Source organism: Sturnira hondurensis, unplaced genomic scaffold (assembly GCF_014824575.4).
Source record: "Sturnira hondurensis isolate 20B ecotype Veracruz unplaced genomic scaffold, ASM1482457v3 Scaffold0009223, whole genome shotgun sequence".
In the NCBI taxonomy this organism is placed as follows: Eukaryota; Metazoa; Chordata; class Mammalia; order Chiroptera; family Phyllostomidae; genus Sturnira; species Sturnira hondurensis.
Genome location: NW_028081854.1, coordinates 1,600,273 through 1,704,556, shown reverse-complemented (window position 1 = coordinate 1,704,556; position 104,284 = coordinate 1,600,273). Strand labels below are relative to the sequence as shown.

The 104,284-nt window shown below is 41.0% G+C and overlaps 2 protein-coding genes and 1 long non-coding RNA gene across 3 annotated transcripts; 2 read left to right on the top strand and 1 right to left on the bottom strand.

The window, feature by feature from the left end:
- Positions 1–15,509: 15,509 nt before the first annotated feature.
- On the top strand, positions 15,510–15,644 carry LOC118994274 (uncharacterized). Its single transcript, XR_005068021.1, has 2 exons — positions 15,510–15,576; positions 15,607–15,644. It is a non-coding gene; the product is annotated as an uncharacterized LOC118994274 (long non-coding RNA).
- A 3,162-nt stretch (positions 15,645–18,806) lies between these two features.
- LYRM1 (LYR motif containing 1) lies at positions 18,807–32,539 on the top strand. The gene is given in 4 exon segments (XM_037056894.1): positions 18,807–18,816; positions 19,728–19,885; positions 31,190–31,282; positions 32,341–32,539. Coding segments are annotated over 4 exon segments (378 nt in total). The 3' UTR covers positions 32,458–32,539.
- A 5,012-nt stretch (positions 32,540–37,551) lies between these two features.
- Positions 37,552–103,981, bottom strand: LOC118994267 (dynein heavy chain 3, axonemal-like). The gene is made up of 22 exons (XM_037056893.1): positions 103,783–103,981; positions 99,593–99,696; positions 96,733–97,027; positions 94,212–94,391; positions 91,828–91,951; positions 91,583–91,739; positions 91,217–91,360; positions 89,621–90,287; positions 88,222–88,387; positions 85,334–85,550; positions 83,000–83,182; positions 75,277–75,475; positions 70,326–72,467; positions 65,586–65,811; positions 52,036–52,280; positions 50,534–50,650; positions 45,393–45,547; positions 44,480–44,647; positions 42,859–43,001; positions 40,156–40,360; positions 39,485–39,622; positions 37,552–38,086 (listed from the first exon to the last, which is right to left on the bottom strand). Exons 1-22 carry the CDS (start codon positions 103,979–103,981, stop codon positions 37,733–37,735), a joined length of 6,528 nt encoding a protein of 2,175 aa, XP_036912788.1. The 3' UTR covers positions 37,552–37,732.
- Between the last annotated feature and the right edge of the window lie 303 nt (positions 103,982–104,284).

Genomic DNA, 104,284 nt, shown 5'->3' with positions numbered 1-104,284 from the left:
TAACCATATTTCAAGTGCCCGGTAGGTGCATGTGGCCAGTGGTTTCCCTTCTGAACAGCATGCATACACGATATTTTCTGCCGGGGTCCAGCCTTGGCAATGTTCAGGGTCCCCGAAGGATGAACGCTGCAGGCAACGAATGATGAGTCAGACAACCGATTGGATGCCAGAGAACAGCCAGCCTCTGTGGGTCTGACCCAACTCTCAGAGTTTGATTTAGGCTTTATTTTTATAAAGATTGTTACATAACATTAAAGGAACAGGTGCATGGTGTGATCAGTTAAGCAGAAAAAAAACAATATAGCGGTAACCAGGAAAAGTACAAGAATTTCCATAATTTCAGTTATGTTAAACAAAGGTGATTTTGACCAGGAGAGCCATTAATCAGACAATTAGAAATAGCTGTATGTACAGAGTTTAAATGTCTTGTTGTTTATTAAAGTTCTTAGAATTTGGCATGGGGGCAAAAGGGTACAGTAGACTGAGCAGAGGTTTAGGGAATTTATTGTAAGGCCTTTGTGATGTCTAACTTAGCTATCTTTCTGTCTAAAATGTTTCTTTATGTAATATGGACTCTGTCTGACTCCTTGGTAATTGTTTCTACGTGCTTAGTTTGTAATAGCTAACCAGCTTCTCCTGTTTCTTTGCCTGTCTAATTCTAATTATATATTCCTGTCCAAGGTAGAGGAGGGGCTGTTACTCCATCAAGTTTTAGATATTCAGGGGCTACTTCATTAGGAAGGACTTTGTTCTCTGTCCAAGAAATTATTTTGTATGACTTCATTGTAATTACGCAGATCATTGGGCCTGAAATGCAGGTGTCTAAAAATCCCACCACCTACTAATCGCAAAAACAAATATGCAAGGAGAGATAGACAGGAAATCCAGCCACAGTTGCTTCTGCTGTGCAGATGCATCTCATCCATCCTGACTGTGTCAAGGGACAGCTGCTGGTTGGCTCCCGACAATTTTCATCATTGAAAATGGAGCTAAAAGGTACTCTGGGTGCTCATCATTCCATGCAGCTAAAAGTGGACTATCATTGTTCCTACTCAAGGAATTTTGTGTGGTAAGGAGCTCAATACCTCTGTAGATGAGAAAGTTGCTTCTTTAATAGTTATTTGATGATTGGAGGGTACCTGGGAACTACCATGAAGGCAGGGGTCCCAGTGAAGTTTATCATGTGGTTGGATCCAACCATTCATCCTACAGTTGGATCAATTCTCAGGTGCTAGAAAGCTTCACCTATATCTAATGTTAAAACCAGAATTCCTCAGGAAATAATCCAAAATGAGGGATCTAAATGTTAATTTAAATTTAAGTCTAAGAACACTTTTGTGTTCTCCAACTTCCCTAATTTCTGTGAAAAGTTGAAATCCTGGGTAGTTATGAGTGAATGACTGGGGTTGATCTTCAGCATGGACCTAACCTAGTTTTCATTTATTTCCAGCACACACACCTGTGTGGGGGTGCCTTTCCTCACAAGTCCCCCTGTGTGCCATGGATGAAAGTAAACATGCCTGAGACATGATGTGATCTGCTTGGGGAGGAGAGGTGGCCAGTTTCCCAGAGGAAAAAGGCATTGAGCCCCCTCCTCCAGGGGCTTTTATTGGGTTGTAATACATGGGAATATAGGGTGGCAAGGATCAAACAGTAGATAACATTTTAAAGAAACCTGAGGGCTTAGTCTGAGTCAGAGTCTGTCAGGAAGAGAGTTTTAGGGTTTCCTGTTCGAACCCCTTAACATATGAATGAAAACACTCTTAGCAGAGCAGATTTCACAGGTTTTTCAGGAAGTCTTTGTGATGCCAGATTTTTCCCCAGGACACACTCTAGCAAGGCAAAGAGCTGCACCTCTACCCAACAGGTATTCAGGCTTAAGGGGATTAGAACCAGGAAGCACTTCTCCCAGAGGACAAGGGGACTCAGGCTATTTCAAAGCCAGGGAGCGAGAGTCCATTGCTCTTTGTTGCAGGCCCCCAGGTCCTTCCATGAAGGCCTCCCAAGTGATTGTGTCTGGCCTAGGTTGCCCCTCCTCTGAGGGATCTTACCTATTAAGGACTTCCGACCATTCTTTGGGGGCAGGGAGGAAACTGATGCAGCATTTGCTACCAGAGACAAGCTTTGTCTCCTGCAGCTTGCATTCCAGAGGTACTCCTCCCTCATCTTTAGCCACAGGGGGCAGAGTTACAATTTCTAAAATCAGGCAAAGCGGTCCACAACATACCTGTAACACCACTTCCTACTTGAGGTTACTGGTTCCCAACCCATCTGACCCCTTACCTTGCCTTTGTCTCAAAATACACAGGTAAGGAACCAGGTACTTCCATTTCTTTTGACTTGGGGTTAGAAAGTTGGTTTTTCGTTTAGAATTGTTATCCTGATGAGAAGAACACCTTTACATTTCATGGTTAGAAAAACCTGATTGGATCCCCTTACCAGTGCAGTCTTGTATGTTCCCATGTCCTGGAATATTTAGAATGAACGTACTTCCTGGCTGGTGTGGCTCAGTGGATTTAATGCCCGGCTGTGAATCAAAGGGTTGTAAGTTCAATTCCTAGTCAGAGCATGTGCCTGGGTTGCAGCCAAGTCTCCAGTGGAGGGCATGTGAGAGGTAACCACACACTGATGTTTTCTGTTCCTGTCTTTCTCCCTCCCTTCCCCTTTCTAAAAATAAATAAAATCTTTAAAAAACAATTTAGAGTGAGTATACTTAACCCATAAGATCTAGTTTGAAGGAGTTTAAGAGTCTTTCAGAAGTCAGTGTTTTTTTTACTTTTCCCTATGTTCTGAAGATTTCCCATGTTATAGGGCTTAACCTAATTAATTCCATTTCCTGTAGGTATAATAAAAACACGATCTGCCCCCTGCCCCCATCTGACACACCATATTGTCACTTTCTGTGGAAAAATATACCGTCCAGAAAATAGCTGTGCTATGATTAGGTATGCCATAGCATCCTGAGATTTCCAGAACTGTGGCAATACAGTTCCTCCCTTTTTAAAAGATGTTATTTAATTATTTTTAGAGAGAGAAGAGGAAGGGGGAAAGAGAGAAAGAACGTTGTTATGCACTTGGTTGCCTCTCACACACACCCCAAATGGGCACCTGGCCTGCAATCCAGGCATGTGCCCTGACCTCAAATGGAAGCAGAGATGGAACCAGAGACCTTTTCTTTTTTCTTTTCTTTTTTTTTTAAGAGTTTATTTATTTATCTTTTAGAGGGGAAGGGAAGGAGAGAGGGAGAGAAATATCTATGTATGGTTGCCTCTGGTGTGTCCCCTGCCAGGAACTGGCCTGCAACCCAGGCATGTGCCCTGACTGGGAATCGAACCGTGATCCTCTGGTTTACAGGCCTGTGCTCAATCCACTGAGCTACACCAGCCAGGGCTCTTTTTTTCTTTTAAATTCTTCAGTTTCAGTTGTCTGCTGTTCCCTCCCACTCCCACTCCCAAAGACAATACCCTCACCATTGTCCGTGTCCCTGGGTCCTTTGTACATGTTCACCTTCTCCTGACATCCCCCTTTCCCCCTCCCCTCTGGTCCCTTTCATTTTTATTTTTTATTTCAATGTCTCTGGTTCTGTTTTGCTTGTTTGTTTGTTTGTTTTGTTGATAAGGTTCCACTTAAAGGTGAGATCATATGGTATTTGTCTTTCACGGCCTGGCTTATTTCATTTAGCATAAAACTCTCCATTTCTGTTCATGCTCATGTGAAGATTAGCAGTTCCTTATTTCTGCTGTGTAGTATTCCATTGGGTACCACATTTGTACAGCATTTTTTTCATCTACTCATTTACTGATGGGCACTTAAGTTGCTTCCAGCTCCTGACTATTGTAAATTGGGCTGCTATGAACATTGGGGTGCATAGGTTCTTCTGGATTGGTGTTACAGGATCCTTAGGTTATACTCCCAGCAGTGGGATTGTAGGAGGGTGCAGCCAGAGGACCCCCAAAAGAAAGATTTGTAATGGGGTCCAGAACTCAGGATATCCAGGAAATATTAAAAAACATGGGATGTCCTCACCCCCACAGGTGTGAGCTGGGGGGATGGGATACATGGAGCAGGGCCATTGAGGTGTTTTGCATAGCAACAGTTTGATAGATAACCTCTAGAATCGTCATTTAACATATCTATAACCTTTAACTGGTTTCATTGTTATGTTAAATAACTGTGGCCATGCTTTGACCCAGGGAGAAGAGTGACTTCCATTCAAGATGTAACTGGGAGGTAACTCCCCAGCCCCTGTTACAGCACCTGCGTGAGAGCTTAGAGATGATTGGCTCCACACCATGGGACCAGGCCTGCCCAGACTCACTATGGCAACCCAATAAAGCTGAGAGATAATGGAAGTCCTGGTGGGTGTAGCCGATTGTGGGAGGAGTCAGACATGGGGCTGCAGTGGAAGATTGGCACGGGAATTTAAATGCAGATGCAGCAGCCATTGGAGAGAGAACCACGTGCTTTTGGCCAGAATGGGGACTCTTGCAGCCATGTGACAGAGAATCGCTATGTAACTTTAGGAGAGAGAACCATGCGGCTTTGATTAAGTGGGGGGACCACCCCCCCCCCGCAGCTATGAGAAGAATCATCATGCAGCTTTAGCAGAGAACCACCATGCAGCTTTCTGTTTCTTTTCCTGACATATGGTACCTTAGACTGGGCAAAGGGGGAAAGAAGGACTGTGTGTGTTTGTGGGTGTTTTAAGGGACTTTGGGATTTTCATGAAGGCATTAAGTCATTACTCTTAAATCTGAATAACTTGAATAAATCCTTTCCTTTTTACCAGTCTCTAACATGGAGAGCTATAATTCTCTGGCAAAGGGAAAGGTGAACCTAGTACAGGGGGACCCCAGGAGAAGGGAGGCCAACTAGGTAACGTTGTGGGACCCCCTTCCCTGGTGGCCAATCCAGGAAAACCATGGGAGACCACATGTGCAGTAGCTTTACAACTATTTGTCACAGTAAAAGCCTGCCAAAACTAGCCAGGAAGGATCCGCCCTATAAGAATAGAGCCCCTCTAGCCCATGAGGTCAGTCTCTGCTTGGAGTTACTCCCATGTTCTCTGCTATAAACTCTGGGTGTTCAGTTCAAATCTTTGTCCCGATCACCAAGAACCTGGTTACCAGTGCCCACCTGTGACAGGATCACTGGATCTAAAGGCAGTTCCATCTTTAGTTCTTTGAGGGAATACCATGCTGTTTTCCATGGTGGCTATACCAGTCTGCATTCCCACCAATAGTGCATCAGGGTTCTCTTTTCTCCACACTCTCCAGCACTTGTTTGTTGATTTGTTAATGATGGCCATTCTCACCGGTGTAAAGTGGTATCTTAATTTGCATCTTTCTGATGGCTAGTGTTGTTGAACATCCTTTCATATGCCTATGGGCTCTCTCTGTGTCCTCCTTGGATAAGTGTCTCTTCCAAGTCCTTTGCCCATTTTTTAAATTGGATTATTTGTTTTTCTGGAGTGGAGTCTTATGAGTTCTTTATGTATGTTGGAGATCAGACCCTTGTCCAAAGTATCATTGGCAAAAATATTTTCCCATATGTTTGGTTTGCTTTTCATTTTGCTGATGGTTTTTTCCTTTAGCTGTGTAGAAGCTTTTTAATTTGATGTAGTCCCATTTGTTTATTCTTTCCTTTATATCCCTGGCCCTAGGAATATTGGTGAAAATATTGCTGTGTGGGATATCTGAAGTTTTCTTATGTTTTCCTCTAGGACTTTTGTGGTGCTGAGACTTATATTTAAGTCTTATATCCATCTTGAGTTTATTTTTGTGTATGATAAATGTTGGTGGTTGAGTTTCATTGTTTTGCATGTAGCTGTCCAGCTCTCCCAAAACCGTTTATTGAAAATGATATCTTTCCTCCATTTTACGCTCCTGCCCTCTTTGTCAGATATTGACCATAGAGACTTGGGTTTGTTTCTGGACTCTCTTTTCTGTTCCATTGGTCTGTGTTTCAGTTTCTGAGCCAGCACTGTACTGTTTTGATCATAGTGGCCTTGTAATACAGTTCAGTATCAGCTATTGTGATCTCTCCTATGTTGTTCTTCTTTCTCAAGATTGCTGCATCTATTCATGGTCATTTATGGTTACATATTAACTTTAGAAATATTTGTTCTGTATCTTTGAAATATATCATTGGTATTTTAATAGGGATTGTGTCGAATCTATAAATTGCTTTGGGTAGTATGGACATTTTGATGATGTTAATTCTCCCAATCCGTGAATACAGTATATGCTTCCATTTATTTGTGTTCCTTAATTTCCTTCTTCAGTGTTGTATAGTTTTCTGAGTACAGATATTTTACTTCCTTGTTTAAGTTTATTCCTAGGTGCTTTATTTTTCTTGTTGTTATATGAAATGGGATTTTTTTTCCTGGTTTCTGTTACTGGTATTTTGTTGGTGCCTTTGTTGGTGCCAATATTCAAAAATGCCTTCAATTTCTGAATATTGACTTTGTATCCTGCTGCTTTGCCAAATTCACTTATTAGGTCTATTGTTTTTTTGGTGAAGTCTATATATAATAAAGGCAATATATGAGAAACCTACAGCCAACATCATCCTCAACAGGCAAAAACAAAAAGTTTTCCCGTTAAGATTAGGCACAAGACAAGGTTGTCTGTTTTGACCACTTCTATTCCATATAGTATTGGGAGTTCTAGCCATGGTGATCAGATAAGGAAAAAGTAAAAGGCATACAAATTGGAAAGGAGGAAGTGGAACTGTCATTGTTTGCATACGTGATAGTGTACATAGAAAACTCTGTGGGGACCTTTACTCTTCACAAGCCAGTGCTCAATCCCTGAGCCACATCAGACACTTCCCTTTTTGAATTCTAGTAACCAAAAACTGAACCCAGGACAGGAAACAAGCCCATGGGGCGAGTGTGTTGTTCGATGGAGGTGAGGAAGGACAGAGAAGTGTGGGGCACAGTTTATCTTTAAGGATATGGTATTTGACCTGGGATGATTTTGTATAGGATATGGGTATAGGCCAGAAAGTAGGGAGAATAGGAGAGTACTCCCTATATGGTATAAAAAGGGCAAAAAGGGGTATGTGAGGAGTAAGAGTTGAAGGAAGAAAAATAAGAAGAGATCATGATCATGCCTGTAATGTTGGCTGGCACCTACATTACATTTTCAATAAGAAGATGCTCTGTGGTCTGAAGATAAGCACTGCCTCCAACAGGGTTATTTACTCACACCAAAGAACAGTAGCCATGTACTATGCAGGGATTATTAATGATCAAAGGGAAACAGCAGTAGGAAAATCCATTACTACCACAAAGCAATAAATTTGCTGAGGGGCTATCCATTTCTTTTCCCCACCTCTGCAGACAAAGTTTAGCATACCTAAAAGTAACCTTCATTTCCTGCTATTCAGGTAACATTTGTTTTTGTTAGCTCCCCTTTGCTTAGTGATTTGCACAGATTATCTCATGGATGATCCTTTTACAAGAACTCTTTGAAGAAGGTTCTGATGTTGCCCCATTTTACATTTTAAGAAAATAAGGCTCAGGAAGACTTGCCCAATGTGATGAAGACAAGATCCAAGCCCAGGTTTGACCACTGCAGAGCCATTAGTTCATTTTTGCATTATCTCTCCTCTTCTTTACATTTATGGAAAAACTGTCCAAAACAAAGACAGTCATTCTCTACTGTGCTATCAAGGCCCAGAAATCTGTTTGCTTTGGCATTATAAGAGCATTTCAGTTCCCTAGAGATTCTCCAAAGGCAAACTTAAAATTTTCTGAGTTAGTTTTGATCCCCAGTCATTTGGATGCAATGAACCATATTCCACAAAAGGATTGTTTTTCAAAAACAAAGTATTACAACCCATTTTCCTATATGCTTGATTCTAAGCTTAGCAGAAACATAGTAAGTTGTTTTACTCCAGTGGATGAACCCTAACTGGCCTTAGACGGACTGAAGACAGGTTTCCTTTATAGCTGTGTATTGAATATCTTATACTGACCCGGATGGAACAGATATGGCCTCCTCCCCAAATAACACTGAATCTTCAGTTCTTTTTCCTGATATGCACAGCACTACTCTCAAAAACATGATTGTGAGGGTTTATTAGTATTTATAAATATTCTAGGGTCTTCAGTTGGAAAACCTGGTTCATATATCACCACATATATCTTAAGATGAGAACGGACATTAGTGACTACTATTCTCTATGTCTAATGTATTCTTCCTACAGATGTACGGGGTGGGGCAAAAGTAAGTTTACAATTGTGAATACGTGCAACAGTTTATTTTTGTATCATTTATTAATTATGGTATTATTTTTCATACCAACAGCTGTAAACCTACTTTTGCCTCACCCCATGGGGCTAGCTCCAATTATGTGCCTGGCCTATGAGTGTAGTGAATGAAACATAATCCCAATTCTCTTCCTTCTTTCTCCAAAACACATACAGTAGAGGAAGAAAGCTAAATCAAACAGAAAATTACAATAGAGCAGAATGAGCATTATGACGGGAGTGTACTAGAGGTGCCAGCGGTATGCACAGCTGGGATGTTGACCCAGTCTTAGTGTGCAGAAGGCACCATTAAAAGTGATGGGAGCCAAAGGGTAAGAATCAGCAGAGAATTGTGAGTTGGGGCATTCATTTGTCAGAGTCCCAGATCAAAGGAGATAGGGCCGCAGGACCTGGGTCCAGCCACTACTACACAATGAACACATAAGACTGATTTTGTCTGGGCAAATTTCACAATCTCTAATTTCTGCCCACTCCTCCAAACCATAATTTACTTGTGGGAGAAATTTGACTTTCCATTCATTAGTCATCATGAGAAAAAAGTCTACCAGGGGCAGATCTTGAAAGAAAGGAAAGAGCTCTTCTACCTGGGGCTTGAAAGTGAGGGATTCTGGAACTTTCCTTTTCTGTCCCTTGTTTGTGCTGTAACCATTTTTCTTCAATAGAAGGCAAAGCCTTGTGAGAGTTCAATATTTGGAATTTTGACATTCCTGACAACAGAGTCATGCTTCTATAAATTTCATCGTGAGAAAGGGAATTTTCATTTCTGCTCTGAAAGTCCCCAGTATCCATGCTGCAATGGTCTTTCTAAAGGTAGGGAAAGGGTGAAGTGGATAAAGCCCCCAGTACTAACAAATCTCCCCTAGGCCTCCTATAAAACTAGATCTAGACATGCCCAATACCTACATGTGCTAGAGAAAGGGGGTTCTCACAATTCTCTCCAGACCCTTTCATTGTACTGCCAACACTAAAGTGAGTGGTTGGTGCTTTGTTTTCTATTTATATATTTAATCCTCACCAGAGGATATGTTTCTTGACTTTAGAGAGAGAGGAAGCAGGGGAAACATCCATTGGTGCCTCTCGTACGCGCTCTGCCTGGGGATTGAACTTGCAACCTAGGTATACTCCCTGACTGGGAATCAAACCCATACAACTGTTTGGTGCATGGTACAACACACTCCAGCCTACTGAGCCATCCGAGTAGAGCTCAATTTTTTTTAGGAGATTCATCCCTGCTTATTGCAAGTTCCCACTAATGATTCCAAATTAAAAAGAGGGAAAAGTTTATTTATGGTCAGGGAAACAATTATCCAGCTTTTTTGGCTAGTGATTCCAGCTCTCCTGTCAGTTGAGTGGCATTAGGCGATGTGGACAAGAAGGGGGCCATATATGGAACCTGATACGTTCAAGGGGAGGCCTGTATGGCGGCCTTACAAACTGAAGAGATGAAGTAACCACATAATGATGGTCTGAAATTAAAACATCTAACTAAAAGCAAATCATGGTAGATAGTCATGTCTTAGGCCAGTGTCTTCTCTGACAAAGGTCAGTCTTCACCTTAACCAAGCCTGTCACCTTTTTGCATCTATGGTAACATGCCTTTGTAATGTAAGTAATCTTCCACACCCCTCCGGACACAATCTCCCACCAGAGCAGAGACCACAGAACCCCCTCATTATCCTGTTCCCTGAATACCGTCTCTGTGTCCTGTAAATATTGTTAACGATGCTGTACTCATCAATGTAAAGGAGGTATGTTTCTATTGTAGTTTTTATCCAATCTCAGAAATTCTACTATGCTTTCTCCTGCCTCCCTAATCTACCACTAGTGGATTTCATGTAACCCCCTTATGTCTTCTCCTTTGATTCTGAAATATCAAATAAGGTGCAAAACTGCCATTCTCTGGAGCAATTTTTTAATCCATTGAGGTTTTGCTTCCTAGTGATTGTCGTCAGTTTGGTTCAAAATAAAAAATCCTTACAGGTTTGTAAATTTCTTACATTGACTGCAAGACTCTTCATCATCTCTAAGATTGGTAGAATCAGAAGTACTTCTGATATAGTTTGAAATTAGCACATTTTAAAATATGTAAATCAGACCATGATGCTCCAACTTGCTCAAAATCAGTGTGTCTTCCTTTTTTGCACTTAGGTTATAAACCAAACTTCCCAGGGCCCTCCCAACCTGTGTGCAGTTCTGGCTACCTGTTGCCTAACCTCCCCCGTAAGCTCTCTCTATATCAACATTGAGGTTCGTTTCCACTTCAGCCTTTGTTCTTGCCCTTTCCTCTTCCTAATCCACCTTCCTCTTAACTATTCCCATTAATAGGCTCCTTGAAAAAAAAATAGGTTCCTTGATAGCATTCAGAGGTTGCTTAAATGTCACTGCCCAAATAAAATAACCCCCACCTCTGCTCACTCATCTATTATTGTTTAATTCCTGGAGAGCACATTGCACTACCAGACATTTTTTCTTGTGCATCATCTATCTGCCACTAGAATATAAGCATAGGAGGGCACAGGTCATGGCTGCTTGTTTATCACTATCCTTAGAAACTCATGAGCCTGGCACATGGTGGACACTGAACAAAAATTGAATGCATGGATGGGTGCCTGGGAGGCAAGTGCCAGCATAAGAAAAGTCCAAAACTGAGAGAATTTTTCTCAGTTTATTTGAGTGGAAGTGACAATACTTGTTGGAAAGCAAGATATTCTGGAGAATAACAGTTTGCAGTTTGTTTTATGTGTTTGGAATTAAGGAGGGAAGATCACATGAAGTGTAAGTAGAAGAAAGCAAGGTGGGGATCAGATTATACCATATTTAAAATGTGTGCTCTCTTGAGGGCTGTGGTTTCCCTTGAGGGGTTTGAAAAGAGGCATTTCAAAGGTGTGTTAATCTAGGTGCACAGAAACAATGGATGGGGTTCACTTAAGGCAAAGGTAAGCCTTTTCTACTAAAGAAGTTAATATACCTGGGGTATGACTATAAGCCATAACCTACGCAGTTAGGAATTTAGGATCAGATCATTTGTGAGCTTATTTTCTGTAGAATCCTTTTTTTCTCCACAGTAGTGTGGGGCCTGCAGGCTGGTAGCACTGTAATGAGTCCTGGTATCTCTTCTGTGCTGTCAGCTCCCTTTGGTTGCTACAGGGAATGGAAGAGCAGAACAGTCCAGCCAAATGTCCACCTCCTTTGAAGGTGCTGATGTGAAATGTAGTTGAAGGAGGGCAGGCAGCTGCAGGGGAGGGGGAGGAGCAGATACTATATAGGGAATCTTATAAGAAGATAATTGTCTTCCTTAGCAACAAGGTACAGAAAAAATGGTCCTTTCCTCTTTGTGGGTTGGAATAGAATTGTTTGGTGACTTTGTCACAATTGACTGAACTCTCAGGTGTCCAACCTTTTAGTGTCTTTGGGCTACACTAGAAGAGGAGTTGTCTTGAGCCACACATTAAATACACAAACACTAATGAAAACTGATGAGCAAAAAAAAAAGGTTTTAAGTAACTACAATTTTATTTTAGACCAGATTCTTAGCCATCTTGGTCTGCATGCAGTATATAGTAGTAGTATACAGTATACTACTACTACTGTTCTAGTGGGCAAAACAGTCCCTGCTCTCCAGAAATTCAGAAGGAAAAATGGACCCATTGAAATTTCAAAAGAGCAGTAGCTGACTTGTGAAAGGGTTCTCCAAAAAAACAGGAGTACTATGAATAGGTATGTACTAGGTGGGTGGGGTGGCTAGCCAACAATAGGCATTCTAAGTGGATGGCTTAGCCAAGACAAACACCTAGATAAAACATAGCAGGTGCTTTAGAGCAGCAGCTCTCAAATTTCTTTTTCAGACTCCACTATCACAGTTTTTATTATTATTTATCTGTACATTAAACCAACTTAAAATATGTTGTGATACATTTATTTAAAGGAAGTAGTATCACTACAAAATCAAAGATACCTTAAATCATGGTTTTGATGGGCTATTAAAAACATTAAGAGAATCACAGTAAGATAAGTATTTGTATTTTTTATCAAAAATCACCTCATCAACCAACCTTTGGGACACCTGCTATAGGGGAAGCTTTTTCCAATTGTGACCAGAGGCCAAGTGCACTAGCAGCAAGCCTTGTCATCCTGTTCTTACTGGCACAGGCTGTGCAGAACAGATGCTTGGTAACAAATTTTAGCTTGGGATTGTTAATACATGGGGATACGATTCTAAAAAAAGAAGCCCCTTTCCCATCACTATTTCTTCTGTTCACACTTTATGTCTCATCTTTCCTCATTCTGGTATTTTGGGGTTAAGGATGTGAAAGGACACAGAATTTACAGAAATGTCAATCTGAGGGTGAAAGGTATAAAAATTTTTACTGTAAAAGTTCTATAAGAACAGGCTTCATAGGCATTTGAGACTGAAGGTCAATTGGAGTCCTCTAAACAATTTCATATCTCTGGTGTCACCAGTTGGAAAATCCTAGGAGACCCCATTGCATCAGATCAACCCCTGAAACTAGTGGGGAATGAAAAGGATTCCTCCAGTTCTGCATCAGTGAGAGATCATTGATAGTTTGAGGAATAAATGTTGGTTTAAATCCATAGGAAGGAAGACTCCTAGGGAAAAGGCATTTTTTTCCAAACCAGTTACTTCCTAGTAACTGAAACAAATAAATATAAACCAAAAGGAAAGGAGCTTTTTAAAAAATATGAAAATATATTTTAAAATCCTGACTGGCTTTTTTAAATGCTCATATGAGTATATAGTTTGTTTTTTTGTTTGTTTGTTTGTTTTTCATTGATTTTAGAACGAGACAGAAACATCCATCAGTTGCCTCCCGTGTGTGCCCCAACTGGGTATCAAACCTCAGTCCTTTTGTGCACAAATGATGTTCCAAGCAGATGAACCACCCAGTCAGGGCTATATACAGCTGATTTTGTTTCCAGAATCTTAAGTGTCTGTAGCATGAGATATTTCCATTTATTCAGCAGACATTTGTTGACTACCGATTATGCACCTTGCTAGGTGCTGAGAATTAAGCAGTAAATAAAACAGATGTTACTTCCCGGTAAAGGTTAGAGTCTACCAGGGAAGACAGACATTAACAAACCCTTTCTTGAGTGATCAGTGCTACAAAGAAGAAATACAAGCAGCCAGGGGACAGTTCAGCCGAGAGAACTGATCTGGTGCATATAGTGAGGAAGCCAGGGACAGGAGGAGGTTGGCCGGGGGGAGGATCATCTGAGACACTCATGTTTTTGCTGAGAACACAAGGATGACTAGGAGTTGGTTAGATACATGGGAGGGGGTCAGAGGAGACTCTCATAGAGACTCTCATAGGAAGGGAAAACAGATGGGTATGTACCCCTCAGGTAAGAAAGAACATGATTTCCTCAAATAACTGAAAGATTCTGTTAAGGAACAAACAAGAAGCATTTTTTTCTTGCATTTTTGCACAAGAAAGAAGGAAGTAGTAGGCCAGGCTTGTAAATAGTACACCACGGGAAAACTACTTTAGACCCTTCTCTCTGGAAATCTTTGGAATTTGTAACTGTGCAGAAACTCCATTTCTTTAACGTGACTTCTCTCTTTTCTGTCTATCCACTCCTTTCTTTAATCATTAAGCCCTTAGGACATCAGATTCTGGGCAATGTCAAACTGTCTTAAAAACGAAGCCTCAGCCCTATTGACCACAGAAACAGAATTTTGGTCAAGCTTATGATAATGCCTTGATGTCAGTTGTGTTTCAGCCCCCGACCAATGTACACAGAATGACCCTACCTAACACAGTGACCAACTAATCCTACCCTGGCCCAACCAATTAGTGGAGCCCACAACTCCAGTCCCCTCAGCCACCATGTGGAATGATTTTCCCCTATATAACCTATCCCCTGCAAGCCATTCGGGAACCAAGTCATTGAGCACTAGCTTACCTATGACCCTGGAGTTGGCAGCATTTCCTCAACTAATAAACCTTTACTTTGCTGCAAACTCCTGTTCCCGTTGGGTTTTGATTTGTGCAGGTGAATGAACGCCTTTAGTCCAGCAGCAGATTTAGATTTTCTGGGTCAACTGATGTTAGAGAGGGAGACATTACTTAACTCTCTTTCAGTATTAGTTTTCCAAATATTTAAACACTTATTAACGTGTTTTGAAAATACGCCTATTAAGTACCAGTTGTTATTTCTGCTTGTTACCTTGAGTACGTTAATTACAGGGCTCCTGTATAAGATTCTGGTGTATGATCAGTTACAGATTGAAGCTGAGGTTCTTAGAGTAGAAGGAAACTAATTAAAGTCAGACTCAGCAGAGGATTGCTGCTGTTTTAATATGCCAGGCCTTCCTTTTCCTCCAGGGTCATACAGTCAGGGCCATTCCTTTGGTAATGACAGGGAAGTGAGGCGGTCATTAATAGAAGTTAGTTATAGACTCCCTGCCTTTCACAGGAACTCCCTCACAGGTTTTCATACGAAACCATGGAACTTGAGGGAGAGCCAGAAACTCATAAACCTTTTTCCTTAAAAATGTCATCATCTCAGCTGGGTTTTTTATTAATGATTAGCCACAAAGTATTATATTCTCTCCTGGTTTTTAGGAATTCTTTTAAGCATTTTCTCCAAAGCATCATGGACACCAGAATTGGTGTTAAATATAACTTTAGTCCTGTTAACTTTTGAATTGGGTGAAGTAGTGCTTTCAAGCTTTTCATCAAATAGTTAAGCCTTGGTTCATTTTTCATTGCTCAAGAAAATTCACCAGGGTCAGGATAAGTAGAACAAATAATCATATTCAAAAGAGATTCCTCTGTACAGTGAATTCCTTACTAATATTTAGAACTTCTGGATAAACACACCACCTTCCAGCTACCATCTACATTCTTTAGCTTCCTAAATTCTCATTAACTCAGTACTACTCTAAAGCATACTATCTCCTTGTGTTACCCCTCCCATTTGGGTTGGATACAGGTCATGTTCCCAAAGGGCATGAACAGTCTACTTCCTGATCCTGATGAGCTTGTTTGAAGACAGCCTAGGACTCATGATGAGGTGTCCCAGTGCCTGGCCCTGCACTGACGCCAAATCTGTTTTTCCGTTTTCTTTGCCTCCCACTTGTTAAAAGCAGGACAGGATTCATTCTCTTAAGTCTGACTAATCAGAATCTTCTAGTGATAGAACTTTTTTTCTCTTTCCTGAGTTTAAGTTTAATAGTAAAGAATTAGGCTGAAGTTTTTGCCAAATGTCCATCAACAGGGGAGTACACGCAGGATAATTTCATACAGTGCACTGAATTGCAATAGTGAGAATATGTATTCTAGGACTACATGAACAACATGTAGTTCCACTAGAACTACATGGAACAACATGGATAAATCTTTAAAATATGGGCAAAAAACTCAAATTGCGAAAAGACATAACTTTTTATGTGTATAGTTTTTAAACTTTAAAGGTTAATTGTGAATTTGTGGCTGTTAATTGTGTTTCTCTGTCATTTTGTATATCTGAAATATTTTATAATAAAAAGAAATATGCCAGGAAAAATGCAGTTAACTTTTTTATTTACTTTTTTAAAATATTTTTTATTGATTATGCTATTATAGTTATTCCAACTTCCCCCTTCATCCCCTCCACCCTGCATACCCCCTCCCCACCCATATTACCCCCTTCAGTTCATGTCCATGGGTTATACATACAAGTTCTTTAGCTTCTACATTTCCTATACTATTCTTACCCTACCCCTTCCTATTTTCTACCTACCATCTATGTTACTTATTCTCCATACCTTTTCCCCCTATCTCCCCCTCCTACTCTCCTGTTGATAACCCTCCATGTGATCTCCATTTCTGTGGTTCTGGCAGAAGAACCTGTTCCTGTTCTAGTTGTTTGCTGAGTTTGCTTTTGTTTTTGTTTTAGTTGTGGTTGTTAATAAGTTTGCTGTTATTTTACTATGCATATTTTTTAATCTTCTTTTTCTTAGATAAGTCCCTTTAACATTTCATATGATAAGGGCTTGGTGATGATGAACTCCTTGAACTTGGCCATATCTGACAAGCACTTTATCTGCCTTTCCATTCTAAATGAAAGCTTTGCTGGATAGAGCAATGTTGGATGTAGGTCTTTGGATTTCATGACTTGGAATACTTCTTTCCAGCCCCTCCTTGCCTGTAAGGTCTCCATTGAGAAAACAGCTGACAGTCTGTCTGATGGGAACTTCTTTGTAGGTAACTGTCTTGTTACCTCTTGCTGTGTCTAGGATTCTCTCCTTTATTTTAACCTTGGGTAATGTAATTATGATATGCCTTGGTGTGTTCCTCCTTGGGTCCGACTTCTTTGAGCCCCTGTGAGCTTCCTGGACTTCCTGGAACTCTCTTTCCTTTGCCAGATTGGGGAAGTTTCCTTTACTATTTGTTCAAGTAAGTTTTCAATTTCTTGCTCTTCCTCTTCTCCTTCTGGTACCCGTTCTGGTACCCTCTTCTCCTTCTGGTACTCCTTCCGGTACTCTTTCTGGTACCCCAGTCGGACATTGGAACATTTAAAGATGTTCTGGAGGTTCCTAAGCCTCTCCTCATTTTTTTGAATTCTTGTTTCTTCATTCTGTTCTGGTTGAATGTTTCATTCTTCCTTCTAGTCTACACTGTTGATTCGAATCCCAGTTTCCTTCCCATCACTATTAGTTCCCTGTACATTTTCCTTTATTTCACTTAGCATAGCCTTCATTTTTTCATCTAATTTGTGGCCAAATTCAACCAGTTCTGTGAGCATCCTGATTACCAGTGTTTTGAACTGTGCATATGATAGGTTGGCTATCTCTTCATCTCTTAGTTGTTGTTGTTTTTTATCTTGACGTGCCTGTTCTGTAGTGAAGGGCAGAGCGTTAAGTGTTTGCCAGGGCAGGGCTGCGTTGTGACACTGTATGTGGGGGAGGGGTCCAAGAGGGAACAATGGCGCTCTGCTTTCCATTGGATTTCAGTCACTTCTCCCACTCTCACAAACAAATTGGGTCCTTGTGGTGCTGATTCTCAGTGGGTGGGCCTGTGCACATTCTAGGACCCTGCGGGTCTCTCCAACAAACTCTCCTGTGAGGCTGGGAGTTTCTCCCACTGCCTCGAGTTCCACAGGTGTTTTCAATCAGTGGTTTGAGGTTTTACTTCCCCACACTGGAGCCCTGGGTTGTGCAGTCTGTCCCACTCCCCAGTTGTTTCTCCTGGTTTATCTGTGCACACTTGTGGGACCACCTGGTCCACAATCCGTTGCCTCACCGGGTCCACCAGCTGATACCTTGCCAGACAACTGCAACCTTGTGCACCCCGCTCCACAGTCTGCCACCTTGCTGGGTCCACCAGCCACCATCTTACCTGCCCCGGTCCTCCAGCTGCTGCTTTGCCGATAGTCCTCTCTGCCTGTCTTCGGCTCTCCTACCGGTCTGGATAAATGTGTCTTCTTTAACTCCTTGTTTATTGGACTTCCATATAGTTCGATTTTGTGTCAGTTCTGGTTGGTTTTGTTTTTAAATTGTTGTTGTCCTTCTTTTGGTTGTGTGAGGAGGCACAGTGTGTCTATCTTTAGAGGGGAAAAGAAGGAGAGAAGTATCAATGTATGGTTGCCTCTCGTGAGTCCCCTGCTGGGAACTGGCCTGCAACCCAGGCATGTGCTCTGACTGGGAATCGAACCACGATCGTGTGATTTGCAGGCCCACACTCAATCCACGGAGCTACGCCAGCCAGGGCTATTTACTTACTTTTTTTTATTGTTTAAATACAGTTGTCTCCATTTTCACCCCATCACAGCCCCCTACCCCACCCATTCCCACCTTGCAACCTCGAGCCTATCCCCTTTGGCTTTGTCCATATGTTCTTCATACATGCTCCCTGATGGACCTTCCCCTATTTTCCCCCATTATCCCTCTCCCCCCTCCCCTCTGATCACTGTCAGTTTGCTGTTTTATTTCAGTGTCTCTGGTTGTATTTTGCTTGCTCGTTTTCTTTGTTGATTAGGTTCCACTTATAAGTGAGATCATATGGTATTTGTCTTTCACTGCCTAGCTTACTTCACTTAGCATAATGCTCTCCAGTTCCATCCATGCTGTTGCAAAGTGTCGGAGTTCCTTCTTTCTTTCTGCTGTGTAGTGTTCCATTGTGTAAATGTACCATAGTTTTTCTATCCACTTATCTGCTGGTGTGCACTTAGGCTGTTGTAAATTGTGCTGCTATAAACATTGGGGTACATAGGTTGTTATGGATTGGTGTTTCAGTATTCTTAGGATATAATCCCAGGATTGGAATCACTGGATCAAAAGGCAGTTCCATCTTTAGTTTTTTTAGGAAATTCCATACTGTTTTCCACAGTGGCTGCACCAGTCTGCATTCCCACCAACAGTGCTATAGGGTTCCCTTTTCTCCACATCCTTGGCAACATTTATTGTTTGTTGATTTGTTTATGATGTCGTTCTGACCTGTGTGAAGTGGTATCTCATTGTGTGGATTTAATTTACATCTCTTTGATGCTACTCACTGTCAGAAGATGCAATTAACTTTAGGGGATGCATTTAGGTCAGGTTTTATACAAGTTCTTTGAACATAAAATGTTGATGTTTCAGAGTAAAAACCCAGAGGGTCCACAAAATTTCAGTCATCATAAAGATTTTCAGTTACACTGATTGCACAGTTCTTATCTGCATAAGGAAATAGACCAACAATTTTAACAAATATTTTCAACAAGGTTATGATAACATAAGAGGTACAACAGTGCCTGCAGGCAAAATTTGTTTAGCCTTTGTGGTACTCACATTTTCAAAAGAAATGAATTAGTATCTCTTTTGAAATTTCATTTTAAAAATCTAGGTAGCCTCTTATTTAGCTATCAGGAAATCTGACATCCCTAGGCCTTCATTTCTACATGGCAGCAACTGACTGGGGCTGAGTAGCAACTATCCCCTGTTAAGGAGGCATATCTTCTACAGTTCACCACTGTTCCCACTCAGCAAGGTTTCCTGCCAGGCCAGCCTTAGAGGAACTTAAGTTTGCAATCTCTGCATTAAATTCAGTTACTCAAAATGTGCCATCTCCTAGGCACTCATATCAGTGATGTAATTTTATCAGAATATACCCTGAAGCCATCATTCCTAAGATTCTCTGGTAAAGCATTTAGTGGTTTAATGAATAGTAAATGTGTATTTTGGTTTTGCCATTTGGTTTTGGTTGTAAGAATGGCTATCTTGGAAAATGTGTAGTTGAGCAACCCTCAATTGTGCAGTGATGCACAGGCCAGCTGAGAGATAGTTGGTACTCCTACCGCAACTGTCCAGCAATGCTACCAAACCAGACTAGTTGAGAAAGAGCAATTCTTTTTAGTCTAATTGAAGAGCCTTATTGTTTTTTAAAAACTGTACATCTCTTGGCTGCCTACTCTCAAGTTGGATTTTTATTCAAATTTCCCCCCTTCTATTTTGGTGGGTCTGAAGATGACAATAGCAACAAGACAGAAGTTCTTGGCCTCCACCACCAAATTTTCAGGCTTCCAAGGAAATGGCAGGCAACATCACGGCAGATGAAAGACACCATTAAAGGAAAACAGTACATATTAAGTGAAACCAGGATGCTGTTCCAGAAAAACAAAAATGTTTGAGCGCGGACCTGCGAACCAGAGGATTGCAGTTCGATTCCCAGTCAGGGCACATGCCTGGGTTGCAGGCCAGTTCCTGGCAGGGGACACACGATACATTGTATGTCTCCGGCAGAGGCAACCATACACTGATATTTCTCTCCCTCTCTCCTTCCCTTCCCCTCTAAAGATAAATAAATAAAATAAAATAAATGTGAGTGGTCGCCATTGGAGATTGCAAGGAGAGCAGTTTCATGTGTTTCTTCATTTCTTTTCTGTACTAAATTGGGAGGACTGAACAGTCACAGTGGCAGAGTATGAGCAGGCAGGGGCTAGAGGCACAGCCTGATTAACCTCCCCAGCCACCAGTTAACAAACTAGCTCTGGTGTCTCTCTGCAATTCTGTCAGTCTTGGTCCAGCTAGTAACTGGTTCAGTGTCCCAACATCCTGAGAAGACCACCAAGCCAGGTGAGATGAGTCCGGCCAGTGAAAGTTTTCAAAGGAGGAACAGGCCTTCACAAGCTATGCCTATTGAAGGCTATTCCTACAGGAGATACACAGTTACTTTTTTTTCATTTCATAAACTGTTCAAGACCTCCAAGTATAAACCCATTCTATGAGAGGAGAACAGGATTAAGACATAAGGATTCCTTTATAACTTAGTTTTGAACTCAAGCCTCTTTGGCTGGTATAGTGAGTTTGTCTTCCGGAACCACAGAATTGGGTAAAATAGTGTTCCCGTGAACTAGTTGAATGGAAATGTACACCCAGATGAGACACTGGGGAGCCAAAAACCATTTCTTTTTTTTTTTAATTTAATTGTTGTTCAAGTACAGTCTTCCGTCCCCTACTCCTATCCCAGCCCACCACCCTGTCCTTCCCACCTCTCTCCCATTTCTACCCCCCTTACTTGTTCTCCATGTGTCCTTTATACTAGTTTCGGTGAATCCTTCCCTTTTTCCCCTGAAATTCTCTCCCCTTTCCCCTCTGGTCCCTGTCAGCCTGTTCTGAATTTCAGTGTCTTTGGTCATATTTTGCTTCCTTGTTTGTTTTCTTGTTTAGGTTCCTGTTAAAGGTGAGATCATATGGTGTTTGTCTTTCACCGCCTGGCTTATTTCACTCAGCATAATGCTTTCCAGATCCATCCATGATGTTGCAAAGGGTAGGAGCTCCTTCTTTCTTTCTGCTGCATAGAATTCCATTGTGTCTATGTGCCATAGTTTTTTGATCCATTCATTTACCGATGGGCATCTAGGTTGATTCCAACTCTTGGCTATTGCAAATTGTGCTTCTATGAACATTGGGGTGCATATGTTCTTTTGGATTGGTGTTTAAGGGTTCTTAGGATATAATCCCAGCTGTGGAATTGCTGGGTCAAAAGGCAGGTCCATTTTTAGTTTTCTTAAAAAATTCCATACTGCTTTCCATAGTGGTTGTACCAGTCTGCAATCCCACCAACAGTGAACTACAGTCCCCTTTTCCCCACAACCTCTCCAACATTTGTTGCTTGTTGATTTGGTTATGATGGCCATTCTGACTGATGTAAAGTGTTTTCTCATTGTGGTTTTAATTTGCATCTCTCTGATAGCTAGCGATATTGAGAATCTTTTCATGTGACTCTGGATCCTCTGTATGTCCTCCTTGGGGAAGTGTCTGTTCAAGTCCTTTGCCCATATTTTAATTGGGTTGCTTGTCTTCTTAGAATGGAGTCGACTAAGTTCTTTGTATATTTTGGAGACTAAAGCTTTGTCTGAGGTATCATTGGCAAATATCTTTTCCCAAACAGTTGGTTGTCTTTTTATCTTAATGCTGTTTTCTTTAGCCATGCAGAAGCTTTTTATTTTGATGAGATACCATTTGTTTATTCTTTCCTTTATGCTCCTTGCTTTAGGGGAAATATCAATAAGGTTGTTGCTGCATGAAATATCTGAGATTTTTCTGCCAGAAAAATCTAGGTTTTTCTCCTCTAGGACTTTAATGGTTTCACAGCTTATATTTAAGTCTTTTATCCACCTTGAATTTATTTTGGTGTATGGCGTAAGTTGGTGTTCAAGTTTCATTTTTTTGCACATAGCTGTCCAGTTGTCCCAACACCATTTGTTGAACAGGCTATTTTTACTCCATTTTATGTCACTGCCCCCTTTGTTGAATATTAATTGACTGTAGAGAGTTGGGATTATTTCTGGGCTCTCTGTTCTATTCCATTGGTCTATGTGCCTGTTTTTATGGCAGTACCAGGCTGTTTTGATTACAGTGGCCTTGTAATACAGTTTGATGTCAGGTATTATGATCCTTCCTACTTGTTTTTCTTTCTCAAAATTGCACCTGCTATTCGGGGTCATTTATGATTCCATATAAATTTTTGAAGTGTTTGTTCTATGTCTGTGAAATATGCCATTGGTACTTTAATAGGTATTGCATTGAATCTGTAAATTGCTTTGGGTAGTATGGACATTTTGATGATGTTAATTTTGCCAATCCATGAATACGGTATATGTTTCCATTTGTTTGGGTCCTCCTTGATTTCTTTCTTCACTGTTGTGTAGTTTTCTGCATACAGGTCTTTTACCTTCTTGGTTAGGTTTATTTCTAGATATTTTATTTTTGTTTTTGTTATATCAAATGGGATTTTTTTCCTGATTTCTGCTTCTGCTGATTCATTGTTAGTATATAAAAATGCCTTTGATTTCTGGATATTGACTTTGTATCCCATTGTTTTGCCAAATTCATTTATTAGGTGGAACAGTTTTTCGGTAGAGTCTATGGGATTTTCCATGTACACTATCACGTCATCTGCAAACAATGACAGTTTTGTTTCCTTCTTTCTGATTTGGATGCCTTTTATTTCCTTTTTTTGTCTAATGGCTGTGGCTAAAACTTCTAATACTATATTGAATAGAAGTGGTGAAAGTAGACAACCTTGTCTTGTTTCTGATCTTAGTGGAAAAGATTTTAGTTTTTGTCCATTGAGTATGTTGGCTGTAGGTCTCTCATATATGGCCTTTATTATATTGAGGAATGCTCCCTCTATTCCCACTTTGCTGAGTACCTTTATCATAAATGGGTGTTGTACCTTATCAAAAGCTTTTTCTCATCTATTGATATGATCATGTGGTTTTTGTCTTTGCTTTTACATTTACTGATTTGTGGATATTGAACCATCCTTGCATCCCTGGGATGAATCCCACTTGGTCATGGGATCAATCCCACTAGGTGGTGTATGATCTTTATGATGTGTTGTTGGATGTGATTTGCCAATACTTTGTTGAGGATTTTAGCATCTATGTTCATCAGCGATATTGGCCTGAATTTTTCTTTCTTTGTTTTTATCTCTATCTGGTTTTGGAATTAGAATGATGCTGGCTCCATAATAGAGTTTGGGAGTTTTCCCTCATTATGGATTTTTTGGAATAGTCTGTGAAGGATAGAGGTTACCTCTTCCTTAAATGCTTTGTAGAATTATCCTGTGAAACCATCTTTTCCAGGACTTTTGTGTGATGGAAGTTTTTTTATTATTGCTTCAATTTGATCTGCTGGTATTGTTCTGTTCAGATTTTCTGCTTCTTGTTCATTGAGTTTTGGAAGATTATATTTTTCTATAAATGTATCCATTTCACCTAGGTTTTCAAATTTCTTGGCATACAACTCTTCATAGAAATTTCTTACAATCCCTTCTATTTCTGTGGTATCAGTTCTAATCTCTCCTCTTTCATGTCTGATTGTGTTTATTTGGGTCCTCTCTCTTCTTTTCTTGATGAGCCTACTTAAAGGCTTGTTTATTTTATCTTTTAAAAAAACTAGGACCGGGACTTCCGGCCAAGACGGGGGCATATGTAGAAACACTGTGCCCCCTCCCACAACTAAATTTAAAGACAGCTAAGTTTTAGAAACAAAAATGCAGCCAAAACAGTGAAAAATTGAACTGTACGGAAGTCCTACGACAGAAAACCACTAAGCCAGACCACGTAACAACCCAGCGACTGGGTAGCCCAGCCTTGGTGAACATCTAAGGCTTCTCCCCTCAAACATAACAGGTGCGAAGAGACCAAACATTATGACTCAAGAACAGCTCAAAGCCCCAAAGCCTATAATTCTAAGTGACCAAGAAATAGCCAGCTTTTCAGATGCACAGTTCAAAACACTGGTGATCAGGATGCTCACAGATTTGGTTGATTTTAGCCAGAAATTAGAGGAACATATGGAGGGTAAACTGATTGAAATGAGGGGAAATGCACAGGAAACCAATAGTGATGAAAACGAAACTGGGACTCAAATCAAGGGAGTGGATCAGAAGGAAGAAAGAAACAATCAAATAGAAAAGAATGAAGAAACAAGAATTCAGAAAAATGAGGAGAGGCTTAGGGACCTCCAGGACATCTTTAAACATTCCAATATCTGAATAATAAGGGTACCAGAAGGGGAAGAGGAACAGCCAGGAGTGGAAAACTTATTTGAAGAAATAATAAAGGAGAACTTACTCAATCTAGCAAAGGAAATAGACTTCCAGGAAATCCAGGAAGCTCAGAGTCCCAAAGAAGTTGGACCCAAGAAGGAATACACCAAGGCACATCATAATTACATTAGCCAAGATTAAAATGGAGAGAATTCTAGAAGCAGCAAGAGATAAGGGACAGTCACCTACAAAGGAGTTCCCATCAGACTGTCAGCTGATTTCTCAAAAAAGAACTTACAGGCACAAAGGGACTGGAAAGAAGTATTCCAAGTCATGAAATCCAAAGACCTATATCCAAGATTACTCTATGCAGCAAAGCTTTCATTTAGAATGGAAGGACAGATAAAGTGCTTCTCAGATAAGTTCAAATTCAAAGAGTTCATCATCACCAAGCCCTTATATGAAATGTTAAAGGGACTTATCTAAGAAAAAGGAGATAAAAAATATAAACAGTGAAAGGACAGCAAACTCACAGTTATTAACAACCACACCTAAAACAAAAGCAAACTGTGAGGACAGCTAGATTGAGAGCAGAACCATAGAAATGAAGATCACAGGGAGGGTTAGCAACAGGGGAGTTGGAGGAAGAGAAGGGGGGAGAAGATACAGAGAATAAGTAGCATAGATGGTACGTAGAAGATAGACTGGGGAAGGGCAGGAATACTATGGGAAATAGAGAATCTAAAGAACTTGTGACACATGGAAATGAACAAAAGGAGGGAATGGTGGAAGAGGGGTATGCAGGGTGAAGGGAAGTGAAGGGGGTAATGGGGGAACTCTAATGGCATAAACAATAAAATATATTTTTTAAAATATAAAAACACAAAATAAAAAAGCCAGGTCCTGGATTCATTGATCCTTAGAATTTTGCTTTTAGTCTCTATGTCATTTAATTCTGCTGTGATCTTGGTTATTTCCTTCCTTCTACTTGCTCTGGGCTGTCTTTGTTGTTGTTCCTCGAGTTCTTACAGGCGTAGTGTTAGGTTGTTTGTTTGAAATGTTTCTGTCTTCTTGAGGTAAGCCTGTATTGCCATGAACTTCCCTCTCAGGACTGCCTTTGCTGTGTCCCACAGGTTTTGGGTTGTTGTGAGTTTATTTTCATTCGTTTCCAGAAACTTTTTTATTTCTTCCCGAATTTCGTTCTTGACCCATTCATTGTTTAATAACATGCCATTCAATCTCCATGATTTTAGGTGTTTGGTGTGTTTTCCTTTGGGGTTGATTTCCAGTTTCAGCCCCTTGTTATCAGAGAAAATGCTTGGTATGATTTTTATTTTCTTGAATTTGTTGAGACTCGTTTTGTGTGCTATCATGTGGTCTATCTTTGAAAATGTTCCATGTGCATTTGAAAAAGGTGTGTATTTATCTTCTTTGGGATGAAGGGCTCTATATATATTAGTTAAGTTCATTTCATCTAGGCTGTTAATGCTGCTATATCTTTGTTGATATTTTGTTTAAACGATCTTTCCATTTTTGACAGTAGGGTATTAAAATCCCCTACTATAATTGTGTTACTGTCAATATCTTTCTTGAAATCTTCTAAGATTTTCTGCATATATTTGGGTGCTCCTATGTTGGGTACATATATAATTATGATGTTAATGTCTTCTTGGTGGATTCTTCCCTTGAGTGGTATGAATGGTCTCTCTTTATGGCCCTTCTTTTGAAGTCTATTTTGTCTGATATGAATATTGCTACCCTGGCTTCTTTTTTTCTTGTCTGTTTGCTTGGAAAATTTGTTTCCAGCCCTTCACTTTCAGTCTGTGTAGGTCTTTCATCCTGAGGTGCGTCTCCTGTAGGCAGCATATGTGTGGGTCATGCTTTCTTATCCATTCAGCTATTCTATGTCTTTTATTGGGGCATTTAATTAATCCATTTACATTTAAGGTTATTATTGATAGGTACTTATTCATTGCCATTTTTGTACCTGAGTTCCTCTCTGTCTCTCTCTTTTCCTTCCTTTCCTTAGAGCAGTCCTTTCAGCATCTCTTGCAGAGCTGGTTTGGTGGAGGCGTATTCTTTTCGACTTGTTTTGTCTTGGAAGCTCTTTGTTTGGCCTTCTATCTTGACTGAGAGCCTTGCCAGGTAAAGTACCCTTGGTTGCAGGCCTCTGGTTCTCATTACTTGAAATATTTCTTGCCATTCTCTTCTTGTTTGGAGCGCAAAAACCATTTCTAAGAAGCTCAGTTTGAACTCATCGTAGTAAACCCTTAAACATCATATGGTAGCTTTTTAGGAAGTGTACCTGGCACAGAGACCAGGAACAGGCTTTCAGTTCCTGACCTTTCTTGTGTTTGCCACTTTGATCTCACAGATTCAATGCTGTTCCTGTTCCATCATGAACTTCCTGACATCTACTCTTTTTTCCTGTCTCTGACCCCTGTCTCTGTCTCCTTTTTGGCCCTGTCTTTCCTGCATACCTTGCTAACCAGCTTTATGGGTCCTCCAAAGGTCAGCCATATTCTCTAAGGCCCAAGAAGCTAGCAGTCACCTTATGGTTCCAGCTCCCATATCTGAACACCCAGCCTCACCCTTTCACCACCTCACTTGCATGAGCCTCCCCCCCGACCCCAAGCATAATGGTTAAGGTAGAACTCATCATTCCCTAAGTCTGCCTCCCCTCCTCTCTTTTTCCAGGCTTGTCCATTTCTGTCAGGGCTCCTGACACCACTCTAATATGCTTGGCTCTCATTCCTTAACTCAACAGGTATCTGAGTGCCCCCAATGTGCCAAACACCAGACTAGACATTGAGGATATAAAATGAGCAAAAGTAAGACATGGTCCCTCAAAGATGTGTCAGAATTAGAGGGAAAGAAATATAAATTACAGTTGGGATAAGTGCTACAAAAGAAACCCTCCCCATCTTTAGTGCCTTACCTTCTTGGAATCCCTAAAGCTCCCTGCTTTATTCAGCCAACTTCTCTACCCTCTGACCCTCCTCCAGCTTCTCCAAACATTTTTTTGTTTCTAGTGTATACCCTGCATGCACACCAGAGTATATGTAGCTCTCAGATCCTTAAAACTGTCTGGGGAGGAATGGAAATAGAATATTGTAAGTGTTGTTTCTGTTTTTATTATATCCTTTCAAAAACAATCAATATAAATACCTATATGGATTCTGTGGGTTCAAAAGTATTTATTGAAAGGAGTTGGTGATTTATAAAGTTTGCAGACCACTGACTTTTTCTTCCTTTTTTGCTTCACTTATATTGCTATGGCCTCCCCATACAGGCTGTCATTTCCTCAGATGTACAGACAGTGACTTGTACTTTCCTAATATATCCCATGGGCCTTGCCTTGTGGTTGCAATAAATTAACAAGCATTTACAAATACATTGATTCAGTTGACCTTCAGGAAGCCTTCTTCAATTTCTCTGCCCTCCCCCAATCCCAGGATGAATTCCTATATATACTGGTTCATTATGTACCACTGTATCTTCTCTGCAGCTTCAAGTGTCAGAATTGTTCTGCCTAAGTAAGAAAGGCAGAGACCAATAAAGGCAGGCCGAACAGTGTCCAGCCTGGTGCTGGCGATATCACAGTAGTACGTGCCCAGTAAACCCTTGTAGGCTTACTCACCTGAGGACTGCTCAGGATCCGTTGAGTTTTCAGTTACAGCAATAATCAATCCTTCATTTGCCTCTGCTGCAATTGGCCTAATGTGGTGGGAGCCAGAGGGCACATATATGCCAATGATGGTACATGAGGGAGATTAGTTGTGTTGGGGGAGGTACATGGGCTTTTAATTTTAACATATGTGCTTGTTTTACTATGTAAAGTTTAATGTTGATATAGGTGGTATGTAGATAAACGAAAATCATGCAGGCAGCCTCCAAAAGATGGGATTTGGAGAACGCTAACCCAGACTTGTTCAGATGGACAGCTGGAGCCCCAGGAGCCTTCATCTCTTTAACTATAGCTTTATCAGGGGCTTCTTTCTCCACCATCCTTCACGCAAACAGACAAAAGTAGTTTCTCATAAGAAACTGTCTATAAGAGCTTGATAATACTCCAAGGGTATCTCATGAATTGCACTGAATCATAAGAAGCAAATGGGAAAGAACATGGACATATTCCCAAGGTGGACGTTGAAGCAACAGCTTCTGAGAAGCAAAGAGGTCAGAAAGCTGAGCCTCTGCTCCAAGGGACTCCACTGGGTTCTGTGCATTGCAATTCCTAGAATTCCTCTACCTCAAGAGGTGCGTGCCATAGGACACCTTGGAATTTCCAAGCCATGTGGCCCAGACTTCCTATGGGTATCATGTGGGGCTGATGCAGCACCAGCTCGACTTTGAGGCCACTTGCAAATTCTTAGCATCCTTGAAATGAGAAGCTCTCTCCCCTTCACCTAGCTTTCTGTTTTTCAGAATGTATTTGTCATTGTTGTACATGAAACTGTACTACCATGATTTGACTACTTTAGAGATTCAAAAGCCATTTTTCCCCTTACTAATGAGCAAGGCAGTTCACAGTTCAAAATGAGAGATGATGACTTCCGGCCAAGATGGAGGCATAGGTGGAAACACTATCCCTCCATGCACAACCAAAATTAAGGATAACAAAGATTTAGAAACAAAAACACAACCAGAACAGACAGAAAATTGAAACCTACAGAAGTCTGACAACCATTCAACCAGACTAGTAAGAGGGGCGGAGTCAGCGGCCAGCAGAGAAGGATCATGGCAGGAAAAGGCAGTGGCAGCCAGACCCGGGAGCACAGGTGGTGCAGGGCGGACCGTGGTTACATATTCTCATGCAGATAAACTAGGCAAAAACAGGCAGCAACACAGACCATGCAAACCAAGGCCCCAGTGACAGGAAATAAAGCATAAAAGCACCGATTGAAAAGGTTCCACCTTGTGAGAAGTGGCAGAAGGACCAAAACCTGAGAGTGAGGAGCAAATGCCATTGTTCCCTCTCTGACCCCACATACAGTGTGATATAACCCAGGAACATGGGTTGCCCCACCCTGGTGAACATCTAAGGCTCCACCCCTCATACGTAACAGGCACAGACCAAAAAATTATGGCTCAAACAGAGGAACAAACCTCCAGAGCCAATACTTTTAACTGACCAAGAGATAATCAACCTATCAGATGCATGGTTCAAAACACTGGTGATCAGGATGCTCACAGAACTGGTTGATTTTGGTCACAAATTAGATGAAAAAATGAAGGCTGCTCTGAGTGAAATGAAGGGAAATGCACAGGGAACTGATAGTGATGGAATGGAAACTGGGACTGAAATCAATGGAGTGGACCAGAAGGAAGAAAGAAACAACCAAACAGAAAAGAAGGAAGAAACAAGAATTCAAAAAATGAGGAGGCTTAGGAACCTCCAGGACACCTTTAAATATTCCAACATCCAAATTATAGGGGTACCAGAAGAGGAAGAGCAACAAGTGGAAAACTTATTTGAAGAAATAATAAAGAAGAACTTACCCTATCTGACAAAGGAAATAGACTTCCAGGAAATCCAGGAAGCTCAGAGAGTCCCAAAGAAGTCCGACCCAAGGAGGAACACACCAAGGCACATCAGAATTACATTAGCCAGGATTATTAAAATGAAGGAGAGAATCCTAGAAGTAGCAAGAGGTAAGGGGACAGTCACCTACAAAGGAGTTCCCATCAGACTGTCAGCTGATTTCTCAAAAGAGACCTTATAGGCAAGAAGAGGCTGGAAAGAAGTATTCCAAGTCATGAAAGGCAAGGACCTACATCCAAGATTGCTCTATCCAGCAAAGTTTTCATTTAGAATGGAAGGGCAGATAAAGTGCTTCTCAGATAAGGTCAAGTTCAAGGAATTCATCATCACCAAGCCCTTACTGTATGAAATGTTAAAGGGATTTATCTAGGAAAAAGAAGATAAAAAATCTAAACAGTGAAAGCACAGCAAACTCACAGTTATTAATAACCACACCTAAAACAAAAGCAAACTAAGTGGACAGCTAAAACAGGAGCAGAGCCACAGAAATGGAGATCACATGGAAGGTTAGCAACAGGGGAGTGGGATGAGGAGGGTTGGGGAGGAGAAGGTACAGAGAGTAAGTAGCATAGATGATGGTGGGGAAAAAACAGACAAGGGGAGGGCAAGAGTAGTGTGGGAAATGTAGAAGCTAAAGAACTTATGACACATGGACATGAACTAAAGGGAGGGAATGTGGGGGAGGGGTTGCAGGGTGGAGGGGAATGAAGGAGGGGAATGGGACAACTGTAATGGCATAATCAATAATATATATATATTTTTTAAAATGTAAGAGATGCATCATCCTCCAATATCTCAGGGGTGTCTAGATAGCACTTGCTGACACAGTTGTGTTACTTCAAAAATTTGATCAACATGGGGAGGATGGGAAGAAGATTCTCAGTCAGTGTTGTGGGAATATAATTTATAGCTTGCAGGAAATTACCTTAGATAATTTGGCATATGAGCTGAAAAAATTTAGAAGAATCCATAACAGTTGTTTATAATGTGAAAGATTGGAGATAACCTGATCATCCAGTAGAAGATTGGTTAAATTATGTTGCAGTTTGGTGTAGCCATTAAAAAGAATGGGGCAGTTTTATATGTGTAAATGTAGAAGAAGCTTCAGTTTATTAGTGAAAAACAAGGTTCAGAACAAAGTGAGCTGTTGTTTATCTACAAAAAGAAAACCAAAGTGTATAAACGTATATTGATATATTTAGAGAATAGCAGTGGGAGAACAAACAAAAATACTGCTGGTAACTTGTCCTTGAGAGAGGAACTGGGATACAGAAGTAAGAATTTGAATATTTGATTTCTTGGCTGGTGAACTGAAAGTTTCAGAAAACATGCACCTATATTCTGTGTAGCATTAGAAAGATGCTTATTTTCCTCTATTACTAGCTCACAGACACAGACCTGATTAAGCAGTGTATAGGTGAATGCACAGCCAGAATTGAAATTGGACTGCATTACCAGATTCCTTATCCAAGGCCAGTAATTGTGACCCCAGTTAATACATGGTGGGTACTTATCCTTTGCTGAGGGTTTGTCAAGAAGTCTAGAACTACTGTAGGAGACATGTTGAAATCAAGCTCTACTTGTGTGCTGCTAACCCATCACAACCAACCCAGATGTCAGTGAATGCCTGATTTCTCCTACTTGCACAACTTTCCTACGTGTAGAAGGGAAAGCCAGCTTACTTTTACATAGCTTTTTCTTTTTCTTTTCAGTTTTATGGAAAGATTTCTTTATTATAAGGGACAGTTTTGTTAATAAATGAATAAAGTTCAAACATTAAAGGAATGCCTAAGTAGAAAGTGAAATTTGTAACAAATTTTCACCCTGTGGAAGTAACCCATATGACTGTTGGGTTGACCATATGAAATTGCCAATTTTCTACACTCGACCTACCCAAAACAGCAATTTTTTATGGTAGTGGCTCAACATAACAGTTTGGTTATTTATCCATGTAGTCTTTTTTGTACACTCATGTCATACATTTCCTTCACTAAGTACATGGGACCCTAGTGTGTGCTGTTTATGGCCTGTGTGTCTTACTTCACATCCTGTCATGTCTGCCTCTGTCTTTTCACGTGGTTGCCTTGTTTCCCATTGTGAGAATGTGCTATCATTCAACCAGTGCCCTTCAGTAGGCATTTAAGTGAGTCCCCATTTGCCACTATGCACATAACATCTTTACGTACGTGCTTTTTTCCTCATCTTTGTATTTTTATCTCACTGTGTGCTTCATGGCCCTTTTCTTCTCCATGCAGACAACACAGTGAAGAGTACAAGTTCTGGCATCAGACATATCTGGATTCAAATCCCAGCTCCACCACTTACTGTATAATCTTGAGCAAGTTCTAACTTCTGAGCCTCCATTTTCTCATCTATTAATGTTGATGTAGTTCCTTATGAGATGATCATAAGGATTAGTGACTGTAAATTTAGTGCTTAGGAGAGAGCATGGTATTTAGTAAGTGCTCAGTAAATATAAGTTGCTGCAATGGTTATAATTCCTAATATTATCACTATTCTTATTTCTTACTCAGATTCATCTGCCTCCAATGGGGCTTACCTCACTATGAGTCCAGGGACTTCAAAGCCAGGAAAAATGGAGAAAACTTTCCAAACCAGTATATCTCAAGTCTTATGAAGAGGTTTCTTAATCCAAAAGAAAGTTTATTTCTCAGAATAATGAGCCAACTAGGTCTTGAATGTAAACCAGATGACAACACTTTTCTCCTTGATTGGGGCAAAAATTCAAATTATCTTCTTAAAAACCTCCAAAATATTGGTACTTACCACATGATGTATAGCATCATGCCTGAGTGGACAACACTAATCCTTGAGGTCACGAACCTCACATCCTCCCTGAAAGCATCATTTGGAAACGAGACTAAGGCCTGTGGGAGGAAGACTGAAGAATGATAGGGCTTCTCATGGAAATGTCATCGCCAGACATGTCAGTTGATGGAAAGAAGTTACCTACTTGCAGGGAGTCCTGATGACTGCCATGAAACAATATACCTCTCTCACAATATTTGTAGGCCTTTATTTAAGTTTTAGATTTGTTTAAAAGTGGGCTTTTTTGTGTGTTTTGTTATTTTGTACCTTCTAATTTCCAGATAAATGCCACCTTAAAAAGTGCATCGTTGGATGCCCTGACTGGTGTGGCTCAGTTGATTGGGTTTTGTCTTGCAAATCAAAAGGTTGCTGGTTGGATTCCCAAAGTCAGGATACATGCCTGGGTTGTGGGTTTGGTCCCCAGAAGGGGAATGTACGAGAGGAAACCAACTGATATTTCTATCTTACATTGATGTTTCTCTCCCTCCCTCCCCCACGCTCTAAAAATAAATAAAATCTTTTTTTTGTTTGTTTTACAAAGTGCATCATTGGATTGATCATGGATTTTCATGGAAATTTTAGGAGACCCATCCCTGCTTCCTTCATACACATACACAAAAACACATGTCTCACTTAAATGCATATTAAGTTCAGTTGGTTAGAACATCATCCCCATATGCCAAGGTTGCAGATTTGAATCCCCAATTAGGCCACATAAAAGAATCAACCAATGAATGCATGAATAAGTGTAAACATAAATCAGTGTCTCTCACTGTCTCTCTCTCCCTTCCTCTCTAAGACTCAATATAAATTTTTAAAAATAGGCATTATATTCCAATCTTAGAGCCTGTTACTGGATGTAGGAGCATAGTTTTTTATGCTCTGGGTAAGTATTGCAGGGTTTCACAATGGAAATATACGTTACTATAATACTATGTAGAATATATAGTTTTTACTATATCATACTGTATCAGGGGAGTAAGAGCATCTGTGTATGTAACACTAGTGCAGCTATAGGCCTTTGCTCAAGGGATAGAACTCCAAATGTACTGGTAGCTGTGTTGGCCATTCAATGAGTACAACACCCTAGTCTGTCTTGAACTGGAAGACAGGACTCTATTGTCTCATCAGTCATTCTCCTTCCATGTAGTCAGTCTCATTGTGGATATATCTCCCTGCCCAGAAGAAGTTCTAATGTTTAAGTATTGTCACTCAATCAAGGGCCTGTGAACTCAACTATTTCATCTGTAGAGCCAATGAAATGCTGATCTATTCTTGCATTGGAAGAACAACTAGCTCTGCTGGACAAGCTGACTAACTGTACAATTTTTTTCTTACTATGTTGAAAAACTACCTTTGTCACCCAGCCTTCTCCAAGATGTGAGGCAACTAATTGCTAGCAAGCTTCTGAGTTTCTTCCTTGGGCCAGAAACCTTACCTACTGTGAATTTTATATGCCTTGCCTTCTTTGCAAAGATGCATATTCTTGTTTTCTTCATTTTCTTTCCAAGACTATAAGATCTCCGTCACTTGATTTTTTAAAAGTGTGTGCGTGTGTGTGTGTGTGTGTGTGTATACTTAAGTATATTTTATTGATTATGCCATTACAGTTGTCCCATTCCCTGCGTTCCCCTCCACCCTGCAACCCCTCCCCCACATTCCCTCCCTTTAGTTCATGTCCATGTGTCATAAGTTCTTTAGCTTCTACATTTCCCACACTACTCTTGCCCTCCCCTTGTCTGTTTTCTCCCCACCATCATCTATGCTACTTACTCTCTGTACCTTCTCCTCCCCAACCCTCCTCATCCCACTCCCCTGTTGCTAACCTTCCATGTGATCTCCATTTCTGTGGCTCTGCTCCTGTTTTAGCTGTCCACTTAGTTTGCTTTTGTTTTAGGTGTGGTTATTAATAACTGTGAGTTTGCTGTGCTTTCACTGTTTAGATTTTTTATCTCCTTTTCCTAGATAAATCCCTTTAACATTTCATACAGTAAGGGCTTGGTGATGATGAATTCCTTGAACTTGACCTTATCTGAGAAGCACTTTATCTGCCCTTCCATTCTAAATGAAAACTTTGCTGGATAGAGCAATCTTGGATGTAGGTCCTTGCCTTTCATGACTTGGAATACTTCTTTCCAGCCTCTTCTTGCCTATAAGGTCTCTTTTGAGAAATCAGCTGACAGTCTGATGGGAACTCCTTTGTAGGTGACTGTCCCCTTACCTCTTGCTACTTCTAGGATTCTCTCCTTCATTTTAATAATCCTGGCTAATGTAATTCTGATGTGCCTTGGTGTGTTCCTCCTTGGGTCGGACTTCTTTGGGACTCTCTGAGCTTCCTGGATTTCCTGGAAGTCTATTTCCTTTGTCAGATAGGGTAAGTTCTTCTTTATTATTTCTTCAAATAAGTTTTCCACTTGTTGCTCTTCCTCTTCTGGTACCCCTATAATTTGGATGTTGGAATATTTAAAGGTGTCCTGGAGGTTCCTAAGCCTCCTCATTTTTTGAATTCTTGTTTCTTCCTTCTTTTCTGTTTGGTTGTTTCTTTCTTCCTTCTGGTCCACTCCATTGATTTCAGTCCCAGTTTCCATTCCATCACTATCAGTTCCCTGTGCATTTCCCTTCATTTCACTCAGAGCAGCCTTCATTTTTTCATCTAATTTGTGACCAAAATCAACCAGTTCTGTGAGCATCCTGATCACCAGTGTTTTGAACCATGCATCTGATAGGTTGATTATCTCTTGGTCAGTTAAAAGTATTGGCTCTGGAGGTTTGTTCCTCTGTTTGAGCCATAATTTTTTGGTCTGTGCCTGTTACGTATGAGGGGTGGAGCCTTAGATGTTCACCAGGGTGGGGCAACCCATGTTCCTGGATTATATCACACTATGTGGGGGCGGGGTCAGTGAGGGAACAATGGTGCTTGCTCTGCTCTCTTGGATTTTGGTCCTCTGCTGCTTCCCACAAGGAAATTGGGCTCTTCTGGTGCTGGTTCTGGGGTAAGTGGGCTAGTGTACTTTCTAGGACCCCATGGGTCTCTCCAACAAACTCTCCTGTGAGGCTGGGAGTCTTTCCTGGCACCTTTACCCCCACAAGTTTTTCCAATTGGTGCTTTTAGGCTTTATTTCCTGTCAAGGAAAAAGGCAGAGCCTATCTTCCCACATCCCTTCTCTCCACGTACTTTCCTCCCAACTCTGACAAGAACTAAAAACTACCCAAAAAAGTAGATTTGCAAACAGGAAAGAGTAGCACGTCGACAAGGTTTCTGATTTCATCTGCTGAGGTATTTGTAGGCAGGACTGACATCTCACTGAGCTGACCTCTGGCCATCTCTGCCTTAGGACTCTAGCCTCTGACTCACTAGGACTTCTGAAGAACATGCTGTTCTTTTCTAGGGAGAGACTTTAATAAATCATATTAAAGCTCAAACTTGTGGCTATCTTTTCAAAGTGTAGGAAAATTTGTAATTACAAAAATTTAATCTTTTGTACAGAAACATTCTGTCCCTTGACCCCTGATGAATGAAACAGCCAGTGCCTGCCTCCCTCAGCTTTTGTTGCTGAAGAGGGAGTTAGATAACTAGTTAAAATTTTAAATTCAGTTGTCTTAGCAACTCCCTCAGTGCCTTGCAGCTTGCAGTGTGACCCAAACCAGCTGAAGATTCAGGGATTTGGGATCCCAACCATCTTTCCATCTCATATAGCTAACAGTCTCACTTGGAATGATAAGGCAGTTCCAGCTGTCTGTCTATTCTGATATTTTCCCCCATGAGAAGAAGTTGTGTTTCTGGAGAGAGAGCAGGTCAGGGAAGCTAACCTCTACTTTGAACGGAAGGAGACTGGGTCTCTTGTATCTTGATTGCCCTTGGTCAGATCAAAATTCCCCATTGGCACATTTTCTCTGGCATCACTTAGCTGGTTTGCTGATTTCTTAATTCAGAGTCCTGAAATCAGATTTTGATTGGCACTTTGTTCCCATGAAGAAATAAGGTTTCAAAATATGTTTCTCAGAACCTTCCCACATGCAGAAGAAATCAAGGACTCTGAGTCAGGACATTTCTTCTAGTGAAGTGAAGCAACCGGGCATACACATTAAGACTTAAACAGCTTTATCTCTTGCTCAGTTACAAACCCACCAGTGGAATATCCTGAAAATAGATAAATAACATTCTTAGAGCCAAAGAGCTACATGAGTGAGTGAATTGCTCAGTGGTTGGAGCCTTGTCCCACATACCAAAAGGTGGTGGGTTTGATTCCCAGTTAGGGCACATACCTAGGTTGTAGGTTTTATCCCTAGTGACTAGTAGAGAAGCATTTGGATCCCAGAGCTACCATAGACAGCTGTGGGACTTTGGACTTGTTACTTTTCTAAGCCTCCATTTCTACATCTCTAAAATGCAGATGGTAATACCTACCCACCACATAAGATGGTTGTGAGCAATACATTTTGAATCTCAAGAGCCTTAAAAAACAAAAGTGGCACAGCCTCTTTCAACTTCTTACAGGCCCTAGTGTTAGCCCAAGTGAATGGACTAATAAAGAAGCAATTAAAATGACAGTTACAGCAAAACAATACAGGAAAAGTAACTTCAGGGAGCTTAATTACATGGTGAAAGCTCCACTGTTCAAGTAGCTGTGTGTTTTGGGGGATATTACTTCCCTGTATCATGGTTTCTGTAGCCATAAAATAAGGATAATAACAACCTAGCCCTTGGCCGATGTGGCTCAGTTGGTTAGAGTGTCATCCTGTAGCTCAAAGTTTGTGAGTTCAATTCCTGGTCAGGGCACATACCTAGGTTGTGGGTTCTATCCCTGGTTTGGGTGCATGTGATCCCTGGTCCAGGTGCATACATGTAGGAGGCATCCAACTGATATTTCTCACATCAGTGTTTGTCTCCATTTCTCCTAAAAGCAATGGAAAAGAATGTCCTTGGGTAAGGATTAAAAAAAAAGACAACTATGGGGCTACTCTGAAATATCTTGCTTACAGCAAGTGTGCTGTTAATACCTCATCATCACTGTCATCAGCATACCATATTCTCAAGAAAGGAAACTTACTAATCAAGAATGAAATGCCTTTTATTTTTTGTGTTGAGAGATGCCATCAGTTATCCAGCTGGCATAAAGAGGCTACCCCTCGGTTTATCCAGTGCTTCTGGGGCCTGTCTGTGGGAAGTTCAATGGACAGGACGTAGTTGGTAGAGTGGCCTGTGGTAGAGAGGATGCCTCTCCGGGCACTTGTTTTATAGACTGGACACACATAAATGTTCTGATGGAGAAACATTGCACTTTTCCCCGGTTTCAGCCAAATGATGGGCAACGGGTCATAGAGGATTTTAGGGAGAGATTCCTCAATCTGCATCCATTTCCTGTCCCAACGAGCTCCTTCTAAGAAGAGTCCTTTTATGTAGGCCCCATCTTCTGGTTTACTCTCCATGATGGCTTCTTGGGTGGTTACCTGAAAGAGGAAGCTGTGAGTTTTGTAATCTGCCATTTTCTGCCTTTTACGAGTCTGGAAAAGTGCAGACTGGCTGCAATGTCTGCCTTCGTAGGATACACCTCCCAAGACACTAATATGTCATAGGGGCTTCTATGGTAATATTCCTGCCTACCATACATGGGCCAGGTGAAATTTCTAGGTGGCATCTCTATATGGCAGGCAGAGAATGCACTGAACTAGAAGTCAGAAGGCCACATTAACTCATAGCAACTAGCTCAGTGACCTTGCACAATCCTTCCCATCTCTGAACCTTGATCTATACAGTGAGGAGTTAGATTCATATGCGTACTAGTAAAACAGTTATCTGGAGGCAGAAATAAATCCTTTTTTATAGTTTTTGTCAATTTCTGTAGTGTGCAGACTCCTACCATAATCAATTTCAGGCTATCAGCTGTTTAACAATTAGCTCCAGCTGGCTCTGGTGAGTTGGTAGGATCCAGGTCCAAGACCCCATAATTTAGATTCAGAGTTAGTAAAAATCTCAAATTTCTTCAGGTAAGTGCAGAAAATGATGTAGGTTTACAGGAATAGGGATCGGTGGGGATTATGGTGAACCAGAGCGCATAAGCTCCATTTTAAAATTATTCAAATTTTCTAATCTTTTTTATGAATGGAATGTTTTTCCCATTTCTAAGTACTTATTGCTATAACAGGAAAAGGTTATTGATTTTTGTAAATTTAACCAGTTACCTTACAAATTATTCTAGAATTTCTGAGTATATAATCATTTCAACAACCAAAAATATATGATTTTATGTTTTTTCCAATGTTTACCCCAGTTATACTTTTTACTGCATTAATTTTGGCTTAACTTTGTCTTCAAAGGTCCATCAAGTTAAGTTTATTCATAAACGAAATTGAGACCTAGGGCAACCACTTTGTAACCTCTGGTCTAGATCACAAAAGACCTTTCCACAGAATTTTAATTTTTACAGTGCTCTATTACAGTTCATCTTGCTCTGTTCACTCTATGTAGTATGTGCAGAGTGATACTTGACAATTGTCTGTTCCTTTAACTTTACTCCAAGCAAAGGACCACCAAACACCATTAACATAATTTCAAATGGAGAGTCCACCATGTTAAATAGCATGGAAGAATGCTTACATTTTTCTTGGTATCATGGTGGCTGATTTTTCTTCTGGAAAGAATCTTTTTATATACAGAGACAAAACCTTGGGAATCCTCTGTCAGGAATAACTTTTGGAACTAACTTAAGTGATGCTAAACATTTCAGTTGTGCCATCTCAAAAGTATTTGTGCCTTAACACATCCAAATGCTTAGACTAATAAGGAAATGGGCAACATTGGCTTTTCTGCTTGATCCCTTGGGCTGACCTTATCCAAAGCACACCTACCTCAAACTCAAATCCAATGTCATCGATGGGGATGGTGTATTTCCGGGCATAATTCTGAGAGACACCCGTTAAAAAAGACTGTGTGAAGTAGAATCCAGAGATCCAAAAGACCACGGGGGGTCCATTGTCAATCCAGTTCTGGAGGGCCACAGAAATAATTCACAATTAATTTAAAAAATCAAAGATGGTTCAAAGGCAGGTAATGTAAATAAGTCCCAGTAAGCAATGTGTTTTTCTCTTTTTTCTTGAAACAGAGCCTCTCAGTTTAGCCTCTGTTTCCCACTTTTGAAATGAAGGTACAAAGAATTATGTTTCTACTTGAAGAAAAACTCTGGGCAAGCTGGTGTCCAGGATTGAGTAACAACTACTCCCACAGCAACAGTAATAGAAGAATACAGTAATGTTTCAAATTTTTTTTTTGCAGGGCAAGCATCTTGATATTTATGTAATAATCCAATGTTTACATGTTAGCTCAAAAATTTTAAATTACCAGGCAGCCAAACTCGGCTCATGGTTAGCCAACTCTGGGAAGACTTTTCCAGTAGGAACTCAATCCAGAATGCTGCATGGCTGCCTCATCTATTTCCTCTGCCTCTAGTCTGTCATTTCAGAATGACCTCTCCACCTGAATGAGCATGCCAAGTACCCAATTAATTATGATTCCCATGTACCTGGAAGAAGGCCAGGCGGGCCAGCATGTCAGCCACATAGCCCCCCAGGGCCTTCAGTGATGGGTAGGACTTGACCATCCACATGGATGGCACTTTACCCACAAGCATGCTATTGAAGACATCCTCTAGCTCTGAGGACATCAGGACCTGCCCTTTGATGGCTCGGCCAAGATTGATGAGACTTCTACGAACCACTTTGGTCAACCTGTAAGAAAAAAGAAGCCACTCAGCCCACCTCTCCAGTGAGCTCATTCTACCTGAGGATACTGATTCTTAGTCTCCTTTTACTTTTCCCTCCTTCAGCAGGTCAGACAATTAATGTACATTCAAGTAGAAAATTTATAGAGCTGAAGAAAAATTAAATCACCCATTATCCCAGTACCTAAAGATAACTTTGATGTACATACATCTTTCCAGATTTTTCTGCATGGAAACAAATTATTTTTAATGGGATCATACGGTGTTACTTTTTTTGTAATCTGTTTTTCTCTCTTAGCATATAAGGATCTTCTCCCCACTTTAATAGATTTAAATTACACTTTTTATTAAGTGCAAGGTATTCAGTTTTATTTAACTATTACCCTATTGCTGAAACATTATTTCTAGATTGTTGTCACTATAAACAACATTGCTAGGAATATCCATATCAGCCTTTGTGTAAATGTGTAATGATTTTTCTGCTAAAAGTGGAAATTTTAGGTTAAAGGATAATGCAGTTTTCAGGGTTTTGATCCAAATTGCCATTTTCATCCAACTTGTTCATTTTAATAGGCTGACTATGAGGTACATACCCAAGAAAAGGCAGCTGAAGGGCCACCTGGGCAATGCCAAGCTCACTAGTCTCTCTCTGGCCTCTCTAAAAGGCTTGGCCCAGCCCAGCAGGAGCACACCTGAGAGTGCCAAAGAGTCTGCTGCACAGAGAGTTTGTCATCTCTAAGGATTTATGAAATCCCAGCCAATGGACATGAAAATGGTCAAATGCAAAACAGAAATTGTGGATGTGCAACCACTAAACATTCATATTATGAAGACTTTAAGGTTCAAGCATTTGGTGCATGTGCTTAGCTGAGGAGCCATGGACATCTCACCACAAGCCTCTAAAACTAAAACCTAAAGACCTACTTGTTAAAGTGTTTTTTCTATTCTTGCAAGTAGGAACTCTGATAGTTTCAAGGAAGATAATAATGGTATAATGGTCCCTCTAAATTGGAAACTGAACTATCACCTACTCATATGGGGCTTCTTATACCACTGGGTGAACAGGCCAAAAAGGTAGTGGAAAGGAATGTTAAGAGTATTGCCCAATGTGATTAATCCTGACCATCACTGAAAAATAAGATTGCAGTTACCCTCTTTGCTTATATTACAATGGCCACTGGGCAAGGCTAGTGAAAGTCCCTGCAACCAGCAAGGATGAGCTCCAGTGACCTCAGCAGGGACTGGAAAACCATTAGGCCTGATGTCTAGATGTATGTGCCAAATTCTCTGACTCACCACAGTGGTCCACCATTCTAGGCTTACGCTCTGTACTTTGCTTGGTCCTCCATACAGCCAACTACCTACTGAATCTAGAGAGGAACCCTAAGACTTGGAAAGCCAAGAAATTCTTAGATGACATTCTTCTAGTTTCCTAATCCTTCACAGGCAGAGTTGTCCTTAAAGCTGAGCAATGACTAATGAGGCAAATGGAGAAAGCAACACATGGAAAGTTTGGAGCAGTAAGGACCTTGGAGGTAGAAGTGATGAGTTTCTTGATCTGGCCTAGATGGTCTTGGGGCCCTTTCAGTTTTGACTAAGTAAATCAAAACAATCCCACAGACATCACCAAGATATTTCTACTACATTGACAAATTGGCTACATTCTCCCCTCAGTCTGCACCCTAGAACTAAACTGGACTAAACTGGTTTTTAATTTTATGTCACTGATAACTCAGGGTAATCTGAGTTGCTGCTTAAAGTGTCATTCTTAACTTGTTAGGTGGCTTATCAGTCATCCACTTGCTGTGGTGACTCAAAAATACTTTTCACTTGGTAAATAAAATGTGGATATTTTTATTTTATTGACCCAAAAGAAAAAGATAATCCCACAAAGCTCAATGCTATATATACAGTACCTGGAGAAGTGAGGAGGGAGCCCCATGGCCAGCCCATAATACCTCTTCTCTACCTCTATGAAATAGGCAGTGGGATGAACTTCTCCCCTCCTCTTGCTCCATATACTCTGATTTCACATATTGGCTAAGTGCATGGGCTCTGGGGTCAGACAGCCTGGGTTCAAATTCAGTTTTTCTACTGAATGACTTTATGGCCTTGCGGTAGTTGATCTTTCTGCATCTTAATTTTCTCATCTGTAAAATGGTGGTAGCAGAATTGCTAACTGCATGTTTCTAAAGACTGCTTGGTGGCTGGATGCAAACATCTGCAAGGGCTCAATGAAAGTGGCTGCAATGATTCCTTTTATTTGTGCTTGATATTAGTTTTAACCTGACTTTATAGATATCGCATGAATAAATGAGTGGGAGAGAATGAATAGATGGAATGATTTATCCTGGCTAATACCTGTTGGTATGGTCCTATTTATAGCCCTTTCTGTGGGTAGGGCAAACCACTTCTTCCACATAGCAACCCCTTATCCAGTGTTTATCTAGGTTACTGCTAATTAGATCCCACCCCTCGCACTCCAAGTAAGCCCATCTGGCCCACCTGTTGAATCTGATGAGCTCCTGCCTCAGGACGGTGTTCATGGATTCCTCATAAACCACAGGGTACAATTTCATGACCACATCCAAGTCAAAGTCTTTGGGAAGTTTGGAGAGTATATCCTGGGTCAGCTCCTCAATCACTTCCTTAAAGTGCAGAGAAGTCAATAACAAACAAGTCTGTGGTCTGTGACTTTGGGTAAACTTGAAGCAGTCTGCATTTGTCATTATAAACATAGTCTGTTGGACCTTCCCAGGAATATTCCTACAGAAACCAATTCTGCTGGTGAAGAGCATGGGGAGAAGTCTTGGACAACCACCTCACCCCAGCTTTGGGGGAAGATATCACCTTTTGGTCCAGAAAGTAAATGGAGCAAGAGCCTGAGGGCCAGGCCAGGAATAGCTGCTTGGCCTCAGTTAGGTTGCCTCAGGGCAGCCCAGAACACTGCAGAACTGCTGCTTCTAAGTCATCCCTAGGAATCTCCCACAGCTCTCACAGCTGGTCTCTGAGGACTAACTCCTAATACAGATGGGGGACTCTTGCTCAGTGACAGTTTTAAACAAGTACACCTGGGAAGGTAGTAGGCCATTCCTCAGCATTGAACAAGAACAGCTCAGAGCAGTGGCTTTGCCAACTATGGACCTGGGTGTGGGCTCTGCAAGGCTGGAATGTACACTCCTTTCCAGCTTCCCACTGTGAAGGGAATTTCCACCCCTAAATTGAGACACCCCAACCAAGCTAGTTTTCCTTCAGAGCTATTCCTACTTCTAGCACTATGAACCAATCAAGAAACCAAATACACAAAATCCACAGCTGAAGAGTCAACATGGCAGAGCTTAGAAGTTGGAGAAGAGAAGGTGAGGGTGGGAGAGAGGAAGGTGCAGTGGAGTCACCAGCTGGTGGTTCTGTGTCTGGCTCTGCTTTTGAGTCTACAGATGCCTTGAAACAAGTCACATCCTCTCACATGGTTTGTTTTACCCTCATTCGTAGACTACAGATGGCGAACTGACCATGAGATGCCCCAAAAGTGATTCCAGGTGCTTCCAGGATATAAAGCAAATCATATTGAATCACATGGTGTGAAGGTCACCTTCTTTCCAGTTTTGGCCACCTTTCTCTTTTCATTCCCCTTGAGAAAGTCTCAAGCCAGTGCTAGCTAAACACCCTGTAACACTTGCTGTTTCTCCCCTTTCACAAGAGGCCAACAAGGCCTCAGCAGTAGCATCTGGAAAGTGCCTGGTAAGTGTTTTAACTTTTTTTCTTTGTGACTGTCATGACTTTATGGAAATGGGACTGGGTTTCCATTAATGGTACTGATGTGTAATTTTAAAATAAATGATTTTAAGCCAAGGAGAGTTGTTTTTAAAATATGTAAAGGGAGTTTAGCTAATACATGGGTGAAGCAACAAATCGTAAGTTATGCCAGAATGGCTCACATTCTGGAAATATTTGTGCTTTTTCTGCTCTCTGTGGACCCTCAGCAGTAAGACCAGCAAGCACATCTGTGCCCTCCCTCTAAAGACTGCCAAGCCTCCACTTTTCTGCCTTCTTGCTCATCATCCACAATCTTGTGCCTCATCCCCCCATGAAAACTGCCTGGGAAATTGAACTCAAACCAGGTTACCTGAGAGGACTTGCCACTCCCTCCTGTCTGTCTGGGGAGAGTCAGCAGCACCCCCTGGAACAGCTGATTGGTCTCCTGGTTGTCCTTGGTGATGTCAGCATTCTCGTGGAGGCCAAACACTTCTGGGGGTGCTGTGATGGGGAGGCTCCTGAGATATTCAATATAGGACTGGAAGGAATATGTTCAGTTGACATAAACATACGTACTCCGTGGTCCCACAGATCATTTAGGTCTTGCTCAGATCCAGCCCAGGACGGAATTCACTCCAGAGTGGGAACATGGGACACATGCACATGCAAGGTGAACACAACCTAAGCTCTTCCTCATTTGAGGGATTTGGAGTCAGACAGAACTGGATCCAGCCCCAACACAAACTGTGACATTGAGCTAGTCATCTGAAACACAAGTTTCCTTATCTGTCAATGGGAAGACAACTAAGTTCATAAAGGAATGGGGCCTTTAAAAAAAGGAATAAGGCCTTGATGTGTAACAGGGGCTTAATAAAAGAAGCTCCTTTTAGTCCTTTCTTTCAGATTTCTTGTTTTCTTTCCTTTCTAATTCTCCCATCCAATTTTTTGGTCCCTACCGTTTGGCCACCTTCTGAATCTTTTTTTTTTTCCAATTAGCAATTTCCAGCCTCTTCACTTCTGAGGCTTCATCTTAATTCCCTTCTTACCCCCGAGAAAAAAACCTGTTTTGAAAGACTTTGTCTACCAAATACCCAGCACTCATTATACGGTGATAATGTTTCTTTCATAGGCTTTTTTTGAATATTGGAAATAACTATGGAATTAAATCAGGAAGCTCAAGGCTCTCCCTGGACCCTGATTGGCGGCACCTCATCCCCTAGCCACATGGAGACTGCTGAGCTCCCCTGGGACACAGAGTGACCTCTCCCTCCACTGTTCCTCACCTGGTAGGAGCCATGGGGAGGAATGTAGTAAGTGTCTCCAGGAGCGACACAGTAATGGTCCTGCTCAATATCCTTACAGCAGAAAGTGGACAGAAGGGACAGCAGGAGACGCCTGTCTTTATCATCAGTCACTCTGCCTCCATAATTACACTCTCCTGGAGACAATCAGCAGAGGAAGAAGTTGAGTCCAGTGAAGGTCATAGTGAACTAGGCCATTAACCTAAGATAGAGGATTCTTTGAGGCAAGGAGTTCTACTGAGATCCAGGGTTGCTGAAACCATGCTCAGCCTGTAATGAGAACAGGCCTATTTTGTATTATGGTTGTTACAAAAATAATCCATGCCCAACATTAGAAATTAGAAAACAGATAATCCAAAAGAAAAGCAATACAATCACCAATAATTCTACCAAAGGTAACTATTAACATATAGGAATCTTCCAGATGTGTGTGTGTGCATGCATTTACATGTGTGTACATGTACATGAAAGACATTACAGAAATATGATTGAAGTCAGGAATTTTGGCATAAGACATTCCTGGGTTCCAGCTCTGCCACTTCTAGGTAATTTCTGTGTTCTAGCCTCTGCAGTTTCTCATCTGTCAAAAAGTAGAGATAACTACAGTGCCCATCTTACAAGGCTGTGGTTGATAGACCTATGAAACATTTAGCACAAATTTCATCACACAGAAAACGTTCAATTAATTATAGCTGTTATAAACACATACAAGTATTTCTAGAAAGGTGAGATTATTTCTGGAGATCTATTTATACTGCTTTGGGATATGATTTCGTCATTCCACCTCCAACATTAACATCATTCCCTGAGACTCAGGTTTCTATACTCATATTTCAACAAGAAGAGTTAGGTAATTCTTTGAAGGGGATGTCAAATGCACCTTGCCAACCCTGTAACATTTTCTAGCTGGTCCAGATTCCACAGTATGTGGTATCACCTGGTATTTGGTAGTTGTAGATAACACACTACCAAGGAGGAGACAGAAGTGTGTGTGTGTGTGTGTGTGTGTGTGCGCGCGCGCACAGGGGCTCTCCTGAAGGGTGGGCTCATTTCCAGTTCCAACAATTCTAGGAAGAGGCAGGTCTACAGACAAACAGGTAGTATAACCCAAGTTGGGAACAAGATGCCTCAGCTTTTCTTGGTCCTGAGTTGGAGGGGTCTAAAAGTCTAGAAGGAGGATCCCAGTGGCTTGTCAAAGGAGAAATAAGGAACTAAGGGAAAGCTCATATGTTTGAGTAATTTGAGCCCTGCAGAAGCTGTTTCACATTAAGCCCGACCATCTAGATGTTTGAAGCTCCCTCTGTTGACTTCTCAGACCTTTAGCACAGTTTAGTTTGAACATCCCAGCCATAAAGAGCTTTATTACAGCACTAGAACTACAATATTAAAAGGAGAGTGGTTTGTACTCTGAAGTCAGTGTGATAGTGCTACCAGGCACCCAGGAGCAACACAAGAGAACATAAACCTCAAGAACAGAGTTTTGGTGGAAGGTATGGTGACCTTCAGCAAGTTTTCCTTCAGGGAATACTCCTGCAGATTCCAAGTTTTGTGTTTATGAAGAGAGTAGCACTCCTTTATAGCAACTTCTATGTTTACTCTCTGAAGAAAGAGCACAATTCCTACAGAGGCCAGGATGTGCCTTATATCTCTTAAATTCTCACTGTTCCTGCTGCAGGACTGGGGGTGGGGTACAAATTAAGAATATATTGACTTCAGCCCATATAATTTGATAATCACTTTCCAAAGGAGACCTGCCCCTTTGGTGTGTGTCAGTACAGAACTCCAATGACCATCTCTAACAGTTCTCTTCAGGCACATAGGAAGTTTACACTTCCCCGTGCTCTTTGCAGTAGGGTGGGGGCCAGGTGATAAGTCCTAGTGCATTTAATTCCTTGTGTGAGTCCTTCAGTGCTCTCTCTGTGGCAGTGACCACACAAGTATATATTGAGATGGTGGCATCAAAAGTTTGTGAAGCCTTTGCCAACAATTCTATTGACATAATCAAATGCTAATTCTTGTTGACCATGTTGGTTGGAAACAAAGTAGACATTTGATGTCTCACACCCTTGAGATTGGGTATTGTTTGTTACCTCAACCTAACTAGTCTATGCCTACTATACAGTTGTAAAGTCACTATTCCTCAAGCCAGCTGGCATATTTGGGGCAGGTTGGTTTCTGAGCTGCAAGCAGTTCAGTACCAAGACCATATGCCAGGGCAATCATGCATTCATTCTTAAGTCTGCAAAGGACCCCTGTGGTACTTCTGGAGATCTTCAACGAACTAATATCCATGGGACTTATGCTGTGTGTGTCACTTTGTAACAGTGGGAGATTGTAGCCTAAGTTTTACACCATTCTTTTGACACTTTTTCTGTAAGTGCTGACTCTGATGAATACATAGCTTGTAGATAAACAGCACATATGTATAACTAGGAACTAACTCCAAAAGATACAAAGTCCAACTTTCAGTCATCCCAGCTCTGGGAGATTTTCTGACTTTCAGCTGTAAAACCAGGATGATAAAGACCTCAGGGTGATGCATACCTGATTACTACTTGACCAGTTTCAGGGTCCTTATGGGAATAGATTGTGCTCATCTGCACATAGAGAACTTTTCTCTTTGTTGTTGTTTAAAATGAACTATTTTATTTATTTATTTATTTTTAGAGGGGAGGGAGAAAAACATCAGTGTATGGTTGACTTTTGTGCATCCCCTACTGGGAGTTGGCCTACAGGGAACTGGCCTGCAACCCAGGCATGTGCCCTGACTGGGAATTGAACCGCGAACTTCTGGTTCACAGGCCTGTGCTCAATCCACTGAGCTACACCAGCCAGGGCCATAGAGAACTTTTCAACTGCCTCCCTTGATTTCTTTGTTCTGCTTTTCCTCTCCCTTCTTATAAATACCTCTGCCTGTACTGAGATGTTAAGATGAAAAAAAAAAAACAAGATGGGTTTTGGAACAAGAGTCCTCCATCTTCTCAGATTGCTGATATCTGAATAAACCACTCTCCTTGCCCTGGCTGGGTGGCTCAGTTGTTTGGAGTATCATCCTGTGCACCAAAAGGTTGCAGGTTCAATTCCTGGTCAGGACACATGCTTGGATTGGAAGTTTGATCCCCAGCTGGGGTGCATATGGGAGGTGGCTGATTGAGTCATTGATTTTTTTTCCCTTTCTCTCTCAAATATTGCTAGACACATCTTCAGATGAGGATTAAAGGAAAAAGTAAAACAAAAACCAAACAAAACCAAAACCTCACTCTCCTTTGTATCAGCACCTGTTTCATGATTTTGGCTTTCATTACCACAGGCAGCAAATCTGTGTTTGGTTACATCTTGGGGTTTTGTGTCATAGGACACTGTAAAGGTCTGACTTTCTGCACATGAACTTAATCACTTGAAAGCAGGACTTCTCAGCCTTAGCACATGTGGAACTGAAGAGTTCTGTGATGTGGGGTTGTCCTGTGCATTGTAGGATGTCTAGCAGCAACCCAGGCATCTGCCCCGTAGCACTTCCATTTAGTTGTGACAACCCAAAAATGTCTCCAGACATTGCCAAATGTCCCCTGGGGTGAAAAATCGCCCACAGTAGAGAACCACTGCTTTTCAGCCTCAGTCTCATCAGTTGTAAAATGAGTTAACATGGAGCTCATAGATTGCTGTGAGACCTAAATGTGCTCATCTGCTGTGGAGAGAAAGGGTTCCTTCTACAGGATGTAACCTCACAGATGATCTGATAATAAATTCCAAACTGGGCGGGCCATGGCTTGTAGTCATACCACAGGCATGTAACTTCTTTAATAAAAGTTGTATCTTTGCTCTAAACAACTCTTGTCCATTGTTTCTATGCATCTAGATTAGCACGTGTTGAAATGCTTCTTTTCAGACCCCTCAAGGGAAACCACCCTCAAGACAGCACATAATCTTAAGTATTTTGTAATCTGATTCTCACCTTGCTTCTCCTACCTCCATGTAATCTTCCTCTCATTCCCTTCTTAATATCAAATGCATAAAAGATGCTGCAAAGTGTCATTCTGGAAAGCATTTTCCTCAGTCTGTTGAGATCTTGCTTCCAGGCATTCTATTTGGCTCAAATAAATGCTTATAAAAGAATCTACAGGCCTGTACAGGTTTGTACATTTCTTACGTCAACAGTGTGTATAAAGTGCCTGCCATATCACTGGGGAAAGAATTCAAACTGTTTAACATAGGGAGCTGAGGAAGAAATTTATCTGTGGTCTTAAAGATGTAGACTTTTCCCATTGAGCTACATTTGAACTTTGGCCATGGCATTCCATTCATTTAGCACATCACTATTTTATTCTTGAAGATAAAACCAACTTTTATATATCTACATCCTTCCATATTATATACTAGGTGACTAATAAAAGGTTGCTGATTGGATTGTGTTGATTGCATTTTTTTAAACACAAAACAGCAAGTTTTTATCTCAGGGACCCGCTGGGGATACTCTTTCCTCATCCCACTGACTATATATGCCTTTCTTCTTTCACTCATAAAATTCCTACTCATCCCTGAGAAATCTATCTTTATGCCTTTAGGAGGTTTTCTGTGATCATCTCCTGCCCCATAAATGAGACTTAATCACTGGGTGGCCTTTCTCCTTTATAAGTGTTTCTCTTGTTGAACTTATCACTGTCTTTTCATTTAAAAACATATTTTTCTCTCTGTGAACCATTTGAGAGTAGAAATTATATCTTAATTTTTTTATTTAAGATTATATTTATTTTTTTAGAGGGAGGAGAAGGGAAGGAGAAAGAGAGGGAGAGAAACATTGATGTGAAAGAGAAATTGATTGGTTGCTTCTAGTACATGCCCTGACAGAGGATGAAACGCGCAGTCCAGGCACATGCCCTGACCTGGAATTGAACTGGTGATCTTTCACTTTGCAAGGCGATGCTCAACCAACTGAGCCACACTGGTTAGTGCTTTTTTCTTTTCTTTCTTTTTTAAAAATAGTATGTAGCATGTTAACAGCTTTAGTAAGAGCTCAGTGTATGCTGAAAGAATGCATGAGTGAATCAATGAATGGAGATGAGAGCAAAGGAACAGGAAGGTGGATAGGGGAGGTGCATAGCTGTGAAGGCTCCTCCCATAAATACCTGTCAGGTAGGTCAGAGCATCAAATGGCACCTCCTTGTAGTCATTCAGAAACATTTGGATCTGCCTCATACTAATCCTCAGGTCAGATTCGTTGAATTCATAAGGAATATTCCAACCTGCATGAGCCAGAGAAGAAGAAGAGGCTTCAGGGCTGAGGCTCTTAATTTCCACTCAGACATGAGCTGGTGGAGTTAGACATCAAAATGAGTCAAGAGCCTCTTTCAGCCACACATATATAATTACTGCCAACGTGTGAACCATCTGGCTTGAGAAAAGATCCATTCTAGAATCAATTTCCTTATGGATCTCTCCATTTGTTAAGGGATATGTTAGCACCCTGGGATTTGTGAAATGAGAATTATTCATCCAGGCTAAAATACTGTGGTAATGCAGAGGTCCAAAAATAACACAAAGGCATAGTTACAGAACAGCATCTATGACTGGGCTGCCAAACTAAATTAGCTTTGAGACTCCCCTCCTGGTGCCCATGAGAGGACTGCATGGCCAGCCTTGACAAAACTACCACTTATATTTCCAAGGGTATAATGACAAATGCTCAAGGGGTTGGACAGTAAGATAAGTGTGTGAACTGGGCCTGACAATAGGTAAGCAGGGTTTGATAGGATCTGTGCTCAACAGAGACCTTTCATGTCCTCCTAAACATTCACATCCAAATTAAAAATAATAAAACAATAAAGTAGTAAAATTTGTGTTCTGTCAAACAAAACACAACTGGGCAGTTGGTTGCAAGCCCAGCTGTTTTATGGATGTCTGGAGATCTGGCACGGTGTGGGATAGTGGTTGTGAGAGGACCTGGAAGTGAAAGGCAGATACAGCAGAAGCATCCTCCTTGGCTGTCTTGGTTTGGGCAGCTAACTGGGCTAGGGTGTGTAGGTAGAAGTAAAGGAAGAGGATGCTCAGAGAGAATCACCAAGAGGCAATTTGCCTCCTTATCTGAAAAGAACAGTTGAAAATACTGTGTAGTGGGTCATTTCAAGGCTGTTGAACAGAATCAAAGACAACCATGGCTGAGAAATTCAACCTTAATTCACAGTGTCATAGGATTTGTTTTTAGCAGTTTGTTGATCTGGTGCAACCCAAATATTAGGTTAGTATTTAGTTAAGTTAGGCTGTGGACTGGTAAGATAAAAAAATTTTTTTCTTTTCAGAAAGAAGTACAGACAAATGTGTCCCAGCTATATTTCTTTCACTGTTATGTAGATATAAAGAGAGCTACCTAAAATATTGTAAATTACCTGATGACAACTCCATGGAGAATGGCCATTGTGCCTAAGATAGCAAATACATGCCAAAGGGAAGGGTTTACAATTTTTCATTCTCACATTACTTCAATAATTAGGGGCCCTCTGATTGAGAAGCAACATCTCTTTTCTTGAGAGTGACACTAACCTGGTTATAGGTTGCCAGATTTATTAAATTAAAACATGTGTACCTGTCTGTGACCTTCCCCAGGCAACTCAGGTGTGCTGTCATCTCTTACCCAGTGGTCCAAAATTTCTCCTCTCTTGAACAATAGCATGGAAGAAACAAAGGCCAAACAACAGCTTTTGCCACATCACTGCCTTTGTGCAGCTTTGGAAGAACACAGGGTCCGAGATGGGGTCATTGAGGTAGGAGCGCAAAAGGTTGGCCCGGAGCCCTTTAGGAGGCTCATTGGTCATTTTGATCCCATTCTGGAGGATGCTGATGGGAAACTGCTCTGATGGATAGCTGGTTAGCCAGAGTCTGGAAGAACAACAGACCCAACTACTTAGAGTAATGCAATAACTCGAATTGAAAAAACAATAACAAAAAATAACAGCTACCATTTATTAAGCACTGCTAGATGCCAAACCCCATGCTAAGAATTTAATATGCCCCTTTATTTCCTTTTGTCCTTATAGATACTCTCTGTAAAGAGGTTTGCTACCCCCATTTATCATTGAGGAAATGGAGCTTGGAGATGTCAAGTAGGTTTTTCAAGTACATACCAATAGAAACAGCTGAACTGATAATGTGAACTCAGTGCCCTCAGACTTTAAAGCTGCTGTTAATCCCCACACCCATTCTCCCCTGCTGGACTGGTCAAGTACTGTACACCACACCCCAGAAAAGGCAGAAGTGATCAAATCATTGATTCCAGCTTCCTGATACTTACAGCCTTGCTGCTAGGAGAGAAAATAGGGCCAGGCAAGGGAGAAAAGATAAACAAATGGAATGTTATAGTATAGGCATTATAAAACCAAGACCATCAGGAAGAAGGGAAGTAATAGGCTATTGGGATTCATGGGAAGAGGAGATTTTGATTGGGAAGAGAATTTTGCAAACTATGGCCAGGGAGTTGAATCCAGGGCCTGTTTTTATTTATAAAAGCTAGGGCCTGTTTTTGTAAATAAAGTTTTATGGGAACTTTTCTATACCCCTTCATTTACATATTATTTAAGGCTGCTTTGATGCAGAGTTGACTATTTGCAACAGAGATGATATGGCTCACAAAGTCTAAAATATTTACTATCTAATTCTTTACAGAAAAAGTTTGCTGACCTCTAGTCATAGAGGAAATGGCATTTGAAAGGGGCCTTGAAAATATGGAAGATTTCTTCCTTTAAAATATAAAAGCTCATCTATGCCCACAAAAATGGGAACATATGCGGGGGGACCTCCAAAAAAAGAAATTAATTTTTAAAAATCATGTATTTATTCTTACATGTTTAAACTTCAGTCACATTCAAAGTACTCTCCATTTGATGCAGTACACCTATGGAAACATTTTTACCACTGCTCAAAATAGTTTTTGAACTCATTGATTTTGATGTCTTTTAGTGCTTCTGTAGTTTTTTTGTTTCACCTCTTCCACAATGGCAAAAACGTTTCCTCTGGGGGACTTTTTTCACTTGGGGAAACAAAAAATGGTTGCTTGGGGCATGATTGGGTGAATATGGAGAGTAGGGATTAGGTTTTCATGCCATTTTTTGGTCAAAAACTGCTGAACATTCAGTGTGGTGTGGGCAGGTGCACCCTTAAATCATCAATCATGAATTGGACAAATGCATCAAAAGAGTCTTCAAAAAAAATTGGTGAAGCTGAGTACAGCCTCTCACAGCAATGCCAGCCAATACACTGATACAGATGGGTTTCTAAAACACTTACCTAGCAGGGGAAGACTGCAGGGGGCCTGCCTTCCAGAAGATAATTCCATTTGGGGGGGGGTCCCCCTCATATGTAAAACTATGTAGAAGAAAAAACTATAATTTTAGAGGTAACATTTTGGCATATTTTCTTCCAGGTTTTTATTCATTTGTGTTTCCTACCCAAGCTCAAGGTACATGCACACCATGGAATCCTGATTTCTTTCATTTTTGCAGGTTTTTGTTTGCAGGTGTGTTTTGCTGGACATCAGAGAGGTTTCCAACAGGTGGATTTGGGGATGGACGGTCATTAAAAACACAGGATACAGGCTGAGCAACCACAGGGAAGAGAGAGGGGCAGGATGTGGGAAGGCTTTGTGGACCATCTGTTATGGTCCAGTCACAGGACTCAGAGGGGAAAGAAGAGGCCATAAACTGGTAATGTTTAGCTCACACCATGAAAATCAACACAAGACTGTAACATATTTTTGAAGTAGTTGCCAACTTTTAAAACTCTAGGACTTTCTTTGAAAATTCTAGATTTCTTTCTCTCTTTAAGATAATCAGAAAGGCTGATCACCAGAGGCCTGCATCTGTGCATGGCACAGTAGCTGGTATTAAGCAGTGACTGCTTTCCTCCACACAGCATGTGCCTCTAGTTCACTGAAGTCCCCACCCCCACTCCCTACTGTATCCACCTCTGAGGCTGACTGCCCAAGATGGTTCTATTGTGCTGTGAAAAGTAGAGTATTTCTTGTGTCTAGTCCTCCTTACTCATTTATGTTATATACTGGCTACTGAAAGCATTTAAGTTTATGACTTTTGGGTTAGGACCATATTATAGAAGACCTTAAAGGTCAGCATGAGTAATTTTTCCTTTATTGTGTGTGTCATTGATGGTCAGTGGGTCAACTCACCATCCCAAATTAAACAGAATTCTTGAAACTAGGGGATCCCCCAAACTCTCACATGAATCTTACCTGAGTCTTGCATTCATAGAACCAACTGTAGCCTAATCTGGCTTTGTAAATATTCAACAAACACTATCCTATTTTCAGGCAGACATAACTAAAATGGAAAATCCCACCAAGCTTTGTTGGCTTGAGCAAGAGTTGACAAACTTTTCCTATAAAGGATCAAATGGTAAATGTGTAAAAGCCTTTGCAGGCCATGTGGTTTCTGTCACAATTACCTGTAGCATGAAAGCAGTCAGAGATAATATATGTGAGCATGGCTGTATTTCAATAAAACTTTATTTATGGACAATGAAATTTCAATTACATATACTTTTCATGTGTCACAAAATATTCTTCTTTTGATTTTATTCAAAATGTGAAAATTATTCTTACCTTACAAGCTATGAAAAAACAAGCAGTAGACTAGATTTGACCCACCGGCCATTGTTGGCTGATCCCTGCCTGGAATAAGAGAATCACTGAACATTTACGTTAAAAGGGGCTTTGAAGTCTGTCTAGTTCATCTCATCAATCTGCAAATACAAAACCCAAGTCCCAGTTACTAGGCTTTAAAGCTCACACACACAAAAACCCCAAACAAACAGCTGTTTTCAATGTTGATTAAAATTGCATGGAGCCACAGAAATATAGGCTAGAGAAAGGACAAAGGTGCCTAGACTACAGGTGAGATACTTTTGAAGAGAAATTGTTACTTATTTATTTGAAATATTTTATTGTTTTTCAAGTACAGTTGTCTGTACTTACCCCTGACCACTTCCTCCCCACCTCAGCCATTGCCACCTTCTTCCCCTGATTCCACACCCTCTTGGTTTTGTCCATGTATAGTTGTTCCTGAAAACCCTTCCCCTCTTTCCCCCTATTAGCCCCTCCCACCTCCCCTCTGTTACTGTCAGATTGTTCTTAATTTCAATGTCTCTGGTTATATTTTGCTTGCTTGTTTGTTTTGTTGATTAGATTCCACTCAAAGGTGAGATCATATGGTATTTGTCATATGATACGACACCAGCTACACCAGCCAGGGCTAAATGTCCCAAAGTTTTTTGATCAAAACATTTAGTGGTGGGCACTTAGGTTGCTTCCAGCACTTGGCTATTATAAATTGTGCTGTTGTGAATATTGGGGTGATAGGTTCTAATAGATTGGTGTTTCAGGTTTCTTAGAAGATAATATCAGCAGTGGAACTGCCAGGTCAAAAGGAAGTTCCATTTTTTGTTTTCTGAGGAAATTCCATACTGTTTTCCACAGTGACTGCACCAGTCTGCATTCCCACCAACAGTGCACTAGAGTTCCCTTTTCTCTACAACCTCTCCAACACTTGTTTGTTGATATGTTTATTATGGCCATTCTGACATATGTGAAGTGGCTTGTCACTGTGGTTTTAATTTACATCTCTCTGATGGCTAGTGATACTGAATATCTTTTCATATGTCTCTGGGACATCTATATGTCCTCCATGGAGAAGTGTCTGTTCAGGTCTTTTGCCCATTTTTTAATTGGGTTGTCTTCCTGGAGTGGAGTCCTGTGAGTTCTGTACATATTTTGGAGATCAAACCCTGGTCCAAGGTATCATTGGCAAATATGTTTTCCCATACAGTTCGTTCTCTTTTCATTTTAATGCTGTCTTTTTTATCCATGCAGATTTTTATTTTGATGCGATTCCATTTATTCTTTCCTTTATGATCCTTGCTCTAGGGGACATATCAGTGAAAATATTGCTCCATAGAATATCTGAGATTTTCCTGCCTATGTTTTCCTCTAGGAATTTTGTGGTAAAATGGTTTATATTTAAGTCTTTTATCCACTTTGAATTTATTTTTGTTTATGATGCAAGTTGGTGATTGAGGTTCATTGTTTTGCATGTAGCTGTCCAGCTCCCCCAACACCATTTGTTGAAGAGGCTATTTTTACTCCATTTTCTGCTGCTGCCTCATTTGTCAAATATTAATTGGTCATAGAGACTAGGGTTTATTTCTGGGCTCTCTGTTCTATTCCATTGATTGATGTGTCTGTTATTAGGCCAGTACCAGGCTTTTTTTTTTTTTTATTACAGTGGCCTTGTAATACAGTTTGGTATCAGGTATTGCGATCCCTCCTACCTTGTTTTTCTTTCACAACATTGCTGCAGCTATTCAGGGTCATTTATGGTTGCATATAAATTTTTTAAGTCTTTGTTCTATGTCTGTGAAATATGGCATTGGTACTTTAATAGAAATTGTGTTGAAACTATAAATTGCTTTGGGTAGTATGGACATTTTGATGATGTTAATTCTTCCAATCTATGAAGATGGTACATGGTTTCATGTGTTTGTGTCTTCCTTAATTTCTTTCTTCAGTATTGTGTACTTTTCTGAGCACAGGTCTTTTACCTCCTTGGTTAGGTTTACTCCTAGGTACTTTATTCTTCTTGTTGCTATAGCAAATGGGATTTTTCCCCCTGATGTTTGTTTCTGATATTTCATTGCTGGTGTACAAAAATGCCTTTGATTACTGAGTATTGACTTGTGATTTGCTCTTTTGCCAAATTCACTTATTAGGTCAAATAGCTTTTTGGTGGAGTCTACAGGAATTTCTATGTACACTATGATGTCATCTGCAAACAATGAGAGTTTTGCTATGTCCTTTCCAATTTGGGTTCTCTCTCTCTCTCTCTCTCTCTCTGCCTCTCCCTTTCTTTCATCTGATTGCTGTGGCTAGGACTTCCAATACTATGTTGAATAGGAGTGGTGAAAGCGGACATCCTTGTCTGCTCTGTTACTGATCTTAGTTTTTAAACTAAGCTTTTAGTTTTGGTAAGCACTTAGTTTTTGCCCACTGAGCATGATGTTGGCTGTAGGTTTCTTGTATATGGCCTTTATTATGTTGAGGAATGTTCCCTGTATTCCCACTTTGCTGAGTGCTTTTGTCATAAATGGGTGCTGTAACTTATAAAATGCTTTTTCCACATCTATTGATACGATCATGTGACTTTTGTCTTTACTTTTGTTTATGTGATTTATTCTATTTATAGATTTGCCAATATTGTACCATACTTGCATCCCTGGGATGAATTCCACTTGATCATGGTGTATGATCTTTTTAACGTATTGCTGGATGTGGTTTGTCAACATTTTGTTGAGAATTTTAACATCTATGTTCATCAGTGATATTTGCCTGTAGTTTTCTTTCTTTGTTATGTCTTTATCTGGTTTTGGGATTAGGATGATGCAGGCTTCATAAAAAGAGTTTGGGCATCTTCCATCTTCTTGGATTTTTTGGAATAATCCGTGAAGGATAGGGGTTAGGTCTTCCTTAAATGCTTTGTAAAATTCTCCTGTGAAACCATCTAGCCCAGGGCTTTTGTGTGTTGTGAATTATTTTTATTACTGCATCAATTTCACCAGCTGTTATTGGTCTGTTCAGGCTTTGTACTTCTTCACTGAGTTTTAGTAAATTATATTTTTCTAGAAATTTGTCCATTTCACCTAGGTTTTCAAATTTCTTGGCATGTAGTCCCTTATAGTAATTTCTTACAGTTCTTTATACTTCTGTGGTTTCTATTGTGATCTCTCCTCTTGCATTTCTTTTTTTTCCTGTTATAATTTTTATTTGGGTTCTCTCCCTTTTTTTCTTGATGAGTCTGCTTGAAGGCTTGTTGATTTTATTTATCTTTTAAAAAAACCAGTTCCTAGATTTATTGACCCTTGGGATTTTAGTTTCTGTTTCATGTAATTCTGCTCTTATCTTGGTATTTCCTTCTCTCTACTTGCTGTGGGCTGTCTTTGTTATTGTTTCTCCAGTTCTTTTAGGTGTAGGGTAGTTTATTTATTTGAAATCTTTCATTTTTTATTTTTTAACATTTTAAACTGTTGTTCAAGCAGTTTTCTGCCTTTTCCTCCCACACCTCCCCACCACCCTAGCCCTCCCCCACTCTTTCCCCTGTTTCCTCCCCTTGTTGTTATAATCATTCCCGTAAACTCTTCCCTGTATCACTGTGAACTTCCCTCTCACGACTGTCTTCAGTGTCCCATAAGTTTTGGATTGTTGTGAGTTCATTTTCATTTTTTTCCAGAAATTTTTGACTTCTTCCTTGATCTCATTCTTGACCAATTCATTGTTTAATAGCATACAATTCAATCTCCATGAGTTTGAATGTTTTTGAATTTTTTTCTTGAGATTGGTTTCTAGCTTCAGTCCCTTGTGGTTGGAGACAATGCTTGATATGATTTCAATTTTCTTGAATTTGTTGAGGCTTTTGTTGTGTCCTATCATGTGGTCTATCTTTCGAACTGTTTCATGTGCATTTGAAAAGAATGTGTATTTTGCTTCTTTGGAGTGAAAGGTTCTAGATATACCAGTTAAATACACTTGATCTAGGTCATTGTTCAATGCCTCAATATCTTTGTTGATATTTTGTTTGGAAGATATATCTATTTTTGACAGTGGGGAGTTAAATGTCCCTACTCTAATTGTGTTGCTGTCAACATCTTTCCTGAAGTCCTCCAAGATTTTCCTTATATATTGCAGTGCTCTTATGTTGCGTGCATATATATTAACAGTGTCTATGTCATCTTGATGGATTCTTCCCTTGAGTATTATGAAGTGACCTTCTGGGTCTCTTTTTATGGCCCTTTTTAAAAAGTCTATTTTGTCTGATATGAGTATTGCTATCCCAGCTTATTTTTTTCCCTATTTACTTGTAATATTTCTTTCTAGCCCTTCACTTTCAGCCTGTGTTGGTCTTTTCTTCTGAGGTGGGTCTCTTGTAGGCAGCATATGTATGGGTCACGTTTTCTTATCTATTCAGCTCTTCCATGTCTTTTGATTGGAACATTTAATCCATTTATGTTTATTATTCATAGGTACTTATTCATTGCCATTTTACTTCTTTTGTACCTGCATTCCTCTCTCTTTCTCACTCTTCATTCCCTTTTCTTTCCTTTGCAGTCTGGCATTCAATTCACTGAGCCACACTAGCCAGGGCTTCTCTCCCCCCCGCCCCACCCCGCCTTTTCTTAAAGCAGACCCTTTAGAATATTTTGCAGAGCTGGTTTGGAAGATGTGTATTCTTTGAGGCATCCTTTGTCTGGGAAGCTCCTTATTTGGCCTTCCATTTTAATTGAGAGCCTTGCTGGATAGAGTAACCTTGGATGCTGGCCTTTACTTTTCATTGGAATATTTCTTGTCAATCCCTTTTGGACTGGAGCATTTCCATTGAGAAGTCAGCTGCTAGTCTTTTGGGGGCTCCCTGATATGTTACTTCCTGTTTCTCCTTTGCTGCTTTTAAGATCCTCTCTTTGTCTTGGAATTTTGTTATTTTAATTATGATGTGTCTTGAAGTGGGCCTCATTGGGTTCCTTTTGACTGGGACTCCTTGTGTTTCCTGGATTTGTATGACTTTTTTCTGTCATTAAGAATTTTTCCATCATTAATTTTTCAAATAGGTTTTCTATCCCTTGCTCTTCTTCTTCACCTTCTGATATCCCTATTATATGGATATTATTACATTCCATGTTGTCCTTTAGTTCCCTTAACTCATTGTTTTTTCTGAGTCTTTTTTCCTTTTCTTGCTCTATCTGGGTGTTTCTTTCTTCCTTGTCCTCCAGCTCACTAATCCCCTGGTTCATCTAGCCTGCTTTTGATTCCTTCTACTGTGTTCTTCAATTCAGAAATTGTATTCTTCATTTCCTCTTGGCCCTTGTTGATAGATTTTATTTCATTTTTCATGTTGATATAGTTTTCAGTGAGTTCATCATAGTTTCCCTGCAGTTTTTGGTAATTCTCAGTGAGTTCATTGAGCTTCCTTACAATTGCTTTGAACTCAGTGTCTGATAGTTGACTTGCTGTTTTGACTCCCTGGGTTTGTGGTGTGAACTTCTATGCTAGGAGACCTGTAAGAGTCAGTGGTGCATTCTCCTTGATCTCATGAGCTTGTTGGTCTTGGGCTGTCGTTTATGTTAGCTCTATGTATATATTTGGGTTTTGATTGTTGTTGGGTCTTCCTTTGGTGGGTCCTTCCCTCCAGTTGGTTAACTGAGGGTCGCTTCACCCATCACATCTTGTATGCTGCTGCTCAGGTGCGAACAGCTTGTGTCAAAGGTGGTTCTTGTGTCTGTCCAAGGTTTTGAGCCCTCTCTCTCACTATTGTTCAGTTGTCTGTTCTAAGTAATTTCTCCATTATTTAGTTGTAATTCCAGATTGGTCCTGGGTGGAGGTTAGTGTGGCTTCCACTCACTCCTTTACCATCTTTCTTTATTATCTATTCATTGTTCCTTTGTTGATGGGTTCTACCTTCCAGCACGTATATTGATGATCACAACTCCCACCTACTCTTTTATGTGATCAGTTGGAGAGGGAAGGCAAAATGGATTAAGATAGCAGGAGTGTATTCTAAGGGATTTAAAGTACCAACCCAAAGAGAAGAGATAGGAGATCCTTTGGATAAGTATAGTGTTAAGTGTGATATTTCACCCAACCATCCACTTTTTAGAAAGGGTGGAAAAAAAATAAGACTCTTGTTAGAGGGGGGAAAGATTGTGAGTTGAATCTAGGAAACAGAGAGTTTGTGGGAGGTCAGATTATGAGATATAGTGAGAATAAATGATAGAAAATAGGTGTACTATGGGAGAGACTAGAGTTAACCACAATAGTAATAAAGTTCCTGGAAGACAGTGAAATGTGGTAAGATCCTGGAGGGATGCTGTGTAATATTAACAGTTGTATGAAACAGCAATTATTTACAATAGTAATGGAGCAACAATCATATGACAGAATCTATGTGATCTGAATAACTGGAGTGGGAAGTATAGGACCTAGAGTAGTTAGTGTGCTATTGGAACACAAATGAAGTAAAAGAAGGAAATTTAAAAATACACTATGAGAGAACAAGAAAAATCAGTAAAACAGTGCAATTAAGCAGACAAATAAAATGAAGAAAACTAAACAGAAAAAAGATAAAGTAAAAAAAATACTAAAAAATAAAAGAGGTAAGAATCATGAAAAATAATAATACAAATAAATAATAACATAAATAATAACTTGCAAATTCTCTGGAATAACAAAGTGAAATTTGACTCAGTTTCTCAATTCTTGAGATTAGCCTTGTAATCCCTCTTTGGGTCTGACTCTGGTTCTTTCACAGCTCTAGGTCTTATTGTCTCACTTGGGGGAAAAGAGCAGTAAAATAAAAAAAAATATATAGAGAGGGACTTTTGGCCAAGATGGAGGCATAGGTGGAAATGCTGTACCTCCTCGCACAACCAAATTTAAGGACAACAAAGATTTAGAAACAAAAATACAATCAGAACACACAGAAAATTGAACTGTACTGAAGTCCAACAACAATGAACCATTCATCCAGACCAATAAGAGGGGTAGAGTCGGTGGCCAGTGGAGAGGGGTCCTGGCAGGAAGAGGCAGTGGTTAGCAGAACCAGGTGTGGGAATGAAACCAGGTGTGCAAAGTAGTTTGCTGATTGCAGACACACATTCCTGCACAGATAAACCAGGCAAAAAAAAGGGCAGTGAGAGACCACGCAACCCAGGGGCCCAGCAACAGGAAATAAAGCCTAAAGGCACCGATTGGAAAAACTTTGGGGGGTTGTGGTGCTGGGAGAGTCTCCCAGCCTCACAGGAGAGTTCGTTGGAGAGACCCACACGGTCCTAGAAGGTACACAAGCCCACTTACCCCAGAACCAGCACCAGAAGAGCCCGATTTGCTTGTGGGAAGCAGCAGAGAGGACCGAAATCTGAGAGAGAGCAGAGCAAGGGCCATTGTTCCCTTACTGACCCACCCTCACATACAGCGCATGATAACCCAGCAACATAGGTTGCCCCACCCTGGTGAATATCTAAGGCTCCGCCCCTCATACATAACAGGTGGGAACAGACCAAAACATTATGGCTCAAACAGAACAGATCAAAGCCCCAGAGCCAATAATTTTAAGCAACCAAGAGATAGCCAACCTATCAGATGCATGGTTCAAAATACTGGTGATCTGGAGGCTCACTGAACTGGTTGATTTTGGTCGCAAATTAGATGAAAAAATGAAGGGTACACTAAGTGAAATGAAGGAAAATGTACAGGGCACCAATAATGATGGGAAGGAAACTGGGACTTTGTGAGTCTGGGACTCACAGACTTTTCAGTGGGTGAAAAATTTTTAAAGATTTTATTTATTTATCTTTAGAGGGGAAGGAAAGGAGAGAAGGAGAGAAATATCAATGTATGGTTGCCTCTCGTGAGTCCCTTGCTGGTAACTGGCCTGCCACCCGGGCATGTGCCCTGACTGGGAATCGAACCGCGATCATGTGGTTTGATTGACCACTCAAGGGACTGGTCCAGAAGGAAGAAAAAATGACCAAACAGAAAAGAATAAAGAAACAAGAATTCAAAAAAAAATGAGAGGTTTAGGAACCTCCAGGACATCTTTAAACATTCCAACATCAGAATTATAGGGGTACCAGAAGGGGGAGAGGAAGAGCAACAAGTGGAAAACTTATTTGAAGAAATAATAAAGAAGAACTTCCCCAGTCTGGCAAAGGAAATAGACTTCCAGGGAGTTCAGGAAGCTCAGAGAGTCCCAAAGAAGTCCGACCCAAGGAGGAACACACCAAGGCACATCAGAATTACATTAGCCAAGATTAAAATGAAGGAGAGAATCCTAGAAGCAGCAAGAGATAAGGGGACAGTCACCTACAAAGGAGTTCCCATCAGACTGTCAGCTGATTTCTCAAAAGAGACCTTATAGGCAAGAAGGGGCTGGAAAGAAGTATTCCAAGTCATGAAAGTCAAAGACCTACATCCAAGATTGCTCTATCCAGCAAAGCTTTCATTTAGAATGGAAGGGCAGATAAAGTGCTTTTCAGATAAGGTCAAGTTCAAGGAATTCATCATCACCAAGCCCTTACTATATGAAATGTTAAAGGGATTTATCTAGGAAAAAGAAGATAAAAAATCTAAACAGTGAAAGCACAGCAAACTCACAGTTATTAACAACCACACCCCAAAAAAGCAAACTAAGTGGACAGCTAGATCAGGAGTGGAGCCACAGAAATGGAGATCACATGGAGGGTTAGCAACAGGGGAATGGGGGGGGAGGGGAAAGAAGGTACAGGAGAATAAGTAGCATAGATGGTGGGGAGAAAATAGACAGGGGAAGGGCAAGAGTAGTGTGGGAAATGTAGAAACTAAAGAACTTATGACAGAAGGACATGAACTAAAGGGAGGGAATGGTGGGGGAGGGGGTGCGCAGGGTGGAGGGGAATGAAGGGAGGAAATGGGACAACTTTAAAAGGATAATCAATAACATAATTTAAAAATGCAATAAAAAACTTTAAAAAAATTTAAAAACCTAATATAAAAATAAATAAATATGTATGTATACACACACACACACACACACACACACACACATATTTAAAGCCTCCTGCTCACTTTAAACTGGCAAAGTTAGTTCTGCTGGTTTTCCTGGCTGTAGCAGTCTGGAAGGGTTGGATTTTACTTACCTGCCTTCCTATGGTTTTGTGAGGATTGGAGCCAGGTCTGGGCTGTACTCTTCACAGTTGCCCAGCCTCCAGCCCAGTTCCTCAGTTTGCTGTTGGGCCCCCAGGGCCCTTCTGCACCAAACCTATGCTTTCAGTCCACCAGTTGTGCTGTTCTTGAGGTCTATCAATTAGGGGCAACTCACACACCACCCTCTTGCTCTTTTCTGTCCTAGGTGCTAGGCACTCTCAAAGTCTCTTCAGGGTATTTGAGCTCCCCCGCTACATCAAGTCTTTCTGGGGACTGGTAACTTCCTGAGTCTTGCTGCTCTTCTCTGCAGGGGTACACCTCCTATGTCTTCCTTGCCAGTCAGTCCCAAGGAGTGGGGGAGGGGGCACCACTATGGCTGCAGTGGCAGGGTGGGCACCCACCACTTAAGTGGCCATTAGGGCATGCCCTGGCCTCCACTGCTGAGGTGGGGGTGCAGGGGACTAGCTGCGGTCCCAGTGTCAGAGGTGGGAGCTCGGCTGAGGCTGAGGTGGCCAAGGCAGGCAGCATGACCATTGTGGCCATAGGGGCAGGCACACTGTTGAGGCTGCAGCACCAGTAAGAAATTAGTTTTTTTAATCAGATTTGCTGATATTTAATATATCTTCCCAGACATATTTCCTATCACATACCCTCAACAACTCACAGAATGTGCCCCACAATCACAGAATAACTTCTCAGTGTTTCCTTAATATGCATCTTTGCTTTTGCAAATGCTGACCCCTTTGGTGGAATGTCCTTCCTGGCAAACTCGTACAATCTTTCAAAACCTCAGGTAAATGTCATTTCTCCAGGTCTCCCCAACTTGTCCTTTCCTTTTCTGTGCTCCATGCTTCTTAGAACATGAGCATTATCCACCTATGTGCTGCCTTCTGCTAGACTGAGAGCTCCTATAACACAGGAGCCCCAAACCAAGGAGCCACTTAAGTGTTCATGATGTTCCATGAAAAACCACCTGATAGACTAGCTGATGTAGACATGCTGTTTATTACTCACATTACAGTGGAGTGCACTGACAGCAGTGGCAGGTCAGTGCAAGAGAGACTGCACCTCCTCCAGTCTGAGGCTCATTATAAGGTGTCCTAGAAAAAGGCAGCACAGGTCCAGGTTGCACAAACCTGTGTGGCCCAAAGCTACACTGCATCAGTGTGGAGGTGCAGAAGAAAAAGGTCAAGGAACAGTCAGTCACAGGGCAAGAAGCCGCTCCCAAAAGGAGATAAGGAGGGAGTTACGATCCATTCCCAAAACAATACACATTTCTTTTGGCCAGGGACACCCTGGCCAGTCCTCATCATGGGTAGTGGGAGAGCCATGTATTGACCCCACACTGCTTAAGGGCATAACTGTGTCTTATTTGTCTTTGCTTTCCCTGCCACCAACATATTGTCTGGGGCTCCAGCTGGGGCACAGAGACAAGCAGAGGTGGGGTAGCATCTCACCTGAATCTGATGTTGGTGCTCTCAGGAACAATCACCTCTTCACAGATCTTCTCCAGTGGAGGCATCCAGCTTGTGGCCAGATGGCAGTTTTGTAAGACCACCCAGGTGCCTTCTCTGATGGCAGTGTTGATCATTTTGGCTGCAATAGAGCCTTGGCCTTGGCCAAGGGATATGATCTGTATTTTGGCACCTCCCATGCCAAGATCTTCAGCAAACTTCAGCAAGCCTGGGACCAGGAAGAAAAGGGTCTTTTAAAAGAGAAGAAGCCAGCTAAGACCACATTAACAATAACATCACAAAAGGAGGGGTTACATTAAAATTCTGGACTCAGAAAGACTCACTGGCTTCTGTTAATTACAAAACAAGCAAGTCTCTGGGGAAGATTTAGACTTCTGGTAAGATAAAGAATGCAGATACTATTGATTCCTCTTTTGCTCTGAATGCACAGATAGTCTTGATTAAAAAAATTTCACAAACTACCCTGGCTGGTGTAGCTCAGTGGATTGAGTACGGGCCTGTGAACCACATGATCGTGGTTCGATTCCCAGTCAAGGCACATGCCTGGGTTGCAGGCCAGTTCCCAGCAGGGGACTCATGAGAGGCAACCATACATTGATATTTCTCTCCTTCTCTCCTTCCCTTCCCATCTAAAGATAAATAAATAAAATCTTTAAAAATTTTTTACAAACTGAAAAAAAATCATAGTTTGAAAGAAAAAGAAATTCCCATGTGCCAAAAATAAAGAGGGAAATCAAAATTAGAGAGGTGAGCTCAGAACCAAAGAAGTGGGGACTGGTTTTTAGAAATTTATTTTACTAGGAAAAAGAGTGTTTGTATAGTGAAATTTCAAGCAAGTCTCTTTCACTTTTCTCTCTCTCAGAGGCAGCAGTGTTACTAGGTTTTGTCAATTCTACCAGAGATATTTTATGCATTTAAATCATGCATACATGCTCTTGTACTTACATGAATTATAAAATTCTACATTTACCCTTTTTCAGTTAGAATTTTCCACATCAGTACATTTGTAAAGGCCTTATTCTTTTTCATGGTTACATAGTATTTCCCCATTGGTAAAATATCATGTTATTTAACCAGCTTGAAGGTTGGAGTTTGTCTGTGGGAGATGGGTATAACAACTTTGCACTCAAAAGAGATGGGATTCTGGAACTAAGACTTTTAAAAAATAAAGTTAGGATTCTCAAAGGACTGCACCTTTATGTTGAGAAGGCCAGAAATCTGGTCACTGAAGTAATGTGAAAGCTTGTCCATCCTGGATGGAAAGCTTGTAGCCTGAATGGAAAAAATTGAAAATTCTCCAGTGAGAAATCAATATCCAGCTTATGCCAAATGCAGTGAGGGGTATGGCTTTACCTGTGTGTAGGATTACTAAACTGAGAACTTTCCCTTATAAAAGTGATCCAGAACTTGAAACCCTTGTGGCACTGTTGTTTGCATATGTAAAATTGTCCTGTTAAGGCACTCCTAATCCTAAGGTATTTGACATTCTCATAAAATAGCACAAGCTTTCTGATTGTCAATTCACAATAAAAAATTACCAAGTAAACGAGAAAATACATCACTATTAGGGATAGTCAGCACATACAACAAACAGGAGGACCCAAAGATTATACATATGGTCTCTGTCGTGAGCTGAACTCTGATCCCTCCAAATCTATATCTTGAAGTCCTAATTTCCAGGACCTCAGAATGTGACTATATTTGTAGATAGGGTCTTTAAAGAGGGAGTTAAATTAAAATGAGGTCATTAGGGTATGTCCTCATCCAATATGACTGGTGTCATAAGAACACCTTATAAGAAAAGGAGATTAGGACACTTATTGAGACTATGTGAAAAGACAGAAAGAAGCTAGCTGTGAACAAGCCAAGGAGAGAGGCCTCAGAAGACATCAACCCTGCCAACACCTTAAATTTGTACTTCTAATCTCTGGAATTGGGAGAAAATACATTTCTGTTGTTTAAGCCACCGGCCTTTGTTATTTGTTGTGGAAGCTCTAGCAGATTAATATAGCCTCTGAAAAAGAGCATAAAAAACACATCTAAAAAATCATTAAAGAAGGAGCATAGAGATGATAAAATTCAGAGTACTATGAAAAAATACATAGATTTAAGGTAAAACAAATAAAACTTTGAGAAGTGAAAAACATTGTTACTGAAATCAAAAGCTCAAAGCAATGATTGATTAAAACAGCAGGTTAGATACAGACAGAGAGAGAATCAGTGACCCTGGCCAGTGTGGATCAGTTGGTTGCGTGTCATCCTTTAAACAGAAAAGTTGCGGGTTTGGTCCCTGGTCAGGGCACATGGCCAGGTTGTGGCTTCGGTCCCCAAATGGGATGTGTATGAGAGTTAACTGAGATCAATATTTCTCTTTTGCATATGTTTGTTTGTCTCTCTCTTTCTCCCTTCCTTCCCCCCTCTCTAAAATCAATAAGCATGTCCTCACGTGAGGATAAAAAAGAGAATCAGTATAGTCTGGCAATAAGGATCCATCCAGTAGTAATGGGCACCCCAGCACCCTGGTAGTGGCCTCCAAATACCATGAGCTGCTAAGAGAACTGGAGTTCCTTGAAGAAATGTTTGTACAAGGTGAGCCTGGGACATATGGACTCTCTATACCAAGGAAGCTATCAAAAATTAAAAACTACTGGGGTTATACAAAAAGGATATAGGCATGAAGGTGCTCCCACAGGCCAGTGATTGAATAATTTGAACATCAAAAAGAACACTGATGGCAGTAGATTAAAATACCACCATATTTGAAATATCTGGTGTGTTAAAATTCATGGATTCACAATGGAACCAAAAAATATCTTATTGCTTAACTAACTTTGGAAGTTAATAGGGCTCAAACTCATTATTCAGAAAGCTGATAGATAAAGAAAATGAACCAAGCATCTTTTCAGCTTGTTCTTTTCAAAGTATATTCAGAATTGACAAAGGAAAACATTTTTAAAAAATTCTTTATAGGAGAGTTTCAGCTAATAAATGTGGAAAGAATGATAGGATTAAAATATCACCATTTTGCAGTCTCTAATGAAATAATGGATCTAGGTAATGATTTTCTAAGGCCGCTAAAACCATTAGGTCAGTTGTTCCAATATTGGATGGACATTGGAATTACCTGAAAATCTTTATAAAACACAATGCCTGGGTCTTACAAAGATTTTAATTTAATTGGTCAGGTGCATGGTCTGGGCATGGAGATTTTTCTTTAAACTCTCCAGGTGATTCCCACATGAAGCGAAGACTGAGAACTGTTACATTAAGTGAAAGGCTGATGGGAAACTTTATTAGGGAGGTGTTGGAGGAGTCAGAAGTTGGGTCAGGTGGACAATGCTTGAGTCCATTGATCTATCTTAATCAGAAAAATAAGGACAACCAGACAGTGTGTCCCTCCTGATCTGTGGAGTTTCCTGAGAAGTTATTCATGCTGAATCTGATCGAGCCTCTAGTACAGGGGAAAGGAATATGCTGTTGTTCACCTTTGGATGTGTGTCCCGTCCTCTGCCAGCACACCATCAATTCACAGACCAAATTCTGACCTTTCCCCCATTTGTATTCTTTACCTTTCCTGGTTTCTGCTACTTTCTCTTACTTAAATCTGCCACATAAAGGACATATAGAAAAAAAGCAAAGGTACAACATAGGGGTCATAAATTGATCTTCAGCAATAACATTTTGGCATAGAAACCTGGAAAGGGTACCAATTCATATCAGCTGCCTCCTCTGACTTCCTTTTAGGGGCAGGGTGCTGGCTTTCTATCTGGGTCAGGATATGTGTCAAACTCCTCAGCTTTCACAGGAGAACACATCAACCTTGTCATTTGCATTTCTGGTACTCCTTCTTCATTCAGCAATAGAGAAAAGTAAAGCTTTGAGATATTCCAACACAACAGAAAACTAATCTATTTCTGTCAACAACTCATACCCTTTAATAAGTATAAACAATTTCTGGAAAGATACACAAACTAGTAATAGTAGTTACATCTGGGAACATTAGGAGAAGATGTACCTTTCACTCTGTATGAGAAGTTCCCAACCTCAGCACTACTGACATTCTGGGCTGAATAATCCTTTGTTGTGGGGGCTGTCTTATGTATTGTGGGATGTTTAGCAACATCCTTTGCCCCTATCTACTAGATGTCAGTAGTACCCCCTAGTTGTGACAACAAAAGTAGTTCCCTACTTTGTCAAATGTCCCTTGAGGGGGCAAAATAGCCCTGGTTGAGCCACAGTCCTATACTTTTGGGCATTATTTTTTTATTATTACTCACAGTATTAATTATTCAAAAATTAAAAAATTAAAAGAAGAGAGAAGAGCCTAGCTGAGAGAAATGATAGGAAAAAATGACTTAAGACACAGGTGACAAACTAGCAGCCAGACTAAATCTAGCCCCAGCTTGGTCTTCATTTAATTTTTAAGAAAAATATGAATGAATTATCAAGATGTAAAAAATGGGTGATTTCTGTATTTCTTGTCTCTCTTGAAAAATTAGATGATATTGCACACAGATGATGGCAAAATCATGGGCATTGACTAGCAGTTGACTCATTTTGGTGGGAAAAAATTCTTTAGTAGCCCAAACCCATCTTAGCCTATTAACTGCTCAGCCTTCGAAGTCATCTGAATTAGAAACTCCTGCTACAAGGGACATGCTATTTGTCATTCATTCATGTTCTGGGCTCTTTATGTCCTTCACACAACATTTTGACCCTTACCTGCCATTGGATCTGCACCAGGAGACAACACAAAAATCAGTGGTGTACAACAACTGGAGTCATTGTAGGAACCCTGGAGGTCAAATGTGGGGGCTTCAGTGTACATGTTGCCCATGTGCTCAGCAATGAACTCTCGAATGGCTGGAATCATCTTGTCAGGCCGCAGACATCGGAGGATCACCATCCTCTCCAACCCCTGAAGGAAGTTCCAAGATCCAGGGAACTTCTCTTCATGAGGCCAGACCGAATCATAGATGAGCTTCCATTCGTTAGCATTCTGTTCAAAATGTTCCATGAAGCCTTTCAGTTTTGGCAACGTGGATGCACGAACCACTTCTGCCCATGCCTTTTCAGACAGCCATTCAGTAACTGGATTGGGGAAGGGGTTGTCCAAGGCAATGCCCCCAGTTAGAAGAAAGTACCAAACTTCTTCGTTAATTTGTTTTTTCTCTTTCAGGATGCCAATGGTCAAAAGGAGGGAGAAAAGCAGCTTGTCCTTCTCAAATAGAGAGCGGCAGACATTGTTGTAGATACTGAAGGTGAAATACTCAATGATGTACTCAATGCGCAGCTCCAGCTCTTCACTCTTCCTGCTGTGGGCCAATGAGTGCACGTAGAGGTTTATGAACCATGTCAGGGAGTACTGGTACATTGGCTCAATGTTGGCCAGGTCAGAGATACAAAAGAAGATTGTAGCAGAGTGGATAGCCACTGGCTTGTAGCCCATCCGAGTCTCATCAATCTGTGTTTCTGTCACTGAAGCAACTTCTTGTTTCTCGGAGATTTCTTCAGACAGTTCTTTGGAGGAGGACAAAACTTTGATGGCTGTCTCATCCTCAAGGATGTTGCCCTCTGACAAGGAGAGGACCTCCAAGATCTTATCTTCAATTTCTTTTAGCTGCTTCTTGTTCTTGGCACTTTCTACAATCAACTTGTTCTTTTTGTCTTCCAGTTCTGGCTTCTCCTTGGCAGCTACAATACCAAGGAGTTGATCTTGGAGACCTAAGGGAGTGATCATGAAGTTGAGGAGGCAGACTTTCACAGCGACTTCAGGGATGTAATGTGGGTTTCTCAAACGGGTGGTGATGTATAACTTAAAATCCTTGGAATATTCGATGATGTTTTCTCCTAGTCTCATGTACTCAACCCCTTGCTGTTTGAACGTGGACTTAAGCAAGATGGGTTCAATAAAGGCATCCAGCTCTTCTCCAACGTTTTCTAGTAAGACAGGGGTGCCAAACTGCAGAGCGTTTTCCAGCGTTCTCACATAGTTGGCATCTGAAAACCTGGTGACTGACAGACTATTCACTTTCTCCATGTTCTTGATCCACTTATTGGCCTGCCCCTGGGGGTCAATTATCAAGGTCCAGCGTCTGGAATTAGACACAATGATGCCATTGTCAATGGAGAAGGAGTCGACTGGCAGCCCAGCGATCTTCCAGGCACGGATTTTTATGGGATCCCCTAATGTGTTGCTGAGACTGAAGTCACTGGAGCTGGGGATGTGCTTATCATTACATTGGGCCAACCACTTCTTTTGGCACTTGGCCCGATAATCCACGGTAAAGGCCCCCAGGTAAGCCACGGTCCCTGAGGACAATAACATATCCCCTGTCAGATTATTGTAGCGGATCCCCAGCTGCCGGGCCGCTTCTGTCCATCGGTCCTTTTCTCCTCCAAGACCACTGATCAGCTTTTCTGCCCTGATCAGCTTTTGGGAGCAGATATTGATGTTTTTTTCTAAGGTCCTTTTCTTGGTATTCATCTCTTCAAAGTCATCATTCAGGGCCTGGAGGCGGTCTTCCACCAGCTTCAGCTCTGCTTGCTTCTGGTTCAGTTTCTGCATCTGTGTGTCCAGCTTGCCCTCAGCTTCCTTTAGCCGCTCCCGCTTCGGAGCTACTACTTTGGCCACGCGGTCATACACTTCCATCGCCCTCACCCACTTACACAGACCCTCACAGGCAGATGAAACATTTTTAATGGCAGCTGGCTGGAAATCTGGGTGGTCAATAAACCTCTCTCGGATCCGTTTCATGATCACTAGGGGGATGTTGTCTTTGTCATATGCCTTAAGACTCTCTAAGAATTTCAGATCTCCAAGAATCTTTCTTGATACTCCCCAGTAATCTTCTATCATTTTACCTGTTTGGGATGAGAAACAGAGACAAGACTATTATTAAGACTTTCTAGTTGAGACTTAAAGCCTTGCAGTAACTAGTGCTCAGATCTGATAAAAAAAAAAAATGTAACTCCTACAGAGGACTTTAAGGGCAGAGAAAATACTCTGTATAATACTGTAATGATAGACATATATCATATATTTCTCCAAATCCATGGAATGTACAACACCAAGAACAGAATGTCATGTAAATATGGACTTTGGGTGATTACAATGTATTATTGTACGGTCAACAATTATAACAGATATACCACTGTGGTGGGGGATATTGGTAATGGGGGAGGCTGTGCATGTGTGGGGGCAGGGGAATATGGGACATCTCTTTCATGTGAACCTAAAGCTGCTTTAAAAATATAAAACCTAAATTAAAAAAAGAAAAATCTGAACTCCTCACCATGGTTTGGGAGGCCTACCGACCTTACCCACCTCCTCTTTGCCTGCTTGCTGGACTTCAGTCATGAAGGAACTTCCTTCAACTCCTTTATGACCCAAAGTGCTTCCTTACCATGAGCTGGAAATGGCATCTCACTGGCTCCTGACCAGAGTTTAGGCTCATTTTTAAAGCCACCCCTCCACAGAGAGGTTTCCCTAGATGTCCCTCATTAAGGTGGGCCCCTCTGTAGCTCCCCCCAAATTTGTTCCATCTCAACTGCCAAAACATCCATTCCCTTTATAGCATTTATTGCAATCTGATTTTTTTGGTTTACTTTTACTGTTGGCCTCTCCCTTAAAGCTGTGAGCTCCTGCTGTGTTTACTATACTCTGATAAAGTACATGAAATTCAGTTATCAATAAGTATGTGTTGAATGAATGTTGGCCCTTATTCCAGTCATAGATGGAGAGGGCAAAGGAGCTATAGGCAAGTATTTTGAATTTTTTAAAAACATTGATGTGTGAGAGATACATTGATAAGCTGCCTCTTGCAACAAGAAACAAGTACTTGAGATACAATATTAAGTAAAACAGGCCAAAAGTGTCCTGTTCTTAATGCAAACAGAGAAGTCAAACAAATATTTCCTATGAAGGTGTTTTGTTTATCTTCAGGAAAATGGTCTCCTTCATTTAAATTCAAGATGCCCAAAACAAATCAATTGCTCTTTTGTTGTATCCCAATATACTGGCTAAGTTCTGCAGGTTAAGTGAATAATATACACGATTTGCTTTATTTTTGAACTAGAAAGGCAAATGATGGGTCCTGTGAGGATTATCAATGAACCAAGAAGGGACCTAACTCTTGGGATCTGGCCATGATTTGTGTACCATTTTTCAACCCTGGCTGCACCTTCAAACAACCTAGGTGTTTTAAAAAAGACTAATTAATGCTCAGAAATGTCCCAGGCCACTGGAATAAGGATCTCTAGGAGAGGGAGAGCAGAGAGCACAGGACTCAAGAATTCTTTATGATCTCAAGTGATTGTAGGTATGGCCAGAGTAGAGAAGTGCTGGCTGGCTCACCCCTGCTCAGACCCACTTAACACACCTCAGCTACTCCCCTAAAGGATTTTCCTGTCAAGTTCACACTTTTTGTCCATTCCCAATCCATTCTGAATCTTCTTCATGTGGTTTTTGGTCTGAAAGCAGCCAGGGAGGAGGGAATTCGAACCAGTAGGAAGCAGAAGCCAAAATTCTTGTTCAGTTCCAATACACCTATCTTGATACAAGATTCTACATCTAATTCAGATTTTTAAGAAGATTGAATAGTCACCTATTAATGCTTCTAGGCTCAATTACATAAGGAGCTTTCCTCCCTCCTCTATTCCTTTCTTCCCAGAAATCTTGTCTCCCTTCTCCCACCCCAATTCTGCCTCTGCCTCCCTCTGCTTCATCTCTCTCCTATGACTTATTCCCTATTAGCTCATGTTCCACCACACCTCACCTCTCTTTCTCTCTGGTGTATCTTTAGCTCTGTCTCTCTCTTCTTCCCACTCGCTTTATGTTTGTGTATCTCTATGTCTTTGTATCTCTTGGTCTGTCTCCCTTTCTCTCTCACTGTCAGCCTTTGTTTCTCTGTTTTTGTCTGTTTCTCTCCACACCCCTTCATATCTTTCTCCTGTTTCTCTATCACTATGTGCATAGGTCTCTCCCTCCTGATTTTCTCTCTGTGTGTGTCCCTCTGTCTCTCTCTCCCTTCTAATTTCTTTCTTTCTCTCCTGATCTCTCTGTTCAGTATATCTTTGTGTTTTCGTGCATGTGTGCAGACATGCATGTCTGCCTGCAATGCATGTGCATGCACACACATGAACACACCCATGCATGTGCATGTCTGTTCATGTGCCTATGTGCATGCATGTGTCTATGTGCATGCACAAGTGTGTATGCATATAGGTATCTGGCTCTCCATTTCCTTCTCAGTATAAGTCTCTGTTGCTCTTTCTCTGTCTCATTCTTTCTTTCTTTGGTTATCTCTCTGTCTGTCTATCTTTCTCTAGCTGTTTCTATTTCTCTCCCTCTGACTCACACACTACTCTGTGTGCTTCCTCTACATCAGCCCCTTTGTTTCCATGACCTTCATTTTAGTAGTGATTTGTAGGCAGGGGCCTTGACTCAGATACCTGCATTTTCCCGACTTATTGAGAGGAGAGGAGATGGTGAAGAAACTCAAGAGAGCTCTTTGGTCCTTATGCACATCCCGGTGCCTTTCTAATTTTCTCTAAGATTCCAGGGATTTGCCTGTAGGCCTAGAGTGGGGTGGAGGTCAGGGACTTGGGCACCCTTCCTGCCAGGGAAGATCAGCCATGTAGTTCTCTGGGGGGTGGGGCTGAAGGGGGTTACCACTGCCACTGGGGTCCGGCTTCCTCTCTGGTCTCAGCCCTTTCATGACACAGATGCTCTCCATGACCAGCTTGACAGGGCCTGGGGGATTCTGCATTGACTTCACCAGTGAGATGTCCGCAGGGTTCAGGGTATCGAGTGCAGCCAGTGCAGCCTCCAATGCTGGCATTGCCTCTGCCAGGTCTCCCTCACATTCGTTCTGTGGGCAGCACAGAGACAAAAGGGGTGAATGCCAGTGCCTTGAGAAAGCTGGGGAAGTGGGCAGAGGCATCATCCTTATGTCCATTCTTCCAGGAAGCTGCCCCAATTTGGAGCTCTGTGCACAGGAAGGCCTGAATGACCTTAGGGGCTGCAGCTTGGATGTCTCGGACATATAAGAATTTACCTTGTTTATGATCTTAAAAGAAATAATAAAGTCCTTGTTTTCTAAAACTAATTTCCAAGAGATATATGCAGTAGGTGACTTCACACCCATTGATCAAGGATGGGTTAAGAGATGAAGAATGAAGCTTAAGGGTGAGTGACAGATGGAAAAAGAATCAGGGCAAGTTTAGGGAACAATAAGGTGTGAGGAATAGGGGAAGGTCAGAGATGACGTGAGAGTCCAGATGTATTGCAGTTCAGTGATAGGAAAGGATAAAATCAGGGATGGAGTAAAGCTTGGGGGATAGGGTGGAATTTAAGGCTTTAGGCCTTAAAGTTTAAGAATGATGAACAGGAATAGAGATTGGAGCTGGGTAGTAAAATCTAGGAGGAGACAGCATATGTTTTTTCCCATTATTTCTTCCTTTAAAAACAAAGTGAACACAATAAAATATTCAGCCACAAAAAATGAAATACTGATTTATGTAATAATACAGATAAGCCTTGAAAGCATTATGATAAGTGACAGAAGCCACACTCAAAATTTCACCTGCCACATAGCTTCATTTACATGAGATATGCAGGAAAAAAAATCCCATGAAAGCATAGAGAAGGATAGTATTTGCTGGAGGCTGGGGAGAGGGAGAGATGGGGAGTGACTGCTGATGGGTTTCTTTTGGGGTGATGAAAATATTCTAGAATTATATAATGCTGATGGTTATACAACTCTATGAAAATACTAAAACCCACTGAATTAAATAATTTAAAAGGGTGAATAATTTTTTAAATTAAATTTAATGAGGTGACTGGTTAATAGTATCATAGATTTCAAATGTACATTTCTATGATACAAGATCTGTATATTGCATTGTGTCTTTACAACAGAAAGGGTGAATCTTAATGTTATATGAATTATATCTTAATTTTTTAAAAAGAAAGCTTAATATTAAACTTTTACAACAGAAAGGGGTCTTATAAATTACTTAGAGGTCCAATTGCTAAATCCAAAACAAACAAAAACAAAGTCTCAGGAAGCCAAGCTCCAACCCTGGGGTCCTGGGTCCTTATACAAAGAATTCTGTTAGTCCCCCAGCCCAACAAGTAACCAGAGCCATGAGCAATGTGAAGCTTCACAAGAGAACATCAATTCTGAAACAAAACAGTGTTGATGTCTATATCCTATAGGTTTATTGTGATAGACAAACAAGATGTAGGTGATCCCACTTCCTTATATATGTGTGTGCACATGTATACATGTACAGGTGTATATCATGAATTCTTTATTTTAGATTTTCTGCTCTCCTTAAAAGCTTATAGAAATGTTTTTTTAATATTTTATTTATTTATCTTTAGAGGGGAAGGGAAGGAGAGAGGAAGGAAACTTCAATGTATGGTTGCTTCTCATGCATCCCCTGCAGGGAACTGGCTCCTGCCTGACACTGGCCTGCAACCCAAGCATGTGCCCTGACTGGGAATCGAACCACGATTGTCTGGTTCGCAGGCCTGTGCTCAATCCCCTGAGCTACACCAGCCAGGGCCAACTTATAGAAATGGTTAATTTAGCTTCATTATATTTAAACAACCCTCCACCCAAAAAGTGAGCCATGTTGGATATCCCCACTATAAATAATGGTTCGGCCCCCAGGTGACTCAGGGGCTTTGCCCTATTTCAGTGGTAGTATGTGCACCTCAGTGGGAGGCAAGAGGAAGAACCAAAACTGGTCCCTGCTGTTTCTCGTGGGCAGGAGCAGAAAGGGCAGTAGCAGAGGACACCAAAGGCATCTGTTCAGATGTTCAGCCACAGCTCTGGATTCTCGGTGAATTTCCACCATCCTAGGTACCCCTGGTTTCATATTATCAATAGTTCAGTGTACACATTGTTCCTCCTGGTGGCCTGGTCACCTTGTTTCCTTTCCTTGGGTACAACTCCTGGGTTCCAGCAAGCTTGTTTGTCAAGTGACTAAAAAATACTAATTGTTAGATTATCTGTCATAGTGATTCCCAACCCTGGAACTGAGGAGCATATGGGGTGTCCTCATCATCAGGCCTCACACTTGGAGATTCTGATTTATTCAGTTTGGGTGGGGGTCTGTGCATCTACATTTTATTTTTATTTATTTATTTATTTATTTAATATACATACCCCAATACTTTTATTTTTATTTTTTACTTTTAAATATATTTTATTGATTATACCATTACAGTTGTTCTATTCCCTCCTTCATTCCCTTCCACCCTCCACACCCCCTCCCCCCCCATTCCCCACTTTATTTTATGACCACGTGTCTCAAGTTCTTTAGATTCTATATTTCCCCCACTATTCTTGCCTTCCCCCCTATCTATTTTCTACCTACTGTCTATGCTATTTTCTGTACCTTCTCCCCTCTTCTCCTCCTCCCTCTCCCCTGTTGCTAACCCTCCATGTGTTCTTCATTTCTATGGTTCCACTCCTGATCTAGCTGTCCTCTTGGTTTGCTTTTGTTTTAGGTGTGGTTATTAATAACTGTGAGTTTGCTGTCCTTTCACTGTTCATATTTTTCATCTTCTTTTTCTTAGATAAGTCCCTTTAACATTTCATATAATAAGGGCTTGGTGATGATGAACTCCTTGAATTTGATCTTATCTGAGAAGCACTTTATCTGTCCTTCCATTCTAAATGAAAACTGCTAGATAGAGCAATCTTGGATGTAGGTCTTTAGGTTTCATGACTTGGAATACTTCTTTCCAGCCCCTTCTTGCCTGGAAGGTCTCTTTTGAGAAATCTGCTGACAGTCTGATGGGTACTCCTTTGTAGGTGATTGTTCCCTTATCTCTCGCTGCTTCTAGGATTCTCTCCTTCATTTTAATCTTGGCTAATGTAATTATGATGTGCCTTGGTGTGTTCCTTCTTGGGTCCAACTTCTTTGGCACTCTCTGAGCTTCCTGGATTTCCTGGAAGTCCATTGCCTTTGCCAGATTGGGGAAGTTCTCCTTTATTATTTGTTCAAATAAGTTTTCCACTCCGGGCTGTTTCTTTTCTCCTTCTGGTACCCCTATATTCAGATGTTGGAATGTTTAAAGATGTCCTGGAGGTTCCTAAGCCTTTCCTCATTTTTTTGAATTCTCATTTCTTCATTCTTTTCTGGTTGGATGTTTCATTCTTCCTTCTGGTCCACTCCATTGATTTGAGTCCCAGTTTCCTTTCCATCACTATTGGTTTCCTGTGTATTTCCCTTCATTTCAATTAGTTTAGCCTTCATATGTTCCTCTAATTTGTGACTATAATCAACCAATTCTGTGAGCATCCTGATCACCAGTGTCTTCAACTGTGCATCTCAGAGGTTCGCTATTTCTTCTTCACTTAGAGTTATTGGGTCTGGGGCTTTGAGTTCTTCTTGAGCCATATTTTGGACTGTTCGTGCCTTTTACATATGAGGAGCGGAGCCCTAGGTATTCACCAGGGCGGGACAACTCAGTTGCTGGGTTGTGATGCTGTATGTGGGGGCGGGGTCAAAGGAAAGCAATGGCAGTTCCCTCTGCCGGCTTCCACTGCGAGGTCCATCCCACTGTGCGTGAATGTGCAACTAGGGTCAGCCTGTTGCCTTGCGCACTCACTGGGTTTGCCACTGGGGTCTGCGTGGTCCATCTCAGTGCTCACTCCTTTGCTGGTTTACCTGTGTGCAAATGTATGACCACAGTCAGCCTGCCCCACACCCTCACTTGGTCCACTCTGCTACCCCAGCTGCCTGCGCACCTGGGTTGGGGGATCTTTCCTGCCTGACCCTGCTCCACTGCTGGCTCTGCCCCTCTTACTGGTCCATTTGAATGGTTCATTGTTGTCAGACTTCCATATAGTTCAATTTTCCATTCTTTGGCTGCATCTTTGTTTACTAAACCTTTGTTGTATTCAAAGTTGGTTGTGGGAGAAGGCACAGTGTTTCCACCTATGCCTCCATCTTGGCGGAAGTCCCTGTGCATCTACATTTTAAAACTCCAAAGGTGCCCTGACTGGTGTAGCTCAGTGAACTGAGTGTGGGCCTGTGAACCAAAGCATTGCTGGTTCAATTCTCAGTCAGGGCATGTAACTGGGATGAAGGTCATGTCCTCAGTAGGGGGCACACAAGAGGCAACCACACATTGATGTTTTATTTGCCCTCTTTCTCCATCCCTTCTCTTCTCTCTCTAAAAATAAATACCTGACTGGTGTAGCTCAGTGGATTGAGCGCGGGCTGCGAACCAGATGATCGCGGTTCGATTCCCAGTCAGGGCACATGCCTGGGTTGTAGGCCAGTTCCCGTCAGGGGCCAGTTCCCAGCAGGGGATGCACCAAAAAGCAACCATACATTGATGTTTCCCTTCCTCTCTCCTTCCCTTCCCCTCTAAAGATAAATAAATAAATATTTTTAAAAATAAAAATAAATAAATAAAATATTTTAAAAAACTCCAAAAAGCCAAAGGTGATTTGGCTGCTTTGTAGCTGTTAAGAAAGTCTGGTTTATACCCTTGAAATACTGAAAACAGGGCAAGAAGCCTCAATGCCCAACAGAGGAATGACTACTTGATGGGTGAAACACCTTCATAAAATGATCATTAAAATTATTATATGACATTTTGGGAAAACATTTGTGATAGGATGTTAAGAATATTTAAACAGCATTATGCAAATTACAACTGTGTTATGACTGCAGTGACATAGAACTATCCACAGGTATAGACTGGGGCTTCAAGAAAAGTTGGAAAATTGAAAAGGTCTTCAATTTGACTTCTTAAAAATGTTTTCCTTTGTGTTATTACTTCTAAGTCATTTGTTTCTTTGATTAAAAACATTATAGTTAAAAATAAGCCCTGCAGCTTAGCAAGGCTGTGTGAGAGATAGGAAAGAGAATGCACATTGATGAAATGTAACCAGCTCTGCAGTAATTCTGGCACTGTTTATTATTCTCATTTAGGGGAAAAATGGTCCACTAGCTTAAAAAGAATCAACCAATTTAACCCAACTGCTGTACTTAGGAAGCCAGTGTTGGGGCCTGATTCTTTATCAGCCAGTCCCCTCATCTCCCAATGTGGACCCAATGTAGGGTGCTCTCTGTGTGAGGTGTGAAGACATTAGAGGAAATTATCAGTCCTGGAGAAGGACTATAGGGTGGAGAGATTCAGGAAAGGATTTGGGTCCAAGAAAAGCCTCAGGGGAACTCAGAGTAAGCACAGGTTTCTTCTCCTCCTGGACAGTTTCTTCCCCTCATGACTCACCTCTAGGATGTCACTCCTGGTCTGGACACAGGGTGACAGAGCATTAGACCTCACCCTTCACAACAAAACCCAAAGTGACAATTTATTGACTAGGAATGAGTGTGGTGGGTCATTATCTTGTAAGGTTCATAGCACCTCTATGTCTCTCCTGCACCTGTAATCATGTTCCCTCTGACATTATAGAGCAGAATCCTGGTTGTGATGTACCCACATGTGGTAACAGGCTGGCTTTATCACACAGGCAAATCCACTTGGTACAGCATAAAGAACAACTGTTTGGGGGAATAGCTAATAAGGGTCATTAAGCTCTGTCTATGTGCTGGACATATACTACAAGTTTTACATGTTTTTTTCAGTATCCCCATTTTTCAGATGAGGAAACAGAGCAAATATTGAGCCCTGATGTGCTTGATTCTGGAGTAAAGCCATGAAAGAGCTGCAAATTCATGTGCTTTCTGGGCCCAGGCCAGCAATGCATGCATCGGACAAGGTCTGGCTGGGACTTTGTGAACTGGGACACGCTCAGCAGCTGCAAGCCAATGATGCTGATGGCTACACCCAGAAACGCTGGTCTAATGTTGCCAGGAAGCTTGATATTTGTTCTAAGAAAAGGTGAAACTTTACAAATATTACTTAAAACCTCTTGATTTTTAAAAGTCGATAATTATTCCAAAATCAAAAAACAAAACAACATGTTTGTAACAATGCGTATGTGTTCCCTAGCTGCCAGCTTTCAATTTCTGGAGTAACAGTCAGATGAAGGGACTTTGGAATTAGAGAGAGCTCTCAGTAGAATCCTGCCTCAGTCACCTGGTAGACCACGGTTTCATCATCTGTAAACTGGGAATAATACCACTTGCTTTTCAGGGCTCAGGATTAAAAAGGTAATGCAGACTAAGTAGAGGAGACTCCAGTCTCAAGAAGGGAAGAAATTTTCTCTGCCTTGTTCACTCCTGGTTCCCTACTTCTTAGAAAAGCGCCAGCACACATGGATTCAATAAATACTTGTTAAATGAAGGAATACAGGAGAAATCACCATAGTGCTGGTAAATAGTAGTTGTTATTATCATCATCTTGTTATAAAACAACAGATGGTTCTTGGTCACTGTCTTTTATGGTTCCACTGGTGTGTTGCCTGTGCCACACATTTACTGTGTGACTCTGAGAACAGGATTAGATCCAAGGGAATCTATGGGAGGCCAGGTCTCAAGACTCATGGGAGAGAAGGCAGTCTGGAAGGCCTGTCATTTTTGAGAAAGTGTCTGGTTATTTATCCTGTCAAAAGCTAGACAGGGCACTTCTTGTTCGAACTCCTATTTGAAGAATGGCCAAAAGAATTTTCTATCTGTTAATTTTGAGCATAGGGAAAAGTATCTTAAACTAAGTGCCATAAACCTTGGATTCTAATCCCATTAACTAGCTACACAGCTCTGGTAAGTGATTTCACCCAGTGGTGAACCTCAATGTTGCTGACATTCAGATGTTGTTACCTGTCATTCCTATTTCCAAGGTAGTTGTGATATTCTAATGGAATTGTGTAGTTGAAAATGCTTTGAGAAATGCATGACATTACATGAATGTAAATCATATTTTCTTCTAATAGCTAAAAAAGTAGGAGAAGCCTACTTTCAAATGGAGAACTCTAGGTTCAACAATCTATCATTCAACAAATGTTTATCCCACTCCTATGACATGCCAGGCACACTCGATCAAAATCATGATGAAAGAGAAAGAGATATCCAATCTGGAGGAAGAGTAGTCCACGTAGGAGAAAGAGCCTATATTAAGGAATATCTTGGAGGCCAGTATGGCCAGAGAGGAGTGAGTGAGGGGAAAGTCATAAGAGATGAGGTTAGCTCATATTGGGTCTTGTAGGCCTTGACTCTGAATGAGAGAAAGAATATTTGAAAAGTGACAGTGCTTCCTAGAGACAGCCAGGTGTCAGAAAGACTTGCTTATCACTTATAAGCTGTGTTCTGCTAGGAAAGCCACCACCCTTTTCAAGCCTCACTTTTCTCATCTGCAGGATGGGCATGACCACACATATTCTGCAGAAGTGTGTCAGCTCTAGTGAGGTAATGGACAAACCCAGAAAACACTGGCTCCCTCCCTTTCCTCTGGCTCTTTGTACCTTGATTTCTTGAGCCACAGAGGCAGCAGCATCAGCTTCTTTCTTGTCCGCCTGTACCAGAACTTTCCTGGCATCAGCTTCTCTTGTCTCTTCTTCAATTTTCACCATCATCTTGGCAGTCTCCTCAGATGTCTGCATGAGCTGGGGTTGGAGGGCAGTCAATTCGACTTGCATGACTGCCACCTAGGAAGGAAATGGGGGCTAAGTCAGTATCAAAAATGGTGGTGGCAGGAGCTGAAACCATTTTCCAACCTATTATATATGCAGAAAGTGGATTTTAACATGGGATCTATATGTTGGCTGTAGTTTACCACTTTGATCTTTCAATACTTAGTAACTGAGTTCACACTATCTGTTGTAGTTAATGAGCACCATGTTAGGCGCTACACATACAATGATAAACTTAAACATTTTAAAAAGGAACAAATCTTTTTTTTTAAGTATCCCTTCTTGTTGAGCCTATATTCTAATATGGGGGAGAAGTAGAACAAAAGCAAGTTATGGGGGGAAATCTACATTTAAAATATTTATTGATTTTAGAGAGAGAGGAAGAAGGAGAAATAGAGAGAGAGTAATAGGGAAATATTGATTTGTTGTTCTATTTATTTACACATTCATTAGTTGCTACTTGTATGTGCCCTAACCAAGAATTGAACTCACGACTTTGGCATACCGGGACAATGCTCTAACCATGTGAGCTATCTGGCCAGGAAAAACCTACATTTTTAAAAACTCTGTGAAGAATACATATATGGCTGAGATACCTGGGATAGAAGGAATCTTCAAGGCCATTTTTTTCCAACAGTGATGTTCTCTCAAACATTTCTGCCACATAATTTTCTGGCCACTCTTTGAACACCTCTAATGATAGAAAGCTCACCACCTCTAAGAGAAGGTGTGCCATTTTTCAGACAACTAAATGCATTAGATTTTTCTGATGAAGAGTTTGAATTTACCCCCATGAAGTTTCATCCACTGGTACTGATTCTCCCTTATAAGGTACCTCAGACACTTATTTAAAGAGGTTTCTCGACATTGCACCCACTGCCCCTGGCAAGCCCATATGATAGAAGCAAGATACCAGCCTGGTATCACATAGGCCTATGAACACAGACCCTGTAGTCATGCAAATATGACTTTCAGTTCTGACCTGACCACTTGAGACACCTACTCACTAGGCTGTGTGACTGTGTGCAATCACCTAGTCTCTCTGCATCTTGGTTTCTCTGAGTGAAACTTTTCTAATACACACCACTAGCCATGTGGTAGGGCTCAAGGAATATTAGCTTGCACCTTCATTCTCTCTCTCTCTCTAAAAGCACAGAACTTTGAATCAGACCCAGGAATCCAAGAAACAGAGCAATGAAGGACACCCCTTATATTTTCTCCCATCCCTGTGCTGTAGTGTTGGTACAGTCACTATACTTAGCAACAGGTCCACCTACTATAAACCATTCAATTGTCTCAGATCTTTATTGGTAATGAAAATTCCTGCCTTAATGTGGCTCTCATCTTAGATGGCTTGGCAAGCGGCTCCCAGCACAAATTTCTTACTAATTCACATGACAGACATTTTGTACTTGTTTTTTTATTCTTTTTATCTTTGCAATAGGCCTACAAAATAAAGATGGTTATCACCTTTTTAACAGAAGAGGAAACTGAAGCCACAGAGGTTCAAAGTTCTATAGCTGTAAGTTAAGAGAGCTAGGATTTGAGCCATGAACTGTCTAACTCCACAAAGCCCAGCTCTTTACTACCCAGGGCCAGGACAAAGGTGAGACAAGTGAGGCACTCACCTTGAGCACAAAATTTAAGGGGGCACCAAAAACTAGTACCCTAGATAAATAGTATTTTATTGAAATATTTAAGTCAAAATTAATGCAAAAAGTACATGTTGAACAAAATATCAAAATCTTGAATAAAAACAACCTCATAAACCTGGGTTTAGGCTGAAGCAAATGAGGTGAGTTCTGAAAATGCTGGGTCAGAATCTGACTTTATTTGGTGCCCTATTTTTTTTAAATATTTTATTTGTTTATTTTTAGAGAGAATAGAAGGAAGGGAGAAAGGGAGGAAGAGAAACATCAATGTGTAAGAGATACATTGATTGGTTGCCTCTTGCACACTCCCAACTGGGAACCTGGCCTGCAACCCAGGCAGGTGCCCTGACTGGGAATTGAACTGGTGACCTTTGGGTTCATAGGCTGGCATTCAGTCCATTGAGTCACACCAGCCAGAGCTTGGGGCCCTCTTGAATGTTGCACCTGAACAAATGGTTCACTGCATCCCTAATCCTGGACCTCTTTATCCCTGATCTACTTTGGCAGTTCTCACCTGTGAAGCTGCAAAGTTGAGTTTCTGCAGGCCTGTCAGGTAGCGGTTCCTCATGATATCAACCTCTTGCCTCTTGCTATTCAAGAGTGTCTTGAAGGTTAGTATCATTTCAAGATAGGAAGTGGGGGTGACATAATTATGTCTGCGAAGCATGTTGTAATAATCAAGTGACAGCTCCCTCACACTCTCCTGGAAATATTTGCACATGGAAATGATCCTGCCAAGGGCATAAGGGTGGTTAGGCTGGTTCTGACACATCTAGCACAACTTTGGTTACAGACATGAGGATATAAGAAGGCACAACTAGCGTGGCCCACTGGAATCCTAAATTCTCCAAAGCAGGTCAACAGAGTCCCAAGAAGAATTGGGGAAGTATACGAGGTCTGTCCAGAAGGTATCCAGCCATGTAATGTGAACAATAGAGACATTTATTAAAGAAGATACTAGATACAACAAACAGTATACATAAGACAATGTTGCCTCAGTCCCCTTCAAAGTAGGTACCTTGGGACCTCACACAATTCTCCCAATTGCCATCAGCTGCCCCATCTTATTTTCCTGAATTTCACTCATGGTCTGAAATCTCTTCCCTTTCAAAGGCTTATTTTAGTTTTAAGAAAAGCCAGAAGTTGCAATGCACCAAATCTGGGCTGTAGGGGGCTAAATCACCTGGATATTTAATGTTTTGCCAAAAAACTCTACATGAGACGTGATGCATTAACAGATGTGTTGTTGTGATGAAGCTGCTAATACCAGTTGCCCATAGCCGATGCCTTCTGAATCATCCAAATAGTTTCTGCAAAGGAATGTTCAAGCTGAATGCAAAATTTGATTCAGATTTGTTGCTCTACTTGCTCAGTCATTTTTAATGCGATGGCCACACAGTACACATGCTCACTCAATGGCGCCTACTGCCCCCACTAACTAGTACAGCGAAGTTGTACCTCATGCATGCACATTCCAGTACACTCTCCTTGGCTGCCAGGTTACATCTTCGTTGCACAAATGGTTCTTGTTATATTAACAATGGCTGGATTTTTCTGGACAGATCTTGTATATTCTTACTAGAATGATCTTCAATTGAGTAATTTCTCTTTCTGGTCACTTTGGTGAATTCTCAGTGTTAAACAGGAGTTCTTACCCTCTGAAAATCTGATAAAGACTACGGACTTCACAAAATCATGCTTTAAATATGTAAAGTAAAATAGGATTATAAATGAAAACAATTATGTTGAAATAGAGTTTTCAAAATATTTTAAAAACCAATCTGTCTTATAGTTATATATGTGCTTTTTTATCAATGCATTAAATTGGGGTCAACTTTTTCTGGAAAGGACTAGAGAGTAAATTTGTTCAACTTTGTGGGCCACATGGTCTCTGTAGCAACTACTCAGTTCTGCCATTATAGTGTGAAAAAACGGCCATGGTTCCAATAAAAATTTATAAAAAATAGGCTGGAAACTGGACTTGTTCCATGAATCATAGTTTGCTGACTACTACATTAAATGAAACTGGGCAGCAAGTCTAAAAGCTACCACAGTTTTGAAGGAAATGATACATTGAGGTACCCATAAAGACTAAATGAGTTATGGAAAAAAACAAACAAGCAAACAAACATGATTTTCATTGGTAACAAAGTCACAGGTCCTTCTAATCCTACTGAATATATTGCCTACATTTATCGTCGAAGGAAATGTAAAAAAACAGCTGGATATCAGCGAGAGTGAAGATGCAACTTTTTTCCCCATTCATATTCATTGACGCTCTGGATTCTATTCATGGGTCTATAGACCCAGGTTAAGGGTCTTCTGGTCTACAGAACAAAGTTCAAAGTTCTTAAGGCAAAACCTAAAGCCATGAACATTCAGAACCCTGCCTACTTCTTCATTTTTTTTCTTTTTTAAAAATATTTTATTTATTTATTTTTAGAGAGAGGAGAAGGGAAGGAGAAAGAGTGGGAGAGAAACATCAATGTGTGGTTGCCTCTCACGTGTCCCCTACTGGGAACCTGGCCTGCAACCCAGGCATGTGCCCTGACTGGGAATCAAACCGGCAACGCTTTGCTTCACAGGGCCATGCTCAATCCACTGAGCTACACCAGCCAGGGCTTCATTTTTCTTCATTCATTCATCCATCCATCCATCCATTCATTCATTCTTTGAATAAGCAGTCGGAGGCATCTGCTAGGCACTAAGGATACAGAGGCAGACAAGAGAGATGACATTGACCCTGCCTTCATGGGGCACCTAGGGTAGTTGATGTTATGACCTCTTTCCTTATTTTAGATTTTTAATTTGAATTTTGTGTATCTGTGCTTTATATGTCAAAGAGTATTTATTTTCCTTTTCTATTATTACATTTTTTAAAATCCCTGCCAGAGGATTTTTAAAAATTGATTTTAGAAGTGGGGGGAGAGAAAGAGAGACATCGATGTGTTAGAGAACCGTCAATTGGCCTCCTTTACATGCCTTGACCAGGCATCAAACCCACAACCTTTTGGTATACCTCACAATACTCCAACCAATTGAGCCACCTTGCCAGGGCTTATTTACCCTCACAAGAATCCATTTTCTTTCCTTTGGCAGTGAGAGTGATATTGCCCTGTTAAGAATGACAGCTCTAAGACTATTGAAATAACTACATTATTATGTTCAGGTTCTCACAGCTATGATAACAGTACATCTTCATGACAATTCTGAACAGTAACATTTTATTCTTTTTCAGAAAAGTATTTTATTTATTAAATATCTAACTAAGTGTGATCTAAAAGTATAAGATTTTTTACACCTAAATTGAGAAATCTTAAAACAACACCAAGAATAGAGCCAATATCTGGATTTTCAATTTGGAATATATGGCTGGGGTACTAAAATGCAGGTGACACTTACTCTACCCGAATATTGTCATCAAGCTCCACATCTTCCAGAAATCTGTTAGCTACCAACTCCAGGGCATCTGTGGGCCAGGACTGGAACCAATCAATTGTACAGCAATTGATGAGTGAAGGAAACATCCTCAGGCGGTTCCGAAAGGCATCCCCAATTGGACTCATGGCTAATGAGAAACAGACCTTGTTAGTTCCCTTTTTTCAGGAGGCCCGAGGCAGCAGGCAGGTTTTACTAAAGATTCTGGTGTGGTCTGATGGTCATGTTTCTTATTGGTACCCCAGGGCTATAACTGGGAATAGTCATGACGAGTACCTCGGAAGCAGGTGGAGTCATGGGACATTTTTATGAAGTTCTGTGATGAGAATTTAGTGATTGATCTCCCATATCCATTATTACTGCTTACAGATTTGAGTCACTATGCCAGAGTGGTTTGAGCCCTTTGATCCAATTGCTCTATTTGTGCTCACTCAGACATAAGGGAGCAATGGATGCCTTACGTATAGCTATTTATAGAAGTATGAGGGGCATCATATTGCTTCTAACCCTCTCCAACCACAAATTTTGTGGGCTTTACCCCAAATGTCATTCATTTTTATTTAGACTCAATGTAGTATGGAAAGCATGATGTACAGGCAGATGTGTGAGAAGGCCAGTGTAGTTAAAATGGAGAGAAGAGAGAAGCCTGGTTTGAAATGAGAGTGGAGTGGACATGAGGAAAATCTGGCAAGTAACCTTTTAAAAACATAGGTTAGAAATTTGAGTCTTCATTCTAATAGGAAGCAATTTAAATGTTTTAATTTGTGTGCATGTGTATGCGTATGTGTTTGTATACCCACAATGATCGTATCATCATATTTTGCAATATATGAGGAAAAACCCATCCTGGCTCAGTGGAACAGAAAGGTCTGGAATGGACAAGAGTGGTCATAGAAAGAATAGTTAGAAGGTTTCAGAAGCAAGGTCTGGTAACATTGGCTTAGTCAATGTGAAGGTGGTAGGGATGGAGATAAGTGGGTAAATATGACAGAGAAAGGAGGCAGAAATTCACCTAATATGCTACAAAGAGAGGGAATAGTTAAACACAACCTCTAGGTTTCTGGATAGATTGGAAATGACATCCACAGGGAGATCTACACATGTTGTTTTGTGAGGCCACAAGAGTAATGTAATAAAATGAAGGCAGAGGGTTCAGAGAAGAATTCAGAGAATTAGGAGAACAGGTTTAAAATTGTTGTTTAGGAGAGTGAAAGTTTCCATAGAAATTCTAGGTACTGATTCCTGGGCTTAGATCTTGGTTGGATCAATCCTTAGACCACTGTAAAAGGATTGGGCTTACGGCACTTAGGAGATTCTGAAACACCCAGAGGAAAAAGGGAAACTGGGTTTGCTTCTTTCTTACCAAGGACAATGTGAAGGTTCTTTTTCACTCTCTCAATAAAGAAGTTATACATAGAAAGAGGAGTGACTTCAATCTTCTCTCCTGCTGTTCTGGCTGCTATTTGCATCTTCTCCACAAGGTCAGCCTTCTCATCAGCAGGGAAGATGTTGGGCACATCGCCTGTGTTCAGAAGCATGTTGATGTCCTCAACAAATGACTCATCCTTGATCTGGTTATCAGCAAAAAGGAATACGGTATTCTTGGTGGCCACACCAACCTGCAGCATGATCTTCTTCAGATCCTCCCGCCACTCATTGCTTGAGTAGTTCTTAGTGATCTCGATCTGGTACAGCTCATACACATTCATGAATGTGGACAGTTTGCTGGCACTCTGCCGCCCACTGCCCCCAATGCCCACCAGGAGCAAGTGGCCTTTGTCTTGCTTCAGGACCCTGCAGATCCTGGAGATGTGCTCAATGGCAAACCTGAACATGACCAAGGACATGGGGGCCTTGCTGATGTTGTTGAACTCTTCTAGGTAGTACTCCATGACTACCATGAGCTGTTTCAGGTCAGTGATCTCATCATAGATTTTTTGTTCACTTTCTGGTTTGAAGTAATCTCCAAAAAAGAGGCTATGGATATTATCATCAGTGATCTTTCCAGTGGGTGATAGGTGGATGAGGACCTGTGGGAAAGGTAAGGCTTAGCCAGGCATCCAGCCATGGTCCAACTAGGATGGCAGTGGGAGGTGCAGAGGAAGGGAACGGGAAGTGAGCTTGTTTCCTCAGAGCACATTCTTCAAAGTCATGTTTCATTAACAATTTAAAGGACAAAACAAACCATGATATGTGGATCTAATGATTGTAAATACTATGATGAAAGGACATTTGAGAAAGGAGTGTAAAAGTGAGGGTCATTCTGCTTGCTAAATAGTTAAAACACAGGTGGTTAGACTGTAAGATTCCCCAGAGCAGGTGGTCAAAGGATGGTGCCATTTTTTAAAGTACTTGCTCCTTTACCAAATAGAGGTACAGGTGGTAGTCCTGGTCCCCACTCTGTGCCTAGAGTAGGAATGTTTTTCATGTTTCCTCCTCCCGGTGTTATGACCCAGTAGTGCTTCTGCACTTGGTCTCTGGCTGCAATGTGAAACACTTTTGCAGTATTTCTATGGAGAAATCACAGCCTCTTAAAAATAGAGGTAAAACCACATAATTCTTAAAACAACTTTTCTTATATCAAATGAGAAAGAGAAAATATTTATGAATGAAAAACCATGATAATCTTTCACTTGGGCTTTTTCAGGGCTTCAATCAAGCCATGAAAATTCATGGACCATTTCTCAATTCGCAAATTAATTTGACTCTGAAATTGTATAAACAATAACATCATATAGCAAATTACCTTGAATTGTTCAGAATTTATGTTACCAGGAAAGTGAAGCAATATTGGGCTTAGTATATCACCAAATCAAGTGACTGATTGACTCAATATTGTTATTTGAGATTCAGAGAGCAGAGTTCAGTCTGACCAGGAAGGGAACCTGAACTCTGAGACTAACATGGTCAAATATTTGGGACCATTTATGAGGTCAAATTATCATAGGGTCTGGCTGACCTTCTCCATGGTCTGTTTGAAGCAATTAGAGGTGGTTTCCTTCGTCATGTTGAAGAAGACCTGTCTGTCCTCATCATCAATCAGACGGTCATAGAAGACCCGATAAATCTCATGGATCCAAAGCCGGATAAGTTTTTCTACATCCTGAAAATTCAGAGTTGATTATTTGAATGATTGTAAGAGTGTACTTGAGGTGGTAATTCTCAAATAGTTTCTAATCCTGTGGTTGATGTGAGAATGTAACAAGATAATGCTTATAAAATGTTAAGTACAATTCCAAGTATAGAGTCAGTGTTTAATAAAAGTTAGCTATTACTGTTAGTATAATGCTAACTGATCTTAGTAACAGAAATGACAGTGGCTGACCTGTAGGTGGGTGTGAGGGCAAAGTAGTACCCCTTGGATCACCCGTGAGAAGTCCCGCAGATTAAAGACATAATGTGTCTTGGAGGGAGTTGGCAAGAAATTCTCTACTGCAGCTTTGTAAATTGTCATAGTAGCCTGTACCAGCATCTTTCCATACCTAGAAGAAGAAGAAGGTAGACCAGTCAAGGAGGGGCTAGCACTGAGGACCCCAAGTCAATACCCTGGAAGACACAGGAACCTCTTACCTTAAGAACATCACATCAAACCCTTTCTTAAAGTGCCAGTCAGCAATTGAACTAAAAATCTTTGTTAAAATGTCATCCTCAAAGGCGTTGATAGAAATGATATTTAGGTGGCGAGTGAATCGTCCTGGAAAAAATGCACACACACACATGCACACTTTTTTACTTCCTGGGCCTAATGAGTCTGAGACACAGGAATTAAATTTCCCTCTGCCTTAATGTTCTAGAACTCTGCTGTCCAATATGGCAGCCTCTAGTCACACGTGGCTATTTCAACTTAAATTAATTAATAATAAATAGCGTTAAAAACTGATTTTCTCAGTTTCAGTACTCACATTTTAAGTGTTCATGAGTAACATTTGGCAAATTTCTACTGTACTGCATAGTGCAGACACAGAACATCCCATGTAATTGTAGAAGTTCTAGTAACAGTACTAGTGTGGTGCTCAAGTTTGTTTTTTAAAAATAAAAGCAATATCTATCATTGTAAAATCATCAAAATTCAGAAAAGCTTTTACAGAAAGTGAGCATAACCTTTCACTTACCTCCTATATACAAAACCCATTCTTCCCCACCAAATTAACTGCTATCAATTTGATATCCTTACATATCTACAGCAACATCTATCTAATATTTGATAGTTATATATGGGGTTGGCCAAAAGCCAGCTCTCTGCCGGCTTTCAGTCACTTCCACGGCTACTCACAAGCAAATTGGGTCGTTCTGATGCTGCTTCCCAGGTGGGTGGTTTTGTTTATGTTCTAGGACCCTGTGGGTCTCTCCAGTGATCTCTCCTGTGAGGGTGGGAGTTTCTCCTGCCATCTCAACTCTCACGGGTTTTTTAGTCAGAGGTTTTAAGGCTTTATTTCCCCACACTGAAACCCTGGGTTGCATGGACTGTCTCATTCCCCAGTTATTACTTCCAGTTTATCTGCATGCAAATATGGGACCATCTGCTCCACTAGCCACTGCCTTGACCTCCCCAGTCCTCCAGCTGCCATATTTCTGCAAGCCCTCTATGCCCAGCTGCCCATCTCCACCCCTCCTACTGGTCTGGATGCATGTTTCTTCTTTAACTCCTTGGTTGTCAGATTTCCATACAGTTTGATATTCTGTCAGTTCTGTTTTTTTTTTTTTAGTTTGTTGTTCTTCTTTTGGTTGTGCAAGGAGGTACAATATATCTACCTATGCCTCCATCTTGACTGGAAGTTTCTAATTCTGATGAGTTTTTTAAAATGTACACTGATATGACAGCTGTCACAATACAATCTAATAAAATTATGAATAAAGTTAAACACACCTAAGTGCTACTAGAGCCATGCTATGGAAAAAAAAACAAGCCCCTAAGTAGGGATTTTTCACCAACCCCTACTTATATCTATATCTATATAGTAGCCTTATTGAGATATAATTCATAGTCATTTAGATAATCTGAAACCCATATTCTAGTAGAGTCCTGAGAAAGGGCTTATGGAAAAAAGTCTCTGAGTTCTTGCATGCTCATAACAGTTTTCTTAGCTTTGCTGGCTATAAAATTCTTGATTCGTATTTTATTCTCTTGAGTATCTTGAATGTTATTCTACTTTCTTATGGAATAAAGTATTACAGAAATCTTAAGATAAGCTAATTTATTTCTCTTACAAATCATGTGCTCTTTTTGTCTAAATGCCAAAAGATTTTTTCTTTTCTTTAATATTCAGTATTTACTGTTGCATGGCTTCAGAGTGATCATTTTTGAGTCTGTATTCTTGGGAACACAGTGTACCAAATAAGATCACCCTGCCCATTTTCCTCTTTTACAGATGAGAAGGCCAAATTCCACAGGGCACAACAAGGTCACAAAATCTTAAGTCTGGAAATGGTACTAAGATTATTACATAAGGATGTTTGATGCATTTCAGAATAAAAATGCAGATCTTAGATGGATCAACTTGTATCTGAAGCAAAATACCATATATACCTGAACTATTAGATGATGAATGATGTGGAAGGGGAATTACCATCATTATTAGGCTACTTTGGGTTAGTTGTTCTCTTTTTGGACATATGAAGAATTATAACAAACACAACAGGTGAATCTGTCACACACCTTTAGTTGAGAACATCTGATTTAGCCTCCCTTCTGGAACACATGCTGGCCATCTGAACTCTCCTTTTCTCTCCTTTTTATCTGAGACTCTGTTCCTCTTTTCATCCTATTTCCATAACTTCCAACATGTATTCTTCCAATGCCACTCTGTGGAGCTAGCCCAAACCACTCTGGCTATAGCCTAAGGATACTTTTCTCCATCCTCCATCAGGACAGAGTACCTGCACAAACCCTCCATTCATTAAGGGGGTCCACCTCTGCTGGGGGCTGAGGAGGAATGAACTTCTCTTTCACATACCAGTAATGTCATTCCTTCCTCCCCCAGGGGGTCCCATGGCTGTCATAAGCAGCACATCCATGATGTCTAGCCTGGTTGTATCTTTCTTATCAAACCAATAACCATGGTCAATCCATTGTCTCAGAAGCTCAATGGGGGGCTGGGCCCCATACACCTCTTTGGCTGGCATGTTGAGGTCATCTGGGGAAGAAGACAAGGCCACACATTATTAGTTTATGGGATCCTCTGCTCTCACAGGAAGCAACAGATTACTATTCCCTCCATGGGAGGGTCTATACCCAGTTGGCCCACCCCAAATTCAGGCAGGGCTCAGCTAGTGGGTGTTCTCACCCTATAAGAAGAGGTTTTCTTGAGTTCTGCCCTTGTGACTCTAAGGTTGCATGGATTGGCATTAACAGGTATTTAATTTTTAAAAAAATATTTTATTTATTTATCTTTTTAGAGGGAAAGAGAAGGAGAGAGGAAGAGAAACATCAATGTATGGTTGCTTCTCGTGCATCCCCTGCTGGGAACTGGCCCCTGCCAGGAATTGGCCTGCAACCCAGGAATGTGCCCTGACTAGGAATCGAACCGCAATCGTTTGGTTCGCAGGCCCGTGCTCAATCCACTGAGCTACACCAGCCAGGGCAACAGGTATTTAATTTTTATCCCATTCCACAAACAAAATATATTGATTGTTTTCTGTGTACTAGATTTTTTTTTTTAAATTTCTGGGGATATGTAAGGAAGACAGTCATACTTCCAGCTGATAGGGCATTTAATTTGACCAGCAAGTATTAGTTGAACTCCAGTGTTTGTGGAGCAAGGCTTTGGACTAGGACTTTTGTGGAGCAAAACCAAAATGGCAAGAATAGATTGTGATTTTCTTGAGTACAGGAACCGACTTTCCCCAAGAATACAAGTCTGTGCACAAAGAAGGCACTCATTAAAGTGAAAACTCTTTTAATTTTTTTATAGCAAAATACTAATTGAATGCACAGCTTGTGTCAGGTAACACTTTTAGGAGTGTTATATATATTTTAGGAGTTCTACATATATTATCTCATCTGATCCAAATACTGACTTGTAAGGAAGACAGTATCATCTTTATGTTAGAAGTGAGGAACTGAGGGTCATGGGAGTTAAGTCACAATATACATAGGGTTAAAAAGTAAGATTGAACCTGGATATGTTTGGCTGCAAAGCTTAAACTGTTTTTTAAAACTTTTTAATTGAATTTATTAGGGTGACATTGGTTAATAAAATTATATAGGCTTCAGGTGCAAAATTCTATAATACATCATCTGTATACTGTATTGAATGTTTACCACCCAAATTGCTTTTGGATATACCATTAAAATAAAAAGAAAAAAAAACAAGTTGGAAGAAAGAAGAAAGGAAGAAAGAGAAGTGGAAGATAAGATAAAACATGATCCTTGACTTTAAAGAGCTGGTGTTAGCTGGCAAGGATACAAATTCATATAATATTCATTATCAATATATGAATTTGAAAGACAATGAAATAAGTCATAAGAGTAGGGCATGACATACCTAAATGAGAACTCTTGTGGAAAATGTATTTGACACCAAAGAACCTGGGTTTGGTTTCCAGCTTCAGGATTTTCCAGAAATTTGACTCTTAATAAGGAATATGACATTTTGGAGCCTCAATTAACTGACTAGTAAAATAATAATAATAATAATAATAATAATAATAATAACCTCACAGTGTTGTGAGGCTCAACTGAGATAAAGGAGGAAGTGCTTTTCAAACAGGTAAAATCCTGGGAAACATCAGTGTGCTTATTTCACAAATATTTATTTTGCAGCTATTGGGTTTCTTTATTTACTGATAACATATTTATGTGACAAAAAAAATGGAATAAGGATCTCATCACAGTGTATGTTGCTTTTGAAGATGTAATAGGGCAAACACCACAATCCTCTCCTGGAACTACATCTCACTGTAAAGTAAACTTGCCTGACCCAAGGTCTCAGCTTTACCTCAGGAGACACTGGAAGCCTAGCTCAGGCACAAAACCTGGACCAGGTCTTACTTTTGTTTTTATTTTTATTTTTAATTGTTGTTCAAGTACAGTGGTCTCCATTTTCCCCCCACCACTCTGCCCTATCCCAACTATCCCCACCTCCCACCCTTGATCCTACCCCCATTTGGCTTTGTCCATGTGTCCTTTATGCCTGTTCCTGGACAACCCTTTCCCCTAATTCCCCCAATATCCATTCCCACCTCCCTTCTGGTTACTGTCTTACTTTTAAAATATGGCATGTAGACCCTGGTCAACAAATACTTGGTAATGAAAAAATGAGACAAAAGAAAAGGCAAAATTAAAGAAGGAAGAAAAGGAGGGAGGGAGGAAAAGAGGTAGGGAAGGAAATAATACTAAATTATGTTAACCAGAAATATTTTATCTCTCAGAGAGAGGAAAAGGAATGTAGAGTGGCTCTAAAAAGGGAGGTTCTGGTTTGCTGCAGCCTAGAGTAGAAGAATCTGGTTGAGTTCAGATCCAGGCCAATGCCTTACCCACAAATACCACTGCCTTCTTCCCTATGGGAGGCCCAAAGAGGCCCTTCCTCCGTCGGTCGAGCTTGGACATGATGATATCCTGGGTCTGACTGGCTGAAGTTCTGGCAGAAAAATTGATAAAGTTGGGCAGGTAGGTATTTTTGGAAAGGCGAAGAAGGAAGTTGTTGGTGATGACTGATTTGCCGGTGCCTGTGGGTCCCACAAATAGCATTGGAATTTCATGGTCCAGATAGGTTTTCAAGAAGAATGACTGCCGGGCTGTCTCCACTGTGGGAATGATGAGTTCTGAGACCTGTACCACAAAGACATGGAAGAGCTTTGGTACTGGGCCCAGGAGGCTGGGTCTTGGCATTCACAAGATTCAGCTCAATACTTACTTTCTATTCAGTTCCATCTCTTATCTTTTTTACCTTGATTAAAATTGCTCCAGGGGCCTCAGTTTATTAATCTTTGAAATGGGGTAATAACGGTGCCTAGTTCATTGTGCTGGCTTAAGGATTAAACAAGATCATGCATCTAAAGAAAGGCATTATTGTCCCTGCTTTGTAGATGAGAAAACTGAAGCCAAGACCTCTTCTGCAACTTGAACAAGTAACACAGCAAGTAAATGCAAATGCAAGGATTTGAATCTCAACTTGTCTGATTCCAAAGTCTATATTCTTAACTACTCAACTGTTATATTATAAACACCCGTTATAATAAGAATGGGTCTATAGCTGCTGCCCCATAAGACCATTTCTATGAACTATGCTGTCTGCCATCATGTTCTCGACTGAGAAGGGTTAGGTGTGACCCTCAATCCCCATTCCCTGTGCTTGTTCCTGATCTGCCTTTCTCAACATCCAAATTCTTTGTTCTAAGATCTACCCCCTCGTAACCCCTTTTCCAATATGGGGATTGTAACACTCTTTTTGGCATTCAGACCCCAATTAAACTCTAAGGGCTTGGTATTGGCCTCCTGGAATTCCTGTTACTTTGGGTAGAACATTTTACCTTAGCTTGCCCTCTATGAACCCAAACCCTTTCATCAGGCATTGGTCCAATTTGTTCCCTCCATGGGGGAAGATGAAAGGGCAGGAAGATATATATCTTGGGTTGAAGTCTTCTTATATGTCTAGGCTGGAAGGGGCCAGGGAACATAGGGCCACTCTGTTGCATCGCTCCAGGAAGCACCATCACACTGTGGTTTATGCACAGGGTGACAGCTCAATGTGTGCAACATGGTGGCTCTGTGTGTGCTTGTATACAAAGGCTCAGCTTCTTTGGTAAGTAACTTGATCAAAGGAAAAAAGGTCAGACAGGGCAAGGGAACTGCAGTGGAGAGGAAAAGAATTAATAGGCATTGAGCTAAAGGTGTTTTTGCCTACATAATTCCTTGTAGCCTTCTCAGTAACCTTCTAAGGCAGGTATATTATTACCTCAACTTTTCAGATAGAAAAAAAAAAACTAATGCTAGAGGTTTGCTTCTAACTTGTCCAAAGCTACGTAGCCAATAAGTGATCCTGAATGTAGAACCAGATGCCAGATGCGCATTTTGCTACTAAGACTGGGAATTTAAAGCAATTTGGGTTTCATAGATTTTTATTGTCAGGGACTAAGACAATTGTTTGACAATTGTTTCACAAATTTTTGTGAAAAAATTGCAGCAGAACTGAAAATATTTTCTGCATTAAGCTCTTTTATTCGCATGAATTCAGCACAATCTGAAATTCCTGGAGTTCAGGTGGCTAAGCTCTTTAATGAGAATTAAAGTTTAGGATCTCAGTGCTGGAGGGTGGGATGTTCTTCATAACACTCAGCCCCCTGGGATATGCCCTGAATTCAACACCAGCAGCTACATTCTGCCTGCTATCTAACTTGGCTGTCAATAGTCCCAATTTCCCATCCCCTGCCTATATTCCACCCAGAATGGGAACAATCTGCCATCACCCAAAAAGATAAATTATATTCACCACATACTACACAGAGCTTTAAAAGTGAATGAACAGAAAAATGTTCTATGAGGAAATGAGTAAGAACTGTCAGTGAATCACTGTCTGCTAACCAGAAAACCTGTTAATCAGAACCTGTTTTCTGAGAATTCTGATCAAGGAAATCTTTCTCTGGGGATTTTTAAAAAGATTTTTATTTATTTATCTTTAGAGGGGAAGGGACGGAGAGAGGGAGAGAAACATCAATGTGTGGTTGCCTCTCATGTGTCCCCTGCTGGGAACTTGCCTGCAACCCAGGCATGTGCCCTGACTGGGAATCGAACCATGATCCTCTCGTTCACAGGCCTGCGCTCAATTCACTGAGCTACACCAGCCAGGACACAGGGGATTTTTTAAAAAGGCAAGATCGTTTCTGGCTGATATATCTGAGAGGTAGAATAACAACCACTTGGCATTATTGATAATGATACTAAGCAACCACTATTGATTTAGCACATAGTATGTGCCATGTATTCATGTATATTTGTCTTCAATTCTTGCAAACATCATTTAAACATATTTCTCTTATTTTTCCTTCCTTTTTATTTAATTTATCGGTGTGACATTGATTAACAAAATTATACAGGTTTCAAGTGCACATTTCTACAACACATCATCTATACACTGTAGTGTGCTCACTACCTCAAGTCAAGTCTCCTTTTGTCTGTTATTTTTAGTTGAGTAAACTGAGGCAGAGGGTGAAGGCTGAGTAAGAAATCTGGGTCTCTCTGATTCTAAAGCCCATGCTTTTGAAGACTCAGCCTTTGTTTGAAATTTTTTATAAAGAAAGTTCTTTAAAATGTTAACACAGAACTGGCATTCTTTTACTTTAGAGGATTCAGGTCATTTTGGAAATCAAAGTTCCATGGCCTATCGCTCTCTTTTACCTTTGCGTTAATTGGGATATTTTCCTCTTCTTTGGTGATATACTCTGTCCATGTGTACCAATATCCACCACCTTGTTTGAGGAAATAAAAGTCATAGATGCTTCCTGGATGCAGAGAAACAGAACAAGTCATTAGCACAACCAGGTTTACATTTCACAGCTGAGGTATTTAACTACTTCAGCTAGAAGTATCTGAAACGTATAATACCAGTACTGGCACAGTTGTGGTAAAACTTATACACTGTTAGTAACTGCATAAACTTGAACAACATATTTTAAAGAGTAATGACTTTATTATTTATATAAAAATATTAGGTGCCATGTATACAAATGCATTATTTTTAATAGTGTCAACAGGGAGTATTGAAAAGAACAACAAAAAAGAAAGATGAGTCACTCTAAACCTTACATCCAGAAAAAACTGTTTTTAGAAATAGAGGGAAGAAAGGAGAGAATGAGAGAAACATTGATTTGTTGTTTCACTTGTTTATGCATTCATTGATGGATTCTTATATGTTCCCTGACCAGGGATTAAACCTGGAACCTTGGTGTATTAGGATGATGCTCTAACTAACTGAGCTACCTGGCCAGGGCCAGAAGTAACTTTTGATGAAAATCCTTCTAGCCTTCTAAGTACATAAACACATTGGAGGTGGAAGGACAGATAGATGAAAGGAAGGATTTTTATAAGAATGGGATCACCTGATATATTCTATTTTAAAGTAAAGATATTTAATTTTATTTACATCTAGCAGAAGGAGTTAACATGAAAGTGAAGAACCTACTGAATTTCAGATAAATCATTTCCAACCTGGTTCCTAAAGAGCAGGTTCTAAAATAATAATTTAGATATCCAAGATGGGTGGCAAACTAGGTGGAAGCTACACTAATCTCCCAGAACCAAACTGGAATTATAACTAAATCATGGAAAAGTCATCCTGAATGACCAACTGAACACTAGCTGGTGAGAAGCTTTATAACAAAGGACATACAGAAGAAACCACATCACCACAACAAGAATGGTAGGAAGTATGGAGGCATGAGAGGGCTGGCTGGGCTCCCACTGGCGGCAGCTGAAGTTCTGGTTGGATACTACAGTGACTGGGGCATTCTGTCTGAGAAGTGTGGGGTCTAAACCCTAAGCTGGGCTCCCTAGCATAGAGCACCAGAACCAGAAAAGGAACCCCAACAACATCCAGCTTTGAAAAGCAGTGGAGTTTCTGTCTGCCAGGGAGAGATGGCTAGAGATGCAGAGATCTTTTTAAAGGGCAACTGCACAAATTCTTGTTTGCAGCCACTTTGGCTTCAGTGGAGGAAATGCAGAGTGGACTACATCCACGTGAGGAGAGCCTGAGGTTGGTGCCTCTGGGGAGAGATTTCAAGGTTCAGCCTCCAGATTTCCTGTGCTGAGTCATTCCCCATAGAGCAGAACCATCTTACTCAAGCAGAGCACTCCCCTCCATATGACATCAGCCTGGTGAGAAGCAATAGTCCCACCCACAGGAATTCCTCTTGCTCCACCCAGTGGAGCTTAAGCTGGGCTGTAGAAAAGTACAGCTGGAGGATATTTCAGTGTTTAAGATGAACAGAAAGCCTGCAAGTAAAAGAGGCTCTATGGAAGCTCTGAAACTTTAGCTGACACTCTCTAGGGACCAGTGATGGTAAAATCTGACCTTGGTGCATAGTCTGAATCTTTCTACACATAGCCAGACCCAGCAGTGGGAGCCAAAAGCTGTGGATCACTGATAGTTCCAAAGAAGTTGCCCAGGGCCAGTCATAGGCAGTGTCTGACATAGGGATGAAACAGAGTCTTTGCAGATCTATCAACTACATAGAAACAAATAGAAAGAGCTAGCCAAAATAGGAAATCAAATAAACAGGCCCCAATGAAAGAATAAAAGAATTCTCCAGAAGATCTAAATGATGGAGGCAAGCAATTTATCCAATACAGAGTTTAGAGTAATGATTATAAGGATATTCAACAGTATGAAAAAAGACAGAGAAACCAAAAAGAGGACCAGACAGAAATAAAGAATGCAATATCTGAAATAAATAATACATCAGAAGGAATAAACAGTAGGTTAGATGAAGCAGAGGATCAAATCAGTAATTTGGGTTTATTATTATTATTATTATTATTATTATTATTTTGCTTTTTGATATTAAGAGAAAAGTTCACAAAATTGAGTGACTGTATTACAGGAACAAAACCAGATAAAATACATGATAAGAAAAAGTCACTACTTATACTGAAACATAGCAGTGCTAAGAATTCAGGTATTCTTTGGAATTATTACAGCATAGTAAAAATATTTCTTCCTGAATCTTTTATTTGAAAGTGATCACATTAAAAACCTGAGGTTACAAGGGACTACAGTATCGGCCAGAAGAAATTTGGAAGATAAAGTAGAAAAAAAGCACCCAAGCAAAGCAGCAAAAAGAAAAAAATAATTTAAAAAACTTAGGAGAGTTTAAGAAACCTTTGTGACAACATGAAACATAACGGCATCCACATAATGGGAATACCAGAAGGAAAAGAGAGTGAGCAAGGGATAGATAACCCACTTAAAGAAATAATAACCAAAACTTCCCTAATCTGGGGAAGAAAAAAGGCAGACAAATTCAGGATGCACAGAGAGTCCCAAGCAAGATGAACCCAAAGAGACACACATCAAGACACATCATAATTAAAATGGCAAAGCTTAAACACAAGGAAAGAATCTTAAAAGCTTCGAGAGAAAAGCAGGTAGTTACCTACGAAGGAGCTCCAATTAGACTGTCACCTGACTTCTCAACAGAAACATTTCAGGCCAATAGGATTAGCATGAAATATTCAAGGTGATGTAAAGCAAAGACTACGACCAAGGCAACTTTACCCAGCAAGGCTATCAAATAGAGCTATATGGAAGTCTAGCAACCATGGAATTAAAGAAGTCCCATTCATCCAGATGGTTGGGAGGGGCAGAGACACAGAGATGCAGAGATGTGGAAGAGGCAGCCCCACAACTCCACGTGGTGGATAAAAATCAGAAGAGACACCTCAGGAGTGATGGATCCTAGCCCCACACCAGACCACTAGACCAGGCTCTCAGTTCCAAGAAGATAAGTCCCCATACCTTCCAGCTGAAAAAAAAAAAACAGTGGGGTTTGGGGTGATGGAAGGAACCTCAGGAGTCTCAGGCATCTTCTCTTACAGGGCCTGAAACATATTTAGGACTTATACAGACACTCCCTCTGGGCTCCAGCACTGGGGCAGTAGTTGGAGGCTTACTAGTGGCACACAGAAGAAACTGACGCACCTGGAATCAGGGCAAGTGCTAAGGGGAAGCTTCCTCCCAGACAAAACCACAGACACCAGGCAGCAGCCATTGCTCCTTTTCTGAACCCTTCCCCACAAAGAGCCACAGAGTAGAGATAACATATCTGAAATTCCATTAAACTGGTTCACATGAGTTGCCTGACCTTAGTGATTACCTAAGGCTCTGCCCATTCAAATTATGGGTGCGCTTTTTAAAAATAGGCCATGCTACTAAGACAGGAAATCAAAGCAGCTCTACCTAATATATAGAAAAAAACACAAGAAGGCTGCCAAAATGAGGAGACAAAGAAATATGGCCCAGGGAGAGAGTGGGAAGATGGCAGCGGAGTAGGACAAAGGATTTTGCTTCCCTTCACGCGCCGGAGAAAAACCAAGCTGCTCTGCAGAGGAGCATGGTGAACACCCAACAGGGACCCAGCATATGGGACGGCAGGACCCCAGAGAGTATAGCGGACACTGAATGACCAGAGGTTGAGGAGAGGAGACAGACCTCAGATCAGCAAGGTATGAGGGAACAGCACAGAGGCTGCGGGCCCTTTACCGGGCAGCACCAGGGCCCTGGCAGGGCCTCCCTGATCTCTGAGAGCCAAGGGAGGGCAACAACGACAACCCTATGAGAGAACAAGTCACTGGCATCCTCTCTAACCAGCAGGGTGCAGATTGGAAAACACCAGGAGAGATCAGTTTGCCTGTAGTGGCAGAGAGAGGAGTGGGCATTGGGAAGCAAACCAGAGAACTCTGATAACCCGTGGAGTCAAGCTGTGTTTGCCAGTTTGGGGAACTGATGGGCCCCAGCATTCCCAGTAGCCTGAGCCGGTGCTCCCACAGTCTTGGGGAGCTTGGGGATACTGGCAGTGCCTCTGGAAGAGCACCAGTCACGAGCTCCCTTCCTACCCAGCCGGGCACAGGCTGAGAAGCACCGGGAGTCAGGCTGTAGTTGCTGCCTTGGAGGTCTGGGAGTCCCGTGCATTCCCGGTGGTGTGCATTCCCGGTGGTGAGCATTCCCGGAGGTGTGCATTCCCGATACCGGGGGATTCCAGCCGGGGACTCCAGCTGGCGCTCACACAGCATTGGGGCGCTGCGCGAGACTGACAGGGCCCCTGGGGAAGCGCCAATCACCAGATCCATCCCTACCCAGCTGGGCTCGGACTGAGAAGCACTGGGAATCAGGCTGTGGTTGCCAGCTTGGAAGAATTGTGAGTTGCCCAGTGTGTGCAGCCACAGCACTGGGAAAGGTCCAAGCCCAAGCCTGCGAGACCAGGAAAGCCTGGCTGGGAGTGCATGCCCTCACACCAGGCCAGAGCTGGGAAGCCTGGGGAAAAACCTGCTCTCAGTGGGGCATGGGAGAGCGGCACCATTCTGGATCTTGGGAGG

Bases quoted from the DNA above. Each gene is read 5' to 3' on its own strand.
- LOC118994267 (XM_037056893.1), bottom strand. From the start codon at position 103,981: ATGCTGTGTGAGCGCCAGCTGGAGTCCCCGGCTGGAATCCCCCGGTAT. The intron at 99,697-103,782 runs GTGCTCTTCCAG...CTCTGCATCCAG, and splicing joins AGGAAGGGAGCTCGTGACTG to GAAGCATCTATGACTTTTAT. The intron at 72,468-75,276 runs GTAACCCCCTTC...CATCCCAAACAG, and splicing joins GCCGGACCCCAGTGGCAGTG to GTAAAATGATAGAAGATTAC.